The sequence below is a fragment of the Crocuta crocuta genome, unplaced genomic scaffold (genome assembly GCF_008692635.1).
Source record: "Crocuta crocuta isolate KB4526 unplaced genomic scaffold, BGI_CrCroc_1.0 scaffold218, whole genome shotgun sequence".
Lineage (NCBI taxonomy): Eukaryota > Metazoa > Chordata > Mammalia > Carnivora > Hyaenidae > Crocuta > Crocuta crocuta.
Window position 1 is genome coordinate 5,552,386 of NW_027533170.1, and position 130,921 is coordinate 5,683,306.

At 41.8% G+C, this 130,921-nt stretch overlaps 2 protein-coding genes and 1 non-coding gene across 3 annotated transcripts; 2 read left to right on the forward strand and 1 right to left on the reverse strand.

The window, feature by feature from the left end:
- The first annotated feature begins 35,816 nt into the window (after positions 1-35,816).
- Positions 35,817-56,823, forward strand: CCDC112 (coiled-coil domain containing 112). The gene is made up of 9 exons (XM_077746266.1): positions 35,817-35,894; positions 40,168-40,289; positions 44,086-44,175; positions 46,597-46,672; positions 47,076-47,466; positions 52,333-52,746; positions 53,463-53,558; positions 55,787-55,905; positions 56,110-56,823. Exons 2-9 carry the CDS (start codon positions 40,241-40,243, stop codon positions 56,150-56,152), a joined length of 1,278 nt encoding a protein of 425 aa, XP_077602392.1. The 5' UTR covers positions 35,817-35,894; positions 40,168-40,240; the 3' UTR covers positions 56,153-56,823.
- Positions 55,566-55,655, reverse strand: TRNAR-UCU (transfer RNA arginine (anticodon UCU)). The gene has a single exon. It is a non-coding gene; the product is annotated as a tRNA-Arg (tRNA).
- On the forward strand, positions 56,157-120,363 carry PGGT1B (protein geranylgeranyltransferase type I subunit beta). Its single transcript, XM_077746326.1, has 10 exons — positions 56,157-56,162; positions 60,258-60,457; positions 69,315-69,433; positions 84,718-84,785; positions 89,116-89,267; positions 91,268-91,400; positions 97,624-97,669; positions 106,999-107,183; positions 112,812-112,920; positions 118,938-120,363. Exons 1-10 carry the CDS (start codon positions 56,157-56,159, stop codon positions 119,117-119,119), a joined length of 1,200 nt encoding a protein of 399 aa, XP_077602452.1. The 3' UTR covers positions 119,120-120,363.
- Positions 120,364-130,921: the final 10,558 nt, after the last annotated feature.

The window sequence follows — 130,921 nt, forward strand, 5'->3', positions numbered from 1 at the left end:
ACTCTCCAGGGAACATTCATTTAGGTCAAGGAGCAGTATGTGCTTGGAGGGCACAGGGGGACAGAAAGACTGTGTGGAACAGAACTATTTGGAATGTGCTTTCAAAATGCATTCTTCTGCTACATGCATCCTCTCTTCTGCCATTTAGGCAAGGGGCTGGGAAAGCCTGTGGAAATGTGTTTTAACCAGCAATTACACTCCTCCTTGTTAATCTGCATCAGACTGTAAAACCAGCAGACAGATGCAGTTCCCCTAAATGCCTACGGGTAACCTTTCCCTTTGGTGTCTCTGGGATCATGGCCAAAAAGTCTAGTTCTGTTTTCAGAAGAGAACACAAATCACTTTTTGTTTGTGGCTCCATAAACCAGAAACATAGATATGAAAAGTTATTAACATATAAAAGCCAATGAATGAAAATAACCATGTACCTGAGACTAGGCCTTCAATATTTTCACAAAAAGTAAAACTAGGCTTGGCATAAGAAAGAAAGGACATCATTAGCACTTGGAAAGCCCTCTGACAGAGTCCTTTTTTTTTTTTTTTAAGTTTTATTTATTTAAGTAATCTCTGTGCCCACTGTGGGGCTCGAACTCACAACCCTGAGATCAGGAGTTGCACTCTCTTCTGACTGAGCCAGCCGGGCACCCCCAGAGTTCTTTTTTACTAGTACTAAAATTAGACAAGCTTTCCCCCACAGAATGAAAGATCTAAGCAGCCCCTTGAATTACCTGAACTGGCAAACTAGGGCTGTAATGAAAGCAGGCATCGGGTCCTTTAGGACCCACTCCAGGACCGAGCTATGTCCAGTTCATTGGTTAACAGCACATAGATTTCATATTGAAAGTGGACTTAGGGCACCTGAGTGGCTCCGTTGGTTAAGCATCCAACACCAGCTCAGGTCATGATCTCATGGTCTGTGAGTTCGAGCCCCACATTGGGCTCTCTTCTCTTCGTGCAGAGACTGATTGGAATCCTCTGTCTCCCTCTCTCTGCCCCTCCCCTGCTAACGCTCTCTCTCAAAAATAAACAAACATTAAAAAAAGAAGAAGAAGAAAAGAAAATTGGGGCACCTGGGTGGCTCAGTCAGTTAAGTGCCTAACTCCTGGTTTTGGCTCAGGTCATGATCTCACAGTTCATGACTGACAGTGTAGAGTCTGTTTGGGATTCAGTCTCTCTCTCTCCACCCCTCCCCTGCTCACGCTGTCTCTGTCTCTCTCAAAATAAATTAATTAAACTTTAAAAGTTTTAAATTAAAATTTTAAAAAATTTTAATTAAAAAAAAGAATATTTAAATTTACATACACAAAAAAATGTATAGGTCCATACATGTGGAAAGCTCTGAGTGAACTTTAGAAATGAAGAGGAGGGGAGAATTAAAAATAATTCATTAAATGTGGAGGAAAAAATGCATTTTGATGAAAGAAGCTCCTAAGAACACACCTTCATTTCTAGCTCAGGCATGAGTTTTTTAGGTGTGTGGTAAAAACCTTGCTGCCTCATTCATTTGTTCGTTCATTCATTCGTTCATTNAAAAAAATTGTTGAGGGGCGCCTGGGTGGCTTAGTCGGTTAAGCGTCCGACTTTCGCTTAGGTCACGATCTCGTGGTTCGTGGGTTCGAGCCCCGCGTCAGGCTCTGTGCTGACTGCCAGCTTGGAGCCGGGAGCCTGGAGCCTGTTTCAGAGTCTGTGACTCCCTCTCTCTCTGACCCTCCCCTGCTCACTCTGTCTCTCTCTCTCTCCTAGAAATAAATAAAACATTTAAAAAAATTGTTGAATGAATGAATGAATGAAATGGCAAGGTTTTTAGCCCCACAACCTAAAAAAAAAAAGGCTGACATAGACGACAAGAACTCTCCAGGGAACATTCATTTAGGTCAAGGAGCAGTATGTGCTTGGAGGGCACAGGGGGACAGAAAGACTGTGTGGAACAGAACTATTTGGAATGTGCTTTCAAAATGCATTCTTCTGCTACATGCATCCTCTCTTCTGCCATTTAGGCAAGGGGCTGGGAAAGCCTGTGGAAATGTGTTTTAACCAGCAATTACACTCCTCCTTGTTAATCTGCATCAGACTGTAAAACCAGCAGACAGATGCAGTTCCCCTAAATGCCTACGGGTAACCTTTCCCTTTGGTGTCTCTGGGATCATGGCCAAAAAGTCTAGTTCTGTTTTCAGAAGAGAACACAAATCACTTTTTGTTTGTGGCTCCATAAACCAGAAACATAGATATGAAAAGTTATTAACATATAAAAGCCAATGAATGAAAATAACCATGTACCTGAGACTAGGCCTTCAATATTTTCACAAAAAGTAAAACTAGGCTTGGCATAAGAAAGAAAGGACATCATTAGCACTTGGAAAGCCCTCTGACAGAGTCCTTTTTTTTTTTTTTTAAGTTTTATTTATTTAAGTAATCTCTGTGCCCACTGTGGGGCTCGAACTCACAACCCTGAGATCAGGAGTTGCACTCTCTTCTGACTGAGCCAGCCGGGCACCCCCAGAGTTCTTTTTTACTAGTACTAAAATTAGACAAGCTTTCCCCCACAGAATGAAAGATCTAAGCAGCCCCTTGAATTACCTGAACTGGCAAACTAGGGCTGTAATGAAAGCAGGCATCGGGTCCTTTAGGACCCACTCCAGGACCGAGCTATGTCCAGTTCATTGGTTAACAGCACATAGATTTCATATTGAAAGTGGACTTAGGGCACCTGAGTGGCTCCGTTGGTTAAGCATCCAACACCAGCTCAGGTCATGATCTCATGGTCTGTGAGTTCGAGCCCCACATTGGGCTCTCTTCTCTTCGTGCAGAGACTGATTGGAATCCTCTGTCTCCCTCTCTCTGCCCCTCCCCTGCTAACGCTCTCTCTCAAAAATAAACAAACATTAAAAAAAGAAGAAGAAGAAAAGAAAATTGGGGCACCTGGGTGGCTCAGTCAGTTAAGTGCCTAACTCCTGGTTTTGGCTCAGGTCATGATCTCACAGTTCATGACTGACAGTGTAGAGTCTGTTTGGGATTCAGTCTCTCTCTCTCCACCCCTCCCCTGCTCACGCTGTCTCTGTCTCTCTCAAAATAAATTAATTAAACTTTAAAAGTTTTAAATTAAAATTTTAAAAAATTTTAATTAAAAAAAAGAATATTTAAATTTACATACACAAAAAAATGTATAGGTCCATACATGTGGAAAGCTCTGAGTGAACTTTAGAAATGAAGAGGAGGGGAGAATTAAAAATAATTCATTAAATGTGGAGGAAAAAATGCATTTTGATGAAAGAAGCTCCTAAGAACACACCTTCATTTCTAGCTCAGGCATGAGTTTTTTAGGTGTGTGGTAAAAACCTTGCTGCCTCATTCATTTGTTCGTTCATTCATTCGTTCATTCGTTCATTCATCAATGACTTCTTAACTACTAATTATGTACCAGGTGAAATTCTAGGCTCTCACTGAACTTATGTACCAGTGAAGCAAAACAGACAATGAACAAATAGGCAAATAAATTTAATACCAGACTTTAAAATGGAAATCCTAAATATCTCAAAGAGTTATATAGTCTTGACTAATCTTTAAAACTCTTCACATTGGGGTGCCTGGGTGGCTCAGTTAGTTAAGCATCCAACTTCGTCTCAGGTCATGATCACACGGTTCATAGGTTTGAGTCCCTCATCGGGCTGTGTACTGACATCTAGCTCAGAGCCTGGAGCCTGTTTCAGATTCTGTGTCTCCTTCTCTCTCTCTCTCTCTCTCTCTCTGTCCCTATCCCCACTTGCTCTTTGTCTCTATCTCTCAAAAATAAACATTAAAGGGGCGCCTGGGTGGCTCAGTCGGTTAAGCGTCCGACTTCAGCTCAGGTCATGATCTCGCGGTTTGTAGGTTCGAGCCCCGCGTCAGGCTCTGTGCTGACAGGCAGCTCAGAGCCTGGAGCCTGTTTCGAATTCTGTCTCTCCTGACCCTCCCCTGCTCATGCTGTCTCCCTCTCTCTCAGAAATAAATTAAAAACATTTTTAAAAAATAAACATTAAAAAAAACTTAAAACTCTTTACACAAATTATTTAACCTCTATCTGGACAGACCTAGCAGATATTCATTCAGACCTAGCGAGAATTCTGAATTTCACATAAATGGCAGATTTGAGAAAGAATTTCAAAGTGGGGCAGACCAGAAGCATGTCTTCTAGGAGGATTACATTTTCATTGCACTGAACAAGGATTGGACTCAGATTTTACTAGAGCAAATTAAACATGGGACATTTGTTCTCCTCACGTAACAAAAAGTATCACCTAAATGGAGTTTATCAAATAAAATAGCTTTTTATGTATTTGGTGGATTAGAAAGATTAGTCTTTCATGGAGTGGCACACTTTGTTATTCTCCACACAGAGCACACCCTGAGAGGCCTCTGAAGGCGGGCCCCACCTGTATAGGAAAACTCGGGGGCCTTCTTTGTAGACGTTCAGTCTCTGTTGTGCAGGGAGACCTCACTATGGGCTTTACAACCATGACCTCCCGTAAACCACAGACAGAGTAAATAAACGGTGGTTACCAGATGGAGAGGGCTTGGAGAGCTGACAAAGTGAAGGGGATTAAGAGGTTCAGAATTCCAGTTATAAAATAAATAAATCACAGGGATGCAAAGTGCAGCCTCAGGAACACAGTCAATAATATCGTTGTAACTTTGTGCTGTGACAGATGGTAACTGCACTTATCTCGGGGATCATTGTGTAATGTATGAAAATCCTGAATCACCGTGATGCACCTGTCATCAATAGGATATTGTATGTCAATTACGTTTCAATTTAAAAAATCCTTTAATAAATAAATAAATAAATAAAAGACACCTTTCAAACAACCTGACCAGGCAGTTAGGGATACAGAGTTAAGCAAGTTGCCCAACGCTGCCGCACCTAGTAGGTCAGCAAGTTTAGGCCCGGCTCTGGGGTCCATGAGCGCTCAACCGCTCCCTGGGGCCTCTCTCTCAGTTGAAAAATGTGCAGTAAACTTGAATGTGAATCAGGAGAGTGTTATGGTCCGTTTACCTATTTCCCTATTTTCTTATTACATTTTTAATGTTTATTTATTTTTGAGAGAGAGAGAAAGACAGAGCACAAGTGAGAAAGGGTCAGAAACAGAGAGGGAGACACAGAATCCAAAGCAGGCTCCAGGCTCTGAGCTGTCAGTACAGAGCCCGTTTCGGGGCTTGAACCCCATGACCTGTGAGATCGTGACCTGAGCAGCAGTCAGACGCTTAACCAACTGAGCCACCCAGGCGCCCCACATTTGGCTGTTTCTCTAAAACGACGAACTCAGACCCATTGCAGAAAACTCTAGGGCATTTGAGGTGCCCAGCAAAGATGTTTGGTCTTAGTACTTAAGTTCCCCACTGTGGGTCTGAATGCAAATGAAGCACTGCCTTCGAATGCATCAGAGGAGGGCTTCCAGGCAGAGGTGTGAGGCATTTACACTCAGGATCCTTCTAACTTCAAGTTTTCATTATGAAGCATTTCAAATGAATGGAACAGTATAGAAAATAATATAACAGATTGCCTGTGTATGCAGCTCCAAGAATAAAGAGGTGCTAACTGTTGGGGAGAAGAGGAGGGGCATTCTATTTTTTTTAATTTTTTTTTTTTTTTGAGAGAGAAAGCAGGGAAGAGGCGGGGGATGGGGGAAGGGACAGAGGATCCGAAGTGGGCTCTGCACTGACAGCAGTGAACCCAGTGTGGGGCTCGGACTCCTGAACCATGAGATCATAACCTGAGCCAAAGTGGGACACTCAATGGACTGAGACACCCAGGTACCCTGTGGATGGGGTGCATTCTTATCCACTCGAAGATTTCCTGGTCTGTGAAGGGTGCCAAGTGGCTGGTATGCTCCTGGTCTCTTGCCGATGCCTCAGCTACTCTGGCTCAGCGGAGGTGGGAGATCTGCCCTCCCTGACAGGTTTGGGAACGGGAACTACTCGTGCTAAGGATTGTCCCTTCCTCCCTTGCTTGCCCACCCAGAATATTCCAGAATATTCCCAGAAATGTGATCACAGAACAGTTTCCTTTAGAAAAGTGCCTCCTTATAAAACTATGAAACATACTCTGGTAAGAATAATTGGCTCAGGTGATGATCTCACGGATCGTGGGTTCGAACCCCGCATTGGGCTCTGTGCTGACAGCTAGCTCAGAGCCTGGAGACTGTCTTCAGGTTCTGTGTCTCCCTCTCTCTCTGCCCCTCCCCTACTTGCACGTTCTCTCTCTGACTCTCAAAAATAAATAAAAAACATTAAAAAAAATTTTAATATGTGTATGGGTTGGGGCACCTGGGCAGCTCAGTCAGTTAAGTGTCTGTGTCTTGATTTCAGCTCAAGTCATGACCTCATGGTTTGTGAGTTTGAGTCCTGAGTCAGGCTCTGCACTGACAGTGTGGAGCCTGCGTGGTCTTCTCTCCCTGACTCTCTCTGCCCCTCCTCTGCTGGCTCGCTCTCTTAAAATAAACAAACATTTAAAAAAATACGTCTGTGTGTTCTGCCTGGGGCAGAGTTCTCTGGACTGCATGAGGCCATTTTGCCAGCAAATGTATTAAAGTGTTTCTGAGGGGGTGCTTTGGATGGTTCAGTCAGTTGAGTGTCCAGTTTTGGCTCAGGTCATGATCGCATAGTTGGTGGGTTCGAGCCCACATCGGACTTGCTGCCATCAGTATGGAGCCTGCTTTGGATCCTCTGTCCCCTCTTCTCTCTGCACCACCCCCACTTGCTCTCAAATAAAAATACATAAAACATTTTTAAAAAATCATAAAAGATTTCTGAGTAGCATGACCTAAACCCAGCAGAGCATTCTGTTTCCTTGCCATTCTAACCTAAAGCCTAGCACGTGGGAAAGGAGAGCACTAGCATCCTTTGGTGATTCTGATACGCATCCCAACTTAACACCCATACTCACCCACTCAGTCATCTTGGGGAATAAATAACTCTCAAAGATCATGCTGGTGTCCACTGGCCACGAAAACCTTTCCTCTCAAGAGGGGAGTTAAACCAAATCCAAAGGAAACGTCACCATATTCTTCTTAATGAGCTACAAGCAAGAAAATCACCACAACCGTCTGGATCATTTGTGACCTACAGCCAGGACACAAGTGGTTACTTGAAGGAGTTATGCTTGCCAAAGATCCCTGTGGGTTTTGCCTGACATTTTTGTTTTTTCCCCACAGTTTACTAATCAACCTTATCAAAAGGAAATTTGTGACACAGCTCAACGCTTAAGGGACCAGAGAACGAAGATAGGGCTGGAAACAGTGACCTGGTTTGGCTAGATATATCAGGAAAATTACAGATTTATAGGTCACTGTTTTTTTTCTTTTCCTACCAGCAGTATCTGACTCAATTAGATTATGGCCTGCAGGCCCATCACCTGTCTCTCCTACAAATAAAATTTCCCCAGAGTGCCCTCTCAGCCTTATGCATTAGATGACTGGCATAGACATCTCAGCTCGAATAAATTACCTTGTTTGTTTCGGGAGACATTTGGTTCTCTCAGTGGGTGTGGTATGAAAATCTGCAGAAATTCCACAGGTGAGTGATCAAATACAGTGGTCTGTAAGACCATAGGGTTCTATGATTATAGGGTATGGAATGGAAATCAATGAGACCTGTCCCACACACACAAGCAGATCTAGGAGTAGAAGTATGTCATGACTCGGGGCGCCTGGGTGGCTCAGTTGGTTGAGCATTTGACGAGCTCTGGTCATGGTCTCAGGATTCGTGAGTTTGAGCCCCCAGCTGGGCTTGGTATTGTCAACACAGAGCCTGCTTCAGATTCTCTGGCCCCCCCTCTCTGCCCCTCCTGCGCTGATTCTCTCTCTCTCAAAAATGAATAAACATTAAAAAGTATGTCATGACTTGAAGACAACCTCAAGTTTATTTTAGGCTACATGAAGCTTTTAAGGTTCTTGATTTCAGAAACCAAACCCACTCTGGCTAGCTTAAGCAGAAAAAAACTTTCTTAAAAGTTTAAAGTAGTGGGGTGCCTGGGTGGCTCCATCATTTGGGCATTCGACTTCAACCCAGTTCATGATCTCTTGGTCCGTGAGTTTGAGCCCCATGTCGGGCTCTGTGCTGACAGCTCGGAGCCTGGAGCCTGCTTCGGATTCTGTGTCTCCCTTGCTCTCTGCCCCTCTCCCCCACCGGCACTCAGTCTCTCTCATTCTCAAAAATAAATAAACATAAATTAAATTTAAAGAAAAGTTTAAAGTAATTGTCAGAATCTCAGTGAGGACCATAGAATCAACCATGGATGCTCTGCGCTGGGGAGCCACATGCAAATTACACAGCAGGACAGCTTCCCTAGATACCTCACTGCACTGGGGACGGACAGCCCAGCTCTCACCCCCCGGGTCCACCCTAGACTCTCTGGCAGTGGTCCCTGGAAGCTGCCTCCTCTCCCTCCACCTGTCACCATGGCAACTGTGAGGTGCCTCACTCACTTCTGCACAGAGGGCTCCCTGAGGTGGATCTGATTGGCAGACCCTGGAGCACCCCCATCCTCAAATCTAAGACGTCAAGACAAGTTCTAACTTCTTTGGAGAGCAAACGCTATGAAATTGGGGCGTCCTCCATGTACAAAAAGGGCTCAAAAGTAACAGGTGGCCAAAAACCATGACAGATGCCTGGAGAGGCTGAGGCATATCTTTCCAGGGAAGTTAATGACCCACAGGGTAGACTCTCTACTAGCAGGACATGGGGAATGGAAACCAGCTGGTAGATAAATTCCTTTCCCTTCCTCTCTCCTGTGGGGCTGCCTGGAGGTGCAGCAGTTTGCTTGATCTTACTGAACATATCCCATGAGACAGAGCATTAACTAAGTGCAACCAATAACAAGCTGACTCCAGCCTCTCTCACACTTGCCCCAGATTCATTCTCCTGTCCCTCACTCTTGCTTCCCTGGGATTGCACGTCTCTACAAGGGGCAGCTCATGAGCTTTTCCCTTAGGCTCTGGTTTCCCAGGGAGCCCACGCTGTAGGAGTGGCTTACTGTGGGTGCGATGTCTTCTCGCTAGTTTTTGCCAAGTTCCCATGACCAGCTTCAGTGATTTTCCCTAGAAAACCAGTAAGAGACACTCATGCTGATTTATAAACCTGCATTTGCGATAGCTGTCACTCCTGTTGAAGACTTCTGCTGTCTCTAATTTATCGTTGCCTTATGTGTAAGAAGAGAATTATTCACTAGGAGACTGGGTTGGGAGAGTGGGGATGGAGGAATTAGCTTGCCAACTCTTTCAGGGTCACTAAGAGTCTCCAAGCTTCTGGTTGAAATAGCTGCATGCTTTGTTAGAGCCATGATGACTTTCTTGACGTTCCCTAAACCAGCCATTGTGCCCCAGTGCTCTGTGATCTTCTGAAGTTGTTTTCTAGAAAAGGGTGCTTGCTCTTTTCTTTCTTTCTTTCTTTCTTTCTTTCTTTCTTTCTTTCTTTCTTTCTTTCTTTCTTTCTTTCTTTCTTCCTTTCTTCCTTTCTTCCTTTCTTCCTTCCTTCCTTCTTTCATGTTTATTTTTGAGAGAAAGAGAGCACACAAGCAAGGGAGAGGCAGAGACAGAGGAGAATGGAGGATCTGAAGTGGGCTCCATGCTGAGAGCAGAGAGCCTGATGCGGGGTTCAAACTCATGAACTGCAAGATCATGACCTTATCTGAAGTCAGATGCTTAACCAACTGAGCTACCCAAGTGCCCCTTTCTTTCTTTTTTTTTTAATGTTTATTTATTTATTTTGAGAGAGAGAGAGAGAGGGCATGTGCATGCAATTGAGCAGGGGAGGGGCAGAGAGAGAAGGAGAGAGAATCCCAAGCAGACCCCATGCTATCAGCACAGAGCCCTGCCCAAGGTTTGATCTCACGAACCATGATATCATGACCTGACTCAAGAGTCAGAGGCTTAACAGACTGAGCCATCCAGGTGCCCTCCTCTTGCTATAACTAAAGGCTTCTTATCCTTGAAAACTGAGCTTGGGTGTCTCCTCCTTAAGGAAGCTGTCCCGAAGACCCCTGACCACAATTCAAATTTCTGTTGAGCTGTGTATTCTACTCATACACCGTGCAGAATATTTACCTGGGCCACATTGGACTTCAGCGATTAGTCTACTGGTCCATCTTCCCTAAAAGATGGCAAGCTTTGGGGTGCCTGGGTGGCTTAGTCGGTTAAGCGTCCGACTTTCGCTTGGGTCATGATCTCGCGGTTCGTGGGTTTGAGCCCCGCGTCGGGCTCTGTGCTGACTGCCGGCTCAGAGCCTGGAGCCTGTTTCAGTCTGTGACTCCCTCTCTCTCTGACCCTCCCCTGCTCACGCTGTCTCTCTCTCTCTCCTAGAAATAAATAAAAAACATTTAAAAATTAAAAAAAAAAGATGGCAAGCTTCTTGAGGGCCAGGACCATGTCTCGTTTGGCCAGCAGTGTCACAAACACATAATGGTTATTCAGTAGAACACCACCGAATGAATGAACAGTATTTGCAGAATGATTGAGTAGTTCCAATCAGAGTCCCTGAGCTACCTTGTGGCGGCATCCCGAAAAGTCCCCTTTCCAAGCCCTTCTCCACATGGAAGAGCTACTTCACCCATCCACCCAGCTGTGAAATAGTCATGACTGCACTGCGCGGTCCTAGCAAAAAATCCCTGTGATTTCCCTAGGAAGGAAGAAACCCTGGGAAAGGGTTTAGTGTCATGTTCGGTTGGTTTTTGAGTCAGCAAATGAAGGTCATGAGAAATTACATTTCTACTTTTAAAAAAAAATGTTATTTCACTTAAGATTTGCCTCACAGATGGGGCACCTGGGTGGCTCAGTTGGCTAAGCAGCCGACTCTTGACTTAGGCTCAGGTCAGGATCTCACGGTTCATGAGATGGAGTCAAGCCCCGAGTCGGGCTCTGTGTTGATAGCATGGAGCCTGCTTGGGATTCTCTCTCTCCCTCTCTCTCTCTCTGCCCTTCACCTACTTGTGCATGTGCTCTTGCTCTCTCTCTCTGAAAAATAATTAATAAAAAAGATTTGCCTCATAGATGACCAGAGTTTTTGTCAACCATGTAGACCATCTATTTATCCAAGGATCCATTTGACAACACTGATGCCTACAGTGGGCCTCTTCCAGGCATAGGGTTGCAGCAGTGGACAGAACAAAGATCATCCTCCCTGGAGCCTGCATTCTAATGGGGGATGTGCACAAACACTGTAACCTTATTCAATAATTCTTTCCTTCCACAAATATTTATTAAGTGCTATTGAGTAAACTCTATTGTGACCTAAATAAACCAAACACACACACACACACACACACACACACACACACACACCTTTAAAAAAATTGAGGCGTCTCAGTGGCTCAGTCCGTTGAGCATCCAACTCTTGGTTTCCGCTCAGGTCATGATCTGGAGGTTTGTGTGATCGAGCCCCAAGGTAGACTCTGCACTGACAGCACAAGACCTGCTTGGGATTCTCTCTCTCTCTCTCTCTACCCTTCCACCCACTCAGTCTCATTCTCTCTCAAAATAACTAAAGGGAAAAAAAATGTTAACTCCACTGTGGCCTAGATGGCAGAGATACGAGGGTGCTGCATGGAGGTGATTCCCATCTAGATCAAATGATCACACAAAGATAATAACAAATGGTGTAAAGTATTGTGAAGGAAAAGCAGATTGGAAGTAATCCAAATCCAGACAGCACTGAACGTGGCCAAGGAAGCTGACATTCAAACTATGTCCTGGAGACTCATGACTCATAAGATAAAGAGAGGGTTGGAGGCTCACTCCGGACACAGCCCCTAACATATGCAAAGGGATACTGCCTCATTCCTGGATCTGAAAGAAGCCCAGGGCAGCTGTGGAGAGCCAGGAAGGAAAGAGAGGGAAGCAGGAAAGATGGCTGAGGCCAGATCATGCAGGGTCTTATAGGTCATTGAAGGAGTCTGGTCACACACAACAGAAAATAATAGATTACAGGGGCGCCTGGGAAGCTCAGTTGGTTAAGTGTTCAACTTCGGCTCAGGTCATGGTCTCAGTTTGTGGGCTCCAGCCCCATGTCGGGCTCTGTGCCGACAGCTCAAAGCAGGGAGCCTGTTTCAGATCCTGCATCTCCCCCCCCGCCCCCCGCCTTGTCCGTTCCCTGCTTGCACTCTGTCTCTCTCTCTCAAAAATACGTAAAGATTTAAAAAAAAAAAATAAGAGATTACAGAAGAGTGAATGGTGTTGTTGATAAAAAATTAGTTCATGAACTTCAAAGTTCCTCATCTCTATTCTTTTGGTTTACCTTCCGGTGTAAGTAAGAGAGTTTTGTTTTGTTTTGTTTTTAATATCATATAGAACTTAGAAATTGGTAGCATTAAAACTATTCCAGGGGCACCTGGGAGGCTCAGTCGGTTAGGCAGCCGACTTCGGCTCAGGTCATGATCTCACGTTTTGTGGGTTCGAGCCCTGTGTCAGGCTCTGTGCTGACAGCTAGCTCAGAGCCTGGAGCCTGCTTCAGATTCTGTGTCTCCCTCTCTCTCTGACCCTCCCCTGCTCACTCTCTCTCTCTCTCTCTCTCTCTCAGAAACAAATAAAACATTAAAAAAAATTTTTTTTAACTATTCCAATGACTTCCACTAAAAAGAACTCTTAAAGTTAGTATAACATGTGGAAAGCTGATATCTATTTAAGAGATGAAATGTCAATTGACTGTATTTGTGAATCTGAATACATGTAAATGTTTTTATTTATCTGCCACATTTCAACTAGTATGCACTTTCCTACCCATATTGCTGATATGTCCTGCCAATAACATTCTAATTTTCATGCATAAAGGATAAGAATATTTTTCTTCTGTGAAGATTCAAATAGATTCTTGCTTACTGTCTCTCAGCTGACATCTGGTGGTTAAAAACTGAAATGCAGTTTTATGTAGTTGGAAAGGTGAGGTTGTCAAATTTGAGCTGAATTGGTTGAAGATTAATTTTACTTAGATTTTTGGCAATGCACGATCCACAGCAAGTAGGCGTTATGGTATGAGATGTGACGGAGAGAACAGTAATGTTCTACTGAATTTGGCAGGCTTTCAGCCCTGCTCAACCCCCTGACAATTAATAGCTAGAAGATTTGCTTTCGCATTTGCTTTTCAAAAGACCTTCCAGGGGCGCCTGTTTGGCTCAGTGGGTGGAGCAAATGACTCTTTAATTTGGGGGGGTGAGTTCCAGCCCCACGCTGGGTGCAGAAATTACTTAAAAATAAAATCCCAGAGGAAAAAAAACTTCCAAATTAAAGGAACAGATCAGCTGCAGGCGGACAAGAATCAGATTAATATTGGGTTCCGCAGTGGATAGAAGAGACGACAGAATAATGTCTTCAGCATTCTGAGGAGACTTTACTTTTACCTAGAGTTCTCTGCTAAGCCAACTTTCCTTCAGATGTGAGCAAAAGAACAGCATTTAAAATACCATCTTTTTCAAATATTGCATTTCAAGTTTATCTTCAGGTATTTTATTTCTTTCTTCCAATGTTTATACCTCCTTGTCTCTTGTGTGATTGCATTGGTTAGACCTCCAGAGCTATGCTAAATAATAGTGGAGACTGTAGACATAATTGTCTTGCTGTTGATTTTTCTTTTAACATTAACCATCTTTTCCATTTGATTTTATCTTTCTAAGTAGGCTCCATGCCCCACGTGGGGCTTGAACTCACGACCCCAGGATCAAGAGTCCCTGGCTTTACCAACTAAGCCGGCCAGGTGCCCCTTGCTATTGATTTTCACAGCAATGCTTCTCCTGTTTCCTCATTAGACATAATGCTGGCTTTTAAGAGGATTCATCTTTCCTATTTTAAGATTTTTTTTTAAGTTTACTTATTTATCTTGAGAGAGAGAGAACACAAGTACGTGAGAGGGGAAGGGAGAGAGGGAGAGGGAGAGAATCCCAAGCAGGCTCTGCACTGCCAGCACAGAGCCCTATGTGGGCTTTGAACTTGCAAACCGTGAGATCATGAACTGAGCCCAAATCAAGAGTCAGATGCTAACTGACTGAGCCACCCAGGCACCTGAGAAGATTTTTAAAAATCAAATATGGATGTTGAAATTTATCAAAGCATCATCTTTGAAGAAAATCATACAATTCTTTTTTTTTTTCTTTTATTCTATTTTTATCAGCCAGAGTTCATCTGCAGGAAACAGAAAGGGATTTAATACAGGGAATTAAGTGCTTGTAAATCAGTGCAGAGCTGGAGGGAGGCAGGTTCTAAGAATAATTCCCAAAGCCACACCATGAGATGGGCCCCCTCTGCCATGGTCTGGAAGTCATGCCCCCATCCATTAGCTCCACGACCACACTGTCTTAATGCAATCTGGGAATGAAACATTGCCACCAGAATTATCTGTTGCCTCTGGATCTCAAAACTGATGCTGAACTGTTAACTCCATAGTTTGACCAAGTCGGCTACAATCAACTCCAGCAAAATGGATGCCTCAGGCACCACCTTTTTCCCTATTTAATTGAGTTCTGAAATTGAGTTTCACACAAGTGCATCTGATTGGCGAACATAATTTACATTGAGGACCCTAGCTGCAAGGGAGCCTGGGAAATGAGGATTCCTAAGCTTTCCAGCCTCCTCGGTATGGGACGCACACTAAAAAGAGATTGAAATAGATGCCGAGTGAGCCAACCAAATAAACCCAACCGCTTCTGAACATAGTAATATTGAATCATTCTTGCAAGGGGGAAAAAAAAGCTATTTTTCCTTTAATTCTTCTAGGGTACCGCTGGATTCAGTTTCTAAAACTGCTGAACATCTTTTGCATCAATGTTCATAACTGATTTTTGCCCGTAATTTTCTTTATGCTGCTGGCATCAGTTTTTGGTAACAAGCATATGCCACTTTTATTACTAGAATTTAGAAGCTTTTCTCTTTTGTCTCTGTTCTAGAATAATTTAAAAAAGATTAGAGCCTAGGGGCGCCTGGGTGGCTTAGTCGGTTAAGCGTCCGACTTTCGCTTAGGTCATGATCTCGCAGTTCGTGGGTTCGAGCCCCGCGTCGGGCTCTGTGCTGACTGCCAGCTCAGAGCCTGGAGCCTGTTTCAGCCTGTGACTCCCTCTCTCTCTGACCCTCCCCTGCTCACGCTGTCTCTCTCTCTCTCCTAAAAAATAAATAAAAACATTAAAAAAAAAATTTAAACAAAAAAAGATTAGAGCCTATTTATTTCCTATATTTGGTTAAGATTAGCCTGTGAAGTCCTCTGGGCCTGGTGTTCTTTGACAGTCTACCATTGTAACAATTTTTTTTCCTTTTTCTTAGGTTTTTAATAGTTAATTTTTAGATTTTTATTTTATCAATTTTAGTAAATTGTATTTCCTTAATTTTCAAATGTTTATTTATTTTTGAGAGAGAGAAAGACAAAGCATGAGCAGGGGAAGGCCAGAGAGAGAGGAAGACACAGAATCTGAAGCAGGCTCCAGGCTCTGAGCTGTCAGCACAGAGCCTGACACGGGGCTTGAACTCACTGAGTATGAGATCATGACCTGAGCCAAAGTCAGATGCTTAACCAACTGAGACACCCAGGTGCCCTTGTCAATTGTATTTTCTCATAAAAATTATTCATGTCATCTGGATTTTCATTTATTTGTAGACAATTAAGCAAAATAGTCTTCTATGATTTTATTTTCCTTTGCATTTCATATTATGTATATTTGTGCTTTTTTAATCAAGTTAGCTAGTAATACATTTTTTTAAGTTCGTTTATTCACTCATTCATTTGTTCATTCATTCATTCATTCATTTATTCTGCATTGTCAGCACAGAGCCCAACTCAGGGCTTGATCTCACAAACCATTAAGAGTTGGAGACTTAACTAACTGAGCCACCCAGGTGCCCCTACCCTTTTTAATTTGTTAAATTTATTCATTCAGATCATTTCTCCAATTTTAATTTTATTTTCTGCTTTCACATTTCTCAGTCCATTTTTCCTTTTTCCTTTTGGTTGTTGATCTTTCCTCTGTCTTCCTGAGTCAGCTGATTAATTACTTTTTATTTATGAATATAACTTTTGACCTCACAAATTTGCTTCTGAGGATTGCTTTAGCTATAATCCATGGGTACTAATATATAGCATTACCAGAGTTTTTTGTAATCAAATGGCAAATTTAGTTTTGATATCTTCTTTGACTGTAGATTTTTAAGAGTTTTTTAAATTATTTTTTAATTTTTTTAAGTAGGTTCCATGCCCAATATGGGGCTTGAACTCCTGACCCTGCCTAAATCAGCATGCTCTACGAACTGAGCAAGCCAGGTATAGCTAGATTTCTCTGAGAGTTTTAAAGTTTCAGGTGAGAGGGTCTTTTTGTCTTCTCAGTCAATTTGCTTTGTGATCAGAGAAGTATGTCTGTGTTATTTCTTTATTTAAAAATTTTTTTAATGTTTATTTGTTTTTGAGAGAGACACACACAGTTTGAGTGGGGGGAAGGACAGAGAGAGGGAGGGAGACAGAGAATCCAAAGCAGGCTCCAGGCTCTGAGCTGTTAGCACAAAGCCCAATGCGGGGCTCAAACTCATAGACTGTGAGATCATGACCTGAGCCAAAGTCAGAGGCTTAACTGTCTGAGCCACCCAGGCACCCCAATTTCTTTATTTTTTAAATATTTATTTATTTTGAGAGAGAGAGAGCATGCAAGTAGGGGGAGGGGCAGAGAGAGGAAAGAGAGGACCTCAAACAGGCTCTGCACTCTCAGCACAAAGCCCAACACGGGGCTCAAACTCATGAATTGTGAGATCATGACCTGAGCCGAAATCAAGAGTTGGATGCTTAACCGCCTGAGCCACCCAGATGCCCCCAGGTCTGTGTCATTTCTGCTTTTTGGTATTTATTGAGGTTTTTGTAGCCTAAATATATGGTCAATTTTTGTGAATGTCTCTTGAGTGTTAAAAAAGAAAGTATTATCTCTTTCCTGTGAACAGAGTTCAATATGGATCAGATCTAGCTTATAGAATATACCATTTAGTCCACTCTAAACTGAAAGCCTCTCTCTAGGCTCCAGGCAGTCTCCCCATGGCATGGCAGCCCTAAATGAAAAGAGTGGTTTTGCTATAAGGGTCTGAGAGCTATGATCCTAAGAGACTGAACATCCCTGCCTCCCGAACTAAAAACCAGTCCTTGCAGAAATACTGGCAGGAAGAGGAAACAAACCTACAAGAAGCAGTCATTCATTTATACTGACCACCAGGTCAAGGATATGCTTGGATACATCTATTTGTACAAAACCAAAACCTTTCCTTTTTCTTCTCTCTTGTGGTTCTACCAAGACTGCCACCAGGTACTTCTTGCATAGTGATCTATAACAGCCTGTGAGCAGCTTCTAAATACCACCTGCTTTCATGCCCACATTGGGGCGGGCCACCCACTTCCGTGTATTTCCCTGTTCCTGGCACCTTGGCTTGGTGTCCACGGTCTTTCCTTGGTAATACCCCTAACATTTATAGATTTTCCTCCCAGTGTGAGCAAGCCGTAAAATGTTACTGTGCACGTCACTAGACATTTATTTTGTGTTATATTTTATAGGCACTAGTAAATGTTAAACTGGCGTTATCAGGATTATCTCTGCCTATGTGTAATAAAAATCCAAAAAACAAAGTGGTTTTAAAAGTAGATGATTATTGGGCGCCTGGGTGGCTCAGTTGGTTGAGTGCCTGACTTTGGCTCAGGTCATGATCTCACAGTTTGTGTGTTTGAGCCCCAAGTCGGGCTCTGTGCTGACGGCTCAGAGCCTGGAGCCTGCTTCAGATTCTGTGCCTCCCTCTCTCTGTTCCTCCCCCACTTGCACTCTGTCTCTCTCTCTCTCTCAAAAATAAATAAAGATTTTTTTAAAAATAAAATAAAAAATAGACGATTATTTTTCTCACATAAAAAGAAGTGCAGAGGGAGCTGGTATACCTGCTTAAATTAATACATGATAGTTATTAAAAATCTCCAACAGAGGCGCCTGGGTGGCTCAGTCAGTTAAGCATCCGACTTCGGCTCAGGTCCTCATCTCACCGCTCATAGGTTCAAGCCCCATGTCGGGCTCTGTGCTGACAGTCCGGAACCTGGAGCCTGTTTCAGATTCTGTGTTTCCCTCTCTCTCTGCCCCTCCCCAACTCACACTCTATCTCTCTCTCAAAAATGAATACATGTTAAAAAAAAATTGTTTTAATCTCCAACATTACAGAAGTCCCAAACATGACTTGATCTTTTCTTTTTTATTTTCTTGAAGTACAATTTTTTAACTTGTACACTTACATATAGGGGTATGCTTTCTGTTGAAAGTTCTCAAGAAAGAGTAACTACTTAATCGAAAAGTTATTTCATCCCTAGGAGCTAGAAGTTTCTGAAAACTTTCCCAGAAATCCAAGGAAATACAAAGATGACATATGAGTTTAATTTTCTATCGACCTGCAGAAGAATGACCCATGATAACTTTTTCTGAAATTCATTTTTTCTGAAATCATGGATTTATGTTCATCCCATGGGCTGAAATTCTCAGGGAAAAGTGTTCTTTAGAGACTAAGTGGTGTAGTCATAAAACTACCAAATGGAGATTTTTCATTTCCCTGAGGCTGATGTGAGGGTTGCCAGCCTAGGACAGACTGCAAAAGAATAAAAAACACCCATTCAAACACAACTGATTCTCTTCTGTTTTTTTTTTTTTTAATGTTTTATTTATTTCTGAGAGAGAGAGAGAGAGAGACAGCGTGAGCAGGGGAGGGTCAGAGAGAGAGGGAGACACAGAATCTGAAGCAGATTCCAGGCTCTGAGCTAGCTGTCAGCACAGAGCCCAACACGGGGCTCAAACCCACAAACCGTGTGATCATGACCTGAGCCGAAGTCGGACCCTTAACCGACTGAGCCACCCAGGCGCCCCACTGATTCTCTTCTTTATTTTCCACTGGCCTCTAGAAAAAACTAGTTTGCAAAGGAAGAAAAATGCACTTGGAGGTTACTGTGGTTTAGGGAAGTAAGTATTATTAAGTCAGATCCAGGCTCCATGGTTGGCTCTGTCATATTCTAGCCATATCATCTTTAAAAGTTTGTTAGGGGAACCTGGGTGGCTCAGTTGGTTAAGCATCTGACTTTTGATTTCTGCTTAGGTCATGATCTCACAGTTCGTGAGTCTGAGCCCTGCATCAGGCTCTGCACTGACAGTGTGGAGCCTGCTTAGGATTCTCTCCCTGCCTCTCTCTCTCTCTGCTCCTCCCCACTTGTGCTCTCTCTCACTCTCAAAATAAATAAATAATTAATTAAAATGTTTTTTTTTTTTAAGTTTATTCATTTATTATTTATGAGAGAGACAGAGCACAAGCCAGGGAAAGTCAGAAAGAAAGGGAGACACAGAATCAGAAGCAGGCTCCGGGCTCTGAGCTGTCAGCACAGAGCCCGATGCAGGGCTTGAACTCAGAAACCGTGAGATCATGACCTGAGCCAAGGTCGGACACTTAACTGGCTGAACCACCCACTCCAACTTAATTAATGCATTTACGCCAATGGGTAGTTATGAGGTTAATGAGAGTATTTGGTACACAATAGGTAATCAAATGTGAGGATTATTATTTTTTAATACATATTCACACTTTTCTCTTTTATCCAGACTTGCCCTCACTCTGCCTTAACAGCCATATCTTAATTGGATACCTCAGCATCTCCATCCCTGAGCCATTTTGAGGATTATTCTTTGAGCCTCCTTAGGACGTCTAGAGATAGTCCAGTTGTCCACAGCAATAACTACTAAAGCCTCTTTTTAGGCTTTGGTCCCTTCCTTCACTTGGCTTCCTGGGACCACCTCCCACAAAAGCTCCCTCCCTCTCTGCCCACTACCTTGACTCATGATCTGATTTCAGGGAAACTCAAACTTGCAGCCTTCTTCCTTCTTCCCAGTTGTAATATAAGCATGAGAATTAGAAGGGAAGCTCTAACATGATCTTTGTTTACAGATAATATAATAGCATAAATGGAAGCCCTAAAAGAATCACTCTAAAAATAAGACTGAAATTAAGAGAATTGATTCAATGAGCAATATAAAAATCTAACAAAAATCTATTATCTTCATATAATCAAAGAAGAACTAGTGAGATCATATAAAGGAAAACAAAAGCACACTTATAGCTGCAATAAAAAACTTAGGAATAGAGGTGCCTGGGTGGCTCAGTGGGTTAAGGATTCGACTTTGGCTCAGGTCATGATCTCCCAGTTTGTGGATTTGAGCCTCACATCAGCTGAGCTGTCAGCAAGGAGCCTGGAGCCTGCTTTGCCCTCTCATCCCTCCCCTGCTTGCATTCTGTCTCTCAAAACTAAATAAATGTTAAAAAAAAAAAAAAAAACAACCTTAGGAATACATTTAAAAGAAAATTGTTACTCTTCAAAGATACAAAAGTAGGGGCCCCTGGGTAGCTTGGTTGAGCATCTGACTTTTGGTTTCGGCTCTGGTCATGATCTCACGGTTCATGAGTTTGAGCCCCACATGGGGCTCTGCACTGATAGGGTGGGGCCTTCTTGGGATTCTCTCTCCTCTCTCTCTCTCTCTCTCTCTCCCTTTCTGTACTCTCTCTCTCTCAAAATAAACAAACTTAAAAAAACATGAAGATTTCTGTGATGTGATACCAAATGTGTTCCAGGAGATATTGTTAGGTGAAGAATATAATATGTAGAGGATTATATACAGTATGTGTTATGAGTTGAATTGTATCTTTCCAAGAGATGCTGAATTCCTAATACCCAGTACCCATGAACTTTGTTGGAAATAGGATCTTTGCAGCTGTAGTCAAGTTAAGGTTACACTGGATTAGGATGGGCCCTGATCCAATGACTGGTGCCCTTATAAGAAGAGGGAAATTTGGACACAGAGGGACATCATGCCAGGAGAAGCCCAGGCAAAAATGGAGGCAGGCACTGGAGTAACGTTTCCCCAAGCCAGAGGGCACCGCAGGTTGCTGGTAACCGTCAGTCAGAAGTTAGAGAGCACCATCGGACAGATATCCCCTCTGAGCCCCAAGAAGCAGCTTCCACCTTCTTGAACTGTAAGAGAATAAGTTGCTATTGTTATAAACCCACTTTGTGATACTTTGTCACAGCAGCTCTAAGACAATACAATAGGCTACATGTTTTTGTAAGAAAAAGAAAAAATATATATACAAAATTATACATATGCCTGCATACATAACATATATAACACAAATAACATATATAACATACAAATATAATATATAACATATATTTAAAATTTTTTTTTAAATTTATTTCTGAAAGAGAGAGACCGCGTGAGCAGGGGAGGGTCAGAGAGAGAGGGAGACACAGAATTTGAAGCAGGCTCCAGGCTCTGAGCTAGCTGGCAGCACAGAGCCTGATCCGGGGCTCGAACCCATGAACCGTGAGATCATGACCTAAGCCGAAGTCGGATGCTTAACAGACTGAGCCACCCAGGCGCCCCATATATAACATATATGTTATGTGTTATATATGTAGGCATATGTATGAGTGTGCATGTTTGTGTGTGTGTGTATACACTCATTTTTGCAGAAAGAAATGTAAAAACCAAGCCAGAAATTAATAAAAATGTTTACACATAGAGGATCATTTGAACTGGCATAGAGAGAATGTGTTAGCAAGACTTCTTTAAATAGACCTTGTCGGACCGTTTTGGCTTTACATATGTTACATATGTTTTACATCTTTTAAAAAAAGTAAACCAGGAAGAAAATATAAAAGAGGAAACACTGAAACTGAACACAAATACAATCAAAAGAAGCCAGCTATAAACAAATTGATGCCATGACCATAGAGAGAAAAGAGATTTCAGAAAACTGTCAGACATAATAAAAACTCTGATGGGAGGTGGGGGTGGGGGATGCCTGGGTGGCTCAGTCAGTTAAGTGTCCGACTTCAGCTCTGGTCATGATCTCACGGTTCACGGGTTTGAGACCCGCGTCCGGCTCTTGCTGACAGCTCAGAGCCTGGAGCCTGCTTTGGATTCTGTGTCTCCCTCTCTCTCTGCTTCCCATTCGTGCTGTCTCTTTCTCTCTCAAAAAATAAATAAACATTAAAAAAAAAAATCCACTCTGATGGGATAGCCAGTGCAGGACATAATCTAAGGACAAAAAGAACTGCAAAAATTTCACTCAGTAGGTTGACTGTTAGTGGAAATACTGGAACTGTGATTTGAGAGTATGCAATTGTTACAAGAAAAAAGCAATTATTAAGTAATATATTCATGGCCTAAGGAACCAAGATTTTCAGTATAAGAGAAGAGAAAGGCAAATCCAAAAGAGGTTAAGGAAAGACAAACCTCTGGTGTTAAATTAGAATTGGTGCAAAATGCAAGATAATGAAACCATGAAATAACAATACATTCTGTAGCTCTGATCCCTGAAAGGGGCCTGGAAATGAGGACCCAGGCAGCTGTCTAATCTCACTGAAAAGACCTGGTCTGGTTTTCTGTTTATGAGATTCTCAATCATTTCTTGGAGTTTTCCATCCTAATAAATCCCTGAAAGCCTTAAACACAGCAGGCATCTGAATTGTTGCACATATATTCTCTTAGAATATCCATGCCTGTGTTGCCGCTTGCAGAGACCACTGAAGTTGTTGATTGACTGATTTCCCCTGAGGCTGCCAGATTTTTCTAGACTAACAGCAACAGGATCCTGCTCAGGCAGTGCTATAGCAACAGACCTCATTTTGGTCAAAATGTAAGTATATAAATGATACATAATTTATATACTTAACAGGGAAAGGAGAGGGAGTAGTTTTCTCTCCCCACATCTACCAACCACCTTGTGCTGAAATACACCCCAGGAAGGAAGAGTCCATACCCCCAGGGTACCTGGGTGGCTCAGTTGGTTAAGGGCCCAGGGCCCAACTTTGGCTCAGGTCATGATCTCACAATTTGCAAGTTTGAGCCCTGCATTGGGCTCTTTGCTGACAGTTCAGAGCCTGGAGCCTGCTTGGGATTCTGTGTCTCCCTCTCTCTCTTCCTTTCCTCCGCTCACACTCTGTCTCTCTTTCTCTCTCAAAAATAAACATTGAAAAATATTTTTTTCAGGGGGTGCCTGGGTGGCTCAGTCAGTTAAGCGTCTAACTTTGGCTCAGGTCATGATCTCACAGTTCGTGGGTTCGAACCCCGCGTCGGGCTCTGTGCTGACAGCTCAGAGCCTGGAGCCTTTTTCAGATTCTGTGTCACCCCCTCTCTCTGACCCTCCCCTGTTCACGCTGCCTCTCTCTCTCTCTCTCTCTCTCTTTCAGAAATAAATAATAAAAAATATTTTTTTAATTAAAAAAATTTTATTTAATAAAAGAAGGAAGAGTCCACAACCCTATCAAAGACCAACCTTTCCACTTGTGTCCTGGGCTCCAGGGCACAAACACTCTCTCTGAGTCCTCATGCTGGGAACGCAGCACATGGAAGATCATGCATCTCTGGTCACACATTTTCCAGCCAGCACCTCATTTCTCTGATCACCTGCATCACACAATCTGCAAAATACCTGTCATTTCTCTTCTTCGCCTTCAGTATCTCCTCATCCCTCTCAGCGAGGCTTTGGTCCTCGCGATCCCACCGGCAATGTTCGTGTCCAGTGGCCATGGCCTCCCCATTGCCAAATCCAACGCTCATTCCCTGTTTTCATCTCACTCAGCTTCCAGAGAGCACACCACACAGTTGATCATTCGCTCCTTCTCAAAACACGTTTTTCTTCCGTAGGCTTCTGGTTTTCCTTTCTTCTCTCCAACCTCTCCTGAGTCTCCCTCCTCCTCCCCCTGTCCATGGTCACCTATGTTGGAGGGCCCTAAGACTCAGTTCTCAGACTTCAATTTATCTGCTCCCTGTGTGAGCTCATTCAGAGCTATTTAAAATATTTTCTACAAGCAGTTGAAGGCCAAAGTCACATCTTTAGCTCCATCTCTCTCCGGGGGTCAAAAAGCATTTATCCAGCTGCCCATTTAACTTCACTACCAGGAGGGTTTCTGGAGTCAGGATGACCAGGTTTGTATCCTTATCTGTGAAATGGGATAATACTACTCAACTGGGTTACTTAGAACAGTGTGGGCATAAAATAAGTACTCTAAAAACTCCCTATTTGTTTACTTGTTTAAATTGCCTACTAAAAGTCAAAAGGAACCTTGTGTGAGTGTGTGCATATCTAATCTATAATGTCTACGTCTACAATGAATTCCAAAGGCCTAGAACAGTGCCTGGCATCTAGAAGGAGCTGGATATTGATTGAATGAGTGAAGGGATGAATGAATGAATCCATTTCTTTAAAAAGGTGGTGCGTGCCTCTAAGCTTTGGGGGAATCACCTATGGTCTTTTTCTGCCTCCCTGATACAGTAATCAATAAGAAATCTCTTTTCTTATTGACCAAACGTGGCATTTCTGCCTTAGCTATCTGACAGTGTGGGGAATGCCCTGATTCGTTTCTCTGAAAGTGTGAAAGACAGTTTACTGTTCAAGCCCAGAAATAAATTCTTTTTCATTTAGACTGTTTTACCAGCACCTTGTAGAAACCTAAAAGGGAATTCTATTATGTAAAATATCTCTATACATCTATAGGTGGAACTATATATAATGACACGAATCAATTTGACAGTAAAAGATGGGTCCGGGATCGGAAGTCAATGAGGGGATTAGCAAGATTTTGCTAAACAAGGGTAGACAAGCGCTCGTTAAAGTTTACAGAAACCCACCACGGCATAGTGAGGCTCNGCCCACCACGTGCTCCGGCCCCGCCCTGCCCTCGGTCCCGCCCCGTGCTCTGGCCACGCCCTGCACCCCAGCCCTGCCCTTGGCTCTGCCCCGTGCTTCGGCCCCGCCCCGGGCTCTGGCCACGCCCCGCGCTTCGGCCCCTCCCTGCATCCCGGCCCCGCCCCACATCTCGGCCCCTCCCTGCGCTCGTGCTAGATCTTGCTCTGCTTCCCCAGAGCTCCGCCGCACGGGGAACGGTCTGCAGGACAAGGAGCTCCCGTGGCCCGAACCTTCTGGCCCGGGTGGCCGCTGCGGCCCGAGCAGCTTGGCGAGGAAAGATGGCCGCCCTGACGACGGTCGTGGTGGCAGCGGCGGCCACCGCGGCAGCNCGCAACAGGTAAATCGAGGAGGGCCGGGAGGCTCTCTGGCGGCGAGCGTGGGCCCGAGGGTAGGTGGGTGCCGGGGGCGGGACGGGGTCCCGGGCCCTCGCTGAACAGGTGTCCTCGGCAGCGCGGTCCCCGAGGAAGGAGGCGCGGCGCTAGCCTCCCTTTACTCGCGGCCTGGCCCTCGCCGGGCGTTGCGCTTTGTTGGCTTGTGCTTTTATCTGCTTTTACAGAGCCACCTCCATGTGGTTTCGGAGTCGAGGGAAGATCTGGGTGGGAACCCTGGCTCTGCCGCTTCTTAGCCCTGTGATGGGAACATATTTTCTCCGCGACTCAGTGCCTTCTCGAAAAACTGGATCTGATCATTGCATCTTACCGAGCAGTGGTCCTATGTGTGGGAAGGCCGTGGCACAGTGCTTGGTTGGAGGGAGATTTGGTGCCAGTAATTCGCGGCTGCTTTGTTATCGTACCTGCGCCGGGAATACAAGGAGGAATAAATATGGAGTGGTCCGAGGCAGATGTGTTTCCAGAGATCTACATATAAGGACCCCTTTCTCTGCAGTGAGGACCGGAGGGCCCTCAGGAATTGTTGGATCCAGTTGCCTAAGCCAAAGCCCTTGACTGTGCTCATTCTGTCACAGCCCACGCCCAAAGCATGGGCAATTCCTCCATGTTCTAGCTGCAGCAGAAATACAGAATCCCTCTCTTAACACCTCCAGTGCCCACTGCCCTTGTCCCCACCATCATGTCTCCCTGGCTGAAGTACTTTACTAATTGGTTTCTGTTCTAACAGCCTTACCTTCCTAAGGTGTTTTCGACAGCCAGGGCGCTTCAGTCCGATAATGACACTCTTCTGCTCACAACCCTCATAGTAAAAGCCAAGGTCCTTACCGTGGTCTCCAGGGCCCATGAGCTACCCCCACCATCTCCCTGTTAACCTCTTCTCCCATCCCCTGCTCTGAGTTGGCTGCAGCCATCCTGGCTTCCTGGTTGTCCCTCAGACATGCCTAGCAGTCTCCTACTTTATAAGCTTATAATTGCTATTCCCTCGGTTTGGAATGCTGTTCCCTGTCTGTTCTATGGCTGTGTTCCCTCCAGATAGCTTTGTTCAAATGCCATCAGCTCAGTGATTCTTTTCATGACCTCCCCAAACTGAATCCCCTTATTTAGCATGCCCTGTTCCCTTTTCTGGTTTTATTTCGCTCTATAGTACCTATTACCATAAGCTATGTTACATATTTTCATTTTTCTCCACACGTCCACCCCGACCATGAGAAAGATAAGCTGTATGAGGGCAGGAACTTTGGGAAGTTGTATTCGCTATTGTGTTCCCAGCTCCACTCTTGTGTGTAGTCCTGGAGCATAGTAGGACTCCCTAAATATTTGAGGATCAGTTCACAAACTGAGGGAAGGTTGTTGCGAGCTGAGGACATTTTCCACCTTTTTCTTTAAGGAAATATAGTGATTTTCTGTCCATACTTGTATAAGCTCAGGACATTCCACCTCAGGCAAATGTTTTCACACAGCAGTTCTCTTTATTATTCTAACTCAAAGAGACTTCAAAGATCTCAGGGGGGGAAATGTAAAATGTGTAAAAATACCTAACACAGAAAATATTTATTAAATAACCCTTAAAAATTTGTTTCATGTGCATTCCTAGTAGTTTAGCCATCTTGCTGGCTGTCTGCATGAAATCTTTCTGGTTTACTCGAGTTTAAAGTGATTGGGTCTCTAAACTCTTATAGCCGTGTTTGGTCTCCTGATTTGCATTTTTCACAAGTTGCCTAATACTGTTCATTGCTGAACCTTTGTATCACGCTACCACGATGCTCCCCAGAGGTTTGCCTTTCCAGGGGTTGGATCAAAATCACCTGCGGAGCTGTTGCAAATGTTTTATCTGTTACCAAATTTAGCAACGTCTGGAGACATTTTTGGTTGTCATGACTGGGCTGGGCGGTGGGTTGTGTGTACCACTAGTAGAGAGAAGCCAAAGGACAGCCTCTGCCCCACACAAGGAAAAATGATCTAGTCCAAAATGTCAGAGTGTTGAGATTGATACACCTGCTTTATATGCTCTCATCACTTGAGGGAAGGCAGAGCTTCCTAGTTGATGATAACAGTACTGATAGAGTAGAGTTCAAGGGTGTTTGGATTTTTTTTTTCGTTTTTATTATTAAGAGACAGAGAGAGACAGAGCATGAGCATGGGAGGCGCAAAGAGAGAGCGAGACACAGGATATGAAGCCGGCTCCAGGCTCTGAGCTGTCAGCACATTTCGTGGCCTCGAACTCACAAACCATGAGATCATGACCGGAGTTGGATGCTTAACCGACTGAGCCACCCAGGTGCCTCAGGACTTTAAAAAAGAAATTACAGTCACTGCTGTACCAAAGTGTGAGGTTTTTGAGGGTTTTAATTACGTGCTATCCATCTTTGTACTTCCCTTAATACACCACACACGTACTTAGACACGCAAATTCTGAGCCTAACCCTGAACTTGAATATTTGTCATATGATTAAGTGAATGAATATTCCTACTGACTCTAACAATGAAACCAACTAATGCTATTTTAAAGAGAGATAATTTTCCTAATGACAACCTCATGATGTAAGCAGGGTTCACTAAAATATCTAGAATTCCTCTATTGGTATGTTAGGGCTGCCATGGCAAAATACCACGGACTGGGTGGTTTAAACAACAGAATTAATTTCCTCACAATTCTGGAGGCCAGAAGTCCAAGATTAAGGTGCCGCCAGTATTGGTTTCTGGTGTGAGCTCTTTTCTTGGCTTGTAGACAACTGCCTTCTCATGTGTCCTTACATGGCCTTTCCTCTATGCACATGCAGAGAAAGAGAGATCCCCAGTGTCCCTTCCTCTTTCTTTTTTAAAATATTTTTTAATGTTTATTTATTTTTGAGAGACAGAGCATGAGCGGGGGAGGGGCAGAGAGAGTGGGAGACATAGAATCCGAAGCCTGCTTCAGGCTCTGAGCTGTCAGCACAGAGCCCGACAAGGGGATCAAACTCAGAACTGAGAGATCATGACCTGAGACACAGTCGGTAGCTCAACCAACTGAGCCACCCAGGTGCCCTCCTCTTCCTCTCCTTATAAGGACACTAGTCCCTGTGGGGTCCCTGTGGACCCCACCTGTCTGATCTCATTTAACTTTAATTACCTCCTCAAAGGCCTTATCTCCAAATATGGTCACAAAGGGGGTTAGGGTTTCACTATATGAATTTGGGATGGATGTAAATCAGTCCATAACAGTTCCCATAACAGTTCCTTTACATTATTTTGGGAGAAATCCTCTTTGAAGCTTTAGAAGCAGTTTGTATTGTATTTTATTCTACAACCTCCTTAGGGTGTGGAACCCGAGACACTTCTTACCTGTGGCANAATAGGACCCCACCTGTCTGATCTCATTTAACTTTAATTACCTCCTCAAAGGCCTTATCTCCAAATATGGTCACAAAGGGGGTTAGGGTTTCACTATATGAATTTGGGATGGATGTAAATCAGTCCATAACAGTTCCCATAACAGTTCCTTTACATTATTTTGGGAGAAATCCTCTTTGAAGCTTTAGAAGCAGTTTGTATTGTATTTTATTCTACAACCTCCTTAGGGTGTGGAACCCGAGACACTTCTTACCTGTGGCAAAAAGTAATAATGTAACCTCTCTATCCTTTCTCATATTTGCCTATTATTTGTTGATAATCCTTACCATTATCTTTCAAGACTGAAGACCACAAATCTCTCTACCCTCCTCTTAAAGGCAGTCTCCCTCTTAATCATTTTAACAGTCAGATTATGAGTTTTTAAAGGTATCTGTAACAGCATCATGCTAGTATATATCCCTACTCTGGTACCTGTATACCAGATATACAGATATACATGCTAGTGTATATCCCTGGTACTCTGTACCAGGATAGGGCTGTGTTTTCTGTTGTATTTTGTTTCTTAAATGACTCCCCTCCGATGGCCTAGATATTATGGCCTTTGGCTGCTTGGAGTAGTCCTTCTATAATAACTACATTCCTTCTCTGACTTTAAATGATTAATCACAAGGGATTTCCTCTAGAAAATCACACACATGATGGGCACCCGGGTGGCTCAGTCAGTTGAACTTCTGACTCTTGGGACCTCAGCGCAGGTCATGAACTCACTGTTGTGGAATCGAGCCCCCCCCCCCACTCCACTGGGCTTTGTGCTGGCAGCACAGAGCCTGCTTGGGATTCTTTCTCTCGCTCTCTTTCTGCCCCTCCCCTGTTGGCATTTGCACACTCTCTCTCAAAATAAATCAATAAACTTTAAAAAAAATCTTTAAAAGGGGCGCTCGAGCGGCTCAGTCGGTTAAGTGTCTGACTTCAGCTCAGGTCATGATCTTGTGGTTCGTGAGTTTGAGCCCCACATTGGGCTCTGCGCTGTTTGCTCACAGCCTGGGCCCTGCTTTGGATTCTGTGTCTCCCTCTCTCTCTGCCTTTCCCCACGTGCACACTCTCTCTTTCTCTCTCAAAAATGAACAAACATTTAAAAAAATCTTTAAAAAAAGAAAGAAAAGAAAATCACACTCATGCTTAGGGTTATCTCTGTGTTCAGGTGTGGTTGGCTGAACCAAGGATATTCACATTCTAATCCCCAGTCCTTGTGACTATGTGACCTTACATGGTAAAAGGGACTTTGCAGATGTGATTGAATTAACAGTCTTAAAGTTGGGAGATTATCCTGGATTACCTGGTTGAATCTAACGTAGTCACAAGGGTCCTTATAAGAGGACTGCAGAAGGATCAGAGCCAGTAGTAGGAGATGTGACAATGGAAGCAAGAGGAAGAAGTGATGTGAGGAAGGGAGATGAGCAAAAGCTGAAGGTAGCTTCTAAGAACCTACAAAAAGTATGGAAGTAGATTTTCTTCTGAAGCCTTCCAGAAGGAACACAAACTTATCAACACCTTCATTATACACTTGACCTCCAGAACTGTAAGAGAATATGTTTGTGTTGTTTAAGCCAGTGAGGTTGTGTTAAAGTAATTTGTGGTACGTTGTTACAGCAGCAGTAGGAAACTAATACACCAGGGAAGGGGTGAGAAGGCCCTAAGCTTTCATCTTTGGCCAACCTTGAAGCTCTGGGCAGGTGATGAGTGAAGACTAAGGTTGACTTGTAAACTCTCTGCCTAAGTGTTAATGCTATGTCTTGCTATGCACACAGACCCTCTCAGCAAAGGCAGGGAGACATAGTGGTTCATGGCATCTAGGAAAACTTCTGACCAGTCAACCAGTAGGTGACAGCTGAGCTAACGGAGCAGAGATTTCAGTGCCGCACAGAGTACAGACTTCACAGAATTAGTTCAGGAAGGTGACTAAACAAAGAGCAACAACAACAAATGTTGGAGATGGAAGAAAGTCTCATTATCAGAGTTACCAAATCATATATTTTTTAAATATCAAGGTTTTTTTTTTTATTTTACTGTTTATTTACTTTGAGAGAGAGAGAGAAATGTGAGTGGGGGAGGGGCAGAGAGAGAGAGGGGGAGAGAGAATGCCAAGCAGGATCAATGTTTGGCAAGGAACCCATGGCAGGACTCGATCTCATGACTGTGAGATCACTACCCAAGCCCATATCAAGAAGTGGATGCTCAAATGACTGAGCCACCCTGTTACTCCTAAATGTCAAGTTTTTAACCAAAAAAAAAAAAAATTATGAGACATGCAAAGGAAGACTAGATAAAATAATAGACAAAGACTTTTAAATAAACAGTTTTTAATTGTTCAAAAAACGAAAGCAAACCATGGCTATAGAGCTAAAAGAAAGTATGAGGATGATGTCTCACCAAATTAAAAACACCTATCAAGAGATTAAAACTGCTTTTTAAAAACCAATAGAAATTCTGGAGTTAAAAAATTTAAGAACTCAAATGAAAAGTTCACCAAAGGAGCTGAACATCAGATTTGAATTGGCAGAAGAAAGAGGGAACGTGAAGATTGGTCAATTCAGATTATTCAGACAGAGGAATGGAAGGGAAAAGGAAGAGAAGTGAAAGAACTTCAGAGCCCTATGAAACACTATGAAGGTTGTACATACTGAGAGTCTCAGAAGGAGAAGAGAGAAATGGGGAGAATATATGAAGAAATAATGGCTGGAAACTTCCCAAATTTGATGAAAAAGATTAATCTACATATTGTTAGAGCTCAATGAACTCCAAGTAGAGTAAATAATCAAATAATGAAAGAGATCACACCTGGACACATCATAATCAAACTGTTGAAAAACAAAGACGAAAAGAAAAAAATCTTGAAAGCACCAAAAAAAAAAAAAGAGAGAGAGAGAGAAGCAACTGAACACATACATACAAAGAATCTTCAGTAAGATCAATGCCTGGCTTCTCATCAGAAACGGATTCCAGAAGGCAGTGGCATGACACAAAGTGCTGGAAAAAAAGGACTGTCAACCAAGAATTCTATGTCCACCAAAATTATTCTCTAAAAATGGAGAAATTAAGACATTCCCAGGTAAACAAACTAACAAACTTCATCACCGGCATATATGCCTTCCAAGAGATATTAAAGGAAGTCTTTCAGACCAAAATAAAAAGATTACATAGAAATTCAAATCTACATGAGGAAGAATATGAATAAAGAGTACTGGTAAAGTAAATGGAGAGGTAAATATAGAAGTCAGTGTAAACATTATTTTTTTTGTTTGTAACAAACTTTTTTCAGAAAATACAGGAGAGAGCATTTTTCAACTCATTGTGTGAGACCATTATGATTACCCTGATACACAGTCAGACAAAGACATTATAAGAAAGAAAATAACATGGGGCCCCTGGGTGGCTCAGTCAGTTAAGCGTCTGACTTCGGCTCAGGTCATGATCTCACGGTTCGTGGGTTCAAGCCCCTCATTGGCCTCTGTGCTGACAGCCACTCAGAGCCTGGAGCCTGTTTCAGATTCTGTATCTCACTCTCTCTCTGACCCTCCTCTGCTCACGCTATCTTTCTCTCTCTCTCTCTCAGAAATAAATAAAATATTAAAAATTTTTAAAAAAGAAAGAAAATAACAGACTAGTATTTCTTAATACAGATGCAAATTCCCCAACAAAATATTACCAACCTAAATCTAACAACATATGAAAAGGATTTTACACCATGAACAAATGGGATTTGTTCCAGACATGCAAGGTTGTTTCAACATATGAAAATCAATCAATGTGACAGAACATATTAATAGAATAAAGGACAAACCACATGATCACTTCAGTAGATATAGAAAGAGCAATTGACAAGATCCAATAGTTTTTCATAATAAAAAATACTCTACGAACTAGCAATATAAGGGAACTCCTCATCTATAAAATGCTCACAGCTAACATAATACCTAATGACAAATGATTTAAACCTTTCCCCATAAGACCAGGAACAAGACAAGAAAGTACATTCTCACCACTAATTCACTAGAGATTCTAGCAAGGGCAATTAGGCAGGAAAAACAAATTGGAAAGGAAGAAGTGAAAACTATTGATATTTGCAGATCACGTGATTTTGTACATAAAAAAATTTTTAAGGATCCATGTTAAAACTACTAGAGCAAAGAAACAAATTCAGTAAGACTGAAGACTTAAAAAGCAGTCAACAAAAATCAGTTGTAATGCTATATGCTAGCAATGGGTAGTTCAAAATGCAGTTAACAAACCAATTCCATTTACAGTACTATCACAAGAATAAAGTACACAGGAATGAACTTAACAAAAGAAGTGCAAAACTTATACTCTGAAAACTTCAAAACATCATTGAAAGAAAGTATGGAAGAGCTATATCATTGGCCATTTTAGGGTCATGAATATGAAGACCTAATATTGTTAGGATGGCAGTACTTCCCAGATTGATTTACAGGGTCAGTGCAATTCCTGTGAAAATCTCTGTTGCCTTTTTAAGCTTAAATCGATAACTTGATCCTAAAATTCATATGGGAAATGCAAGGGACTCAAAATAGCCAAAACAACCTTAAGGAACAAACTTGGAGGACCCCTACTTTAAATTTCAAAACTTATTATGAAGCTACAGTAATCAACAGTGTGGTACTGGCATTAAAGAGAGACATACAGATCAGTAAGAGTTAAGAGGTAAACCCTGTGTTCATGGGCAATTGATTTTCAACAAGGGTGTCAAGATCATTCAGTAAGGAAAGAAGATCTTTCAATAAGTGGTATTGGGGGGCGCCTGGGTGGCTTAGTCGGTTAAGCGTCCGACTTTCGCTTGGGTCATGATTTCGCGGTTCGTGGGTTCGAGCCCCGCGTCGGGCTCTGTGCTGACTGCCAGCTCAGAGCCTGGAGCCTATTTCGGAGTCTGTATCTCCCTCTCTCTCTGACCCTCCCCTGCTCACGCTGTCTCTCTCTCTCCTCTCTCCTAGAAATAAATTAAAAAAAAAAAAGTGGTATTGGGAAAACTGGATACCCACATGCACCATATACAAAACTTAACTCAAAATAGATGGGGACCTAAATGTAAGAGATAAAACTATAAAACTTTTTAAAAAGATGTAGATGTGCATCTTCATGACCTTTGATTCTTTCTTCTCAATGATATTGAACACACAAGCAACCAAAGATAAAATAGGTAGTTTGGGCATTATCAAAATTGACAGTATTTGTGCTTTGAAGGATGTTATCAAGAAAATGGAAAGATGGCTTAAGGAAATGGGAAAAATATGTGTAAGTCTTTTATCTGATAAGGGAGTTATATCCAGAATATATAAAGAATGCTTCCAACTCACCAATAAAAAGACAATCCAATTTTTAAAATGAGAAAGTAAAATACAGAGTTACCATATAGTCCAGAAATTCCCCTGCAAGGTGTATGCCCAGGAGAACTGAAAACATATTCATACTAAAACTTGTACACAAATGTTCATAGTAGCATTATTCGTGTTGGCCAAATAGTGGAAATAACCTACTGTCCATCAACTGATGAGTAGATAAAATATGGTAGATCCATATGATAGAATATTATTCAGCCATAGAAAGGAATACAGTACAGATTTGTGGTACAACGTGGGTAAATATTGAAAAGATGCTGAGTGAAAGAAGCCAGACACAAAAGGTTACACACCATACGATCCTATTTATATTGTCCAGAACAGGCAAATCCCTGGAGTCAAAAATAGATTGAATGCTGGCCAGGGACTTGTGGGGAAGATGGATGGGCAGCGACTGCCAAGGGCCTGGGGTTTTTTTTTGGTATGATAGAAATTTTCTGCAATTCGATAGTAGTGATGTTTGCACACATTTGTGAATATACTAAAACCCCTGAATTGTACACTTTAGATGGGTACACTGTCTGGTGATGTGAATTATATCTCAATGAAAAAATATTTCCTAAATTCTTTACTTTTTTTTTGTTCGTTTGCTCCTAGAAAGTCTATGTAAAGGCTTGTTTCCTTTTTCTCTCATCTCCACATCAATCTGTCAGCAATTTCTCTTGTTTGTTATAGACCCAAAATGTATTGAGTCTTCTTATTTCTTTTTATATCCACCACCTCAGTGGTCCTAGACACTGTGGTTCCTCCTCTATTGCCGCACAAGCTACCCACCTCGATTGCTCTGCTTCTGGTCTTACTTTACCTCCACCCCCACCTCCCACCAATTTATTTTCCAAAAATGGCCAGAAAGAGTTTCTTAAAAACTTAAATTAAATATCATGATATTCTCCTGCTCAAAACCCTCCAGTAAAATCCAGACCCCTCCCCCCAGTCACTTAAAATTCCAGTGTGATATGCCACATTCCTGCCTGTCTAACCTTCGTCTCCTACCAAGCTCTCCATCCTTTCTGATATCACATCACCATTGCCCTTTCTCTGCTTGAACCAGCCAAGGCCTTTGTTTGCCCTGGGGCGATTGCACATTCTGGGCCTCTCCCTGGGACCCCCTTCCCTATTGGTCGGCTCCAATCTTCAACGTCATTCCCTCAAATAGAACTTCTGTGGTCATTCTAATTCTAACTGAACAAACAATCATTTGACCCATTATCTCTATCTCAGTACTTTTTATTTCCTTAGTAACCCTTACTGCAATTGGTGACTTTTTTTGTTTGTTTTTATTGCTTGTTTATGCTTTCTGTTTTAAATCTGTTCTCCTCACTAGACTTTAAGGCCCGGACCATATTAATGTGGGTCATCATTGTTTCCCTGGTGTCTAGCGCACCACATGTCATGTCGTAAGTAAGTGGTCAGTACATGTTGCTAAATGGCTGAATGGAAGAATTAGATCTTTCTGTAGGAACTCCTGGAGACATAACATTTCCTACTCAGTAATTTTGCATTTTAAGGTAAGATATTCCTTCTTCCACAAAATATATTTCTTTTTTTTTAAATATTTTTTATTTATTTCTAGGAGAGAGAGAGAGAGACAGCATGAGCAGGGGAGGGTCAGAGAGAGAGGGAGTCACAGACTGAAATAGGCTCCAGGCTCTGAGCTGGCAGTCAGCACAGAGCCCGATGCGGGGCTCGAACCCATGAACCGCGAGATCATGACCTAAGCGAAATTCGGACACTTAACCGACTAAGCCACCCAAGCGCCCCAACACAAAATATATTTCTAAAAATTAAATAAGCTCGGCCCCCAAGTTATCCCTAGAGAAATTGACATTATATCTCTGAAAGAAATTCTGCCTTCATCTGTTACCACTTTTATTATTGATGGTAAATTTGTTTTTGTTCTCCATGTAGAGTGATAGCTGTCTTGGTACTTCAGGTGGGATTCGTCCTTTTCAGCTTCAAAACTGGAGGCAGAAAGTTAGTCGGACAAAAAAAGCGGAGTTCATACGCACAGCAGAAAAACTGAAAAATCAGTAAGTATATTATCTTTAATTAACATTACTAGCCATTTTATTGTGGACAGTATAAAGTTAATTCTGTCCCACCCAATCCCATCCCACATTAAATTACAAAATTCTAGGCACCAGCTTTTCAAAGATAAACAAGAAAAAGGCAGGTGTGAAGTATACAAATGGTTACAGACTATTTAATGTAAAGTTTAAGTAGAGCTATTTCAATTTCATTTACTATTCTGAATTAGTGTGTTTCAAGGGAAACAAAACATTTATTTTTTTAGATTGCATGTATCGGGGCACCTGGGTGGCTCAGTCGGTTAAGCATCTGACTTCAGCTCAGGTCATCATCTCGCAGTTAGTGGGTTCGAGTCGCGCTTCAGGCTCTGTGCTTACAACTTGGAGCCTGGAGCCTGCTTCAGATTCTGTGTCTCCCTCTCTCTCTGCCCCTTGCCACTCACACTCGGTCTCTCTCTCTCAAAAATAAACATTAAAAAAATTTTTAGATTGTGTATGTCAATGCATTTTCATTTACCAAGGTAAGCACTTGTTAAATAATTTTGAGGGAGTCAATAATTTTAATGAAGAATCTATACCTTTTGAGTTGTTTTTCTTGAAATGGCCTTTTCATTGGTCTCCCTCCCTTGGTCTCCCCTTTCAGATCCATCCTGCGCATCATGACCAGGTTCATCAAGAAATTGCCATTTATTTTTAGTGGATGTGTAGTTTTTCTTTAAATAGCCAATGATATCTGTTGAATGCTCAACATTGTCAGCAGCACCATGATAGAATAAATATGGCGAAGAATGATCAAAAGAATTAGAACTCATAACCCCCAACCCTATCTTGCAGTTGAGAGCTTTATATAAACCCTGCTTTACATTTGTATAGTATCCATTGCTAAGGAATCAGGAGAAATGGAGCCTGTTGTACAGAATGGTCTCTGGACCAGAATTAGTGGTAGTTCTCTGTTTAGAAATTCTGCCAACAAAACAGTATACTGTTTGAATTTTGAAGCGTTAAACCATATGTGGCTTTGGGAGTTTGAATTCGCCCCGTGTTTATGTAGTACTTCTATTTTTAACACTCAGAATTTGAAAAAACACAATTTCATTTTATTTTTTATTCTTAAAACGCATGACTTTATTTTTTTTTAATTTATTTATTTGGTTGGGGGGGACGCAAGGAGGACTTCAAGCAGGCTCCAAGCTACAGCGCAGATCCTAATGCGGAGCTTGATCTCATGAACTGTAAGATCATGACCTGAGCTGAAACCAAGAGTTAGATGCCTAACCGACTAAACCACCCAGGCGCCCCTAAAATGCGTGAGTTTATATAGAACTGGACCCTATCTAGGTTAGGGGTCTGACGTATGTTTCCTTCTAGATGTAGGATAATCCATCAGGTGGTTAACGACCATATCCATCACAAACCAGTATAGATAAATGCCAGTATAGATACTTTGTTTACGAGTATGTGTTGGTTTTATAGCTCTACTTAGGCTTTCTTCATTTTGTTATAAGGTTTTGAGAAAACTCACAGAGAGGATAATAGAAAAACCCATTGGTTGAGTGTCTCTAGCCAATAATTTTCATTGGATACAAAAAAACAAACACAGTTTATGATAATATAAATCTGTTTTGTTTTCAGCACAGGTTATACATTCCCATGGTTCACAAATGAACATCTATCAAAGGGTATACAGTAGAAAGTCTTTGTTTCACCCTGGACCCCAGCTGCCCACTTCTTCTTCCTTCAGACAGCCACTATTTATAGTTTCTTGTGTATCCTTCCACAGAATTTTTATATGCTTAGGAGGAAATAAAAATACATATTCAGATTTTTCCTTTTTTATATAAATGGTAGCATAGTGTACACACTAGTCTACATTTTGTTTTGCTTTTGTTTTTTTTAACTTAAGAGTACATCTGAGATACCAAGGAATTGTTGACTTTTGTCAGACATGATAATGGCATTATAGTTAAGTCAGTATTCATAATCTCCAGAGAGGCACACTGAAGTAAGCTGGGGTGAAATTACATAATGCAGTGGATTTGCTTTAGAATGTTTAAGTGAAAAGAGAGAAGAGCGGGGAGGGAGAGAGAGAGAAAGAGATTAAACAGAAAAAGAGCTAGGTGAACCAAGAAAGGTAATATTGTCCAATCAGAGTGATGTGAGGAAATGCGAGGGGAGTCATTCCAGCCTCTCTACTTACGGGCATGTCTAACATTTTGCTCTAAAACCTTTGATGGAAGTGGATCTTGGAGCTTTTTCCCTACCAGCATACAGAACACAGTATAGTTTTAATGTATCCCCAGGCATCAGTGCACTGTAATTGATTTCACTTGCCCCCTAGCGATGGCCATTTAGGTTACATTCAGTCTTTTATCAAAACAAATCACAGTATCTGCGTGGGTCCACATCGTTTTGCATATGTGTGAGTGTATCTTTAGGAAAAACTCCTAGAGGTAGAAATGCTGAGTCAAAGGCAGGTAGGTTTGCAAATGTAATGAACATTGCTAAATTGCCCTCCATAGGCAATTTGCAATTCCACCAGTACATGTGAGAGGACCTATTTCCCCGCAGTTTTAGCTTCAGAATATGTTACTTACACTCGTGATTTTGTGCCAATCTGATAGGTGTACGCTGTTACCGTGGTGTAGTTTACATTTGAATTTCTCCTATCATGAGTGAGGTGGAGCATCTTTTCATGTGTCTAGCTATTTGTCTCCAATAGTACATTTTGAATGTCTTTATAGGTGAATATTTCTAATCCAGAAATGGCAAAACATACCTTACAATCATGGCGTATCCTGTTCCATGCAGACATTGCTATATGATCGTATAATTGCTCCTACCTGCCTTCAGAGCCTAGGTGGGCTTCCCAGTACCAGACTCCAGTAACCACCCTCAATCCTTCAGAGTTCACGTGTAAACAGAAATCCATTTGACATCTCTCTTCTACCTGTTACTGCCTCTCCCAAACCCACATACAATGGTATGATTTATCAACCTTTGGGGCAGCCAGGCAGGGCCCAGGGCATTGTCATCTGTTTACCCCACTGCACCTTATAAATATTTAACTTTTTTTTTAATGGATGGCAAAGTGGAAAACATTGAGGAAGCTCTCCCTTAGATAGTTGCCCCTCACGTTGTATGAAATTAAGTCACTGGCCAGAGGCCTTCTACCATTCATTCAATATGGGATTACTGAAGAAGAGTTTGTGTTATAATTTCTGGGAGAGAGAAAACAGATATTGAGAAAACAGATGTCCTTGTCCAACCAGAAAGTCTTCTTGCTAGTATTTGTTTTGTCTTAACCGCAGGGTTCAAACTAACACTAGAACTCCTTACTTACTGGTAGATGGGCTAAATCCAAGGACCAAAGATGACCCATAAGAAGCTTTGAAGTCAATGTTGTCAGTATCCCTAAATATACTAAAATTCCTGTCTGTGTAGATCGTTTGCCTCTTGAAATTTTGGTTTTATTAATTATGTTAAGAAATTCCATTTTCATGGTACATTTTTACTACCTGCCCTCATGTAATTGAATCACAGTCCTATTTAGGTAGTAGAGGGCTGTCATGACTCACATTTTAGTGATAAGGAGGTTCACCTCAGGTGAGGTTAAAGGTCTTGGGTCAGTTGACAAAAGCTAACTGCACCTCCCTCTTGAAAGCAACCATCAGTAATGGTGGCCATTTGCAGGCTACAATGAGATTGAGTTGGAATCAAGAGCCAAATAGCTATTATATTTCTATTTATTTATTTATTTACCTTTTTTTTTTTTTAAAAAAAGCTTGTTTTTGAGAAAGAGAGTGAGCAGGGAGGGAGAGAGAGAGGGAGAGAGTCACAGAATCTGTGCTGCTGTCAGCACAGAGCCCGACATGGGGCTCGAACTCGTGACCCATGAGATCATGACCTGAGCCAAAGTCAGATGCTCTAATGACTGAGCCACCCAGGCGCTCTGCTATTGTATTTTTACACTTGATCTCAACCAAAAGGCCAAGAAGCGATGCCTTGCTATTGTAGTTTTAAAACAAGTCCATAACTGCCTTTTCTTAAATTCACATTTATAATTTAAATAACAATTCAGATTACTTATGATTATAATTGAATTTGACTTTTCTCTATTGTTTGGACTCCTTAGCCTTATTAATTCCAGTAATTATATTTTGACTTCATAGGTGAATTAATCGATCTATAAGTACTGATTATAATGAGCGTCTTCATATTTTAAACAATTAAAAAGGTATTAAAATTATATTTATGTCACTTGTTTCTTTTCCCAAAGAGTTATTAACATAGAAAAAGATAAGCGCAGTCATTTCTACAGCCAAAAAAGTGACTTCAGAAGTGAGCAGAGTATGTTGGAAGAATTGGAAAATAAGTTGATCAACAGCAGGAAAACCGAAAGTAAGTCGAGCTCATAATGACCTACAAACCGCTGAGTAACATCAAGCTCTAGACGTTTTGCTTTGCCTTTGGTGCATTAAATGTGTCACATTCTCCATGAAAATCCTTTCCAGTTGGTAATAAGTCGGTCTTTTAGGGATGTGTGTTTATTTTTTCAGGTCCATCCAACTGGATTGTTTTCGATGTGTGTTTCTTTCTACGTAATAGGAAAAAGAGGGTTTGGGTTTTGGGTGGCCAAACCAGTTAATGCCATTAAAATGTCTTAAAATGAGGGGAGATTGGTTCCTCGGGCTCTCTGATCTTAGCTCATCGCCCTGATACTGTCGACTGAGTAAGCAGACATCAGCAGCTGCAGAAGCTGTACGCAGCAGTGGTGTGCCGTGGGCACACAACTTCGCTGGTCTGGGATAGAAAACCTACTGGTGGTTCAGCCTCAGGCGGCTGTCTGTGCGCCCAGTGAGGCAATACATGAGAGAGTGCACGATGAATATATTCTGTTGTTTGTTATGAATATGAATCATTGTTAACTTTGTAATAAATGTCGCCCTTAAAGAAAGAACTTTACAGGGGCGCCTGAGTGGCTCAGTTGATTAAGCGTCCTACTGTAGCTCAGGTCACACACAGTTTGTGAGTTCGAGCCCCGTGTTGGGCTCTGTGCTTACAGCCAGCTCAGAGCCTGGAACCTGCTTCGGATTCTGTGTCTCCCTCTCTCTCTGACCCTCCCCTGCTCATGCTGTCTCTGTCTCAAAAATAAATTAAAAATTTTTTAAAAAGGAATTCTACAAAAGCATCTCTTGTTGTTGATTTTATATGTTACAAAATCCTTACATTCTAATAAAAAACTGCCTAGCATTGCATAAAGAAAAAGTAATGGTTATCAACTAAGCTTTATAAAATATTAACACTTATGTGAGGAGTAGAATACTTATGGTATTCCTTATAATCAATTAAAAGAAATCCTTAATACAATTTTTCTTTTAGAATATAAGATTGCAGCATTTTAAAAAGTCATCTTCTAGGGCGCCTGGGTGGCTTAGTCAGTTAAGTGTTCAACTTCGGCTCAGGTCATGATCTCATGGTTCGTGGGTTTGAGCCCCACATCGGGCTCTGTGCTGACAGCTCAGAGCCTGGAGCCTGTTTCAGATTCTGTATCTCCCTCTCTCTCTTACCCTCCCCTGCTCGCTCGCTCTCTCTCTCTCTCTCAGAAATAAATAAAACGTTAAAAAAAAAGTCATCTTCTATCAGCTAGTGGCAAAAATCATTCCTCCTCCTCTATCGGAATGATAGCAGGAGCTCATATAATTACCAAATGTCCAGTTTTCCTCTTTGAGTCATGGAGAAATCTAAGCATCCCTAGTTTAATATTTCTTACTTTCAGTTTTTTGATAGATTGACTGAGAGACTGATCTTTCTGTCTCTTAATTGCGCCATTATTACAGTGTCTCCATTCTGTGTGTTCTGTTTTTTGTTTGTTTGTTTGTTTGTTGTTTGTTTTTATGTAGGCTTCATGCATGGAGCCCAGTGTGGGGCTTGAATTCACAACCCTGAGATTAAGACCTGAGATGATTATCAAGAGTCAGACGTTTAACCAGCTAAGCACCCAGGCGCCCCTATGTGCATTCCCTTTTTTACTGCACCTTTATTTCTGTCTTTTCATTTCCCGTTGTTATACCATTTTTCCTCTCTTTATTCACACTTAGAGTTTATCTTATCTAAGAGAGGAAGGAATGCATTGTCCCAGTATAAGCATGTAGAAATTTCTTCTTCTGATATTACAATTTAGAAGGAGTAAATACCTTCTCCTTGCCTGAAATATCACACCCAGCTTTAGCCTACATGTATGTACTATTGTACCTAATGGTTTGCCCGTATGTAGGGTAAATTCCAAATGAATAATTAAAAGATCATTTGCCGTGTGGCAGTGTCATTGTTGTTGACCAAACTATGGCAAAAACAAAGCAACCAAATGCTTTCCTAGTACTTACACTTTGATGGAGAAGTTGCCTGACCTAGAGCTGCAACAGTGCATGAATGAGACCCCATAAAATACACTGGATAAGGTTCTGCTTTTATGGAACTTTTGGATTTTAGTAAAAAGTAGAACAAACCAAAGTCACATATACACATGTGTCAAGTTTGTTTTGGATATTAGCACGGGCTCTGGGCCTTTCGGCAAACTTTTAAACAACTAATTGCAGGTGGGGCGCCTGCTTGGCTCAGTCACTTAAGCAGCCACCTTTGGCTCAGGACGTGTCTCAGTTCGTGAGTTCAAGCCCTCCATGGCTCTGCGTTGACAGTGCAGAGCCTGCTTGGGATCCTCTCTCCCTCTCTCTCTGCCCCTCCCCCACTTGTGCTTTCTCTCAAAATAAATAAACTATAAGTAAATAAATAAAACTTAATTGGTTTTGAGGATTTTTGGACAGAGCTGGTTGATTGTTCATGTTCATTTTTGGGAAAGTTGCAAAAATGTAAAAGGGGAGCACATAAAGTGCCTGAAGATGAGAAATAATAAATAATAATATCAATTATATGAATGTATATATAAATGTGAATATATATTAGCCTAATAATTTAAATAAACATTAAAGTAAGGTTATTACTTCAGAAAGAAAATACAAAAGATGGATCCAGGCTCTGCTGCTGATACAGAACATCTAAAAATGTCTTTGTGACCTTCATCTGTTTTCCAGGCTTTTATTGTGGGCCTAGTGAGTGACTTCAAGCCAGTCCCGTGGTTGAGGGGGCAGCCGGTAGCATAGGTACCACTCCATGGCTGCTGGGCACCCCCTCGAGGTCATGGCTGGTGTCACTGTCACCTCACATGTCTTATCAGCCCCTGTCTGGGAGGATGTAGTTAGGTGAAATTAATTCTCATTAGGAAGTTTGTCGGTATTCATAGCATTAATACTGGTTAGGCAGTTGTTTTTTTTTTAATGTTTTAGTTATTTCTGAGAGAGAGAGAGACAGCATGAACAGGGAAGGGTCAGAGAGAGAGGGAGATACAGAATCTGAAACAGGCTCCAGGCTCTGAGCTTTCGGCACACAGCCCAATGCGGGGCTTGAACCCACGAACCGTTAGATCATGACCTGAGCCTAAGTCGGATGCTTAACCGACTGAGCCACCAAGGCGCCCCTGGTTAGGCAGTTTTTAATATTCCAACAGTAGAGTTGAGATCAAATTCTATTTCCATAAATATAACAAATTAAAAAGAAAGAAGAAGCTTTTTGAACAAAACACGACCACATTTAAGCTGCTGTTCTATATGTTCAAAGCAGTGTCCAATCACTCAATCTCCAAAGAGAAAAGAGAAAGAGAACATTTCCTTTTGTAGTAAGATTTAACCCATTGTGCTTTTTTTTACTTATCTTTTTAAAGTTTTTTTAATGTTTATTTATTTTTGAGAGAGAATGTGAGCAGGGGAGGTTGCAGAGAGTGGGAGACACAGAATCCAAAGCAGGCTCCAGGCTCTGAGCTGTCAGTACAGAGCCTGACGCGGAGCTCAAACTCACGAACTATGAGATCGTGACCTGAGCCAAAGTCGGATGCTCAACTGACTGAGCCACCCAGGTGCCCTGAACCCCCTGTGCTTTCAAATATTGGGGGAAATTCAGAGATGCCTTATTTATTTGTTTATTTGTTTCGAGTACTTAAAATGTTCTGGCTGTTTTGACACAAGTAACCTTCTTTTGTCCATTATGTAATTGCTCTTGGCTGTCTTTTACTGCGTGATAGTGATCAGTCTTATAACCACCCATGTCGATAGAGTTATTTAAAGTACATACTTCTTTCTCATAGGAGCAAAAATCCAGCAACAGTTGGCCAAAATACATAATAATGTAAAGAAACTTCAGCACCAGTTAAAAGATGTGAAGCCTACACCTGACTGTAAGTAAATTTCGATTTTATGGTCTGTCTTTTGTATTAGTATTGCCTATTGCTTGTTAAAAATGTTTATACTTTGCTAATTAATAAGCAAGTTTTGTGTTTGGCCTTAATGGAGCTCGGCCCTAGTTTATTGGTTAGGGATTAATAAAGATCTAGTAGATAATTAGCTGTAATATCTGGTGTTTATGTAGTTGCTTTAAAATGCTATCACACCCTGGGGTGCCTGGGTGGCTCAATTGGTTAAGCATCTGTCTCTTAATTTCGGCTCAGGTCATGATCTCATAGTCGTGGGATTGACTCCCGCATAGGACTCTATGCTGACAGTGCGGAGCCTACTTGGGATTCTCTCTCCCTCTCTCTCTGCCCCTCCTGCTTTCTCTCTGTGTGTCTCAAAATAAATTAATAAACATTAAAAAATGCTCTCCTATCCTTACAAATTATGAAGCGGATAGAACAGATAATGTTGTCATGTACAGAATGAAAATTCTGGTATGGAGGAGTTCAGATTCAGCTAACAAAGAGGAAAAAGACTAATTTCCTGATTCCTAAACCGAGCACTCTTCCCGTCATTTACTTTCTGAAATAATTACCTTTCAAATAATTGCATTTCGAATACATAAGGAAAAGGTTAAATAGTATTGGGGCGAATGCCAGCCATTTGGAATAAATGAAACAGCGTCCTTACCTCCCTGCATATCCAACATTCATTCCTGAAGGATCAGATCGCTTATTTGTTACGCAATTTGGGGCAGATGCCTTGATCTCTCCCTCCTTAATTTCCTTAGCTGTAAAATGGAGATAATCATAGGACTGGACTGAGGATTCTCTGGGAAAGAAAGTGAGACAATGCGCATAAAGCATTTGTTCAGTGTTTATAACCTAGGAAGCTCTAATAAAAATAAAAGTAACTGTGACTATTGTAATTATTATTTATTAAGTTAATATGTGAAACCATAAAAATCCTAGAAGAGGAGTTAATATTTTTATCATTGTATTCTAGTTTATAAGCATGAGGCTGAGAAGCCATAAGAGTGGACATCCCTGACTACTTACCTGACTACTTTACCAAAAAATCCCCAAACCATTAAGTTGAAACACAAATTAGGAAAGTACCAGCAATACATACTTAACTTAAAAAAACTACTGTCCATAACACATAAAGAGTGCCGACAGCGACAGGGGCACCTGGGTGAGTCAGTTGGTTAAGTATCCAACTCTTGATTTTGGTTCAGGTCATGATCTCACAGTTGTGCTATTGAGCCCCGTGTCTGGCTCTGCACTGCGTGTGGAGCCTACTTAAGGTTCTCTCGCCCTCTCCGTATGCCCCTCTCCCCTCCTTGCGCTATCTCTTTAAAAAAAAAAAAAGAGTGCCAACAAATTGGAGCAATGAAGGTAAATAATCTAATAGAAAAATGGGTAAAGATTATCAGGTGCTAGTTTATAGCAAGAGAAATACAAAACACACGTGAAAATACTGCTCAAGCTCATTAATGATCACAAAAATGTCAGTGAAATCAGTCACAATCAGTTTGGCCTTTCACCTTGGAAGTGGTTCGAGGTGCACAGGAAGGGGTACTCAGGCACCATAAGTCGATAGAGCCTCCCAGAAGGACAGTGTGCTGGCATCGTCCATGCCGTAATGTGCCTACACTGTCTCATTTGGCATTTCAGATTTCTCATCTGAAAACATCATGCAAAATCAGTATGCAAAAGTATTTATCACAGCATTGCATCTATTGAAAGGTTCATCACTTGGAGAATTAATTAAACGAATTAGGGCAGATGTAGACAATGAAATACTATGTGGCCATTAAAAGAATGAGGGGGACATATATATACTGATAAGGAAACTTAGCCACATGTATTTAAGCACATTTTGTTACATAAAAACTGCTTGTCACAAGACAGTATGTGTAATGTGAACCATTTCTATGGGAAAAGTAATGATATTAAGGTTTAATAATATGTGTGCACAGGAATAAATCTATAATTGGAAAAAATTGCAGTCATAAACATTAGCTTCATAAAAAGCTCAGTTCTCATCCTTGAGGTAACAGAGTGTTTTTAAATTAAGGTGTAACAGTCCCTTTTCTCCTAACATTTAATTCTTAGTCATATTAAGATATGGCATAATGGGGTACCTAGGTGGCTCAATCGATTAAGCGCCTGACTTAGGCTCAGGTCATGATTCCGTGGTTCATGGGTTCGAGCCCGCTGTCAGGCTCTGTGCTGGAACACAGCTTGGAGCCTGAAGCCTGCTTCGGATTCTATGTCTCCCTCTCTCTCTCTCTCTCTCTCTCTCTCTGCCCCTGCCCTGCTCATACTCTGTCTCTCTATCCTTCAAAATAAGTAAACATTAAAAAAAATTTTTTTAAGATATGACGTAACGGTTTTTTCATGTTTTTTTTGTTTTTTTTACAGTTGTTGAGAAGCTCAGAGAAATGATGGAAGAAATTGAAAATGCAATTAATACTTTTAAGGAAGAGCAGAGGTTGATGTATGTTTCAAACCCATGTAATATAAAATTATTGACATTTTTCACTACTTCTCTGTAGGTTGCTCATGAATGATTTTATTGTTCTGTATTTAATATTGGTCTTACACCAGAGCAGTAACCTCTCTTCTTTTGTTTTAGGTTTTAGATTGCTTTTTATGGTTAAAGTGAATTTTCACTTATATTTGGACAAGATGAAGTCCCAAATAAGAATTGGAAAGATGATTTTTTTTTCTTAACTCTGAGGAAACTCTTTGAAGGCTTAGACTTCTAGTGTTAATAATTTTAAGTGGAGAAGATGACATAAGAAGAGTCAGGAATAATGAAATTTGAGGGGAAAAAAGGAAAGGTTAATACAGGTTGGTTTGTATCTTACTACTGAAAAAGTTTACCTTTAAAATTTTAGGTATGAAGAGCTTATTAAAGAAGAGAAAATAACTACTAATGAGTTGAGTGCCATATCAAGAAAAATCGACACCTGGGCTTTGGGTCATTCAGGAGCAGAGAGTGCTTTCAGAGCAACGTCAGGCAAGGTTCCTATAGACAAAATGATGCCAAGCGCCCTTCCGGAAGAAGTGGTAGATTTTGAAAACTTCCTTCAGCAAACAGGAGGGCGACAAGGGGGCTGGGATGACTACGACCACCAGAACTTTGTGAAGGTGAGAAACAAGCATAAAGGGAAGCCCACGTTTATGGGAGAAGTTCTAGAAAACCTTCCCGCAAGAACGCAGGATGAAGTTCAGCAGCATGAGAAATGGTATCAAAAGTTTCTGGCCCTGGAAGAAAGGAAAAAAGAGGTGAGAATCATTACAAGAGCTGTCATTTGTTGTAGGTTTCTATCTTCTAGGCACTGGGCTAAGTCAACTCTTTAACATTACAACCATTCTGGGAAGTGTGTTTATGGTCCCCTCCCCCCGTTGTCGTTTATAAAAGAGAAACCGAGGCAGTGAGAAGTTAAACAATTTTATCCAACTAATGAAAGTACAGTTGTGTTTCCTCAAGGCCAGATGCTTCTATCCCAAGAAATAAAACAACAGTCCAGAAAGCTTCTGGTTGTGGGCAGAACCCTGTGTGTCCACCTGAAATGTGGGAAATGCAGAGCTCTTTTAGGCTTTAGGTAAAAGTCATCTTACCACCAAGGGTGGATTGTTTTCAATAGAAAATAAAGAGGCAGTAGGGGAAAAAAACCTCTTTGGTTCCTAAAAGTTTCTTTGAGTTTTGGAGCTTTAAGCCTCATTGCTTTTTTGTTCTTTATTTTATTTTATTTTACTTTATTTTATTTCATTTTACTATTTTAGAGAATGTGAGCAGGAGAGATGGTCAGAGAGAGGGAAAGGGAAAGAGATAGAGAGAGAGAGAGAGAGAATCCAAAGCAGGCCAATGTGGGGCTCAATCTCATGAACCATGAGATCATGACCTGAGCTGAAATCAAGAGTTGGGATGGTCAACTAACTGAGCCACCCAGGCACACACACCCCTCCCCCCCATTGCTTATTTTGAAAGACTCAAAATTTTGGCTACCCCGGAGGAAGGAGTAACTCTTAATGGTACCAAATAGCTAGCAAGTTCCATTTTCACAATAATATTATTCTAGCTTTGGTTTAAATCAGGACTTCCCAACCTTGCCACTGTTACGACTGGGGCTGGAGAATTCTTTGTTGTCCTGTGCATTGTAGATGGTTAACAGCATTTCTTGGCCTCCACCCTCAAGAAGCCAGTAACATTTTCTTACTTGTAATCATCAAAAATGTCTCCAGACATTGCCAAAAGCCCACTGGAGGCAAAAATTGCCCCTGGTTGATAGTCTAAGTCTGAGTCACTTTTTTGTAGACTTCAGCTGTAATACACATCACCTAGGTTGGTTGGACTGCAAAGGTATGACTGTTCAACAGATTACATACCTAAGGAGCATTAAAGAAATGTTGATTCCATGTTTAATTTAAAGGCTTTTTTTTTTTTTTTAATGTTTATTCTTGAGAGAGAGAGAGACAGAGCTCGAGCAGGGGAAAGGCAGAGAGAGAGGGAGACATAGAATCTGAAGCAGGCTCCAGGCACTGAGCTATCAGCACAGAGCCCGCCCCATGGAGGGCTCGAACTCACAAACCTTGAGATCATGACCTGAGCCAAAGTCAGACCCTTAACCAACTGAGCCACCCAGGTGCCCCAGGCTGCTTCATTTTCTTTGCCTGTGAAGGAAGGTCAGATGATATCAGAGGTCTTGCCATCCCTGAAGTTGTGTGAATTTTAAGAAATAAGAGAAAGATGGCGTTGTTGTTATTTGGCAGAGGTGGGGGCTCTGAGTAGCATTTTATAAAATTTATACTTAAAACATAGAAACTACATATGATGTGATTAAGAAGGGTCTGCCTTCCCACTTATTTTTTAAAAATTTTTAAAAATGTTTGTTTATTTTTGAGAGAGAGAGAGAGAAAGTGTGAGCGATGAAGGGACAGAAAGAGAAAGAGACTGAGACACAGAATCCGACGCAGGCTCCAGGCTCTGAGCTATCAGCACACAACCTGACACGGGGTGGGCTCAAACCCACAAACTGGGAGATCATGACCTGAGCCTAAGTCAGACACTTAATGGACTAGCCACCCAGGCGCCCCTCCATGTTTAATTTAAAATCTTAGAGGCACTTGGGTGGCTTAGTTGGTTAAGTGTCCGACTTTGGCTCAGGTCATGATCTCACGATTTGTGAGTTTGAGCCCCACATCGGGCTTTCTGCTGTCAGTGCAGAGCCCTCTTTGGATCCTCTGTTCCCCCTCTCTCTGCCCCTCCCCTTCTTTCTCTCTTTCTGTCTCTCAAAAATAAATAAACATTTTAAAAAATAGCTTTTAAAAAATAAAATCTTAGGGAAAATAACTGGGGTTCATTGTTTTTTTTTTCCTTCAAAACAAGTTGAATGTAGGAAAGATGCTNGAATCCCAAGCAGGCTCCGTGCTGTCAGCAGAGCCCAACGCGGGGCTCAGTCTCACAAACTGTGAGATCCTGACCTAAGCTGCAAACAGGAGTTGGACACTTACCCGATTGACCCATCCAGGCACCCCAAAACAAGTCATTTTATTTTTTATTTTTAAAAATTTTTAATGTTTATCATTGAGACAGAAATAGAACATGAGTGGGGGAGGGGCAGAGAGAGAGGTAGACGCAGAATCTGAAGCAGGCTCCAGGCTCTGAGCTGTCAGCACAGAGCCTGACACAGGGCTCAAAACCACGGACTCTGAGATCATGACTTGAGCCGAAGTCAGACGCTTAACCGACTGAGCCACCCAGGCGCCCCAAAACAAGTCATTTTTAAAAACTCAAAATAGCAAACTATTAAGAATTATTTGGGCTTTTTTCCCTAGGATACGGAAAACACGGGGTCCCTGGACCAGCAAAATGGTCCTGGACCAGCCTCACGTGAGGACTTGTTAGAGCTCATGGGGCCACAACCCCAGACCTAATCTGAACTCTGGGTGTGGGCCCAGCAGTCTGTGCTGTCACAAGGTCACTTGGTTGGTCTGTTACAAACCAAAGTTGGAGAGCCACCTCTCCAGGGAAGGGAGTGGACACAGTGCTTCCTGTAATAATGGTAAATAGCGGAAGAAGCCCGCTCTTCTTCCCAGTTGCTCTGTATCGTGGTGTTTGGTGATGGACTGAATGCAGGAGTGAGGCGGGTGGGGTGTGCAAGTTGAGGGGCCATTTACTGAAGTAGGACATGGTGGAGGAGAAGAGGGAAGTTTGGGGGAGAGCATCAGGAATGTAGTTTAAACTCGACTAAGTTTAAGATGACACATAGGACATTGTCCATTTGTATCTCCCACTTCCCTGAGCCCTTGCCTGTGTTTTGCCCCATTGAAGATGGGCAATTTTTATTTTCAGACATGCCCTGAACTTTGTGGCCTGAGTACCCTTGTTTGTCTTATTCTCTCTTTCTAGACCCTCCCTTCTTTCTTTCCCCCTCCACCACCAGCTTGTCCAAAACCTACCCAGATCAGAACTTTCTGCTACAGGGAGCCCCCTCAGGATTCACACACCTCGTTTCTACCTCTTTTATGATGTGCGAGGGCACACTCCATGTCCTGGTGTTTTTGCACGTACCTTATCTCACCTGGAGCAGTGCTACTCAGACTTGGTCCATGGGCTAGCTGTGTTTGTAAACTGTTACTGGCTTCTAGGAGGATAAAGCAATTGCACCAGAACCGTCTACTCCATAAGCACACTGTTTTGTTCCATTCACTTTTCTTCCAAAGAAAACTTTCTCTTGGAAGAAAGCAATGCATTGCTTTACATTTCTGGCTTGAATTCCTGATATTTTTGTGGACCTCCACTTTGAGAAACTGTGTCCTAAATGGCCTTGGCTATTGTTTTAATCCTCTGTGGTTCCTATCCTATTGCCTGGCACACAGTACATCTTACCCTAGGGATTTATTTAATGAATGAGTGATACACCACGAGAAAAGATGAAGAAATGGTTTCCTGATTCAAGGGCAAAAATAATTCAGTAGATGTATCCTTCATGGCTGTCAGAAGGCCGCTGGAATTTTCAATAATATTTATATACCCATATGTCATGCAGTGAAGCAATTTTACTTTTTTTCTTCACACTTCTGAATCATTATGTGCCAGGCAGTGACTCACTTCTCCTTTGCCACAGCCGTATTTGAGAGGTACTACCTACCGCCTTTACACATGAGCAACAGAGAAGTTTAGTGACTCATCCAAGTTCACACCTACTAAATGGCAGAACCAGGGTTTGGTCCCAAATAGCCTGGCTTCAGACCCCACACTCTCAACCGGCCCATTTTTAATTTTTATTTTTTTATAAAGTTTATTCATTTATTATTCCTGAGACAGGGAGAGAGCGTGCGAGCATGTGCGCAAAAGTGGGGGAGGGGCAGAATCTGAAGCAGGCTCCAGGCTCCGAGCTGTCTACACAAAGCCCGGCATAGGGTTCAAACCCAAGAACCACAAGATCATGACCTAGCCAAAGTTGATGCTCAACTGACTGAGCTACCCAGGTGCCCCTCAACCAGCCTATTTTTAATTCCTCTTCTAATATTTGACCAGACAAAGGTTACTCAAAAAGTATGCTAAGCCTAGAGAGAGGATTTGGAAGTATAGTGAGATGGAGAAGAGATGTTCCCCATGAACACAAGCAAAGGAGGTAAGGAGAGAAGGATATCTGATGAGGTGCAGTCCGTGTGAACCTGGGGATTCACACAGGAAAACGAAGGCCAAAAGAATAAACCACTGTTCAATAGATTCGTTCATTTTTTATAAAACAGAAGTATAAAAAAATTGCATTTGGCAAAAAAAAAAAAAATTGCAAATGGCATTCTGCAATCAATATTCTTTCTAGAAAGGTGGATTTGAGGTGAAATTTTTTTTAAGTGTATTTATTTATTTTGAGATTGGGAGCATGCAAGCGTGAGCAAGGGAGGGGCAGAGAGAGAGGGAGAGAGAAGGAACCCCAAGCAGGCTCTGCTCTATCAGCACAGAACCCGATGTGTGGCTTGACACATCTTAACAATCATGAGATCATGACTGAGCCAAAAGCAAGAGTCGGACACTTTCCCAACTCTTGAGGCACCCAGGTACCCTGAGGTTGCACTTTAAAGTTCTCTTGGTTATTAAAAAAGTTTTTTTCTTGCTCTCTTTTTGTTTTAATCATTTAGTCTATTCAGAACTGGAAAACCAAAAAGCAGCAGAAGAAGGAGGAAATTTTCAAGTTAAAGGAGAAGGCAGAGAACATATCTATGCTCTTTCATCATAAAAAAGAAGATAATCAGAAACGAAAAGAGGAACAAAGAAAGAAGCAGAAATTGGCAGTTGAAGCTTGGAAAAAGCAGAAAAGTATAGAAATGTCAATGAGACGTGCCTCCCAGGTGAAAGAAGAAGAAGAGAAAGAGAAGAAGCAACGGAAAGAGCGCCAGCGCCAGTTTAAACTAAAGCTACTCCTGGAAAGTTACACCCAACAGAAGAAAGAACAGGAGGAATTTCTGAGACTTGAAAAGGAGATTAGGGAAAAGGCAGAAAAGGCAGAGAAAAGGAAAACAGCTGCTGAGGAGATTTCCAGGTTTCAAGAAAGAGTGAGTAAACATGGTTCCTGAATCCGTTTTCTTTTTCTTTTTCCTTTTTTTAAGTTTATTTATTTATTTTGAGGGCGAGAGGGGGAGAGAACATATGTGTGAGAGCAGGGGAGGAGCAGAGAGAGGAGGAGAGAGAATCCTAAGCAGGCTCCACACCCAGCACAGAGCCCCACACAGGACTCGAACCCGCAAACCGTGGAATCATGACCTGAGCGGAAATCAAGAGTCAGATGCTCCACTGACTGAGCCACCCAGGCACCCCCCTGAATCTTTGATGCTGCACTTAGAAGTGTGACTTCCAGAATGAGGTCAGCAAATATTGATGCTTCTCACATGGTGGGCCCATACCCAGCATTCCCATAACCAAACTGAGAAAGCCAGGCTCCCTCATTTCTAGCAGATTATAGTTCCGTGCGAAAGGAAGATGTTCAGGTGGGAGACTGCAGTGGAAGGGGGTAAATTCCAATACATGGGGTTTATTATGAGAGAGCTTAGAAGCGCGGTGATGGAGGTGTGGGCCGCGAACTTGAGGCACTAGACAGGGAGCTAGTGAGGCGTTCATAGTTGTGTCCAACGTTGGAGCAGAGCCTTGAAGGAGATGCAAGGGAGGGGGGGCTTCTTCCTAGAGGGAACAGCATCAATGCAGCTTTGAAACAAATGCGGATTAACTTTATTTTCTTAATGCTATCCTTCTTTTGTTGGTATATTTTTTTTAGGATTTACATAAACTTGAACTGAAAATTCTAGGTAGACAGTCAAAGGAAGATGAAAAGGCAGAAAAACAAAGAAGACTGGCAAAATTAAAAGAAAAGGTACTGTCTGCTGAGATTTACTTTTATTTTTACTCCCTAATTCCTATGCTTTTCCTAATTCCTATGCTTGTAAGGATACAAGCATAATATCTATTTTCTTTATTTTCTTTAAAAACATTTATTTATTGGGGCCCCTGGGTGGCTCAGTTGGTTAAGCATCCTATTTCAGCTCAGGTCATGATCTCACGGTTCATGGGTTCAAGTCCCGTGTCGGGCTCTGGGCTGACAGCCAGCTCAGAGCCTGGAGCCTGTTTCAGATTCTGTAACTCCCTCTCTCTCTGACCCTCCCCTGCTCACGCTGTCTCTCTCTGTCTCTCAGAAATAAATAAAACATTAAAAATAAAAAAAATTAAAAAATAAACATTTATTTGTTTTGAGAGAAAAAGAGATAGAGTGGGGGCGGAGCAGGGCTGGGAGAGAGAGACTCCCAAGCAGGCTCTGCTCTGTCAGTGCAGAGCCTGGCATGGGGCTCGATCCCATGAACTGCAAGATCCTGACCTGAGCTGAATTGAGAGTCCGATGCTTAACCAACTATGCCACCCAGTGGCCCTAAAATCCATCTTCTTTATATTCCGCGCTCAATTTCTGTATCATTTCCTCTAAATTGCATACATAACGTGTTTACATATTACAAAGCACAGCATAGCACAACATATGCAACTGTGGTTTGAATTCTGCCATTTCACATTATAAGCACCTTCTTTTCTTCACCCTGAATTAGTTCTCTCTTCCTCCTCTTCTTTCTGCTTTTCTTATTTTCTGTATATGCCTCTATTTTTAGACCAAGGCAGCAAGGAGCATGGCTTAATCTCCCTGATAGTATATAGAACTTCAGATGTTGGTGACTCTCCTGGGTAAAAATCAAGAACTTCTGGGGTTATTTATCTTAAAGTGATTGTCTGACTATCCCCCTACCATACTTGGCTACACTACGTTTCCCTCAGGTTAGAAACAGAAAAAAATAGAACAACGGAATCACGGAATGAAATCATTGAACTAGAAAAAATAAACTAAATTAACAGTTTATTAATAGATTGATGCAGTCGGAGTTTGTGTTAGCTCTAGAAGCACAATTAGAAGTTGACTGAAAAGGGGGCACGTGGGTGGCTGGGTCGGTTAAGCTTCCGATTCTTGATTTCTGCTCAGGTCCTGATCTCACAGTTACGTGAATTGAAGCTCCACACTGGGCTTTGTGCTGATGGCCTGGAGCCTGCTTACGATTCTCTCTCTCTGTGTGTGTGTGTGTGTGTGTGTACGCGCGTGTCTGCACCCCTCCCCCTCTCATGCTGTTTCTGTCTCAAAAACAAATAAACTTTAAAAATAAGTAAGTAAATAAATTTTTTTTTAATGTTTTATTTATTTCTGAGACAGAGAGAGAGAGAGGCGCAGCATGAGCAGGGGAGGGTCAGAGAGAGAGGGAGACACAGAATCCGAAACAGGCTCCAGGCTCTGAGCTGTCAGCACAGAGCCTGATGTGGGGCTCGAACCCACGAACCGTGAGATCATGACCTGAGCCAAAGTCAGAAGCTCAACCAACTGAGCCACCCAGGTGCCCTGTAAATAAAATTTTTAAAGAGATTACTGAAAAGGTTATGAGCAGTTTTATTTCTGTTTGGCTAATATTGAGGATGCCAAATCTTTTTTTTTAACTTTTTTTTTTTTTTAATTTATTTCTGAGATAAAGACAGTGTGAGCAGGCAGGGTCAGAGAGAGAGGGAGACACAGAATCTGAAGCAGGCTCCAGGCTCTGAGCTGGCAGTCAGCACAGAGCCTGACACGGGTTTCGAACCCATGAACCCTGAGATCATGACCTGAGCTGAAGTTGACGCTCAACAGACTGAGCCACCCAGGTGCCCCTGAGGGTGCTTTTTTTTCTTCTTTAATTTTTTTTTAACGTTTATTCATTTCTGAGAGACAGAGACAGACAGAGCATGAGCAGGTGAGGGGCAGAGAGAGAGGGAGACACAGAATCCGAAGCAGGCTCCAGGCTCTGAGCTGTCAGCACAGAGCCCAACATGGGGCTCGAACCCATGGACTGGACCATGAGATCATGGCCTGAGCAGAAGTCAGCCGCTCAACCGATTGAGCCACCCAGGCGCCCCCTGAGGATGCTTCTTAAAACTGCTTGCTATTAGTAGGGATCTCACCCACTAGTCCAAGCTAGTTTATATAAATAGTTTATATAAACCAACTAGCACTCTTTTTTTTTTTTTTTATTCTGATTATAGGTTGAAAACAATGTTAGTAGGGATCCCTCTAGGCTTTACAGACCTACCAAAGGTTGGGAGGAACGGACCAAAAAGATGGGACCCACAGGCTCTGGGCCGCTTCTGCGTATCCCACACAGGTAAAAAAGGAGTCAGAGTGGCTGTCCATTTTATAATAATTTCATAACTACGTGTTTATATTTTATGCAATTTCTGGATGTATGCTACATTTTACAGCAAAAAGTTGATCAAGTAAATCCTTATACATTTTTTATGGTTAATATTTAATGAGTTAGCATTTTTCTCCAAACTTCCTTTGTATTTATCATTTCCCTTCTTTTTAGGGCCATCCCAACCTGGAGGCAAGGAGTTGAGAAAAGAATATGAAACCATGAAGGTGATACTCCGTTGATGAGAATGTCAACATACTCAGCCATACCAGAAGAGAGTCACTAACCAAGTTCTTTAAACAGCCCTAACCCCAGTCAGATTGATAATTGTGTTGTATGTGAACCGATAAGTATTGAGTTTCATGCGGCATTGTCGTATTTCCTGTTTATATTAACAGGGTATTTCCTGTGTATGTTGGCCTGTTACTGATGTTAAAATTTTCCGAGTAAGTTGATGTTACAGACATTATTTCCTTTAAATACTCAGAACATTTCAGAGATACTTTGTTTTCCTCATGGCATAGCAAAATAAATTGGGACAATCACAGGGGAACATTTTTTTTAAGCAAAAATTTTGTAACGTTTATAACTTGGAGGTAAATCAGCTTAAGTAAGAAAAATGTAAAGGTTTTCTTTTTTCTTTTTCTTTTTTTTTGGAAATAAGTTAGCACTTTTCTAAGTTTAACAAATTGGTAGTTTGGTCAGTTACCACATATTTGTGTAATAAACATTTTGTATTTGTTTGAAGCATGCTTTGTTTATATAGAGAATATTTATTTAAAAAATATGCCTCCCCTCATATATACCCTGTTATTTGTAATCTCAGTATCTTTTTGGTTTCCTTTAGCTATTCCAAATTTCCCTAAAGGGGAAAAAAGCCTTTCTGGACTTCACACATTTATAAAACCTTTGTGTCTTTCACATTTTCCTGGCTGGTGCAGTTTTCTTTACTGCTTCTGTTCGGCTCGAAATATTTGATCAAAAGATTGAATTTTAAAGTGTCGAAATTTTTGTGCATGAATACACAACTTAGTTTGACTCAGCTTTTCCTATTCTAAAATCTTAGTTCCTAATTTTAATCTGTTCCCATCATATAAGAACGGTACCTTGTCCATGGTAAATATAGGAAACTCATTGCTTTAAACTTTTCAAATATCTTTTTTTTTTTAGTTTATTTATTTATTTATTTATTTATTTAGAGAACGACAGAGAGGGTGTGAGTAGGGGAGGGGCAGATAGAGAATCCCAAGTAGGCTCTGTGCCGTACTGTGCACAGAGCTCGAGATGGGGCTCGAAGCCACAAAACCGAGAGATTGTGACCTGAACTGAAATTAAGAATCAGCCAATCAACCGACTGAGCCACCCAGGCGCTCCTCTTAGAGTATCTTTAATTATAATTTGATATATTTAGCTCCGGTGACTCAGAAATTCACTATTAGTAGTGGTCAAAACCCTGTCTTATTTCACAGTTAATAGTCAAGTAGATGGCTTCCAAATTTTGGAACCTGAGTTCTGATTACACAATTATTGCTGCAAAATGGGAGAAATAACATAAAATATTCTTAATCAGGAATGCCTGTTTTATTTGTAGTCCTTGTTCTCTAGAACTTTTTTTTTAATGATTGGAGGCACTTTAGAAATAAAATATAGAAGTGGACAATGGATTTTAAAAACAGAATGGAACTACTACAAGATACACAGTAGGAAGGTTTCTTTTGTATTGTTTTCGAACATGTTACTTTTTATTGCACAGGAAGGCAGCTCTCCATTTCCTGCATTGAAGGAAAGCATACCAGGTCGTGTGCTTCTTACAGCTTTTTGTCTGCTTTCTTGGCGGTTTTCTTTGACAAAACCAGTCCTTCTGAGTCTAAAATGAGGGATTTATTATATGGTTCCTTTATATAAAGGATATAGAATAAGCATAATTAATAATATATCAGTTACAGGCTTATAGAAGGGCAAAATAAACATTTCTTACACTGGTTTAAAAAGGATATGCATAAGGAATTTAGAAAAAAACCTAAAGGGAAAATTGTTAATAAAGCACCCATAATTCTACCGCTCCAGGGTAACTTTTTCCAAAAATATACATACATATCTTAAAATAGCTACATAGAAGGCTCCCCGGGTGGCTCAGTCAGTTGAGTGTCCAAATCTTGATTTGGGGTCAGGTCATAACCTCACACTTTTTTTTTTTTAATAGTTTATTGTCAAGTTGGTTTCCATATAACACCNAATTGATGGACACTAGGCTCTTTCCATGTTTTGGCTATTGTTGAGAGTACTGCAATGAACATTGGGGTGTATGTGCCCCTATGCATCAGCACTCCTGTATCCCTTGGGTAAATTCCTAGCAGTGCTATTGGTGCATGACCTCATACTTTATGAGCTCGAGCCCCACAACGGGCTCTGCGCTGGCAGCATGGAGCCTGTTTGGGAATCTCTCCCTCTCTGTCTGCCCTTCTGCTGTGTGCACTCTCTCTCTCTCTCAAAATAAACCTTAAAATAAAATAACTACATAGAATACATTTTATTTACTAAATTACTTAACATTATGTTACACATACTTTCCTGTGTTTCTGTATATTTTCTAACATTATTTAATGGCTGAACAACATTCCATTATGTAGATGTTGCATCATTCCTATACTTTGAAAACTTGAGGTAATTATACTTCTTACCTAATCATGTAGAGTGGCATTTTACATGGGGGTTAGATTCTCTCATGCATGCGCCAACAACTTGTGTGGTCAAAATCACCCCTGAAAAGCCTTTTCCTTACCTAGGAACATATGATATTATCTCTCAGTCAGTCCACCCTCACTGAATTTGGATGGCATTGCTGGTTCTTGAGAATCAGATTAAATATTCGGGTTCCCATCGAGGGCCCAGTTGAGTAGGGTCATCTTTTGGAGCATATATAGAGTGCATTGTTCATTCTACTAAGTTGAACCTGTGTGATTTGACTCCATTTTGAACATCTTCAGACATGTATGTAAGTGTGAGTAAAAGATCTTGGATTTTAATCACAAAATGAAAATTCCTCTCTGCTGGGTATACCTGAAATCCAAGCAATGTGGATTTCTCCCTGCTTGTAAGGAGGCAGCAAGAACAGCCTTCCGGCCATACCCAGCCGTTTGTTAATGCAGTTTATTAAAGACATACAGAAATAGCGGTGAATGAGTAGCCACTAGTGCCTAAAAATAGGTGCTTTGTATTATTGAACAAGTAAAAGATAACTTCTGCCCAGACAGTATCTTTTTTAAGTAGTAGATTTTCTAAAAAAGTGAACAATCAAAATTATACTCAAACTTCTCTTTTGCTAGTTGACTATAAACATCCTAGGTTCAAGCCTGATCTTTGGGTGGATTTCTCCCCCCAAAAACTGCCTCATGAACTTTTAAAGGAAATAATATATGATGGAAGCAAATTAAGTTCCTCTTTAAAAAAAGATAGAACCATGTTATTTCATTTCCTAACATATGGGTAGTTGGAGAACATTTGTTTGCTATGGCAGAAGGATGCAACATTGCTGCTAGATGATACACTGACTCAAGCACGAAGAGTAAAATCTAAGTTGCAAAAGAGAGGCACCTGGGTGGCTCAGTGGGTTAAGCCTCAGACTTTGGCTCAGCTCATTATCTGGCAGTTAGTGAGTTCAAGCCCCATGTCCAGCTCTCTGCTGACAGAGCTGAGCCTGCGCCTGCGTCTGATTCCGTGTTTCTCTCTCCCTCCTTCCCTCCCTCCCTCTCTGTCTCTGTGCCCCTCCCCTGCTTGCGCTCTTCCTCCCTTTCTCAGAAATAAACAACAAAAAAAGGCTTGAAAATGAAACACACTTGTGAAATATAGCGTGTGTATATACTGCATTTGTGTGTGTATATATATATATAGTTTAAGTGATTCCTGCTTTTCTAAAGGGGACGAGGAAGGTCTCTGAACCTTTGAAGCATCTATAATTATTTAATAAACCTTTGTCTCCACCGTTTGATTTGAAGGTTTAGCTTCCCTACCCATTCATTTTATAAACGTGACCTTCCAAAAAGGTCTGTTGGCAAGTTTATTCAGATCCATCTGTTTTCACATATACCATCCTTTAGGGGCCGTGATTTTCTCGAAACGAACTAGAAGCTTTGGGTCTTGCATTTCTTCCCAAATCTCAAAGAAGTTACAAGTTCTGGAAGGACTGTGGGCTGAATTTTACGAGGCTTAAGAGGGGGTCTCCAAGCCTGTAGGGCTCGGAATAGAAAAGGGTGGGTCGAGAGAGAAATCCGAGGGATTAAGCGCTGCGAAAGGCCGTTGGCGGCGAGGAAGTACAACCACAGACCGGCTCTGGGCCGGGAGCTGGCCCCATCCCCGCGCGCCGGCCCCGGGTCGCCCCTCGAGGTCCCTTCACGCCGCGCGCCAACTGCTTCCGGGTCGCGGCGGACGTCGCTTCCGCAGCAGCATGGCGGCTCCGGAGGACGNTCTTCCAGCGCTGCCTCCAGGTCTTGCCCGAGCGCTATTCTTCGCTCGAGACCAGCAGGTGACTGGTGGCCGCGGTCCGCGGGGTGGGGACGCCCACCGGCCCCCGCGGAAAGGCACCGCGGAGCCTGCCGGCTGACCGGGCGTCCGCGGGGCCTGCGCCGCTGCCCACCCGGCACTGCCGGCTGCCTCTCCTGTCCGGCGGGCCTGCGGTGGCTCTCGCTCGCCCGAGCTACGGCCGGAGGATCGGCGGAGCCGTAAGGCCAGGGCTTGTGGAATGTCCATTTTCCGCCTTTTTTCACTTCCAGCCATTTTTCCGGTCAACTCTGCGCTTCCTTCTTACTTCCTCCCGAGGCTGTGGATCACTTGGCCTCGTTACATCCGAGTGTAAAAGGGAAAAGACAGATCCTTTAGGCTTCGTATTTTAGATAAATAGCCTGCCCCGTGCTACCCTTTCCTGCAAAACGTTATTCACTCTTAATTGAGTATCTGTGTGGTGTTTGAGGTCTGTAGGGGCGGCGCCGAGCCTATAAGGTTTGGGGAGAAATGAACTTTCCAGGAATTGTACATCTAACGATAGGAGAAGGTTGGCGGAAGAGGTGCGGTGTTCCGTAAAGCAGGCTGTGAAAAGTGTATCTGCTGTAGCCTTGTGAGTTGGAGTTGGCTGAGGAGTGTGATTTGGCTGCGGCTGAGAAGCTGTGAATTAGTCATTCAGAGTAAAATCTGGGGACGAGGAGAAAGGAGGCGGTTTTGCTCTGCATTGCCGGGGTTTGAAGCGAGCCGCCCTCCAAATTGCATGGGACGGGATACGAAGAGAGCAGATTGGTTCTGCTGTAATCGCTCCCTATTTTCTGACTTCTGATTCCCTGGTGTAATTTTGAAGTCTGCATGGCCGGGGCAGTTTTGGAAGTTTTACAGATTCCTTCTGCCTACGTGGTCTACAAATTTATGATGATAGGTACTGGAGTACAGCTGAACAAGACATGCAGTTTCCTGTAAGAGGCACTAAGTAAATACTCGTCGAGTTATGTGAGCTGAGCCCTGAAGGATGAACACATTCTCCCTAAGGAAAGAGTGAAGCGTTACTTATATTCCTTTCTCTGTCCATGCTAGGTGTTGATTGGCTAGCCGAGCACACATCCCTAGACCTAAATTAAGGTTTCCAAAACCCACTCCACTGACTGGAATGATATGGGATGAAACAAGTAATGTTAATAAATCACACATTTTATGGGGACTGATTTTATGTGAATTTGGGCACATTTGGGTGGCTCAGTCCATTAAGCATCTGACTACCACTCAGGTCAAAATCTCCCAGTTCATGGGTTCAAGCCCCACATCTGGCTCTGTGCTGACAGCTGGGAGCTGGGAGTCTGGAGCCTGCTTCTGATTCTGTGTCTCCCTCGCTCCCTCCCCCCCCATCTCTCTCTCAAAAATAAACTTAAAAAAATTTTTTTTTAATTTTATGTGAATTTGAAGCATTTGGATAAAAAAACTTCTATTGTGATTGTTAAAGTTATAGCTATCATTTTAGATCTGTGGTTGCATTTTCTAAATGTCAGTGTTTGACTGCTCTGTTTAAAATTCCAGCGTGGACAAAACCATATACACTAATGCATGTTGGTAAGCTGTGTAATGGTGCTCATAGAATAAATATAACTGCAAAAACTGAACAACAGATTTAATACTTTAGAATAATCTTAGCATCTACATCAGGCATCACCTGTTAGGTAATAGTGTATAATGCCATGGTGCATTAGTTAATATGTCTAATGTTTATCACTTGAGTATTTTTTATCATTTCTTATTGTGTTAAATAGCACACTTAATAGCCACATTTAAGATCCTCTGCACCTAAAAGTTTTTGTAGTGATTTTTTTTTTTTTTTACAGGTTTTTCAGTTTTTCTCTTTCCTGATTCACAGTCTTTCCTTAGTTTTGCATGAACTCCTTTGGTAGGGGTGTGTGATTGATGATTGACTTGAAGATGCTCGTGAAGGATCTCTGATCTTTTAAGCAAAGGTGACAGGTCACAAAATTTCTACTGATACCAGCATTTTCAGATAAAACAGTATGTTGACACAATTCTTACTCAGTACTGCTGTTTAATTCTACCAACATTTATTGAGTGCCTGCTATATGTCTGGGTACAGGCATACGGTGCGAAACCAGTGCTCCTGGTGTTCATGTGTTCCCTTCTTCGTACTGATATAGGTATGACACAGGACTCTTAGGAAGGCTGCTAGCAGGCTAGACATTTAGTCACTTATTTTCTGACCTACCACTTTGGCAAAATTACTTCATTTTCCTGTTTCTTTTAGTCTGACAAATAGGACTGAATTTTTCTTTTTCTAATAGCAGTGGCTTTATGAAAATAAATTACCTGTGGCTTTTTCATACAAATATCTGAAAGGTGATAGTTCCTAGTTAACTCAGGTGAATATTAAACCTTGGATTGTGAGCTTTGTGCATTAACAGGTTTCTTTTTTGTAAGTGGCTTAGAGAGTTGTTTGGTTAGGAGTTGCTGTTACCGTTTCTATTTGGGTAACGGAAGTTAGAGTAGGGTAGGTTTTTTGGGGTTTTTTTAATCAAAGGACTAAATACTGACCATTTTCTGTGTATGTTGTTTTTTATGGATCGAGCTCCTTTCCAAGAAGGGTTTAGTCATTTGGTTTTTATTTTACAAGACCTCACAATCTACCTAGTCTTTCTGTTCACGGGTCCTTCCGTATTCCCCTACGTAGCCTGTGATGTAGCTGACTACCATGTAGCAACTACTCTGCCCTCTCATTCCCTCCCTTATCTGAAATACATTGCACCCCAGCAGTGTACCTCTCCAAGTGGGATGGCCATGGCAGGAGGCCCTACATTAGTGACATCATAAAATGCTTATAAAAATACACATACCTGGGCCCCTCCCCAGTTCTGCGTCGGACTCTGTGTACATTGTGACGGGCATCCCACATGGTGCTCGTGCGCGCTAAAGTTGGAGACAGTTCGCCTGACAAGAGAAACAGATCTGCTAACAGATTCTTACGGCAGTGCTTCCCGGCTCTTATGTGCATATAGATCACCTGGGGATCTGGTTAAAATGCAAGGTGTGGGAGGGGTCTAGGATAAGACAGTCTGACAAGTTCCCAGGTGAACCTGATCTTGCTGATCCCCTCACCGCACTTGAGTTTGTTTGCCCAGTGATTGTGGTATTCATAAGACTTTATGGAAGCCCCTTAGCTCCTCCTGAAGAGAGACACATCTCAGAAGAAGTAACCATGGAGCTGAATAAGTATTACTATTAAATTTGTATTCAGTTTGGGGAAAGTCCAGGATGGATTATAGGCAAATGGACAATAAAGGCAGACAAGTGAGTGTAAAGCAAAGAAACTTCAATCATTTGTCTGATAGTGGTTCAAAATGGAAGGCAGGTGTGGTAGGAATTTAGCCTGGAAGGTAGGCATTGGCCAGATCACAGGAGGGCTTTGTGTGCCAGGTTAAGAAACCTGAATTTGATGTCACATAAGTGATTTGAAGTCGCCAAGCAGTGAGTCTTCCTGATGACATACGCGTTTCAGAGTGACCGTTCAGTTTGAGATGGGTTGTTGTAGCCAGTGGGACAAGACCAGAGCCACGAAGACCAGTTAGCTGTTGCAGTAGTCTGGAATCCAGGTGCCGGGTAGTGGAAGGAGGGCTGGAAGGGAGGGCTGGAGGAAAAAGGAGTTCCAGGACTCTAGGATTGGAACAGCCATCTGGTCTCCAGAGCAAGAGGCAAAAGGAGCAGGTTTAGAGAGGAAGAAGATGATTTCTAGAACAGTACTTTTCCTATAGCTTCTAGTTATTTCCTCCCATAATGTAACTTGCCTAAGCTTAGAAGGACTGTTTTATTTGTTTTTGTCATGATATCCAGTCTGTAGTAGATGTTTAGTAAACATTTCTTATGGAAAAATTATTTTGCATGTAAAATAATTCCAAAGATGAGTAATTATACTTAAAAACATTTACCAGTCGAGTCAGCACTTTGAAAAGAGTACAGATCAAGAGTAAAGCTTAAACTTCTAGCATTCCTGCAGTGTTACAGCCAGTCATTCCAGAGGATTTATTGGGACCTCTGTGTGCTGTGTATTTTAACTTTATGATTAATTTTCACGTTTTCTCTAAGACTTTCTCATCATTTCCACCGTTAGCAGTTTTACCGAGCAACTGTGCTCCTGTGTCTAAATATAGCTGCTTGTGTATAATTTTAGAACTCTTTGCAGTATGATTTAGTCATAGCCCCACCTGAGATCTAGGCAAGAATGCAGTCACTTGTTAAAGACACTTGGAGATGCCAGGAAACAGAGTGTACTAGAAAGGGGCAGAGTAGGTGATCCAAAGTTGGGGAATCTAGTCAGTGCCCATAAATCAGTGTTTCCACTATATTCCCAAGTGGTCGCCTAATCTGCTCTAGCCTAACAATACCCTCCTCATTCTCCTTTAGTGAGTGGCACAGGAAAATCATGTTACTGTGATTTGATTCTTTTTTCCCCACTTCTCAGACTGTTTTTCCTTTTATCTATTTTTTTCCTGTTTAATCCTTGGGGTGTTTTTTTGGTGCTGTTTTTTAAGGGCTGAAAATTTTGTTCTTAAGCCTGAAAAATTTGACATCTTTTGGAGATCTTAGTTGATGCCTCCCATCTGTGAATTGAACCCCTGGTGCCGCAGCTTGATTTAGAGGGGATGAATGTTACCTCTTAATCCATGTAAGATACACTTTTCCTAAGTGTTGTTCAGAAGGGAAGAGGGGACAGGAAGGCACAGCTGACCTTTGCTTTTTCAGCTTATAGTTTCAGAGTTCAATTCTAGGGAAAAGAAGAAAGAGTGAGCACAAATGCTCTGGAAAGTAACAACATTCTAATATCTACACGGGCCTGATTTTAGGCACGTGTCTTGGCACGATTTCCCCCCTCGTCATCTGCCCAAAGTAGGTGCCCAGCAGTCCATACCCCAAGTAGGACTCACTGGGGCACCGTAAGATCCTCCCTTCTTTCTCTCAGAGGCCCACAGCTTCAAATCGGGGTTTTTTTTTTTAATGGCTTATTTAATTTTTTTTCTTATGGCTTTTAATTCTCTCTCTCTCTCTCTCTCAGAGTTGTAGGACTGCTTGAGAACTCACGTGTGGTCAGAAAGGACTATCTTCTTTCCAGCCTGTCCTAAGAGGGAGCCCAGACACTGCTCCAAATTGAACAGTTGGTTCCGCCAGCCGCTGCTGGGTGCCTCCCTTTATAAACAGAACTTTTTCACTGCAGCTGCATTAATCCTATAAACCTTAGTCTCACTGGCTAGGAGGTGAAAATACTGGACTCTCAGAAGCCTTAAAAATTGAGTATGCAAGATCTTAAAAGTGGTTTACTAGCAGCTGACTGAGTTTTGGTATTTGCATCCATCTTCAGAAGCAAGCAAAATGAAAAGCAGATCATTCAGATAACACGAACACGGAACAGTATGACTTTGGAGCCGGGTTACTTGGCCTCAGCACTGTTGACGTTTTGTTGAATGGTGCTGTCCTATGCATGGTAGATGGGACATTTACCAGCTAGATGCCAGTGGTACTCTTCTCTAACGACAACCAAAAATCTCTCTACAGTGTCCCCTAGGCGCATTATTGCCCCAGTGGGGATCACTGCTCTAGAGCGGTACTCCTGAGGCCTGGCTGCATGTTACACTCACCTGAGAGGTTTCTTACACCTGTGCCCCTGGCCCCAAATTCCAGGTATCCAGACCCCACTTTCCACCCAGAATTTCAGTCTCGTTGTCGTAGAGTAAGGGCTAGACCTCTCTGTGTTTTATGGGTGTTGTTTTAGTTTTTTTGTTTTGTTTTTAAGTTTATTTATTTTGAGAGAGACACCGTGAATAGGGGAGGGGCAGAGAGAGAGAGAGAGATAAAGAGAAAAAATCCCAAGCAGGCACCACACTGCCAACACAGAGCCCTATGCAGGGCTTAGACCCACGAAGCCTCAGATCATGACCTGAACTGAAACCTAGAGTCAGACGCCTAACTGAGCCACCCAGGTGCCTCTAGTTATTTGTTTTAAAGCTGATTCTAATGTGCAGGCAGGTTTGAGAAACACCCCTGAGACCACCACCCTGTGACTCAGAGTTCCTAAGTCATTTTAATTGGTTATCTAGCAGTGAAATCTCAAGCACATTCCTTTACTTCTTTGGACTTCATGATCTTGAGCTAAAAAATTTAAGAGAGTACTTAACTTAGGAAAGAATACCACCGGGGCGCCTGGGTGGCTAAGCATCCGACTTTGGCTCAGGTCATGATCTCACAGTTGATGGGTTCAAGCCCCATTTTGGGCTCTGTGCTGACAGCTCAGAGCCTGGAGCCTGCTTCAGATTCTGTGTCTCCCTCTCTATCTGACCCTCCCCTGCTCACATTGTGCCTCTCTCTCTCTCTCTCTCTCTCTCTCTCAGAAATAAATAAAACATTAAAAAAAAAAGAATACCAGCTTATTTTTATAACCTTTTATATGTTTTCTTTTTTCTTTTTTAAGCAGGCTTCATGCCCAGTGCAGAGCCCATCTTGGGGCTTGAACTTATGACCCTGAGATCAAGACCTGAGCTAAGATCAAAAGTTGGATGCTTAACTGACTGAGTCACACAGGCACCCCTAGATGTTTTCTTATCACATACCTTTTATTAATAGGAAGCTCTTTGATTTATCCAGCCTCAGTAGGTTGTGTTATCAACAACCTCCTGTTGTCCTCCATTTCCACCTGTCTTCTTTTTGTTTTATTCTATGATACCGTAATAAACTAAATTATTACATAATTTAAATTAATTTTATCTGGCTGTAATCCTTTACAGCAACACTGAAAACCCCTGGGAGAGCTCTCCAGGAGGGTTAGATGGAGTATTGCAGAGCTTTTATTTGTTAGTTAATTCAATAAATGAGTACATATCATGCACAAGGCAGACCTTATCTCATTGGACATGATTATCATGAAGAACAGTGATTCTCAAACATGGCTGCTGTTAGCTTGAAGCCTTTCTCTTATCTAAAGTATCATTTTGTTTTGAGAAAGGGCAGGGTCCTCTGGGGAGGATGGTTGCCAACCAGAGACCTGGAGATAAGGCCTGTAGTGTGACAGTGTGATTAGATTCTGAGGTCGTCAACTCATGTCAAATCCGGGAAAACGCCAGTAATGGTAGCCTCTGTTTGTTGAGTGCTTGCGTGTGGGCAGGTAGTGCAATACCTGTGTGAGGTGTTATGTGTGGGCAGGTAGTGAAATACCTGTGTGAGGTATGATGTGTGGGCAGGTAGTGCAATACCTGTGTGAGGTGTGATGATGATTTGTAGATAAGCAGACTTAGAAAAGGCAGAAAAGGTCCTGCCCAGGTTATAAATTGCTGTAAACTAGCCAACCTAGGATTTGAACCTAGCTCGTTTGACAGTAGAATCTGAACTCTAAACCGTAGCCTCCCATATAAAGGGGTCCCCCCCCCTTAATTTAATCCTGATCTTGCTCAGATAAATCACCTGCCTAATTCTGGTGGATCTCAATGGTTTGTTAGAATTAAATTGAGATACAGCATATGAGGAAGTTTCTTGCTCACTGTCTAATACATAGTAATAGTCTCTCAATAATGTAACCTTCCCCAAATCTTTTGTTCTTAAGTGTAACAATATCTTATTAGTTTTAGGTTTTGCCCTTAAACTTTGTTTGGAATTAAATTATTCTCTGATTTTTCCTCCTATTATCTAATGTATGCTAGCCTCTTTCAACCAGAGATCAGAGAGAATTACACACTTAAAAAAAAGTAAAGAAAGTGACTATTTTCTCATTTTTCCTTAAGTTGGTAATATTTTTCTAGATGCATGACAAAGCAGTTAATTTATTATACACAGAGCAGATGCCTCAGGGCATTAGGGCTTATTTCTCTTTTGGAATCTTTTGAAAAGGTGGCAGAATGTGTCAAGTGGCTTTGCTGTAAGATTTTGGACCAGATGATTTAAAGTATTAATTTATTAGTAATAGTCATAGGAATTATTAGAATATAGAAATAAAATAATCATGTTCAGGGGTGTCTCAGTCAATAGAGCATGCAACTCTTGATCTTGGGGTCATGAGTTCAAGCCCCATATGGGGTGTAGAAATTAAATAATTTTTTTTTTAAACTTAGGGGAAAAAAAGAGACAACCATGTTCAGAAAACAGTATAAAATATACCTCAGCCTGAAAAGAATTGTATATAACAAATTTTTTCTTTAAAAAGTAATCATTTAAGTACTAGTTGTCAATGAAAATACGGAGTTTACATTTCTCATTTAGTGTGCAATCTTGGAGAGGAATGTGTTGCTTTACAGGTTTTCATTCCATCAAGGAATCCTCTCTGGGAAAATGGAGTTGAAATGCATATGTATTTTTCAAAGTATCCCTTATTTCCCAAAATCTATTTTAAGTTTTGTCTAATCACATTATTTGTAAACAAATTTGAGTACAGATGGATTTATTTTAACCTTCTATAGTTAAGAGTTAAGCACCAACTATAAGCATAGTTGATCTTGGCAAATAAGTAGAAATCGGTTTTCTCTATGTTTTCCAGCCTTTTGGAAAGGCTAACTAGGTACAGGGAATTCTTTTTTAAACCTACATTATTAGCCTTCAGGTAGCTGATACACTGACTTCAGGGAGTGCATGTATGTTTCAGATGAGTATGACTAGTTATTTGACCCCCAAATGCTTCTTTTTACAAATGAAACAAAGGTTTGATTGATATTATTAAAAGATAAGAATAAATATGACTTTTTGGCTTTTGCAAAATGAGTACTGTTTGAAATCATTTTAAAATTAGAATTTATTATTTTTCTGAACAAGAAAGACTTCAGGGTTTAGACAGTTAAGATGGAATTTTACGTTTGTTTGTTTGTTTTTTCTTTTAGGTTGACAATTGCATTTTTTGCGCTCTCCGGGCTGGATATGTTGGACTCCTTAGATGTGGTGAACAAAGATGATATAATAGAGTGGATATACTCCCTGCAGGTCCTTCCCACAGAAGACAGTGAGTGAGTTTTTAGCATTTTATTTTTAGTGTGACTAGCTAGTTGTACTCAGCATAACATGTGTTAGACTAGCAAATCTCAGTATTTATTCATAAACTCTTATCGTGTTTTATTCATCCATGTTTTTGCTTGCAATGCTGCCCTCCCATTCTCTTCCAGTACAGAACTTGATGGGTCTAATCACGGGGGCACCTGGCTGCTCAGTCAGTGGAGCGAGCGACTCTGGATCTCGGGGTCGTGAGTTCAAGCCCCACAGTGGGGGTAGAGGTTACTTACAAAAATGGAATGAAAAGTAGTGTGGTCATGAATCTCTTGAGAGAAGAGCTTGCGGGTGTCTGGGATTAGAGATTGGCAGTTATGGCTGCTTGCTGTTCTGTGCCTCCGCATTGGTGACTGCCTGTCCATGATTTGTATGTGTGTTTTCGTTTGGTCAGTTTGGTAGCATTTGCTGTTTTTCATTCCCACCCATTTGTTTTTTTCTTTTCAGTGACCTCTCTCCTGTCACAGAGTTTCATTTCAGTCTCCTTGGTTTTCCCTCTCACGTCTCAGTAGCCTTTTCTTAACAGTCTCTTAGAACTCTTCATGGCACTGCAGTCCCTTTTATGCTAAAATTTATATATTACCTGATCAACTAAATGCACACAAGTCTTATATACCCTCTTGTTTACTGTGTTCATACCTAACGTAGATTTAACTTATAAATGTTAGAAATGCGAACCTTGAAAAGAGAAGCAGATAAATTCCCAGAATATGACTCTGTTTTTATCATGGTCATCACTCACTCACTTGGCTCTTAAGAGTCAACATTGACAAATTAACCATGTGTTTCATTGGTTGGAGTAAATATATATGAAGGTCCCACCTAGATAAACCTTAAGGAAATAATAAACTAAAGGTTTGTTTAGAAGGCAGTTTGCACTATTAGCAGATGCTCTTAGGCATAGTTTATGTCTTTCTGCTTTATTGTTCTTGAATTTTGTAGCGTTTGTGTTTATGTAATTTCTAAAATCTGTGCCTGTTGACAAATCCTGTTTAAAAATGAGTGAGCATTTTGAACTAGGTCTGTCTTACAGAAATATCCGATCGCTTTTCCCCAGCTGCATGAAGCAGCGTATATGCTACACTGGTCAGTAGTGGCACGTTCCAGCATGCGTCCAGCATGCTGGTGAGTAGGATGTATTGAATGTCCTCCTGAGGCTGTGGAGAGAGGCTGTGATGAATTACAGGATGTGCTGTGCTGCTCATTGTCTAAGAGCTTGGGGCTGACGTGAAGTTGTAGTCCTAGACACCTGCAAAATGGAAGTAATTTGTTACTGTTTTTGTTTTTTTACTAGTTTGATTCTGGGATTTCTAAAAAAAACTTTTAAAGTTAAGTATTAGGGACACCTTTGGGGAGGGGGAGGGTTCAGTCTGTTAAGCTTCCAGCTCTTGATTTTGGCTCAGGTCATGATCTCCTGGTTTGTGGCATCAAGCTGCAAGTCAGGCTCCACGCTGATAGCACAGAACCTGCTTGGGATTCACTCTCTCCTCTCTCTCTCTCTCTCTCTCTCTCTCTCTCTCTCTCTCTNTACCTCTCCCCTGCTCGCACTAGATCTCTCTCAAATAAATGAATCTCAAATAAATGAAGTTTTAAAAATGTCTTAATAAAAATAAGTTAAGTATTAGACATAGTATTATTATGGATTCTCATATTTTATTGTTTACTGAAAATACCTGTCCTGATTACATTTTATGTTGTAGTTTCTTAAGGGGATGTATCTCACATAGTACACATGTGAAATCATACAGTGAGAGTCACAGAAAAGCTAGTCTGTACATTTTTGCTAAAATATATTTTGCATTATTTTTAGAAAACATTTACTGATACTCATTTCCCTGAAAGGAAATAGCCATTGCTTCTATAGAAAAGTGTGGATTGTAACATTTTAGTGAGAGGACTTGTACGTAGGTTCAGTCACCAGAACATTTATTTACCATGTTTTCCACCTTCTGTCTTATTTCTCCCCACTCCTGAGCAGTCTTTGTGGGCTCCGTGACTGTCTTCTCTTGCGCCTGGGTGGCTCAGTCGGTTGAGCTGAGCGTCCGGCCTCGGCTTAGGTCATGATCTCAAACACATGGGTTTGAGCTCCGTGTCGGGCTCTGTGCCGACAGCTAGCTCAGAGCCTGGAGCCTGCTTCAGATTCTGTGTCTCCCTCACTCTCTGACCCTCCCCTGCTCATGCTGTCTCTCTCTCACTCTCTCTCAGAAATAAATAAAACACTAAAAAAAAATTTTTTAAACATGTGTACTTTCTCCTAACACTTTTACTGTAAGTTTTTTACATCAACCTGATGCCCATTAATACCCATATCTTTTCTTTTTTAAGTGCAGCTTAGAGAGTGGTTAAAATAATTGGTTAATTCTTCTCCCAGTGGAAAAGCAATGGCCACAGAACAATTGACTGCTGCTTTTATGTTCTTTTTTTTTAATTTTTATTTATGTTTTTGATGTTTATTTTTGAGAGGGGTAGAGAGAGAGAGAGAGACAGAATCTGAAGCAAGCTCCAGGCTCTGAGCTGTCAGCACAGAGCCCAAAATGGGGCTTGAACTCATGAACTGTAAGATTATGAACTGAGCTTAAGTCAGACACTTAACCAACTGAACCACCCAGGTGCCTCACTTTTGTGCTCTTAAACGTGGACTTTACATGAATCGTTTTGTTATCCCTTGGGGATGTGACTAAGCAAGTCAGTGAACTGTTTTTTTGTGTGCCTTTAGTTTAATTAAAACCCATATTCTTTCTAAAGACTGCTGTGTTGTGAGGAATTTGCTGTTCCCCCAAGTCATATTATTCGTAGTAATGGCGTTTGCCGCAGGTTCACTAGAATGGCTGACGGGGAAAAGGTGGCGGATAGCCAGTTGTCGGGGAGAGCGCGGCCTGCCTAGAGCCCCCACATGGTGCCGGTGGGCCTGTGCCTATCCTTTGGGGACTGTTGGGCAGAACTTAGTGTTGAACGTCTGTGTGGTCCCTGGTCCCTAACACGCTTCTGCTCCCTAGTACACACCCACAGGAGTGACAACGTGTTCACCGCAGGATGCACACGAGAGCGTTCACAGCAGCGTTTCTCACAGGGGTCCAGACGTAGGAAGCATGGAGACTACCCGTCATTGGTACAGTGGGTAAGCGGTGCGTTAAAGTCTCCACCCAGTGGGTACCGTACAAGTAACAGGAAGGGCGGTCTGTAACTATGTGCACAGATTTTGATGAATGTCGCAGGCAGGTTTCGAGAAAAAGTAGTATCTAGTATCTTACTCTCTTTATACAGAGTACAAAATTAGAAGCAGTCTCAGCTTTTGGGGAGTGAAGGAAGGAAATGCAAAGGGTAAGTAGGAGCGAAGCAGGAGGGGCTTCGAGGGTGCCGTCGCGGACTTCTTCCTGAGCTGAGCACAGGTTATGTGGATGAGTTTACTTGGCACAGTCTGTTGAGTTTGATTATGATAGTGTACTTTTCTTATGTTTCGTTTGGTGAAAGTTTAAAAACAATGCTTTGAATTCTGATTGGTGCTCACCATCTCTTTTGAGACCCATCAGAATTCTCTTTCCCATCGTACTATCAACTCCTTGGATTTCAGTGGTTTGCCAATTTTTTGTCATTTGTCATTGCTTAACTGCTGCTTAAAATTTTTTTGCTTGTGTCTGAATTGCAGGGCAGAGAATGCATGTGTCTTACATTTCTTTTCTCCTTCAGTGCCTAAGGCATTGTTGTGCATTAGGAGTTGAAACCCCTCCCTCCTCCACCTTTACTCTTCTTCTTTTCTGTATTTTCACGTTGGGTCCACAGCATTGTGATACTGTGATTTCAGAGACAAGTATACTTCGTCCACAGTCCCCCTCACCGCTTCCAAAACCCTTGGCATTTCCCAAGCCTTTGGAGGGATAAAGTTGCCTTTTGTTATGTTAATGAGGTTCTGGAAAGTTTGTAGGGATGGGGGCTGCTGGCCCGTGGAGCCGAGCACTGATTAGAGGGTTGGAAATTGCAGTCCCACCCCCAGCCTCCAGGGAGGTTGAAGCAATTGCCAGCGGCCAGTTATTTAATCACTCTTGTCAAAAAATATGTAGCTTACATAAAAACCCAAAAGGACGGGGGTCAGAGAGCTTCCTGGTTGGTGGACACGTGGAGATGCTGGGAAGGTGGCGCTCCGGGCGTGGAAGATCCGAGGCGCCTCCCCGTACCTTGCCCTCCGCACCTCTTCCGTTTGGCTGCTCATGACTTACATCCTTTTACTGTTAACAACATGTTTCTCTTGTGTTCTGTGAGCTGGCAAGTTAATTGTACCCGAGGAGGAGGGCTCATGGAACCAGCCAGCCCGTAGCCAGTGGGTCAGGAGCCCAGCTAACTGGGTTGCAAGCGGTGTCTCAAGTTGGGGGTGGGGTCTGGGCCGTTTGCAGTCCTATGGGACTGAGCCCTCAGCCTGGGGAATCTGATGCTGTGTCACAGTTGATTATATGGAGTTGTATTCGGATTGAACTGAATGAATGGCTGGCGTTCTGAGAATTGCTTGTTGGAAATTGCATCTTAGAACACCTAATTTAAGCATCCTCTGGCTCCTCAAATATTTTCTCATTCATAAGCATTTGCAGACAGAGTAGAATGTGCTTTCCATTACTCATACGTCTATATTTGTCCTGCTTGGTGATACCACATAAATCTTAGGGAATTTAAAAATCTGAAAATGTTAAAAGCCCAGGACCTAAAAGAAAAACTTGGTAAATTTGACTAAATAAATACTTATAAATGCTATGCAGTAAAAGGTAAGGTTGAATAAAAGACAGGCTTGGAAATTGTGGTAACATATATTAACATCCAGATTGTGAAGAATTATTAAAGATTGACAGGAAAATGACACATCAGCATGTAGAAAATGACAAAATTTAAGAATAGGAGGTTCTCAAAAGAAAACAGTAAATAAAGGATTAACCTTACTAGAGAAGTCAGGGAGATGCAGCAGAAACGGTATTGCATTATTTTTTATCTAACACATAGATTTAGCCCGAAGTTTTAAGAGTTGGCAAGAATACAGGGGAAAGAGCACTTCAGTATCATTTTGGTGGAATTGAAAATTATTGTAACCTTTTGAGTGACATTTTAGCAGTATAATTTTTTACCACAACTGACATTTTCTTGTGTGTGTGGTCGTGAGTTGATTAATGGCCCCCAAAGATATGTCCAATCAGAACCTGAGAACATGACTTTATTTGGAATATGGGCATTCGCAGTTATAATTAAGGTAAAGATCTCCACATCGGTGGCTGGTGTCCTTATAAGAGAAAGGAAGAGGGAGATTGAAGATGCAGGGGGCAGGGCGGGGGAAGGCCAAGCCAGGGTGTTGCAGGATTCTCTCTCAGAGAATCGTGACACCGAGACTTTTCTTTCCAGGAAGCAACTTTATTTTGCCGGCACCGCTCAGTTGGGTTCGTACCCAAAAGAACTGAGCGGCCCACATCATATGGCATAGACTTTTTTATGCGTTTTTTATTTCTTTGTCTCCCATATGTGGTAATACACATAAACATGCAGTCTGATTAAGTTGTTTCAGTTTACAGGAACATGGGGGATGTAGGCAGCTGGACTCATATCTAGGTGACCTTGAAGTCTTCTCTTCTCTCTTCTTCAGTTTTTTCTTTCTCCTTAGGGAGGGGTTCCTACCACAAGGGCAGAGGTGGAGAGTAGAGTGCAGGTTACTATGCAGGACTGCTGGGATTGCCCCAGCCACCGGAAGCTGAGAGACCAGCGGGAATGAACTTTTCCCTCAGAGCTTCCGGGAGGAGCCAGCCCAGCCAACACCTTGATTTTGGACTTCTGGGCTCCAGAGCTGTGAGAGAATACGTTTCTGTTGTTGAAAGCCTCCAGATTGGTGGCAATTTGTCACTAACCTCAGGAAACTAATACATGTGCACAAAAGTCTCTGTAGAATATGTTTCAGCGTTGTTCATCTCACTGGCAAATTAGAAGGGGAACCGGTGCTCACAAAAGTGAATCAGTTAAAGGGTCCCTGGGTGGCTCAGTTGGATAAGTGTCTGACTTTGGCTCAGGTCATCGATCTGGCAGTCCACCAGTTCAAGCCCTGTGTAGGGCTCTGTGCTGACACCTTGGAGCCTGGAGCCTGCTTCGGATTATGTGTCTCCCTCTCTCTCTGCCCCTCCCCCACTCATGCTCTGTCTCTCTGACTCTCAAAAATAAATACAAAAACGTTAAAAAAAAAAAGTGGAACATTAAATCAACTATGGTCTACCAAGAATAGTACACAGTAGTAAAGTGACTGAGGTCGATCTGTGTATATACATAGGGACGTGAAAATGTTCTTCTGTGGTTAAACTATATATGCCAACCTGTACACAAATGTTTTAATAAAAAATTTTTTTATTATAAATGTATAGGAAAAACTCTGACAGGGTATATAGAAAATCTTTGTAGAGGGGGAGGTAGATGGGAACCGACGTGGAGGGATGGCAGCATTAGGTAGTACTTTCATTTTATTCTCTACATCTGCACTGTTTGAGTATTTATAATAAGTTTCTACCTTTAAAAATTCAAGTTAGGAAAAGCTTTAATGTCTTCAAAACACAACAAAACTTAAGGTGTGGTTATATACAGATACTGATATTTTTCTAATGCAGAAATAATGCTGTGCGCTAATTAAAATTTTAAAGTATTTAAGGCACTGTCAAATACGTTGTCACATTTGTTCTTCCCCAGAAGAGGAAGATGAGAGGCAGAGTGGTGAAGAGACCTGCCGGAGGCCACACAGAGATACTAAGTGATAGAGTCAGACTGGATCCCAGGCTTCTGACTCCCAAGCCCCCTCAGTGCTCTGCTGGTGAAGTATATATGTCCCGAGGGGACCATTCTGTGCGGACCTTGTGGCCCTTCAGTGCTTTGTGAATATTCAGTCGCAATTAACCCTGACTTTCCACTTAACTCTAGGGTTGTAAAGACGCTAGTGGTACTCAGTCTAAGTGTGTGGTCACACCATTGGAGGTTTGGGGCCATTCTCATCAACCTCTGGAAGTGTTTAGGAAACGCAAGGCAGGGGCCACCTGGCAGGCTCAGTCAGTTAAGCATCTGACTTTGGCTCAGGTCATGATCTCACGATTCCTGAATTCGAACCTAGCCCCACATTGGGCTCTGTGCTGACACTTCAGAGCGTAAAGCCTGCTTTAGTTCTGTGTCTTCCTCTCTCTCTAAAATAAACAAACAGTAAAAAAAAAAAAAAAAAAAAAAAAAAAAGNGATTGTGTGTCTCCCTCTGTCTCTGTGCATTCCCCTTTCTCAAAAATAAATAAACATTAAAAAATAATTTTAAAAAAATAAAAGATTTTTTTTGAGAGAGAGTGCGTGCCAGCCAGAGAGGAGCAGAGGAAGAGAATCCTAAGGTCTTAAGCAGGCTCTACGTGAGATCATGACCTGAGCTGAAATCAGGAGCTGGACATTTAACCACCTGAGCTACCCAGGCACCCCTAAAACCCCAAGTTTTAAACTGAGAGGTGCCCCAATCATCAAGCAGGAGTCAGCTTTGTAGCTTAAAGATTGTCTTCCATGAGCAGACACAAAAGATAAAGACAAATCAAGGGACGGTTTTTCCTTGTCAACAGCTAAACACGTTCTCTAATAATGCATCCCTCTACATGCTCCCATATAAACACATATGCATATTATATTCCTGTACATATGCCCAATTTTGCTGAATCTTGTCTTCTTCCCATGTACCCACTTTCATTTTTCGGAAGTAATCTGGATTTTTATGATGTATTGCTCTCTAAGCCAGCTTCCACGTCACAAAATTAAACTAGTTTGACTTTGTGGCTCTGATAGTAGAGGATACATTCACCACATTAGTGGTTCTCGATTCTGATTGCGTATCAAACAGGCANCCCACTCCTCTTGCATTAGGACCCAAGAGTCATGTACTCTGTTTTTTCAAACTGTGCAGTTGATTCTGTTGGGACCCAAACCACTTGCAGTTTATTTTGCTACTACTGAGTAGGAGCACTAGATGGCGCTGTCTAATAACCTCCAAGGAACCTTAAACTATCCTGAATATACATCCAGTTGTAAATTTGGAATGAATTTCATGTTTATACTAATAATTATCATGAACAGGTAAGCTTACCAGAAGTATAAACGAAAGCACAATAGCAGGCAAATGTTAACAGGAACCAGTGTGCACTCTTTTGAAGACGGAGGAGAGGCAGGTGTTTTTATTTTAGAGAAACTCCATTTCAGAGGGAAGCTGCCGTTAGTTTCCTCTTACTTCACTTTTGTTAAAACCTAATGAATTGGCTTTAAGTGGCTACTGTTTATTGCGCCTTGGTCACTGTGATACACATAATAGGAGCGTGTCCTTTAACACTTGTAGGAACCCTGCAGAATGCTGCCTGCAGTACATTACTGTTCCTCGCTCAGAAATAGAAGGAACAAGCTCAGAAAGGTTGTTACTTGCCTGTAGAACACAGAGCTAGTAGGAATAGGATCTTGAGTTTGACTCCCAAGTGTCCATGCCACCATCTCCCAACCTTAGGTGATATTTTTGAACATCAGTATGTTTGCTGCCTTTTCAGAACAGTTAGTGATGTAAATAAGCTAACAGCATAGAAATGAGCAAATAAACATGCCATTTAGTCATTTACCTGTAAGGAAATGATATTTCATTCAGAAACATTTTTTTAAACCCTAACAGGCGTTCCTCACTTTACTGCACTTCACTTTACCGTGATTTGCAGATGCCTCATTTTTTACCGATTGAATGTTTGTGGCAACCCTGTGTCATGCAAGTCTTTTAGTGCCATTTTTCCAACAGCATTTGCTTATTTCGTGTCTCTGTTTCACATATGGGTAATTTTCTCAGTGTTTCAGACTTTTTTGTTATATGTATTATGGTGACGCATGATCACTGATCTTTGATGTTACTATTCAGATTGTTTTGGAGCAGGACGGACTGTGCCCATAGAAGATGGTGCACTTAACTGATAAATGTGTGTGTTGTGGCTGCTCCACTGACCCGCCGTTCCCCTTCATCCCTCTCCTCAGGCCTCCCTAGTCCCTGAGACACAGCAGTATTGAAATCAGGCCAGTTAGTAACCCCACAATGGCCTCTCAGTGTTCAAATGAAAAGAAGAGTTCACACATCTGTCACTTTAAATCATAAGCTAGAAATGATTAAGCTTGGTGAGGAAGGCATGTCAAAAGCCTAGACAGGCCAAAAGCTAGATTTCTTGTGCCGGTCAGTCAAGTTGTGAGTGCAAAGGAAAAGTTCTTGAAGGAAATTAAAAGTGCTACTCCAGGCCCACCTGGCTGGCTCAGTCAGAAGAGCATGCATGATAGGAGAGCACAACAGCCTTATTGCTGGTGGTGAAAGTTTTCAGCCACAGCATTCCCTTAAGTCAGTACCTAATCCAGAACAAGGCTCTCTCATTTGTATGAAGTCTGAGAGGTGAGGAAGCTACAGAAGAAAAGTTTGAAGCCGGCAGACATTGGTTCATGAGGTTTAAAGAAAGAAGCTGTCTCTGTTATCATAAAAGTACAGGTGCTGATTCTGCAGCAAGTTATCCAGAAGATCTAGCAAAGATAATTCATGAAGGTGGCTACACTAAAAAACTGTTCAGTGTAGATAAAACAGCCTTCTTCTAGAAGAAAATACCATCTATGACTTTCCCAGCTGAAGAGAAGTCCATGCCTAGCTTTCTAGGGGCTAAGGCACTTGGTAACTGTAAGTAGAAGCCAGTGCTCATTTACCATTTCTCTTTTTTTATGTTTAGTCATTTATGTTTGAGAGAGAGAGAGGCGAAGAAAAAGGGAGATCGAGAATCCCAAGCAGAATCTGCACTGTCAACGCAGAGCCAATTTGAAGCTTGAACTCAATAGCTGTGAGATCAAGACTTGAGCCAAGAACAAGAGTCGGACACTTAGCCCCCTGAGCCATCCAGGTGCCCCTCATTTACCATTTCTGAAAACTAGGGCCCTCAAGAATTGTGCTGCATCTCCTCTGCCAGTGCTTGTACATGCAACAGCAAAGCCTGGCTGACAGCACATCTGTGTACAACATGGTTTACTGAATATGCTCAGAAAAGATTTTCTTCAAACTATTACTGCTCATTGACAGTGCACTTGGTCACCCAAGAGCTCGGATGAAGATGTACAACGAGATTAATGTTGTTTCATGCCTGAAAGTCTTTTTGACTTTCAGCTCTTATTGAAATACATTCTAAGGCTGTAGCTGCCATAAGGAGATCCTGACGGATCTAGGTGAAATAAATTACAAACCTTCTGGAAAGGATTCACCAGTCTAGATACTACAGAGACCATCTGTAACTCACAGGAGGTCAAAATAACATTCACAGGAGTTTGGAAGAAGTTGATTCCAGGTCTCCTGGATGACCTTGAGGGGTCCTAGACCTCAGTGGAGGAAGTCCCTGCAGGTGTAGTGGAAACAGCCGGAGAACCAGAAACGGAGCCTAAAGGTGTGATCGAATTCCTGCAGTCTCATGATAAACCTTGAACGGATGAGGAGTTGCTCCTTATGGATGAGCGAAAAAAGTAGTTTCTTGAGGTGGAATCTACCTCTGGTGAAAGTGCTGTGAAGATTGTTGAAATGACAGCATAGGACTTATTTTATTTATTTAAAGATTTTATTTTTAAGTAATCTCTACACCCAACATGGGGCTTGTACTCATAACCCCAAGATCAAGAGTCACATGCTCTACTGACTGAGCCAGCCAGGTGCCCCAACAACACAGGATTAAGAATATTACATAAACCTAGGTGATAGTGATGGCAGAAGTTGAAAGGATTGAAATTTTTTTTTTTTTTTTTTTATGACTTCACTGCAGAAGTTTTCACAAATTTGAATGTAGGAACATCAGGGTGGCTCAGTTGATTAACCCTCCGACTTGGGCTCAGGTCATGTATGATCTCACAGTTAGTGAGTTCAAGCCCCACATCGGGCTTGTGCTGTCAGCATGGAGTCTGCTTCAGATCCTCTGTCTCCCTTTCTCCTTCCCTTCCCCATGCATGTATGCTCTCTTTCTCTCTCAAAAATAAACATTTTTAAAACATTTTTTTAAAGTTTGGGTGTAAACCTTTGCCTTTTAACTCAAAGATAACCTGAAGATTTTTATATAATTAATTTCCAATCTCTTAGAGAAGACTGAATTTTGAAAGCAGTTCTGCTGTGGGTAAAATTCTGTTCAACAGCATCACATGCTGCAGAGCCTGAAAGGAACAGTCAGGCATTCGGCAGACTGCATTGTTTTATTGTAGGAAATTGCCACAGCTACCCCACCTTCAGTAACTGTCGTTCAGCAGCCATCAGCATTGAGGCAGGACTCTTTTGGGGAGGGACTTAGGTAGGCTTCCTAAGTGAAGTATATACTCAGACCCAAATGGATGCACAGCTTTCTTTTTTCCCTTTTTTAAGTTTATTTTTTTTGAGATCGAGCCGCTTGTCCAGCTCTGCACTGACTGTGCTGAGCCTGCTTGAGATTCCCTCCCTTTCTCTCTGCCTCCCCCCAATAAAGAAACACTTAAAAAACATTTTTAACATTTTTTAAAAGTGTTTATTTATTTTGAGAGAGAAACTGCCCACGTGCGCACAAGTGGGGGAGGGGCAAGCAGAGAGAGAGAGAGAAGAGAGAGAATCCCAAGCGGGCTCTGCACTCTCAGCACGGACCCCCATGTGGGGCTTGAACTTGAGAACTGTGCGATCATGACCTGAGTGGAAACCAAGAGTCAGACACTTAACCCAGGCACCCCAATAAATAAACATTTTTCTTTAAAAAAGGAGGAAAATCTTTAAAAGGGCATTCCTAAGGGGAATTAAAAAAAAAGTATTTAAAAATTTTAGGTCATAATATTATGGAAGATAATGTCAGCATCAGATGAAATGCTAGGCCTAGGGAAAGTATACCTTTGATACTGCTGCTCCCCTAATTAGGAGGGATTAAATAAAACCAGTGGTGATAAAGGGATAAAGACATCTATGACTTGGGGAAGACAGTTTATTTTTAGAAAAGTTTAACATTACACCCAGTTTGGAAGCAGTGTTAGAATTCTAAAGATGCCCCCCCCCCCCAAATTCCTGTCCCCTACTCCTTCAAACACTAAGCGCTATGGACTTTGAATACGAAGTTAAGGTTACTGGTCAGTAACCTTAAATAGGGAGATTTAAACCTCAAAAATGGGGAGATGATCTGTAGGGGTTCCATGTATAGGGTAGGCCCTAGGACCTAAGGATTTCAGCCCCATTGCAGGCGCTTTGGTCCAGGGGCCCAGGTGTGAGCAGTGGCAAGGGCCCCAGCTGGCGGTGAGCAAGGACATGGAGACTCTGTCCCACACACGTGCCGGACAAGCTGAACTTGAGGCCGACTGTCCCCCAGAGCCTCCAGTAGGGAGCACAGCCCCTGCCGGCACTCCATTCCAGGCTGGTTAGGCTAATCTTGGACTTCAGAACTTAACAGAACTGCCAGATAATAAATGGGTGTGGTTTCAAGTTAATAAGTTCCATGATAATTTGTTATGGCAAAACTGACGGATACAAAGAACAGAATTCACTCTCCTCTCATTCCACACAATATAATTTTGTTTATTCCCCTCTGGGCTTTGTTGATAAGCATCCTTTGATTACTTATAATCATAATCATATAAATGATCCTGTCCTACCTTTTCTCTCAACTTGATCATTTCTTCATGCTGCTACATGGTTTTCTCTAATTATTTTATTACCAGTATCATGTTCCTTTGACGAGATACAGTATCATATTTAACCTGTTGGACTTTATGTGTTGCTTCTAAATGTTCACCAGTGTATACTGCAGTGGGTGTTTCTGTGCTTCTGTGCGTATGACCTTCCTCATACAGGGAGTTCCAGGAGTAAATTCTCAGATGTAGCGCTATCCAATCAGAGGCTGAACCTTTTTATGACTCTTATTACATATTGGCAAGTCTTAAGTGGCTTCCTCATTTAGGTCTTTAGCAGAGATAAAAGAACTGTGTTCATGAATATCACCTTTAGATAATAGCCTTTTACAAAAACTTTTTGTTAATGGGGTAAGGTGGTTAGTGGAGAATTTTAAATTTAGTGGATAAAGTTCCCTAAATTGTGCAAGAAATTAATGTTTAAGCTACTGCTCTAAGTATTAGGAGAGATCGAAAGCTGAATAGAGTACCTGATTTGAAAAAAATAACAGAGTGAAAAACAGTTATTAGGAATCAGTCATGTTCCAGTCATAAAAGATATGAAACTGGTTTCTCACGTAAGAACCTATTTATAAATCTACTTGATTTTTTTTTTATTAACAATACAGTACAGTCTGCTGATACATTTCTATTCTCTCTATCTATAGCTGTCAAACCGTAACTATTTTCTTATTGTGGGTATAACTAATTATTCATTTATAGTTTTCTTTATTTTTTTTTGCAGCTTCATAGAGATATTGTTGACATATAACACATGTAGGTGTAAGGTATACAACATGATGTTTGATACATGTATTTATTGCAAAATGATTACCACAGTCCCCTTACATAAATACTACATGCGTGTGTGTGTGTGTGTGTGTGTGTGTGTGTAGTAACCAGACTTAAGATCTCTCCTAATAACTTGCAAGTATATAACACAGTCCTATTAATTACAGTCACCATGCTGTACATTAGATCACCAGAAATGACTCATCTTAAAGGTAGATGTTTGCACTTTAAATCAACATCTTACCATTTCTGCCAGCCCCTGGCAACCACCATTCCGCTCTGTGTTTCCATGGTCCAGCCTTTTTAAATTCCATATATAAGTGAGAACATATAATATTTGTCTCTCTCTGACTTATTGCATGTGGCATCCATACTGTCACAAAAGGCAGAATTTCCTCTTTCACGGCCCAACTTTGTGTGTGTGTGTGTGTGTGTGTGTGTGTGTGTGAGAAATTGTCTTTATCCACTCATCCATTGTGTGTTCTGTGAGAGAGAGATTTTCTTTTTTCACTCATCTGTTGATAGACACTTGGGTTGTTTCCATGCCTTGGCTGTTATGAATTATGTTGCAGTGATCACTGGGGTGCACATGTCTCTTTGACATAGTGATTTTGTTTCCTTTGGATATCTACCCAGTGGTGGGGTTGCTGGATCATATGGTAGTTCTGTTTATAATATCTTGAGAACCTCCATACTGTTTTCCATAATGGCTGTACCAATTTATATTCCCTCCGCCAGTGCACAGGGCTTCCTTTTCATGGTTGTGACTTAGTTTCCAGTGTATTTCTTTTCTCAAGATTCAAAGCAGAGTGCATGAGGTGCCCTGGTGATTCAGTTGACTTGATTTCAGCTCAGGTTATGATCCTAGGGATCAAGCCCCACATTGGGCTCTGAGCTGAGCATGGAGCCTCCCCCACCCCACCCTGCCCTGCCTCCAGCCCTTTAACCGCTCACATGCATGCTCTCTCTAAAATAAAAAAATAAAAACAAAGCAGAGTGGGTCATTGGACTCAGAACAAAGGTTTGTCCAGTACTAAAATACAAAGTACAGGGTGCCTGGGTGGCTCAGTTGGTTAAGCAACTGACTCTTGGTTTCAGCTCAGGTCATGATGTCATGGTTTGTGAGTTCAAATGCCACGTCAGGCTCTGTGCTGACACAGCAGAGCCTGCTTGGGATTCTCTCTCTGCCTCCCCCACTCACTCTCTCTATCTCTCTCAAAAATTAATAAATAAAATAAAAAAATTTAAAATACAAAGTACATATATGCAAAAAATATAAAATACAAAGTACTCTACTCTTGTGAGTAGAGCAGCTTAGACCTTTAGCTTGCTCACCTATAAAGAAGCAGTGAGTTAAAGTAAAAAGGCAGTGGATGGGAAGTTAGGATTCCAGATCCTGATGTGTTATTAACTGATTGTTACTTTGAACATGTCACTTAACCTCTGAGCTTCTGTTTTCTACTCTATAACACAGGGATTGAATATGTTGATCACGTGAAAAATAATCATATAGAAAAGGTTTGAAAGCATTTTGCACATAGTGAGGTATGTTATAAACTAAAAGTATGTGGTAGGAAACCATTATTTTGTCTCTGGTTGGAAAATTAAATGAGAGTCCCATAAAGTGAGAACAGACCTGGAACATGCTAGAATGAAAATGGAGACACTGACAAAGCTATGGTTCTAAAATACTCAGTTTCTGAAAGAATGTATAATTGATCTGCTTTAGAGTCTGTTCAAAAGTAAAATATACTTTAAATAAGTACATGGTTTTATTTTCTAGGATCCAATCTAAATCGCTGTGGTTTCCGAGGCTCTTCATACCTGGGTATTCCATTCAACCCATCAAAGGTGAGTTCTGTCTGGGTCCGGAGCAGGGAGGGGGGAGGTGGGTGGATTTTAGTGAGAACAAAAACTAAGAAATGACAGTAAGTCAGGCTTCTGTGTTTCACCCCAGCTAAATATTGTCGACTAATGTGTATTGTGACCTATAACTCCTTAAAGGAAAGTGACACCCCACTTCCTGGAACTATTCGCAGTGTGTGTGCACACAGAAATTCTTCCTGTCACAAGTATTCTGTCTCTCCTTCTGTTGTTTGTGTGTGTCAGAATTACCGGCAGTCCCCTGGCAAATTGGAAGTACAGCCCTCGTGTGCTTGGTGCTTACTCTCTGGGAAGCCAGTGAACTTCTGTGTTAGTGAAGGACTTTATATTCGGCTCCCATTTCTTGAGAATAAAACAAAAGGCTCTTGCCAAGGCAGTGATTGAAGACGCGTGAGGAGTGATGAATTTGAGGACGTTTATGGCAAAAGGCAGACTGTCCTTTGCCTGTTTTTTCCATACTCTGCTTCCCAATTTTAGAATAAATAGCGGTGATTTGGAAGAAGGCAACATGATTTCATAGAGGCACTGCTTCAGCTTTCTTCCTCTGCCTTAGGCTGTAGATCACCCTGCCTGTGTCAAGGTTGTGTGAATGTGCCAAGAATGTCTCTGGTCACGTGTGTGCCCGTTGCTTTTAGCAGGGAATCTAAAAACAAAGAATTCACAAAATCTGTTCCCTTTTTCCTGCACGTGAAATATTTTCCCACTGATGCTGGTCCTGAAGAAGGCGGCTCTCCCTTCACTCATTGGACAGGCTTGCTGGGTGCCGTGTGGCCATGACAGCTGCTTTACAGCGCCGCGCCTTAGACAGATAACACCCCTGCTCTTGTGGAAGTAATGCTGGGGTTTGATAACAGCACTAGTAAAAGATCATCCTCTTCCTGTACCCCCTCCCCACGACATTTTTTATGTATTTGTTTGTTTGTTTATGTTTATTTTTGAGACAGAAAGAGAAAGCAAGTGGGGGAGGGACAGAGCAAGGGTGGACAGAAGATCCAAAGGGGGCTCCACGCTGACAGCAGAGAGCCCGATGCAGGGCTGCATCTCACAAACTGCGAGATCACAGCCTGAGCTAAAGTCTGATGCCTAACTCACTGAGCTACCCAGGCACCACCCATCGACATTTTTTAAATAATAGGAATAAGATTTGAAAGAAAAATTGTTTTGCTTTGGTTTACAGAGTCTCTCGAAACCCATTTTTGTCCCTAATTCACCAACACCCCTGGCATCTTCTGGGGAGGCTGGGTCCCACTCTGTGCCACGTCTCATGCATCTGAATTTGAGCAGTGGAAGGAGCAGGAGACTCCTGGGAACACACGTAGGCCCCCAGGAGTAGTCGGGTCAGAGTCCACGAGAATCTGAGGAGACATGCGGGTCTGCCCCATGCGGTACATACACACAGCAGTGTGCCAGTTGTTCTTCCAAAATCGCCAAACCGCCCTGCCTGATAAATGCCCAGGGCCTTCCGTGGCCATAGAGGACTTTGTGAGAATCGCTGACAGAGCCTCTCCACCTACCCTTCTCGCTGTTCTCCTTCACAGATTCCGTATTCTCTGCTGTCCCCAGTACCTGCTAAATACCCAGGATTTTCTTTCCCTGCATTGCTTTGACTTTTTCTTCTACCTATATAGAAGCACCTCCCCTCCCCTGCCCTCCCTCCAAGCTCCTCTTCTGGTACAGACAAGGATCCTTTATTTAAATCTTTGTGTTACTTTATCTCCCTCATGACGTTTATTATATTCTACTTCGTATTATAGTTAACTTGATCTTCTGCCCCTAAGGTTAAGCTCCACATTTGATTTCTGTTTGGATTCCCCTCAGTGCTTTTAACATAGTAGATGTTTACTTTAAGTACCAAAAAATGAGATGCACTGTGCGGGTTGGAAAAAGCTGTTAGAAATGTGGAATAGAATAGCCAGAGTACCAGAGTTTAAGCTGTAGGGAGGAACTCAGAATGAAAGTGTTAGCAAGATGGAAATTTGTTTGGCATGTTTATAAGACCATATAAGGAATTGTAGATGTAAGGCTGGGGTGGGGTCAGATTTTAGAAGGTCTTGAACACTGTGCAAACTTGTTCTGTGAGGAACCACAGAAGGTCAGTGAACAGAAAAATAATGTGATTTCCTGCTTTGTGGTTCCAGGACCCTAGTTCATGACTCCCAAGAAGCACTAGCCCTTTGGGTGTTTGCCTTGTGTTTGCATCGTCACCAAGATGACTAGCATCTTTATCCCAGTAACTTACTTAATCCTCACAGTAACCTCATGAGGGAGGTACTAATATCCACATTCCAGAAGGAAGAATGAGGCAGGCCAGCGAGTATAGTAGAGCCAAGATCTGACACGTTTCAGCAGTTGTAGAAGTTCATGTTTATTATAATTTCTTAAATTTTGTTTTTAATATTTTACTTATTTTTGAGAGAGAGAGACAGAGCTTGAGCAAGGGAGGGGCAGAGAGAAAAGGAGACACAGAGTCCAAAGCAGGCTCCAGGCTCTGAGCTGTCAGCACAGAGCCCAACTCACGGCTCTCACGAAGTCATGAACCGTGAGATCAATGACTTGAATGACACTTAGCCACCCAGGCGCCCCAAAGTTAACATTTATTTTAGTAGGTGAGGAGTCTGCTTGAACCAAAACCTGGCACAAGCTTCACTTCACTTTCCTGCTGAACAGTTATTCTAGAATTTGGAGCGATTATTCATGAACCTAAACTGAAATAGAAGGCAAACCATTGAGAGAGATGAATTTTGATTTTTTTTAATGTTTTATTTATTTCTGAGAGAGAGACAGAGAGAGAGAGAGGCAGCCTGAGCAGGGGAAGGTCAGAGAGAGAGGGAGACACAGAATCTGAAACAGGCTCCAGGCTCTGAGCTAGCTGTCAGCACAGCCAGACGCGGGGCTCGAGCCCACGAACCATGAGATCATGCTGTGAGCCGAAGTCAGACACGTAACCGACAGAGCCACCCAGGCGCCCTGAGAGATGAATTTTAAAATACAGTCTTATTCTTTCAAAATTAAAATGTTCTTTGTTGTGTGTCAACTATACCCCAATTTAAAAAAAACTTAAAATATTCTTAAACTTACATAAATTAGTATAGTATGAAATCTTACATTTTTCAGGTGAAATCTTTTTTTTTTAAATGATTCATAGGATCAGGTGATTATTTGAAATTAACTGTAAAACTCTTGAGTGTTTTTTTTTTTAAGTTTATTTTAAGAGAGAGAGAGAGAGCGCACAAGCAGGGGAGGGGCAGAGAGAGGGAGAGACTGAATCCCACGCAGTTTCCACTCCATCAGCGTAGAACCTGACGTGGGGCTCATACTCACAAACTGTGAGACCGTGACCAGAGCCGAGCTCAAGAGTTGGACAGTTAACCATGTACACCACCCAAGTGCCCCTAAAACTCTGAACGCTTTGTATATCGTGGAACATCAAGTTACTTGACATAATAAACACTTCTTTTAAATCCAGATTTTATGAGTGTCAGTGCCCGTGCCTAGAGTCTCCACCGGATTCCCTATAGGAGTCACATATTTTGTAGCTTAAGAGATCTTTGAGAACTGTGATCATCTTTTGTTGAAACAGAGAGGTAAAACTAATCCAGCACAACGTGGTAGTGCTTCCTGGTGGGACTTCTCAGCTCCGCCTCAGCCATTTGCCGGCGACAGTCCCCCAGAACACTCTCTGCCAGCAGGATGCGTTGGGCTCTGAATTTTAAAAGTTATATTTGTATTACTTCTAGAGACGTTTTCAGTTTTAGTAACAGAGCTCTTTGCTTTTTTTTTTCTTCTTTTTGTTAGTCTAAGTGCTAATATTTTTTAGAGACTCATAATTAAACTGTATATGGGAGCAGAATAAGGTTTCTCAACTGTATTGTTCTGTAATATTTTTATATGGTGGTTTCTGTGGTTTTTAATTTGGGTTTGTACAGTACAAAATTTTTATGTCCTTTATAAATCTTTTTTGTTTGAAAGGCTGTATGCTTTTCTGACTTCTTCATGAGACTCATTATAAGTGATATGGTTGATGACATATGAAGTACAAATTATATTTGTGTATAAGCACTACTTCTGAAAAGCTTTAGGTTTGCAGGGTAAATGTAAAAATTGTGTATCCTGGAAAGTATGTGACTATACTTCCATCGAGGCCTGTAAAATGGAGGTTTGCTTTTTCAGTCAGGTGTCCATACAAATCAGTTTAAATATTGCATTTTCCTAGTTCCTGAAACCTCACGTTAGATTACTTAATGAAGTAAGTTTTCAGTTTACTAGCTCATTAACATTATGTTTATTTTGAATTTAGAATCCTGGAACAGCTCATCCCTATGATAGTGGCCACATAGCAATGACCTACACTGGCCTTTCGTGCTTAGTTATTCTTGGAGATGACCTAAGCCGGGTAAATAAGGAAGCTTGCTTAGCAGGCTTGAGAGCCCTTCAGCTGGAAGATGGAAGGTATGGGGCACTCTTTGATTTTTTTTTTTTTCCTTTTCTTTCTCTCTCTCTTTTCTTGGAAAAATTTTGTAGAAGTAAAAAATGGATATAATACGTTAGGGTTTATCATAAACCCTTATTAGAATCACCTGAAGTTGACTGTATATACATAAATGCATAATCAAAAAAAAAAAAAAATCAAGATATCTTATATGAGTAAAGAGAAATCACACTAGCAGAACTCCTTTTTTCCTCTCTCTTTTTAACTGACACAGTAAATAGATTCATAAATAAGTAGGGGCGCCTGGGTGGCTTAGTCGGTTAAGCGTCCGACTTTCGCTTAGGTCATGATCTCGCGGTTCGTGGGTTCAAGCCCCGTGTCGGGCTCTGTGCTGACTGCCAGCTCAGAGCCTGGAGCCTGTTTCGGTCTGTGACTCCCTCTCTCTCTGACCCTCCCCTGCTCGCGCTGTCTCTCTCTCTCTCCTAGAAATAAATAAAACATTAAAAAAAAAAAGAAAAGATTCATAAATAAGTAGTTGAATGGTTTCCTTTTTAGGATCAATTTTAATTTATCTTCTGGGTGAAAAAAATGGATTTTTTTTTAAACGGATATTTTGAAGAAAGCATACATTTAGTCTGAACTTTTATTACTTAAGACAGTGATTGGGGGAAGAGAGGGATGAACATTGAATATTATATTCTAGTGTAGGTAGTTTCAATGACATTTATAAAGGATAGAAAAAGAACTTAGTGTGTTTAATAGCATTTGGTGATTTATATGTTATGTCTAGAGTTTTAAGGGGAAAATTGTTTTCAAATTTAGAAAATGACAGAGTAGTAGTGATACTGTTTAGGGAAAAGATTTTGTAAACAAATTCTGATATATTGTTAGGGCAGTGCTCCATCTACTAAGAGCTCCGTTTTCCTGTCAGGGTTTAAAAACACTGCTCTCGGGGAGCACCTGGAGAGGGGGGCTCCGTCGGTTAATCATCCAGCTCTTGGTTTCAGCTCAGGTCATGACCTCGTTTGTGAGATTGAGCACCACATCAGTCTCTGCACGGGCAGCATGGGGGAACCTGCTAGGGATTCTCTCTCTCCCTCTCTCTCTCAGAATAAATAAATAAACTTTAAAAAAAAAAAAAAAAGCTGCTCTCAGGGAGTGTGGCTGGCTCAGTCAGTGGAGCATGTGACTCTTCATCTCAGGGTTGTGAGTTTGAGCCCCATGTTGGTTGTAGAGTTCACTTAAAACCTTAAAACACCAGTGTAATTAACTGAAAAATAAAGATTATTGTCAAAGCAAATAATAAATACAATTAAATTTTTTTAAAAACCTACCACTCTTGGTGAGGGGAAGACTAATGTAGACATATAAGATAAATTATCCTTAATTGGAAATATTACAAAACTGAACCTTTACCTTAGCCAGCATATGTGACTAATACCTCAAAGTTTCCATGTAGTCTTTGGTTACTGCCCCTTTATCCCTGTTTATAAATAAAGAAATAGATTCCAGACACAGACTATTATTTCCCTTAAAACTAATGAAATTGGTAAAAATAACATACAGTACCATATGATCAGTTAGTGGTTATCTATATACACATTTAGAAGAAATTTCACACATCAGAACTTGGGTTTGGGAATTCCTTAGGACCCAGTAGATCCTATGTTTTACCTGCTCCTTTTCCCTCATTCTCAGGCTAGCGCACCATGACTGTCCACGGTAGGGAGCAAATAAACTCACTGTGAGCGGTGCCATCCGGGAAGGAGGAACTGGTAGTGTGGAGAGCCACCCAGAATCAGCAGTACGGAGCAGAGGGTGATTTAGAGGCCATTTTATATTTTTCGAGTTACTGGTCCTTTTTATTAATACAAGTAGAAATGGTTTTTAAATCCATAGTTAATAGTGGGTTTTTCTGTGAGGAAAGACCCGAAGCAGGTGTTTCTCACCCACCCTACAAGAAAATAAAAAACAAATTCTCTGGCAATGTAATCATACGTCATACTGTTATTCCTTCCAGCTTCTGCGCAGTCCCCGAAGGCAGTGAAAATGACATGCGATTTGTATACTGTGCTTCCTGCATTTGCTATATGCTCAATAACTGGTCTGGCATGGATGTGAAAAAAGCCATCAATTACATTAGAAGAAGTATGGTGAGTTACTTTGATAAATCGACAATAATAGGTCATTATTGCTGCTATATAGGGGCTGCAGTATAATACATGTCTCATCTCTCTTCCACTAAGATTCTGGAAATCAGGTTAGTAAGATTGCTTTTTAGATATGCTGTGTAATCCGAACGGCCATATAGAAATAATTGTGAAGAGCAGATTGATTCATTGGCCATTAAAATTTAAATGCAATTTGTGTCTAAAGAAACAAATGTCTTTACTAGAAAGAGATTGGTCAGCCCTAGAAGAAAACAGAAGCAAAATCTTGAAGGCACATGTTTGATAACCTGGCCTAGCAGGGGTCAGTGGAGAGCCCTGGCCAAGCATAATGGAAATTTATGGTCTTTGATGAGACTATATTTGGTGTGAAGTGGGAGTTCCAGAGGTCATCTGACTAGCAGGAACCAAATATAACAAGACTGACTGGGCCAGCAATAGATTTTTGGATCATTTTTGTTAATACTTTGATGTGTCTCTTTTTTTTTTCAGTCTAAGGTTTATTTTAAGGAGAATATCAAATGGAAATGTTATTCTTTCTCAGTACAATTTAATATTCTCATTGGCAGTAGTAAGGAAAGCTTAGTCTCAGCCAGAATTTCCTTTACTCTACTTTTTTGTCTCTTCTCTGAAACTGGAGACGTAGAAATGTTGCTTCCCAGGTTTATTACTTCCCAAATACAAAGGTTTTAGTTTCATAAATTAGACTATTTGGGGCTGTTAATTCACGTTTCACTTAGTATTTCAAAATGAAAATTAATTTCTTAGAGGAATGAAATTTTTTAAATTAAATGCGTAAATGTGGATCAGATTTTATAGAATCTGCAGTAGCACACATTTTAAAAGCCTATGGAGTCAGAAAGAACAGTGTCTTAAAGGAGTTTTAAAAGAAAAGGAGATTTCTGTTCTGTAGAAGGATGGGTGATGACATGGTTTGCCACGAACACCAGGGAGGTAATAACCCTGTGTTCTCCTCAGCGTGTTGTATTTGGAAGTGTAGCATATTGACTTGCCCTATTACCAGTGACAGTAGCTTTTGAGGACTCGATTAAGGTGGTGTATGCCATATTTTTCTCTGTAGAGACAGCATTTTCCACTTTAAGGATTCATTATCTTGTGGCAAGATATTTTGGAGACCATTAAATAATCTGTCCTTCATCAGACTTTTATCCAACTATAATAAGACTGGCTAATAGATTTTTTGGTCTGCTAGTGTTTGTATGCCATTGGTTTTCTAGCTCTGTCACTTCTTCTGTAATTTTCAGCTGAAATTCTGCTCTTAGAAAAAGCCTTCTCTTTATCTCCATCTATATCACTTTGCACTCTAGATTCTTATTTGATCCAATGGGCTATTACCTGTTACTATCATGATTTATTTGAATGGTCAGATTGTCCCAGATGCAGCCAGTGAGAAGCTCTTCAAGCATATGCGTGTGCCTTCTGTTGTCTCTCCTCCTGTATTCTTTGAGCAGCCCTTTGCTTTCTGGCACAAGATAGTCCAGGTTCATCTTTTCCTTTCCTAGCCATAGCCCTGCAATGGTCATTTCTTCAAGGAGGCCTGGTTCTTATTGGAGGGTGGTACGTAGAAATGAGAATTGGGGCCCTGGCTGTGATCATGGTTCTGGGTAGCATTGCTTCTAGACCCTCTCTCAGCAGGCCAAGCTAGGAAATGTGTACACGCGTGCGTCTGTACACAGACACCCCCTCGCCCTTACGTGTACCCCTGTTACTTTATGTATATATTAAAAGTCATGAGTCCTATTGATGCCTCAGATTTTAGTCCAACACCACAGAATTCCTTTTTTTTTTTTTTAATGTTTATTTATTTTTTGACAGGGTGGGGAGGAAGGGAGGGGCAAGGAGAGGGAGAGGGAGAATCCCAAGCAGGTTCTGCTTTGTCAGTTAGAGGCCAGTGCAGGGCTCAATCTCCGGAACTTTGAGATCATGACCTGAGCCAAAACCAAGAGTCAGATGCTTAACTGACTGAGCCACCCAGGCTCCCTCCCCCCACAGAGTTCCTTTTTAATCCTCCTTTTTTTTTTTTGTAACTCCCTTCTCTGGTGGCGATCAACCTGGTTCCCATTACCCAGAATACATTGCCTGTTTGATTTGAACCTGACGGTATATAATCAAAATACCATATTTAAGAAATACTTAAGTTACTTCTTTTATTTCCCCCCCTTTACTATGGTTATGCTGTCTATTTTTAAATGTAGTTAAGTTTGTTTCTGGTTGGGCTCCATTTTAGGGTTTCCCCCAATTTTGTTGATTTTTTTTTTAAATGTACTTAATATTTGAAATAGTGACTTGGTTCTGAAAGTGAGAGCTGTACAAAAAGTGATATTCCAAGATATCTAACTCCCTGTCTCCTGTCCCTTTTGTCTTCGCCCCCTTCCTAACTCCAGTATTTACCACTCGTTTTTACCACCACCCTGTAGGGAAGCAACCTCATTAGTGTTTGGTTTGGACTTCCTGTATTTCTTCTGGATGAGCAGATATGGACATTTTTTTAAAAGCATACTTACTTATTTTGAGAGAGAGGGAGAGCACAAGTAGGGGAGGAGGGGAGAGAAGGGAGAGAGAGAGAGTCCCAAGCAGGCTCTGTACTGTCAGCACAAGCCCAATGCAGGGCCCAAACTCACAGACCATGAGATCATGACCTGAGCTTGAATGCTTAACTAACTGAGCCACGCAGGCTCCCTCAGATGTGTACATTTTTCCCCTTTCTCACCAAAAGGTAGCACACCATAGATACTTAGTTTCATAGTACTCCATTCTTTGAATGAGTTTTTTTTTTAACTATTCTGTATGTGAACCATATATTTTCCAAATATTAACAATGTTGAAACTAATAACCATCTGTATATGCATTTATGTGTTGGAGATAGATTTTCAGAATGAATTCCTAATAGTGCAGTTTTGTTTTTTTTTTTTTTTAATGTTTAGTTATGTCTGAGAGAGACAGAGACAGAGACAGAGCATGAGTAGGGGAGGGGCAGAGAGAGAGAGGGAGGCACAGAATCCAAAGCAGGCTCCAGGCTCTGAACCATCACCACAGGGCCCAATGTGGGGCTCGAACTCACAACTGTGAGATCATGACCTGAGCCAAAGTTGGACACCCAACCAACTGAGCCACTCAGGCGCCCCTGCAGTTTTTTGATCTAAAGGAAAATGCATGTGTAATTTTATCAGATGTTGCCATTTTCTCTCCAAAAAGGGTTAGACCAGCTTAAATTCCCAGCACTGTAGGAGAGTGCCTTTTCCACACTGCCTCTCAGTGGAACAAGTTGTCGTCCTATTTTTCTCAATCTTCTGGGTGAAAAATACTCTCTCAGTGTATTTTTAATTTGCATTTCTTTTATTATGAGTGACCTTGACCATTTTCTGCACTCTCAGAACTCTGCAGAACCAGGCCACAGGCCACATTTAGCCTGTAGCCCATAGTTACCTAACCCCAGGTTCCAGTCCATTATTTGGCTTTGTTCTCTAGGTACTCCAGTTTTGTGTGTGTTCTGTCTTCTTTGCTTGTCTTTCATTTCAGTCATTTTCTCTCTGACCCTTTTTACTGCTCTGTTTTCTGCCTTTTCTTCAGTGCCCCTTATTGTCTTTTCTTTTGAGACTATTATTCCTTGGTCTTATTATTCCTTATTTTCTTCTGTTTCTTTCCTGCAGTCACTGAACTTTATTTCTTCCTACTCTTTGTCCTTTCTGTTCTAAATTTTCAATTTCCTTTTCATACCTCCACCTGCTTGCTTGATAATCAGCAGCTGAGTTTGGGGTGCTGTATTACAGTTTTCTTCTGCTTTATGGCCATTTTGGAGAGACGGGCAGATTTGCATACACCGAGATGTTTTCATCCATTTGCTTTGTTTTCATTCCAGAGTTACTTCAAGAGTGTACTCTTGGGGTGCCTGGGTGGCTCAGTTGGTTGTTTCCGACTCAGTTTCGGCTCCAGTCATGAACTCAGTTTGTGAGATTGAGCCCCACATCGGGCTCTGCGCAGACAGTGCAGAGCCTGCTTGGGATTTCTTTCTCCCTCTCTCTCTGCCCCTTACTGGCTTGTTCGCACCCTCTCTCAAAAAGTAAATAAACATTAAAAAAAAAAAAGTGCACTCTTTTCAATCAACTAAGTGTGATTTCTTTAATGAGTTTTTGTGGACTTTGATTTTGTGGTGGTTTTATTTGTGTTTTTCATGTTGGGGAAGATGTTGTATGTGCCATGATTTTCTGGCAGGAAAGAGGTTCTCTTATTTCTCAGGGTCTCTAAATGTTGCTCCTTTGAGTGTCCTTTATTACCTGATCTGCTGAGGGCCCGTCTCCCCTCATTGTTAGGTTGATTCCCCAGAGTCATGCCCTCTGAGTGCAGTAGACTCTGAAGTCCTTCCCGGCAGTCAGTGCTCTGTTCTCCCAGAACTCACGCAGTCCAGGTAGCACTCGCTTTGCACGGTGGAGCCGCCCGTGACAGAGACCGTGGCCGCGCCGGCCAAAGTGTGGACAGTGACCTGAGTCACAAGGCGTGGGGGAGGGGGTTGGGGGATCAGTGCTGGTCTATGACCTACTCCAGCTTTTTGCTATAATGTCAAACTCTCTAGCAGTTATAGATGTACAGAGAATTTTGTAAGTAGTAAAACCAATATTTAGTACACTATAACTTAAAACATTAGAAATATTGAGAGTTAAAGTGTTTTCTTTGGGAAAAAAGTATATATGGGGGGGAGGGAGAAGGAGAGGGAGTCGTTTGAACAGTGTTTACCTTGTTTTCTTTATGTAACTTAGGCTGTGGAGTGAATACCTTTTTCTGTCATAGTCCATGATCAGACTCCTTCCTAGGTTTGTAGCAGCTTCCAACCTTTTATCTTTTGTGGTGTCGTTGTTGTGAAATAACTCCAAGGATTCCTTTCCCGTGAGGTTTTGTGCCAGCCTCCCTTCTCTAGAGCGTTTCCATCATTGTCATCACGGCCACTGTCCGTATCCACTTAGATACTCTGCTGTCACTTACTCTTCTGATGCCATATCTGGTCTCGGACAGCGGTGTGTCCACATTCCTGTGATCAGCCGTTTCTAAACTCCGTGTTTGATCTCATTTTCACTTCTAGTGGTACTGCTTTTCCTTTCTTTATTGCTTATTCATTATTTTTATCTTTGGTGGCCAATCTATTCCTTTGGTTCTTCTGTCTCTTTGGAAAAAGTCCTTTGGGTTTGTTACTGAGACAAAGAGACAACATAGCCATACGCTCCGCTGTCCGTGCGTGAACTGAATAATATGTGCAGTGACCCGTGACTGACAGACTTTGAAAAAGAGGACAGGATTGGATACCGATCGTGATGCACATCTGTTACTCATGTAGCGATTTGTGAACTAAGGTGCTAGCAGCGAGTCTGTACTCTGCAGTTGCTCACAATTCATACACCGTACTCTGCAGTTGCTCACAATTCATACACCGCAGGGACTGAAATTTGAACCCATACCATGTTGTTTAAGTTAGGGTACCTGAACTTTGTGCATATTGAAACAGCACAAAGCAAAGACTGCCTGTACTTCACCCTTAAGATGGACCTTCTTCTTTTGGCAGCAGTTTTAGATCAGACTCAGGCTCCCCTCCACTCCCTTCCTCATGATTTTCCATTTGCCTCCCTTGCTCTCTGCAGAGGGGTGGTGGGATGTGAGAGGTGGCTTGCTGGGATTTGATGGTTTTTTCTGTAGACAGATAATTTACAGCTTGTGTGCGACTTCCAGCTTTGCTAAGGTTTCATTTTTATATAGTCGCATTGTTGTTCTGTTTTGATTTTGCAGAATATGTGGGGAGAGCAAATGTAGGCCGGCACTCTGATCCTTGGCTACCCAAAAACCTCAAAATAGACTTGTTACATGCTTATAATAATTTATGAGTACAGAATCTCCATTTTCCTTAAACTTGTATGAAGGAAAAGAATAAGGGTTGGGCCTTTTTATTGGGTAGAAATCAAATCTGTAGATGCCGTGTGAACGATCTGTCTCAGATGATGTGCAAACTGTATGCGTTTAGTGATTTCAGGGGTAAGACAAGACCGGGTACTTGAAAATACTAGAACTCCCCCTTTGTGGGAAAGAGTATTTTAGAAGCTGTAAGAGAGAAATAAAAGTGGACCAGGAAACAAAAGATTAGCATAATGAGGACTTATTTATTATCATTTCCCTATTAAACTGAACGATGTTTTTCTCTTTCAGTCCTATGACAATGGGCTGGCACAGGGAGCTGGACTTGAATCTCATGGTAAGACATCCTCACGTGAATGAACGTGCAGTTTCTCTTGTCCCTTTAAATAACACCGCGGTGTCTTCGACAGGGAGGCCCCCGAAGTTTGTGTCAGCCCGGGGCGCAGCCGGGCTTCCTCTTTCCTACTTCGCTCTCTTGACCCCTTGTGCCAGTTTGAACCTGTTCTCAGGCAGTAATCAGAGAATATTCAGACGGGATAGTCTTACTTTTCTCATAGCATTTTCTAATTACCTATTTGAGTGTTAGCTGTGTGAAAATATCCTGGGGTGATTTCTTAGGATAGCACTAGAAAGCACCAAGTTTTCTTGTTTGGCATAACACTAAAAGGCTGGGTGCTGAATTATTAAGCACGAATCCATGAATTTGTGAAGAAAGGAACATTTTTTATTTACCTTTCTTAATATGATAATCCTTAGTCATAGTCCAGAAACGTTTTGCTGCGTAGAGTGTGTGCATCGATACAATCTCTCCCTTCACGGTTTTGCCCACTTTGGGCAGAACTAGAATGGGGAGATGATGCACTTTGTTTGTCGGCACATCGGTAGCCTGACATCTTTCAAATGGAATATTCCCTTGTAGGAGTAAATAAGCTGCCATGCTCTTAAAGTTTCTTTCTTTTCTTTTTTTTTTTTTTAAGATTTTATGTTTAGGTAATCTCTACCCCCCAGTGTGGGGCTCAAACTCACAACCCCGAGATCAAAGTCACACACTCCACTGATGAGCAGCCCGTCGCCCCAGCCGTGCGCCTTTTTAAAAAGAGAGAGAGCCTCAACCAAGGAGGCTCTGCGTGAACTCCACAGGGCTCCTCTTCGTGGCAGCAGTCTGGCTGTGCTTGCTGTTGGCTCCCGCCCTCAGGCCGCGGGGCAGAGCGGCGGCCCTACACCCACCATGGGGCCTGGCTCCGCCGTCTCTCAGGTTTTCCTCCTACACCGACCAGAAATACTGTATCTTCCTCTAAATTTAAGATTATTGTTAGGATTCTGAGGGATAAGGGGGAAAGTGGTTTGTAAACTATAAAACACCTATACAAAGACACTTTTTGCATATACATTCCTGACCCTGTATCTTTGTGTTTCCCCTGGGACCTTGTTCTCTCAGGTGTCTCCTCCCTGTCACGCATCTTCACTCCCTCCTCCAATGCGGGTACTTGTAAAGTGGGGTCACTGTGGGGTGTGTGGGGGACTGTGTCGGCTTCTCTTCGGAAGCCGTCCTGCAGTCAGGACGCCGTGATGCTGTGTGTGGCTGAGTCGGCGTGAAGTCGGGGCTGCAGCAAGCTGTGTAGTCATCTGTCACCGGTCACCGCCACTTGGTGAGGAGGGATGTGTACTTGTACTGTGCAGAGGGGGAGTCTGGTGTGAGAAATTCCCAGAAGAGAGGGTCTCTTGCTCACTATTGTAGAGGGTGTTAAGGGGCGCTCTGGCCGAGAGGACGTGTCACCAGTAGGGACGGAGGCTGTGGAGCAGACACTGCCGTTCCCGGGAAATCGGCATTGCCTTCACCGGGACAGGAACCTGAGGGCTGCTCAGACGTGATAGTCTCTGACAGATCCTGTCAAGAAAAAATCTTGCTGAGTCACCCTAGGAGTGATTTTAAGTCTGTTTGACTTGACTAGGATTACACCCATCAAGATCATCAGTCATGGACTGTGGTTCCAGCCAGAAATCCTACATCTTTCTTTTCTCTCTAAATTTGTGGGTTTGAGACCCAGAGCCTGGAGGAGGGCGTCCGACTCACAGTGCCACAGTGTGAGTGGGCTCCGGGTACGCTGCTTCCTCCACCCCTGGGGCAGCCGAGCAGAGATGTGTGTCAGGAACCCCCGGCAAGGTCGCCTCTGGCCAGGAGCCCCTCTTAGGGCCCCACAGTGTACCTACACAGCGTGTCTACACAGTGAATCCCCCACAAGGAGCCTACACCGTGTGTGTCTACACAGTGAATTCCCCACAGTGCGCCTACACAGTGTATCTACACAGTGAATCCCCCACAGGGAGCCTACACAGTATATCTACATAATGAATCCCCACAGGGAGCCGACGCAGTGTGTCTACACAGTGAATCTCCTACAGGGAGCCTACGCAGTGTGTCTACACAGTGAATCCCCCACAGGGAGCCTACACAGTGTGTCTACACAGTGAATCCCCCACAGGGAGCCTACACAGTGTGTCTACACAGTGAATCCCCCACAGGGAGCCTACACAGTGTGTCTACACAGTGAATCCCCCACAGGGAGCCTACACAGTGTGTCTATGCAGTGACTCTCCCACAGGGAGCCTACACAGTGAATCTCCCACAGGGAGCCTACACAGTGTGTCTATGCAGTGCCCCTGCAACCTATCCTAGTCCATCTAAAGTGTGTCTGTATAGTATGTCTATACAGTGAGCCTACATGTGTGCCTACACAGTGAGTGTACAACAGTGTGTCTGCACAGTGAGCCTACCCTACGCGGCACGCCTACACAGGTCAGGCATTACCATGTTCTTGGTGTGCTGTGAGGTTAGATGGTGGCCGTCTCTGTGGCCTTCCTTCCCTGCTTTCTCGTCCTTTCTATGCTGCCAGGTGTAACCTCCTCCTCAGAAGTGAGCTTGCACTTTGGCTGCCCTTCACATCTTCATCCTCTCCCTTCTTTCTCTCACTAATATTCTTAGACTAGCAGTCCAAATACACTATTCACCTTTCTACACGAGTGGCTTGTTCTTTAGCCTTCTGTATGAGCCTACAGCAACTTTGGAAGTTTCTCATTTCAAGTCTCGAGTGGTTGACATTTCAAACCACTGTCGCCTTCTCCCTCCTCACCTTGTTTGTCGAGGCACTGGGAGCTGTCAGCCTTTCCCCTCCTTTCTGGACACATCCCACTCCATGTGCCCGGCTTCCTTATAAGCTGTCTCTGGCTCCTTCACCATGTTTGTGTCTTCCTCTCTCACTCTTACCTCCACCCACCTTTCTTCTTCCCTTCAGGTCGTTCACCTTTCTAAATCTCCAAGTTGTTCTTGTACTTGCTGTTCTTTGTACGTAGAACCCTCCAGCCTCACCCCGAGCTATTACATTTGGCTTTGTTTCACGTCCTCAGGTCTTGGCTCAGATGATCTGCTTTGAATGATCGTTTTTGAGGTTGCAGATCACCCACATCACATCCACCTGCTCCGCTCCCTATCCCTTAGTCTGTTTTTCTCTAAGTTGTATTTTACCGGTTTGTTCATTGTCTGTCCCCACCTGAGAGCGGAGATCTTTGCCTCTTAGTCACTGCAGTATCCCCCCCAACGTGTAAGTGTGGCACACATTGGATGAACTAATGGATGGGTCTTTATTCATCACCCCCATGCTGATGGCTCCCAGCCCTCTCTGCAGATCTGCACTGTTGCTGCAGCCCTGCAGCGCCCTTTCCACCGGCCTGCCGGGCACATCTCCCTTCAGAGCACTTCATCTCAAGCTGCAGGTTTTTAAAACCATCGTTTTCTAATTTCCACCCAAGCGTGTATTTGCTATTCAGGAATGCAGAACAGCTGCCACCGGACCTACTGGTTTTTCTCTCCGCAGAAGCCAGAAATCCAGACTTTGGGGCCTTTGATCTCGTGTTCTATTTTATTTTGTTGTTCTGTTTTCTTATTTGCATTTATACCAGTTTTCTCCCATAGTTTATATCCTTGAGCTACAGAGTGGAAGGACAGGAAGTTGTTATTGAGCAGCTGCTCTGTGCCGGCAACTATTTAGGCTCCTTTAACCCTCACACCGGCCCTCTGAGAGTGGGACTCTTTGCATTACTCAGAAGCGGTCAGAGAAGCAAAACCACCATGAGTAGTAGAGAATAGGACTTATCGCAGGAATAAGGCTACACACAGTCGTGGAAGAGGATGGAGAAGTTAGGCCTGGAAGGGGAAGTGGGTTCGTCGGCAGAGTCACTGACAAGCCCTCCTGTAGCGCTGGTCCATGTGGACCGTGAGGCCTGGAGAATCTGGAAGGCCAGGCGCAGGGAGCTGTCCAAGCAGGACTGTGGCAGTGGACTCTGGTGGGGGCTGCTGCTCCGGCATCTGGCTGTGGGCCTCAGACTCGCATTCCGAGTGTATGGGGTGGGGGGCAAGGGGGGCAAGCCGAAACCTCCCAGCACCTGTGCCTTTGTCTCCCGCCTCCCTGAACCCCCAGCAGTGGCCGCTGCTTCTCTTCGTCCTCATACATCTCACCCAGATTTCTCAGACTCCAGACCGGACAGGGAAGGGGGTTCTGGGAAACAGAATGCTGGCCTAGCCAGGTTGACACGGTACCAACCACCACAGTAGCCATTGTCATTTTACTAAGTTGTGACTTAACCTAGTAGCCTCACATATCTGGTATGTGTCAGAGCCCACGTGAAACCCTGTGCTTGCTCAGCAGTACCTTTCTTCTTCTTCTTTTTTTTTTTAAATGCCTTTGTGTTTATTTTGATAGAGCACAAACGGGAGGGGCAGAGAGAGAGAGTGCGAGAGAGAATCCCAAGCAGGTTCCGCACTGTCAGCTCAGAGCCCAGTACAGGGCTTGATCCCATCAACCTTGAGATCATGACCTGAGCCGAAATCAGGAGTCCAGGAGTCAGCTACTCAACCGACGAGCCCTCAGGGGCCTCTCAGCAGCGACTTTGTGCCCTCACTTTAGTTCTCCATGCCCACTTCCAGCCTAGCTTTGTAGACCACACGTGAGTGACCCCTTCCGTGCATTCCAGCCTCAGAGAACATACATTCCCCAAATGTCTTCACCTGCCCTTTCACTTCCGGACTTGGCTAATAATTCTTCCTTTGCCTGAAATGTTTCCCCCTCCACCTGCTTCTCCTCTTTCCCCTTTGCCTAATGGCCAGAGCTGTGCCCGGCTTCCTATGCTTTGTTCCATTCTCTGCACAAAACTCTCCGTGGTCTCTTATCCCGCAGCCCTGAGCAGTTCCTCCCTTTGCTGTATTGCTTGTAACATGTGGCTCCCACCATTTTCACGTTTGCCTTACCTTGTGTGCTGGGTGTCTCATTCGTGTCTGATCCCGCCTGCCCTTGTACGTTGTGGTGGCCCAGGAAGTATGTGAATTGGTTGCGCTCCGTCCCTGTCTGCGTCCTGAAGCTGGGGAGGCCGAGTGTGGGCTGTGGCTCATCTGCTCTTCTCGCACTGCTGCTGAGAGCCTGTTTGTCCTGCACACAAGCCAGGCACACCATATCCTTCCAGGCTGTTACCATCAGATATGAGGATTCCTTTGATCCTGGTGAGTGGCTTACCTGCCAGTATGGTCATAGGACGAAATGTTCTTGTGTCTGGAAGAGTTAGGCTTTCCTGCTTTGCTAGGATTATAGCTGTTTTTTCTCTCAGGATTCAGAATATAAAAGTAATAGGTCACATAAGTTCATGTAATTCATGAGTCTTCCAAAATATCTCTGCTCCTGGGGCGCCTGGGTGGCTTAGTCGGTTAAGCGTCCGACTTTCGCTTAGGTCATGATCTCGCGGTTCGTGGGTTCGAGCCCCGCGTCGGGCTGTGTGCTGACTGCCAGCTCAGAGCCTGGAGCCTATTTCAGAGTCTGTGTCTCCCTCTCTCTCTGACCCTCCTGCTCACGCTGTCTCTCTCTCTCTCCTAGAAATAAATAAAAATATTAAAAAATATATATATATATCTCTGCTCCTTTATCCAGAAGAGAAATACTCAACTCTTTGGCCTAATTTCATCTAAGCATTCAGCTCCCTTGAGTTTTCCTCACTTTACTTTTTCCAGGTGTTTAAGTATAAAATGGTATAGTTACTGTTATTTGTGTACCTTTTATTTTATTTCTAGCTTTACGATTGTTACCCATCGTAAATTATGTATTTCAGATAATCCTTTGGATTATTAGAATTTTATGGATTCTTTCAGATAATTTGGTACATGCAAATAAATACTAAAAGAATGCTTAAAATTGGGTTTAAATTTTTTTAATGTTTTATTTATTTCTGAGAGAGAGACAGTGTGAGCAGGGGAGGGTCAGAGAGAGAGGGAGACACAGAATCTGAAGCAGGCTCCAGGCTCTGAGCTGTCAGCACAGAGCCCAACATGGGGCCCAAACCCACGAGGTGTGAAATCATGACCTGAGCCGGTCGGACACTTAACCGACTGAGCCATCCAGGAACCCCTAAAATTGGGTTTTAAAACTTTACAGGAGCAGTTAGTTAACTTATACCTGTTATACCGTTAAAATGTGGTAAGTCCTAGGGTCCAGGACCAGAGTCGGGAACACCTCCCTCACCCTGCCCCCGGGAGAGCGGGGTGGGTTGTTACCCCGACCCCTATGGCCCCTTCCATATGTGATGTGTTGTGACTGTGGGATTCTGCGCACCTTAAGGACCCATATGCCTGAAGCGTTGTGCTTTAGGTGACAGTCTCAGCAGTTTCGATCTTTCTCTTTGCGTATGCCTTAATATCTGTTGCTATAATAGCCTTCAGTAAAGAAGGTTATTTTTCCAAGGCATAATGAACACAACCTAACCTTCTCTTGATGAGTCAGATAATTATGAGAAGCAGTTTTGTATTGTACTTTAATGTAACAATGTAATATTCTTGAAATTTTTTGAAGCATGTAGGAATCATTGACATAACCTTCTTTAGCCCCTTGGGAGACTAAATAATAATAATTCTGTAAATAAATATATGAATATGTGGACTACATAAATAAATATTAGGAAATTAGGTCAAAGAGTTGACTATTTTCCTTCTGGATTAAGGAGTAGAAATATTTTGGAAGACTCAGGGTATCACATTAACTTATGTGACTTATTACTTTTATATTATGAATCCTGAGAGAAAAAACAGTTCCTGGGGCACTGGAATAGCTCATTCGGTTAATTGTCTGACTCTTGGTTTTGGCTCAGGTCATGATCTCACAATTTGTGGGTTCGAAGCCTGTGTCAGGGTCTACGCTGATGGCATGGAGCCTGCGTGGGATTCCCTCCCTCCCTCCCTCCCTCTCTCTCTCTCTCTCTCTCTCCCCCCCACTTCCCCTCCCCGCTCAAATAAATAAAAAAAGTAGGAGTTCCTGTGCCTACTTTTTTATGATGTTTCTTAATTGGCTTAATGAGATGTTATCTGGTTTTTTTGCTGTGTTTATGTCTGCCTCTAACACTCTTCTAACATAGTACTTTTAATCCAGGTTTTTAGAACTACTTTTTTAGAATTTTGTGTAAAACAAGAATCTCTCAGAGGTAAATGCTGGTGAATGAATTTTAGCTGAAAGCATAGACTTTGCAATAAGTGTTTTTGGCTACTCAGAGCTCAGACTTACTTCAGAAGTTATCATTGTGCAAAGCTGGTGATTTGGGCAAAGTAAAGAGTATTTTTACTTTGAATTGTGCCAGTTTGCTTTTAAAGAATCCTAACAAGTAATTTGGAGGGTAACAGTTAAGTGCCTCTTTTTACTTTTAGGTAGGTTTTTTTTTTTTCCATTTTGTTTTTGTTTTTTAAGTTTTACTTAAGTAATCTGTACACCCAGCATGGGGCTTGAACTCACGACCCCGAGATGAAGAGTCACATGCTCCTCTGAGTCGGCCAGGCCTCCCTACATTTTAGTAGTTAATGGAGTATTTTTATATTTAATGATGTAGTAATACCTGAAGTCATATTCAGGTTGTCATGAAAGAGAAATTGAAATTGAAGATTAGTAGTTGCTTAATAGGGATTATTCTAAAAGGTTATTATAAATTTGCTTTATTTTTCTAATTCCTTCATGACTAACAGAGATCTCCCAAGTCACTAGGAAAAATTCTGAAGATTAAATAGTATTACTGACAGTGACCTTTTTATTTTATTTTTGAAAGGGTGGGGGGGAGGCACAGATGAGTGAGGGGCCGAGAGAGAGGGAGATAGATAGAGATGAGCCTCACTCAAGCGGGGCTTGAGTTCACTGAAGCAGGGCTCAGTCTCATGAACCGTGGGATCATGACCTGGAGCCGAAATCAGACACTTAACGACTAAGCAGGCTCCCCAGGGCACCCAGGCTCTCAGACAGCGACCTTTTTAATGTGATGGCTGCCGTGAGTTTTCTAGAGGGAATGCCCACTTTTCTGTTGCCAGAGATTGCATCCAAGCATTATAACAGCAAAAGGAAAGTTGAAGGATGAAGCATCACTAGCTGAAGGCGTGACAAATTGGAAATATAAGTATTTTCATATTGTTTGGACTTGACAACAGATAGTGCCAGTGTAAAGTTGTTTCTTTTGCTTTGTGGAAAAATACTGACTTTTTGATTCCTAAGGAAAGGAATCACCTTTGCAAGTATTGGTCCTGTTGCTGCTGTAACATTGTGCTGCAGATGTAGGGGTGTAAAACAGCACAGATGTGTTCTCGTGCAGCTCTGGAAGAAAGACCAGTCTGAACCGCGCTTCACAGGGCTAAAATCCAGATGCTGACAGGGCTGGTTCCTTCTGGAGGTGCCAAGAGAGAATCTGTTCCTTCCTCTGCCAGCTTCTGAAGGCCACTGGTGTCCCCGGATATGCCGCCAGGTCACTCCAGCCTCTGCTTCCACAGTCACCGTGCTTGCTTCCTCTTTCTGTAGTTTAATCTCCTTCTGCCCCACTTCATAAAGACACTGTGGTTGCATTTAGAGCCGCCTAGATAGTCCAGGACATTCCCTTCATCGCAAGGTCTGTGATCACATTTGCAAAGTTCTTTTTGCCTTAGGAGGTAACATTGACATGGTCCAGGCCTTAGGGCCCGGACATGTGTGTCTCTGGGGTGCATCGTTCAGTCTACCGCAGTGAATGGAACTCACCATGCTTCTCTTTCCTGATAGACTTCTCTCCTCACCCCACCCCCAGCGCCCTTGCGCCCTCATCCCTCGCTCAGATTTTCCTTCCTTCATTGTTTTAAGCTGAGTCGGTCTTTCTGCATATCCGCTTCCAGCTTGTCAGTGCTACATGTCACAATTAGTCTGTAGTCTCAGGCAAGTGGTACCACAGTTCATGAGCACTGGGCCGTCTTCAGATGAATTAAATCAGACTTGGGTGACAGAGACCTATACAGGGAGGAGTCGTCCTAGGTTTGAGTTTCGGCTCTTCCTTTGAACCGTGTAATTTTGAACACGTTCCTCAGCCTCCCAAGTCTTTTGTTTTTCATAAGTAGAATATTTCTTACAGCTGTGTATTATTTAAATTCTTTTCTGTTTTTTCAAATTAATATTGAAGACTTCAGTGCTTTGTGATTATTTTAAAGGTATATAATTAATTGTCTTCTACATTTACTTGTTTCTTACTGTCTTCCAGAATTCAGAAGCCACTATTTTATTTTCCTCTGGCCATTTTATACTATTTTCCTGGGCATCTAATTTGAAGTTTGAAGTTTTGTGTGGTTTCACTTAACAGGAGGATCGACTTTCTGTGGCATTGCATCACTGTGTCTGATGGGTAAACTAGAAGAAGTTTTTTCAGAAAAAGAATTGAACCGGATAAAGAGGTGGTGTATAATGAGGCAACAAAATGGTTATCATGGAAGGCCTAACAAGCCTGTAGACACCTGTTATTCCTTTTGGGTAGGAGCAACTCTAAAGGTAAGAGAAAAAAATAAAATTGAGAAACCTATAGTCTGTGTTGATATAAACTGTGCTCTAGAAGGTTTGGTCTTTGTAATGTTCATTAAATACTGCTACATTTAGGCTACTTGGTTTTTCCTGTTGCTCAGGCAAAGCTAATCTGTGTATGGTTTTTCCATAGAATTCAGTTATCTGTTGTGCTACTTGAAAATGTCCATTCTTATAAAACTTAAGTGGCCTAGAACATAGGTTAAAAAAAAAAAAAGCATAAGGTAGAAGGTCATAAAAAGCTTGTTACCACAAGTGACCAGTGGTCTCTCTAGAGTAGAGATCTGTCTGAACTTGACCCCAGTACAGGCTTTATGGGAAGTTACTCATCTGAAAAGATAAACCATGGGTAATTTCTTTAAAAATAATTTGTGGTTTTTAGCTTTTTACCAGTTTATTAGCCTAACCCAAACTGATTGACACATTCGCACATTTTTCTCCATCCCTTTCTTACCTTTTGTCATACCTGATTTCATAAGGTTATTAGCCACTAAGTACCCACAAGTTTTCTCTATCTTAAACTTGCCTTTTCACTTCTAAAATGTATCACTTAATTCTGATACTCTGAAATCTAACAAAAATCTGTCTTTTATGTAATACCCTATTTTTTTCCTTAATTTCTGAAATTCTGAAAACAGAGTGATTTAAAACTAAGGCAGTGTATCTCCCTCTCTCTCCTCACTTCTGTTGCCATTCCTCAAGTGTACCGCTCTGATTTTAATTAAGGAAGATTACAAACCTGTCCAAAAGTGGAATAGTGTAATGAACCCCTGTATGTCCACAGCTGGGCTCCTCAGCTTTTATCACAAAGCCAACCAGTCATATCCATATTCCGAGTCCCTTCCCTCTCCATCACTGTATTATTTTAGGGCAGATCCCAGATACCATTTTTCATATTACCTGGAAAATTTTCAGTGTAATGCCTAACCAGAAATAACTTTCTAAGAAACAGAGTTATAGTGTCATTATCACATCTGGAAAATCAACCATAATTCCATGATACCATTAAATATCTAGTCAGTGATTATGTATGTTTTCTATTGCGTCACATCAAGAGGCACATAATTTCTGGTTATCTCCTTTTGATCAAAGGGCTCCAGAATCATCAAACTTGATTTATCCACCAGAAAGTTCCCCATCAGTGTTTTTTTTTTTGAAGGTGGCAGAATATATATAATGTAATATTTATCAGTTTAACTATTTGTAAGTATACAATTTGCTGGTTTTAGGCCTACATTCACAGTGTTATGGAACCCTCACCACTGTCTATACCCGAAACTTCCAATATCCTCAGTATAAACTCTGTACTCATCACCATTCCCCCCTCCCTCTCGTCGCTGGTAACCTCTGTTCTACCTGTTGTCTCCATGAATTTGCCTATTCTTGGTACATTGTATAAATGGAATCATAAAATATGTGTCCTTCTATGTGTGGCTTATTTCACTTAGGAAATGTTCTTAAGATCCATCCATGTTGTAGCATATATCAAAATTTCATTCCTTTTTGGGGCGCCTGGGTGGCTTAGTCGGTTAAGCGTCCGACTTTCGCTTAGGTCATGATCACGCGGTTCGTGGGTTCGAGCCCCGCGTCGGGCTCTGTGCTGACTGCCAGCTCAGAGCCTGGAGCCTGTTTCAGTCTGTGACTCCCTCTCTCTCTGACCCTCCCCTGCTCACGCTGTCTCTCTCGCTCTCCTAGAAATAAATAAAAAAAAAAAAAAAAAAAATTTTCATTCCTTTTTATGGCTGAATAATATGCTGTTGTATGTTTATACCACGTTTTGTTTATCCATTCATCTGTTGATGGACACGGGTTATTTCCACATTTTAGCTCTTGTGTATAAGGCAGTTCTGAACATTGGTGTACAAATAACTGAGTTGATTCTTTCATTTCTTTTGGATATTTACTTAGGAGCAGAATTGCTGGATCTTAACGGTAGTTCTGTGTTTAACTTTCTGAGGAACTGCTGTACTGTTTCCCACAGTGAGGGTGGATATGCACCATGTTACTTTCCTGCCAGCCGTGTATGAGGGTTCCAGTTCCTCTATATCATCAGTAACACTTGGTTTTTGTTTGGTTTTGGTTTTTATAATAGCCATACTAGTGGACGTAAAGTCGCATCTCAGTTTGGTTTTGATTTGCGTTTCCCTAATGATTAGTGTGGTATTGAGCCTCTTGATGTGCTTATTGGCCATGTGTCTTTGGCAAAATTTCTATTCAGGACCTTTGCCCATTTTTTAATCGTGTTGTTAGGTTTTTTGTTGTAGGGTTGTAGGAGTTCTTCAAGTGTTCTGGATATTAATCCCTTATCAAGTTCTATGATAGGCAACTATTTTTTCCCATTCCGTGATTGTCTTTCACTCTGTTGACAATGTCCGTTGATGTGCAAGTTTCTAGTTTTAAAGAAGTCCAGTTTATCTTTTTTTCTCTTGTGTTGCCTATGGTTTTGGTTGTCCTATCCATGAAGTCATTGCCAAAGGCAATGTCATAAAAATTTTCTTCTAAGACTTTTATAGTTTTAGCCCTTGAGTTTAGGTCTTTGATTCACGTTGAGTTAATTTTTATATGTGTTATAAAAGTGAAGGCTCAGCTTCGTTATTTTGCAGGTGGATATCCATTAAATGGCCTTGGTACTCTTGTTGAAAATCAACTGAACATATATGCACATTGGGTTTTTTGTTTGTTTCACTTTTTGTTTTTGGGGTTTTTTTTATGGGTTCTCTCTGTTCCCATTGGTCTGTGGCCCCTATTCCAATATCCTCTTGTTTTAATTATTGCAGCTTTGTAGTAAAATTCAGAGCCAGGAAGTATGAGTCCTTCAACTTTATTCTTTTTTGGCATTGTTGGGGCTTTTCAGGGCCCCTTGCAATCCCATAATGAATTTGAGAACTGGCTTTTCCGTTTCCTACCAAAAAGGCTGTTGGTATTTTGATAAATATCGTGTTGAATCCGAAGATCATTTTGGGTAGTGTTGACTTTTAACGGTGTTAAGTCTTCCTTCAGTGAGCATCCATTTATTTAGATCTTTCATTTCTTTCAGCAGTATTTTGTGGTTTTTAGGATACAAATCTTTTACATCCTTGATCAGTTGATTCCTAAGTATTGAATTCTTTTATCTATCATTGTGAATAGAATTACTTTCGTAATTCTTTTTGAATTGTTTGTTGCTGGTGTATAAAAACCTCACCGACTTTTTTACAGAATCATTTTAACAGCATTCGGGGTTAACATATTTTATGTTGTTAATGTTTTAGAGAGAGAGCAAGTGGGGGACAGGGGAAGAGGGAGGGAGGGAAGAGGAGAGAGAGGAAGGTGGGGGGAGAAAGAGAATCCCAAGTAGGCTCAACACTCAGCACAAAGCCTGATGTGGTGCTCGATCCCACAACCCTGGGGTCATGACCTGAGCGGAAATCAAGAGTAGGATGTTCAACCCACTGAGCCACCCAGGCTCTCCAACATATTTTATATTTTAATCTATTATGTTGTTCTTTTTGATGCTCAGATTGTCCCATTTTTAGCCAGTTTAAGCCCCTTCATGTTGGCTCTTGAGTCTTTTAGATATGACCTTGGTGTAGTCTTTGACAACTTTCTGAAAGCAACTATTTTTAAACATCTTTAACTTTTTAATTCTTATGGATATCACCATAACTTTTAACTGATTTCTGGACTTCTCTTTAGTACTATCTTTGATTCCTGACTATGAAAAATGAAGATTTAGCCTTCTTTTTTTCAAACAAATTGTTACTGGTCATTTATTTTTTAGTTCTGAACCTTTCCCTCTTCCACCTTCTAATTCTGTCATACTACCTTTATTTTTACAGTGTCAAGTAACGTACTTTATTCAGCAACAGTAATCACATATTTTATGTTTTGCCTGTAGGTTGATTCTAAAATTTGAAAACCAAGGGACCTGTGGGTGGCTCAGTCTGTTCAATGTCCCCAACTCTTGATTTCAGCTCAAGTCATGATCTCATGGTTCATGGGTTTGAGCCCCCATGTGGAGCCCTTGCACTGACAGCATGGAGCCTGCTTGGGATTCTCTGTCTCTCTGCCTCTCTCTTTCTCAAAATAAATAAATAAACTTTTTAAAAAGTAAAATAAAATTTGAAAACCAAGAATCAGCACTTACTTTGATCATGTAAATATGGTTTATTGCTGAACCAAGTACAGTGGGGTTTTTTTTAATAGTTTATTGTCAAGTTGGTTTCCATATAATACCCAGTGCTCATCCCTCAAGTACAGTGTTGAGATTATATAGTTTCTTCTTTTTATGTAATGACCCATATGCCACTTGATGGAAAATGTTTCTAGCTGGTAGATTCCTTTTTTAACACATGTTTGTTTTTGAGAGAGAACATGTGCACGAGCACGTGCAAGCACTCATGTGGGAAGCATAGAAAGAGGGGGGCAGAGGATCCGCTGTGGCCTCTGTGCTGACCGCAATGAGCCCAGCCCGATGTGGGGCTCCAACTCCCCAACTGTGAGATTGGGAGCTGAGCTGAAGTCTGACGTTAAGCGAGCCTAGCCACCCAGCCCTAGTTGGTGGATTCTAAAAATGGGTGAATAAGTATGTTTCTTATTTGTATCATAATTGTTTTAGGCTTTATTTTTCTTTTTGGGGAAATAATGTGTCTTTACTCACGAATATCTTCTATGGCTCTCTTTGATTTATTGACATACTTTCAACTGCTTTGTGTCTTACAGAAGTTGTTGGAACTCTCTTGCTACTGCTTTATCCCCACCCCCATTCACGGTTTAATTTATCTTTCATTTTTCTTTCTATGTAATGGGATCTTGAAAGAGAACACAAATACATGTCGTCAGTCTTAAAGCTACATATTTTCTGATGCTAACATTATACTTCCTGATTACAGAGCTATATTTTTTTTTACTATTCTCAAATAAAACTGCTCTTAGCATCTGGTTAATAATTTCTGTTGCTCTTTTCTGAAATATTTTTGGTTTCAGTTACGACTGCTTTGTAACTAAGAGCCTACGATAAAAATTGTAAAAGCCTGTCATAAGAATTAAAATATGGGTACATAAAATTGCACTTTCTAAGATGACTGATTAAGGGACACTTGGGTGGCTCAGTCCGTTGAGAATCTACCTTTGTGTGCATCATAATCTCGTGGTTCATGGGTTCAAGCCCCACATTGGGCTTGCTGCTGTCAGCATACAGCCTGCTTGTCCCCCCTCTCTTCGCGCCCTGTCTCTCTGCCCTTCCTCTCTTTCCCTCTCCCTCTCTCCCTCTCTCTATCTCTCAAAACTAAATAAACATTAAAAAAATTTTTAAATGACTGATTAAGTTGAATTGGGAAAGTTGTGTTTTCAGCCTAGCTAAATGTGATGCAGGGGGATTAGTTGGGTGTGGTTCAGAAGATGTAAATCCTGAGTAGGTCAAGGAAAGCAAAGTGGTTGTGATCAGATGATAGAAATGATAATGCGGTTGACTGATTCTAAGTGCTCCAGTCTCCAGAGGCTTGCTTTAAGAGCCTTAGCTAAACAAAAGCATATTTAATTGATGTGTATCTGAAAATTGAGCCACAGGTCAATATGGAAGTTTCATGCAGTAAATTTATCTTTGTCCTGTCATTTCAGCTTCTGAAAATTTTTCAGTACACTAACTTTGAGAAAAATAGAAATTACATCTTATCAACTCAAGATCGCCTCGTGGGGGGATTTGCCAAGTGGCCAGATAGTCATCCAGGTAATTTACTTTTTATATGACTCTAGGATAACTTTACTTTTGCTTATTTCTTGAGTAGAGAGATCTTCAGGCATCTTTGTCAGAAAGGGCATAAGATAGAAAATTTAGCCACAGTCGTAAACTTACATAATACGTATTGTTTGTAAAAAGGTATATTTGTTTAAGTTTGGGTGAAAATTTACCATGTTGAAGAGCATAAAGTAAAGGTTGGATTATCGAGATGTATAGGTATCGTTTGTCTTATTTTCCATGTATTTCACTTAACCGAAGTTTTCTTTCATTTGAGGCAATAAGGCAAGTGGTCTGAATGGGCCCTGTCCAAACCAGAGAATCATTTGGTCCGAGCAGAATCTAGCTGCTACTAGAGCTAAGTTGGATCAGTTGCTAAATCCAGAGGGGAACTGGTCCTTACTCTGTTCAGAAGCCATTAAATCAGAAATCTCTAATCCTAAAGATAGGTGTCCCTCACTGTCCAAACTGTTGTTCTCTGAATTTCAGCAGATTCAGGTAATTTTTTTTGAAAGAATACTTTGCTTCTGAACTCTTACCATTCGTTTTCTAAAACTCAAGAGATGCAGACAATATGATCTTGTTTTCCAAACTCAGGAATGATAAAGACGTAAAGAACAGAAAGATTCTTGTACATAGTGAGTATAGTTGATCCTTGAACCACACGGGTTGGAACTGCACCTGTCCACTTATAAATGGATTTTTTAAAATAAATATTGTACAGTATTGTAAATGTATTTTCTCTTTATTATTATTATTATTATTACTATTATTAAAGTGTATTTTGAGAGAGCATGTGCATGCGAGAGCAAGCAGGGGAGGGACTAGGGCAGGGAGGTGGGGGGAGAATCCCAAGTGAGTTCCACTCAGTGAAGAGACTCGGGGCTCAGTCCCACGACCGTGAGAACATGACCTGAGCTGGACGCTCAACCGACTGAGCCACCTAGGTGCTCCCCTTTTTGTTACTTTCTTAATAACATTTCCTTTTCTTTAGCTTCCTTTATCGGAAGAACACAGTATATAATATATGGGACATACAGAGTATGTGTTGTTTGACCCTGTTACCTGTAAGCTTTCCTGTCAACAGTAGGCTGTCAGTAGCTAACTTTTGGGAGAGTCCAAGTTCTTTGTGGAGTTCTGACCGTACAGGATGTCAGTGGCCATAACTGCTATGTTGTTCAGGCGTCAACTGTACTTTCAAATGGGTTCTTTAGAAATAATGAAAAATATTTATTAATGATATTTTTTTAAAAATGTAGATAATTCTGCCATTTCCCAAACCTAGACAGACTTCATTCCAAGCCACATACTCTGATACGAAATAGCCTGTTCACGAACTCCACGGATGCCATCTGCGGGCCCCTCGGACCAAGCCTGCCCACTCATCCTGGTCTCTGTGCTCCTCCCTGCCCCAAAACTTGAATGGCCCAGGGCCAGGTTCAGGCCTGCAGTTCTCCAACAGTCTTATTATCGTAGTCGTCCTGCTTCTTGTCTAGTCCCCCTCACACTGACACTGTGTGGGGGTGTGTGTGTGCATTGTGCTTAAATGACGGGAGAAAGGCCAAAGCTTTCTTCAGACTCTCAAGACATCTTGGATACAAAAAGGTTAAGAGCAGGGCACTTGGGTGGCACAGTCAGTTAAGCGTCTGACTTTGGCTCATGTCATGATCTCGCCCTGCACCGGGCTCTGTGCTGACAGCTTAGAGCCCAGAGCCTGCTTCGGATTCTGTGTGTGTGTGTGTGTGTGTGTGTGTGTGTGTGTGTGTGTCTCAAAAATAAACACACACAAAAAAAGAATAAAAAATGTAGACATCAGTATATATATTTAAAAAACAGGTAGAGAACGTCTAATGTGAACTCGTCTCTTAAATCCATTGAAATCATTCAAAGACTCTCAGCTCCCTGAGTGGGTTCCTCCACATGGCCCTCAAGGGCCAGGGCCTTCCTGAGATCTGGCTCCTCTTCCACCTCTAACATCACTCTGCAGGCTGCCTGTCCCTCCCCATTATGTTTTCACCTGTAGCAAATCTACTCCATTGACAGCTTCCCCCAAAATCTGTTTGAAAGTGTTATAAATGATTCAGAGCATTATGGATAAGCAAGTTAATAAAATATTAGCTATAAATATATGAACTAGACACAAGGAATGATTGTTTTTTATAGACTTGCAGTAGAATCACGGTTTTTATTATTAGTTTAGAACCTCTTCAACTCCTCTCCTGTCACAGAACTGCTCTAGTCAGAATATGTACTTGAGTGAAAGTAATAAATATGGGGCTTATGAAATCAGACTTTTGTACCTGAAGTAAGCAGACAGATTTCTTACATTCTTTCTTACCTGTATTTTCATGCAAAATATGCTTCATTTTTTTTAAGTTTATTTTTGAGAGAGAGAGAAATCCCAAGCAGAGCCCAACACAGGGTCCACACTCATGAACTCTGAGATCATAACCTGAGCCATAATCAAGAGTCAGACACTCAACTGACTGAGCCACCCAGGCACCCCCAAAATATGCTTCTTTTTAAAAAATGTACAGTGCTTTTAATTTCTAAAGCAGAAGAATATTTTTTCCAGTTCTATTGAGAAATAATTGACATGCATCACTGTGTGAGTTTAAGACATACAGCATGATGATTTGATTTACATTTTCGTGAAATGATTACCAGAATGGGTTCAGCTAGCACCCACCTTCTCCTGTAGATACAAAAAAGAAAAGAAGAAAATAATAAAGGCAAAGAGTTTATTTTTGTGAGGAGAACTGTTAGGATTAACTACTCTAACACATTTCCTGTACATCGTCCAGCCGCGTTGGCTGTAGTGCTCGTGTTCTACGTTACATCCCCACTACTTAGTCACTGCTGGCTGTTTGTGCCTCTTCACCACCTTCCTCCAAAGCCCCTCAGCCCCCACCTCTGGTAAGCACAGTCCAATGTGTTTTCTCTAGGAGTTTGGTTTCTTCTTTTTGTTTTTTAGATTCCACACAGAAGTGAGATCGTACAGTATTTGTCTTTTTCTGGCTTATTTCACTTAGCATTACACCTTCAGGGTCCATCGATGTTGTCTCACATGGTCGGATTTCCTCGTTCTTTATGGCTGAATCAGATTTCACGATATATAGGCCGCAAGTTCTTTACTAGTCCATCCTTTAGTGGGTTAAGCTGTTTCCATATCTTGGCTACTGTAAATAATTCTGCCGTGTGTACATGGGGGTGTAGATACTAAGTTCTTTTCATTTCCTCTGTGTACACTCCGGTGAGTAGAATTACTGGGTCGTGTGGTAGTTCTGTTTTTAATCGTTTGAGGATCTTCCATAACTGTTCTGTGGCTGCACCAATTTACATTCCCACCAGCAATGGTGGGAGGAGGGCTCCCCTTTCTCCACATGCACAGCCACATTCGTTATCTTCTGCCTATCTGATGACGGCTACTCTACCGGTAGGCACATGACACTGTGGCTTAATTTGCATTTCCCTGATGGTCACTGATGTTGAGCATTAGCTGGCCTTTTATATATCTTCTTTGGACAAATAGCTATTCAGATGCTCTGCCCATTTTTCAGTCAAGTTAATTGGTTGTCTTTTTTTCCTGCTGGGTTGTGTGAGTTCTTTTATTTGTTGTTTTTTTTCTAAAGGGAAATAATATTTTTAAACTTTGATATCTGTCGGGGCTCAGTTGTTTGGTATCTGTGTGGCTCAGTCGGTTAAGTGTTCGACTCTTGATATTGATTGGCTCATATCATGATCTCATGGTCGTGGGCTCTGCTTGGGGTCCTCTCCCTCTCCCTCAGCCCCTCCCCTGCGTAGTTGTACATGCTCTCTCTCTCAAAATAAACTTTACAACAATTTAGTATCTGTAACCATAGCTATAAATATGTTAACAGTATTACCTCAAGTAAACAGAATTGTCTTGCTGCCATTGTTTTTCATCTTAGCTTGCACTGTTTTGACAAATAATGTTCTATTTTAACAAGTGGGAATAGGGAAATGACAGGGTCTTGGAAAGCATTTTTCCCCCCATTAAATGTTTCTTTATTTTGAGAGAGTGTGCACAAGCAGTGGGAGGGGCAGAGAGAGAGGAAGAGAAAATCCCAAGCAGGCTTCCTGCTGTTGGCGCAGAGCCCAATGTGGGGCTCGATCCCATGAACCATGAGATCATGACCTGAGCTGAAATCAAGAGACGTTTAACTGCCTGAACCCCCCAGGTGCCCTGGAAAGCATTTTATCCATAAGCCTATTTGAATTAACATTTTGAGTATTTACAATAGATTTTTAAAAGAAAATTCTTGAAGCTTTTTTCTAGCAATCAGTTGCAAACTTTAACATTTCTGTAAATACTTGGATTTAATACTTTTTACAGATATGCTAAAATGTCTTCAGAACTTCTACAGTGCAAAGCATAGAAAGTCTTTGTATAATAAATTGAATTTATTTGAAAGACCTATTTCACAGAGCCTTTAAGAAAATCACTTTTACAAGTCTTTAAAAATTAACTTATTCTTGATTCTAGTAAATTTAGTAGGAGATTTGACACAAAACAGTTTTACATATATTTACAGAAGAAAATGATAAACTTATATTATGAAGAAACTATATATTTCAGCATGTGACATGCTTTAATACACATACAGATTAGGAAGTTGAAAAAAAATTTTTTGAGGTTTGAAACAATTAAGTTCTTATTCATTGGCTTTTAGAAAAATCTTTTTAAGAAAAAAATGTTTTATTTTTAAATGTTTTATTTTTACATTATGTGGTAAGTAGATCCTATGTTATGTTACTCTGGGTGGATTTTGTTTCTCTCCCAGTTGCATTTTTTTCTAGAAAAGTTTCCTCATTTCTAGACAATAAAAGTTTCTTCATTTCTAGACAAGTTTTTAGCATTACTACAAGGAAAAGTAAATAGAACAGAGGAAATCAGATTTATTTTTTGTGGTCTGAAAATTAGAGAAAAGTGAGCCAGAAGAAAGCTAAGCAGTCTCTGAAAAGACATTAAAGAAGATTGACATGGGCCTCCGTTAGTAAAATAACTTTTTCACCAATAACATTGAATGAGCACAGCTGTCATTCCTGTTTTGAAAAGTAAATGATACATAAGTAAAACATGCTCTTTAATTCTTTTGAGAAAAGTGTGAGTCTGTAAGGTGTTTTGAACTTGAGCAGCTCTTGAGGCTGTAAATGATGGCCAGTAAATCCTTGACAGCTACACAATCTGGTGTAGTATTCCCATAACTGCAGAGCTCTGAGCTCTTCGGGGTCCATGTAAGGCTGTCCAGCAGGCAACAGCCATGTGATTTCAGCAGCCACATGAATGGAAGAGGGTCAGCGCCCCCTTAAAGACGGGCAACAGTAGTGAGGCTGGTATAAAAGTAAGGTTATGGTATTTATAGCCACATAGAGTGTGAGTTTGTTTTCACTGTCAGGTCAGACATTTTTGAATGACTGACATTCCCCTAAATAGGAAAACTGAATACGGAACAGCATTCCAGAACGGACTATTTTGTTTAGGCTTCTTCCACCGAACACAGTATTGAGACAGTACCGGTTTAGGAAATGTCAGAGGTACAACCTCGTGGGAAGGGGTACTTCTACTTACAGTCAGAGATTTGCTTTCATTTTTAAGGAGAATTTTCCCCTTTATGATAGGGTCAAAGGCCCTTGTTTCTGTTTTCCTTAGTCAGCAGAAGGGGACCACCCACTGAGTGGAGGGCATGGAGCACTGCTCTTCTCCTTGGGTTCTTGACACAGAGAATGTCGGGAGTGTCGCCTCTTTTCTGAGAACTCTTTTCCTTTGTTGCTGATACCTTCTTGACTAAAACACCTGATTTTGATCATTTTTTTAAATTGGTGTTTTCAGAGATTGAGAAAGCAAATGTTTCAAAAACTGCATTTTTTTCTAAATGTAATCGTAATGTGATGGGCTCATAGCTATGTCGCTATAATACTTTGCAGCATATACAAATAAGAGTGCCCGTTGTGATTTAAAAAAAAAAAATTAACCTCGTTTTCAGATGCTTTGCATGCATACTTTGGGATCTGTGGCCTGTCACTAATGGACGAAAGTGGAATTTGTAAAGTTCATCCTGCCCTGAATGTAAGCACACGGACTTCTGAACGCCTTCGAGATCTCCATCAGAGCTGGAAAAGCAAGGACTCGGCACAGTGTTCTGAGAATGTGCACATCTCCACGTGACTGACTTCCTTTAGCAGGGGAGGGTGGAGAGGGGGGTTTGTAGCGTAACTGTAGCTCAAGGTTAAAAGCCATGTATAACCAAGTGTGCTCTTTTTTTAAGAGGTAGAGTCTCACAATCAAATTGCGTGCCGATGTCACTTTGGAATATGGTCTTGAGCCAGTAACCTTTGTCCTGGGTTTCAAGGAAATCTTTGTGGAAGTTTGAACCACAGTGGACTCTGTTGTGGTTCTTAAATGTTTATACTGAATTTCTAAGAAGTTCTTCGGGCAAATTAACTGTATGTACGTAGGTTATCTTTTTAAAAAAACTCTTCAGTACGAATTGTATCATACTGTAAAACGGACACAAATCCTGAGAACAGGTTTACAGTTCACCGAGCACTGATAATCTGCGGGGAACACTTAGTGATCATTTAAAAAGCTTGACAGCTGACGGTAGAAAATTGCTTTAATGAATTAAGTATCTAGGATTCTTCTTTGAAAACAGATGATTCTGTAATTTTTAAAAAGAACAATGACTTATTTTGTCTTATGAAGTAAATTGTGCCAGTTAAGCTGACGTGGCCTATATAAATGAAATTAACTTCATAGCAAGGATGAATATGCTTAACTAATACAGTAATTTTCTAAGTGGACATTGATTTAAGAAGACTATTATGTAACTAAAGGAAAATTTTATGTGATTGTGGATGAGAAGGTTTTGTGCTTGTCTGGGTCACTTACTTAGATGTTGCTGGGGTGAATAACAGTTACGTTTGATTTTAAGTTCATTAGTTGCTTTTTCTTTCTGGGGAGAAAACAGTCATTCAAAAAGGAAAGATATTCAGTGGTTTTGTTTATTTTTCTGAACTATGTGATGTTGTAAATTGTACTTTTATAACAGAGTTATTTTTAGCCATTTGGATTTTTTTTTTAGTTTGTTGACTCTAGTGTGTTAGTGATTCTGATTTCAAACTGACAGTTTTCTAATTTTTTCAAAGCAAATAAGTAAAAATCTCAGTAAAAAACCAGAACCACTAAAGTAAATTTAATGGTGCAGCTCCATACGTGGTCATTTATATTTTTATATTTTCAGGTTATTGGAAGGGAAATGTTCTGTTTAGGGGCTAAGGACTGGGATTTCACTTTTATTCTTTCGGCTTTGTTTTCTTCATTCTTTGAACTACCTAATTGTAAAGGAAATGGTATAATTACTCATCTTCATTTGTGACAAGTTTATCAAATAAATCACTTCCATCACTGTTGTTGAATGACGTTCAGAGATGTGAGGCAAGTACTGAAATGGAGAGCTCTTCGCTCAAGGAGCTGGTGATAATAAATGTTGAGTTATTCTACAACTATCAATACAAAAACTAAATTACTAGCATTACTGTTCAGGAATTAAAATATTTAAATTTTAATTTATTTCCTAAATTGGAGGGGGAAATACCCTTAAATAATGGACCTTCTGAAGGAAAATCTGGTATGTGCTTGAAGAAATGATTCATTTGTAGTTGGCATGCTTAGTCTTAAACCTTATCTTGCCAAAGTCAACTTTATTATTTTCTTCATTAGAAATGATTCATTTTCTGATTGTGGGGAAAATACAAGCTTAGCAACAGATGTTATCTTCTGACGAGTCATTTCAGTTGCTTCTATTTAAATCCTAGCAAATTAAAAAATCCCTATCTTAAACGAAGTCACTTCCTAGACGTTAGGAGTTAAAATAGCATATGTGAAATGGCTTTAGAACTATTATAAAAAGCCCTGATTGTTTTTCCTGAATTGCCATTAGTGGTTAGAAGGTGGGAAAGTTCATAATAATAGTAACCGTATTTGTAAAGGAGAGGGAAGTTCAAGTTTAAAAGTATTTCATAAAACTATTAAGAAACCTCTCCTAATTCCTTGTATAATTTAATAGCGTAAGATTAAAAATTACATTATGATTCTGAATGGTACATGTGTGAGGGGCCTTTTTAGGAAGGCCCCTTCCTAAAAGGGGCCCAGGAAGTGTTCACCTTCCACAACAGCCTAGTGACTGAAACAGGCCAGTGACCCTGAAGAGAAAGTACTCCTGTTTCTAAATAGTTATTTACAAGAACAATATAAACTAAGTGATAAGTAATATTTCACGTGTATGCCTTGTTCTTCGGCAGTGGTCTGGTAACGAGCAGGAAAAGAGGAGGTCCACAATAACTGTTCCCTGTGTTCTGCCCCTGCCCTCAGTATGGTATTCTCCAGAAGTTAGTAGAAGCTTTGTTTTGAGCATCTGCAGGAGATCAAGAGTAATCAGATCATACAGCACAGTTCAACCTATTCATCCTCTGCACTGCTTTTAGATTTGACCTATACTATGTGTGCGTGTGTCTATATATACATATATATATATCAGATCTTTAAATAATTATTATTTAATTTCAGTTCACATTGAGGTTTTGCTTACAATGGTACATAGTTTGGAAATGGTTGGACCTGACAATATTTGATAGTCAGTTTAGTAAGGAGGTAATCTGGAGTGCAATGACTTAGGTTTAAATCCCAGATCTGCCAGTTCAGCAGTGTGATCTTGGACCCTAACTTCCCCTTCAATAAAATCAGGGTGGGGGCGGGAGAACTAACTCCTGAGGTTATTGAACGACTAAATGAGATAATGCGTATAAAGCCCTTGGCATAGTACCTGAAATACAGTAAATTTCTAATTATAATTTCTGTGATAACCATCATGAAATGATTGTTATTAAAATCTCTTCTGTAATAGAGATCTCACAGGGGTTCAGTTTGGGGAAGATGACCACAATAGTGTACGTTCTGAGCCTTAGCATAAGGTAACCAGGATAGCCCCAGACCCGTTCTACAAAACTTGATGACAGTTGTCCGTCCCCATGAACCTCAAAATTGAGGCAAGCGAGGAAGGACCGACCACTGACCGACATAGTTTTGGCATCTGTGTGGGGGGACCAGGAAAGCAGGCAGCTGTTCACTGGCGGCCCAGTTTCTCCGTAGCCTGGCCGGGGGCCCGTCACCGGGGCCTGCGGAGACCGGGCAGGCTCCTGCAGGTTCCATCCGCTGGTGGGCGTTCCAGCAGCGTGGTCAGCTGGGCCCGGGGCTGTGTGTCTCTCGGAACTGATGACACGGGGAGAAACTGCTAGAAGTAGAATTTCAGCCGGACAGGACAAGCCTAATAGGACAAGGAGAAGAGAAAGGCCAGGAAAGCGTGGAGCAGGAAGGCCCGTGGCGACGTCATGTCGATGACTTTCTGAGAATGAACAAGAAGCTTTAGGAGAGGAGCTAAGAAAACTCCTAGAGCACTCCTCCCTCCTAAAAAGTACAGGAAAACTTCAAACAACAAAAACCGTGAGAAGGACCACAAATCGCATCGAAAGAAGAAATAAGAATAAACAGGGAAAGCACACCAGAAAGACATGACCACGAGGCTGATGAAAATATGCTTTTAAAAAGCAGTTAGGACAGGAAATTTATAGTAGTTAGGAACTGTGTCATTAAAAATGGGAGAAGCTGAAAATTAACCAAATCTTAAAAACTTGGAGAAGAAAAGCAAACCACAAGAAAATAGAAGTAAGCAACTTGTAAAACGGGAGAGAGAATTATGCAAATCACCAGCTAACTTATTCAAGAACAGAGGAGGCATGCAGAAATACACAGGTTGAAATGATATGGGAGAAATAACCATAAAACAGGAAAATTTTCAAAATTATAAGAGTACTTTATATATTCAGAAGAATAACCTTTTTTTTTTTACAAAAATACAAATTGAAATGCCAGGATTTACCCTCTTAGATAGAGAAATTTAAAACAAATCATTTATCATAGAGGAAACTAACAGAGTTAAGTGTCAGATCTTGATTGTTTCAAGTGATTTCTACCAAACCCTGAAGATTAAATAATCGTGATTTATACAATCCCAGAAGCTGGAAAAAGAATCTTGAAACTCAAAGTGCCAAAAAAATTTCTTAAAGACTTGTAAATTCACTTTGTTGTAAAGAAAATATAATAGCATTGTTTCCAAAACTTGAAAAAGACCATACCAAAGACAAAATCAGAGACCACTCACAAATATCAATGCAAAAACTTTAAAAGTGTATTAGCCAACAACCCAAAAACACTTGGCAGGAGTTAATAAATCATGACAAAATTGGGTTTATTACAGGAATGTAAGGGAAATTCAATAGTAGACTATTACTATTCATTGTATTAAAAGAGGTAAGGAGAAAATCATTTTTTTCTCCATTTTTCAGGAATTGAGCATTCAATTCATGGCGAATGTACTCAATAAACAGAAATGGATGAGTAATTCATTAACATTGTACCTCTGCCCAAAAGACAGCATCAATGTCAAAACGAAAGAGGCTTTCCACTTAACGTCAAGAACAAGATGTGCCCCTCTCTCTCTGCATTGTGTCGATTTTAGCCAGTGAAGTTTGACAAAAGAAAAGCCATGTGAATTTCATGGAAAAGAAGTATTTGCAGATACACGTATCTGAAAAACTCAAGGAAGTTTGGTGAAATACTCTAAGAGAACTTAGTGAAGTAGCAATTACATACAAATATACATTCAAATCTTATGCATATATGTAAGTTTCAGCATTCACCAGAGTCAAAGGAGTGTATCTAACTCTGATTCCATTTAAATGAAGTTGAAAGCAGGCAAAACTTACCTATGGGTGTCAAAAATCAGCATCCCCTTTCAGTCACTACCCTCCCCCCCCCACCCGTCAAAGGTAAGCACTATCATGACTTAAATCACCATCAAGTAGTTGTGTCTGTTTTTAAGCGTTATATAAGTGGAATCATATACATTATTTTTCACCTGACTTCTTTAGCTCAACAAGGCCTGGAGGAGTACAAGGCAGCCTCTATGGTGCTGGTAACGTTCTATTTCACGATCAGGTGCTGGTTACATGAGTGCGTTCACTTTATGATATGTACACTTACGGTTTGTGCACTTTTCTGTATATATAATTACAGTTCAATAAAAATGTTTACTAAAAAGGATAAAAGACTTCATACATATACAAACCTGAACGACTTTGAAGATGCACTTGAAGATCCCTTTTATAAAAGAGAAAAAGAAACATGTCAACTTTTTTTAAAGTTTATTTATTTATTTGGGGGGGAATCTCTAAGCCCAACATGGGCTCAAACTTATGACCCTGAGATCACATGCTCTCCTGAGCAAGCCAGCCAGGCGCCCCATTAAGGAAAACTTAAAAAAAAAACTCTTGATAGAATATTAGATGTTAACAATTGAAAAGATGGATCCTATTCTTAGGAAAACAACATGAAACATGCTTTTCTCCCAATGAAAATTATGTTTGCTTCTATTTGAGAGAACATACAAGAAAAGCTATGGAAACTGAAAAGAACAAGAGGGAACTAGCCCTACCAGACATGAAAACACTTTAAAATCCTCCCTAATTAAGTTTGGTATCAGCCCGTAAATTGGCAGTCCAGTGGGACAGAAGAGAAATTCCAGGAATAGACCCAGTGGTAGCATACAATAAAAGCAGCATCTCAAGTCCATGAGAAGATGAACTTTAATTTTTTTTTAAGTAATCTCTACACCTAATGTGGGGCTTGAACTCACACCCAAATTCAAGAGTTGCACCCTCTACTGAATGAGCCAACCAGGCCCCCTAAGAAGATGAATTTTTATTTTTTAAATTTTTTTAATGTTTATTTATTTTTGAGACAGACCTAGCATGAGTGGGGGAGGAACAAGGAGAGAGGGAGACAGAATGTGAAGGAAGCAGGCTTCAGGCTCTGCTGATAGCTCAGAGCTTGACACAGGGCTCGAACTCCTGAACCATGAGATCATCACCTGAGCCAAAATCAAGAGTTGGATGCTTAACTGACTGAGCCACCTAGGGACCCTCTCCTTGCACCCTTCCAGGCACTACATCTTTAAGCTTAAAGATGTGGAATGTCAGGGGCAAAGACTGTGCACATTTTAAATTCTGATGGCTTTTGTGAAAAAGACCTTGTTTTTGAAGATCATACTGGAGTACACTTGTACCTTGACGCTGGGATTTTAACTATCAGAAAATTATCTTGTAGTAAAATACCATCTTGTAACTCAGAACTGTGGCATTGAAAACGACCATAGAGGCTCAGTTCTTCCCTTCATTTTACATGTAAATCTGAGGCCCAAAGACCAAGGAACTCAAGCAAGAACATGTATGTACCATATTCTTTTTTTTTATTTTTTTAAGTTTTATTTATTTTGAGAGGGATCAGAGGCAGAGAGAGAGGTAGAGTGAGAATCCCAGGCAGATGTGAGGCTTGAACTCACAAACTGTGAGATCATGACTTGAGCCAAAACCAAGAGTCGGATGCCTAACCGACTGAGCCACCAGGTGCTCCAGTACCATATTCTTACATAGGAACAGATCTCTAGAACATATTGTGTATGTGTATATATAAATACAGATATGCAAGACAGACAAAGATGTATCTGTTTTCTAATAGAAAAGTTTGTGATGGTTCTGTACCCAGAATAAAACACATACTTTCTATCTCCAGGATAGGGCTTTTCTTTGACCATCGCACTTCTTTGACGTATTTCTCTTCTTGCCATTCTTCACATTTTTCTAGATTTTCAGTGGTTTTTTTTTAACATTTATTTTATTTTTGAGAGTGAGACAGAGCACAAGCAGGGGAGGGGCAGAGAGAGGGGGAGATACAGAATCTGAAGCAGGCCCCAGGCTCTGAGCTGTCAGCACAGAGCCTGATGCCGGGCTCGAACCCAAGAACTGTGAGATCATGACCTGTGCTGAAGTCGGATGCTTAACCAACTGAGCCCCCCAGGCACCACTCTGGATCTTCAGTTCTACTAACTTTTCACTGAAACTCATGGCTTTGACTAAATTAAGGGTCGCCATTAAAAGCGTATGTGGGATTTCCTGAGTTGACTGATAATGTCCGGCGGGTCTATGTCATTGACATAGACCGTGCATTATGGGTACACAGGGCTTTTTCACACTTAGCCCACAACCTNCCCCAGGCACCACTCTGGATCTTCAGTTCTACTAACCTTTCACTGAAACTCATGGCTTTGACTAAATTAAGGGTCGCCATTAAAAGCGTATGTGGGATTTCCTGAGTTGACTGATAATGTCCGGCGGGTCTATGTCATTGACATAGACCGTGCATTATGGGTACACAGGGCTTTTTCACACTTAGCCCACAACCTATTAGGAATCTCTAAACATTTCAAACGTTTTTAAAAGGTGTCTGTGGGAACATGAAAGGCATGTAAAATTCACTGGAGGAAGTCCAAGCCACTTTTCCTTTCATGTAATCCTAGATGAGCAAGTCAGGGAGATGAGGAGGGCTTTTGTGAAGTCCCTGCGGACTGGAAGAAAATGATCACTGAAAGAATCGATTTGATAAAGCACAAAAGTAGCTTACTCAAATGTTAATGGGCTTTCATCTTGCATTTGGATTTCAACAGCTAACTTCCACCCTGGAATATCCACAAGCGATATTCTGCCTCAGAGTACCTTCTTCTCTGCTACAGAACACGATGCAAAAAATCATTCAGTGCTTAAATTCTAGAAATATGCAGAGAAGAAGAATCGTTCAAGTAATACCTTTTGCTTTTATGAGTCTTGGTACTGATTTTACTATCTCTGATTAAGGGACATTGGGTTATTTCCAACTTACAAGTGCTTCTGTGAACATCATATTTCTGTGGGGTTCCTAGCAGGAAATTTCTGGATTACAGGAGGTGTACTTCAAAGGTATTGGTAGTTCCCAGGTTTCAGCACCAAAACAAACAAACAAACAAAAAAAAGAGTGTTGGTAGTTACTGTTAAATTGCCATCCAAAAACGGTCTCCAACTATATTCTGTCACTAACAGAATATTGGAGCACATCTTTCCTCATATCTTCTGCAGCACTGGATATTATCAGTCTTAAAGTTTTTCCATTCTGCATACAAAAAAGTTTTTTGGTGTTCCCTTGTTGATAAATACGTGTAGAAAACAAGACTTGCTAAGTTTGGGGGAGGTTGATTGGTGCTGTATGAGTCCATGCTAATCATTTCATGCCTGAAAGAGTGAAATCAGAATAATGTCTCTCCATTAACGTAGGCTTACGACAATAGTTTTCAAACTGTGTGTGGTCTGCAGGCTGGAGCATTGACATCATCTGGGAGTTTTTAGAAATGCAAATTCTCCAGCCCTACTCGAGACCTACTGAGTCAGAAATGGGGGTGGGGGCGTCAGAGGACCAGCCCTCTGTTTTAACAAGCCCTCTCAGTGGCTGTGATGCAAGGTCAAATTGAAGAGCCAATCGCGGATGTAGAAAAGGCAGCTTGGGCAGGAGAGGCAAATGAGAACCCCATAAGCATTTGCAAATGTAAATATTAGAAAGCTAGGGGTGTTAGTCCACGATAAGCACAGCCTATTTCAACAACGGGATCTTCCCTCCCGCCCCAGAAAAGGTGATACTGTCTTTGTCTGCAGTAATAAAGTTGCAAACGTTAATGTTCAGATATGCAAAGAACACCTTCAGTCTCTCAAAGGGACCTAGTTTTCATTTGCCAATCACTTTGGCTCTCGGGGTAGGGCAGGTCAGGGAGCGGGGCCTTTTAAATGGGCAACAAATGGTTTCAGTCTTTGCTCACGTCCCTGGTTGTATCTCCGGCTCCTGGCTCCTTGCCCTCTTGGATATATATGCCTCCTGGTGGTTGATGGGTCTCTTTTGCAGGTTGCTGCTCTGATCTGGCCCCTCTGCTGGCATCTCCTGAGGTGCCTGCCAGTCTAGCGTGGCCTTTCTGATGGCACAGTCCCAACACATGGCCTCTTGGCTGTCGGGCCCGCCCTAGATCCATATGCCCACAGCTCTGTCTCTGGAGGTAAACTAGGCGTGTTTCTCCTAGGACTGCAGCCTCTTAGCCTGGGCTGTACCCACAGAAGCCGGTCCACAGAGGCCACCCCGTTACCACATGACTAAATATTTAAGAGTTACAAATCAAACTAGAGAATTATGACCTTCCTGGTTGACATATATATATAATAATGCCAGATTTGGGGAAATATCAGGCCATACCAAATAACTGTGAATAACACACATCCGTAATCAACTTCATTTTCCACCCTAGGCCATGATTGGGCAGCGGTGGTTGCTGGCCTTGAGAACAGAAATCCAGAGCTTCTCCCTGGTGTGCTGGTTGGCCAGCCGTGGCTTTCTGCAGTCACTGGGGAGATCCACAGAATACGCATCGCTTTCCACTCATTCATTCATTCATTCATTCATTCATTTTAAGTAAGCTTTATGCCTAACATGGGCTTGAACTCACAATCTCAAGATTAAGAGTCCCATACTCTACTGACTAAGCCAACTAGGTGTCCCAGCTTTCTCGTCTTACAGAGAGTGTGGGGGCAGCTCTTTGCCCACCTGTACCCTCTCCATCTGATATGCCACAGGGTCTGAGTCAGGCAGTCTTTGCTCACATGTCCCCAGCCTCCTTACCTCACCCCCATCACCCTCTCAAGCATCTCAGAGGAACATGATCCTGGAAGGTCAGGCTCAGATTTAGACATTGTGGCCTCCTCAGGGTACCCGGACTGTGACCAACCCTCTTCCCCTCCTTCCAGGCCCCCTCCCACACCATGAGAAGCTTCCTTCCATCACACCTTGGACCTGGGAGGTACATACCCAGATAGCACAGTCCAAAAAGGACCCAGGGAAGACACCCACGCAGGGCCTGGATCTCTGGTACCAGAAGCATCATCTAGAAGAGGGCCCCACCAATTCCTCATCTTATGAGGTGTCTTGGACTGGAGTCCCCTAAAGTGCAGGGGTTTGATCTAAGGGCCATACTGGCAGGTTGCCAGGCCCTGTGTACATGCCTGTCTGGACCTTGCTACTGAGTGTCCACATACCTCCCTTCCCCCACCCGTGTCTTTCATCCTTTCCACACTCTTCCAGGGCTGGGGGCCACAGAATTAACCCCCTTCATCGGTGGTGGGGGCCTTTCTTCACTTCTGAGTTCTCTCCACCACTGACCTGACGTTTCCATTGCACTAAGAAATCTGGAACATCCTTTCCCACATGACAAAAGCCTGGCTTTCTGATTCTTGTTTTGCTACACCCTCAAAACCTGCCTCTTTTTCCCCTTTCTCCATGCTGAAACAGTCTAGATCTTTCCAGGCAAATGAGCATTCCTGCTCGGAGGAGCAGGAAATGCCAAGGCAAACGCATTGAAAGTTTCCAAAGTCGGTTTCTGTGCTGCTGGGGGCGGGGTAAGCTAGAGTGAAGGAGGTGGTGACACCGAGTGCTCTGTACTGTCAGGACACCAGAGTCCCGTCAAGGTGCCACACGTTCAAAAGGCCAGAGGTGGGAAGCTCAGGTTTCCCGGCGGGAAAGGAGGCAAGGAAAAAAGCAGCTATCTGTCATATTTTCATCTATAAAGGGCTGTTCTATGGAAAGAGGTTAGTAGATTCAGTGGCAATTCCAGAATTTCTACTGGGGGAGTTGGGGGCATCAGTAAGCACATGAGGCCCGGAGGACTTGTCTGGAAGGTGCTTTGTGCATCATTTGCGCTCTTTGTATTTATTGAGCATTTATATCAGGTGGCTCGAGAGGGAGCAGGTGAGGATTCAGGTCAGGCTTAACCACATACTCCTCCTTAGCCACGCTGTGGCTCCACCAGTGACTGGCTGCTTCCTGTAAACTTGAGGCACGCACGGCAAATAACACTGGGTGAATAATGGCATTAATACATGAATTGCTACGCGAGAAACCTGGACAACTTCGGGACATCAGGACTGCATGAAGCTGGACCTGGTAGCCCCGGTAAGTTCCCTGGTGCCAGGCAAGGGGGGGTCAGCTGGAAAGCAGGAACGGAGCACAGGCCCTCAGCCTGCCAGTACACAGCCGGACCTACTCGCAGATGGCATTCAGTTTGGACGGGGCGGTGTTTAACATGAAAACAAACGCACACTATTTTATTAACCCGTTTCTCTTAAGAAGTAAGCATTTTGATCTGCTGCTCTGAACAGACTGCATTTTCGCAGTAAACAGACCATCCTACTTGGTGAGGGTAAGTTCCCGTTTGCAGAAAAATGCTCAGCTCATGAATGTGGGAAGGAGGGGTGCCTGGGTGGCTCAGCTGGTTATGTGTCCGACTCTTGACTTTTGGTGCAAGTCATGACCTCACGGTTCGTGAGTTCAAGCCCCGTGTCAGGCTCTGCGCTGACGGGGCAGATCCTGCTTGGATTTGGGATTCTCTCTCTCTCCCTGCTTCAGTCTGCTCCCCCTTCAATCTCTTGCCTTCTCTCTCTGCTCCTCCCCTGCTTGTGCTCTCTCTGCCTCTCTCAAAATAACTAAATAAATAAACATTAAAGGAAAAGGTTAGAAAATGTAGGAAGAAGCATGGAGATAAAAGACTGTTTTGCAAACACTAATGAATTCTAGCAACAATCCTCAGTGGATACCGAAACAATTAGGAAAAAAGTGTTGGGTGGAGAACTTGACAGTGGAAGGCCAGGTCCCATCACCTGATTCCACGAATCAGTCCCACTATCCCCGACAGAACAAGTGGACACCATGTGCCTCCCAATAGAATGCTATGTGAGATAAAGCGTATTATCTATAAAGTACCGCTGCCCAAAATAGTTGAGATTAAATCTCATCAGTGTGCTAGATCTAACTTCTAAATCTAACCAGTGAAATGGGAACAAGTAAAATGGTACCACATCAGAAGCCATCACCCGTATCCAGAGGCAGGACATCCTAAAGAAAAATCTGGTTTCTTCAGCAGTCAGTGAGGTGGGGGGGGGGGGGGGGGGGGGTCGG

Coding starts and splice junctions, on each gene's coding strand:
- CCDC112 (XM_077746266.1), top strand. CDS start 40,241: ATGTTGGAAGAATTGGAAAATAAGTTGATCAACAGCAGGAAAACCGAA. Junction 44,176..46,596: donor TGTGAAGCCTACACCTGACT/GTAAGTAAATTT, acceptor TTTTTTTTACAG/TTGTTGAGAAGCTCAGAGAA. Junction 46,673..47,075: donor AAGGAAGAGCAGAGGTTGAT/GTATGTTTCAAA, acceptor TTAAAATTTTAG/GTATGAAGAGCTTATTAAAG.